General features: G+C 34.2%; 12 protein-coding genes across 16 annotated transcripts; 9 read left to right on the forward strand and 3 right to left on the reverse strand.

Annotated features, from left to right (window-relative positions):
- The first annotated feature begins 18,644 nt into the window (after nucleotides 1–18,644).
- Nucleotides 18,645–20,528, forward strand: LOC130968349 (GATA transcription factor 5-like). Its single transcript, XM_057893563.1, has 3 exons — nucleotides 18,645–18,989; nucleotides 19,110–19,465; nucleotides 19,589–20,528. Exons 2-3 carry the CDS (start codon nucleotides 19,115–19,117, stop codon nucleotides 20,216–20,218), a joined length of 981 nt encoding a protein of 326 aa, XP_057749546.1. The 5' UTR covers nucleotides 18,645–18,989; nucleotides 19,110–19,114; the 3' UTR covers nucleotides 20,219–20,528.
- An 8,086-nt stretch (nucleotides 20,529–28,614) lies between these two features.
- On the forward strand, nucleotides 28,615–31,592 carry LOC130968348 (cytochrome P450 84A1-like). Its single transcript, XM_057893562.1, has 2 exons — nucleotides 28,615–29,547; nucleotides 30,969–31,592. The coding sequence occupies exons 1-2, from the start codon at nucleotides 28,615–28,617 to the stop codon at nucleotides 31,590–31,592; spliced, it is 1,557 nt and encodes a 518-aa protein (XP_057749545.1).
- A 791-nt stretch (nucleotides 31,593–32,383) lies between these two features.
- On the forward strand, nucleotides 32,384–35,282 carry LOC130967900 (uncharacterized). The gene is made up of 5 exons (XM_057892943.1): nucleotides 32,384–32,731; nucleotides 33,441–33,610; nucleotides 33,867–33,936; nucleotides 34,809–34,908; nucleotides 35,044–35,282. Exons 1-5 carry the CDS (start codon nucleotides 32,482–32,484, stop codon nucleotides 35,153–35,155), a joined length of 702 nt encoding a protein of 233 aa, XP_057748926.1. The 5' UTR covers nucleotides 32,384–32,481; the 3' UTR covers nucleotides 35,156–35,282.
- Nucleotides 35,283–36,767: 1,485 nt separating this feature from the next.
- On the forward strand, nucleotides 36,768–41,079 carry LOC130970069 (endoglucanase 24-like). The gene is made up of 4 exons (XM_057896034.1): nucleotides 36,768–37,337; nucleotides 39,314–39,613; nucleotides 39,994–40,155; nucleotides 40,319–41,079. The coding sequence occupies exons 1-4, from the start codon at nucleotides 36,927–36,929 to the stop codon at nucleotides 40,925–40,927; spliced, it is 1,482 nt and encodes a 493-aa protein (XP_057752017.1). The 5' UTR covers nucleotides 36,768–36,926; the 3' UTR covers nucleotides 40,928–41,079.
- A 1,354-nt stretch (nucleotides 41,080–42,433) lies between these two features.
- On the forward strand, nucleotides 42,434–44,685 carry LOC130968476 (fructose-bisphosphate aldolase 1, chloroplastic). Its single transcript, XM_057893764.1, has 6 exons — nucleotides 42,434–42,739; nucleotides 42,926–43,195; nucleotides 43,499–43,608; nucleotides 43,696–43,786; nucleotides 43,885–44,154; nucleotides 44,234–44,685. The coding sequence occupies exons 1-6, from the start codon at nucleotides 42,557–42,559 to the stop codon at nucleotides 44,510–44,512; spliced, it is 1,203 nt and encodes a 400-aa protein (XP_057749747.1). The 5' UTR covers nucleotides 42,434–42,556; the 3' UTR covers nucleotides 44,513–44,685.
- A 1,876-nt stretch (nucleotides 44,686–46,561) lies between these two features.
- Nucleotides 46,562–49,127, forward strand: LOC130968893 (fructose-bisphosphate aldolase 1, chloroplastic-like). Its single transcript, XM_057894376.1, has 5 exons — nucleotides 46,562–47,129; nucleotides 47,713–47,822; nucleotides 48,066–48,156; nucleotides 48,248–48,517; nucleotides 48,597–49,127. Exons 1-5 carry the CDS (start codon nucleotides 46,677–46,679, stop codon nucleotides 48,873–48,875), a joined length of 1,203 nt encoding a protein of 400 aa, XP_057750359.1. The 5' UTR covers nucleotides 46,562–46,676; the 3' UTR covers nucleotides 48,876–49,127.
- Nucleotides 49,128–51,346: 2,219 nt separating this feature from the next.
- Nucleotides 51,347–54,252, reverse strand: LOC130969553 (B-box zinc finger protein 19-like). Of its 3 annotated transcripts, none has more exons than XM_057895328.1 (6): nucleotides 53,883–54,219; nucleotides 53,222–53,318; nucleotides 53,014–53,129; nucleotides 52,667–52,915; nucleotides 52,424–52,512; nucleotides 51,347–52,208 (listed from the first exon to the last, which is right to left on the reverse strand). In XM_057895328.1, exons 1-5 carry the CDS (start codon nucleotides 53,973–53,975, stop codon nucleotides 52,429–52,431), a joined length of 639 nt encoding a protein of 212 aa, XP_057751311.1. In that variant the 5' UTR covers nucleotides 53,976–54,219; the 3' UTR covers nucleotides 51,347–52,208; nucleotides 52,424–52,428. The 3 variants fall into 3 exon arrangements, with proteins under 3 accessions (XP_057751311.1, XP_057751312.1, XP_057751310.1); XM_057895329.1 differs by lacking the exon at nucleotides 51,347–52,208 and having other exon boundaries at nucleotides 52,258–52,512; nucleotides 53,883–54,077; nucleotides 54,177–54,252; XM_057895327.1 differs by lacking the exon at nucleotides 51,347–52,208 and having other exon boundaries at nucleotides 52,258–52,512.
- Nucleotides 54,253–81,143: 26,891 nt separating this feature from the next.
- On the forward strand, nucleotides 81,144–88,199 carry LOC130968422 (kinesin-like protein KIN-7E). 3 transcript variants are annotated; one of them, XM_057893685.1, is made up of 15 exons: nucleotides 81,144–81,697; nucleotides 82,702–82,996; nucleotides 83,574–83,663; nucleotides 83,751–83,851; nucleotides 83,963–84,076; nucleotides 84,159–84,240; nucleotides 84,316–84,383; nucleotides 84,482–84,547; nucleotides 84,640–84,764; nucleotides 84,981–85,317; nucleotides 85,668–85,769; nucleotides 85,861–86,002; nucleotides 86,137–86,690; nucleotides 86,990–87,303; nucleotides 87,571–88,199. In XM_057893685.1, exons 2-15 carry the CDS (start codon nucleotides 82,777–82,779, stop codon nucleotides 87,884–87,886), a joined length of 2,631 nt encoding a protein of 876 aa, XP_057749668.1. In that variant the 5' UTR covers nucleotides 81,144–81,697; nucleotides 82,702–82,776; the 3' UTR covers nucleotides 87,887–88,199. The 3 variants fall into 3 exon arrangements, with proteins under 3 accessions (XP_057749668.1, XP_057749666.1, XP_057749667.1); XM_057893683.1 differs by having other exon boundaries at nucleotides 81,145–81,710; XM_057893684.1 differs by lacking the exon at nucleotides 81,144–81,697 and adding an exon at nucleotides 82,068–82,330.
- Nucleotides 88,200–90,063: 1,864 nt separating this feature from the next.
- On the forward strand, nucleotides 90,064–92,404 carry LOC130967723 (NADH dehydrogenase [ubiquinone] 1 beta subcomplex subunit 9). The gene is made up of 6 exons (XM_057892714.1): nucleotides 90,064–90,321; nucleotides 90,423–90,464; nucleotides 90,633–90,714; nucleotides 91,096–91,151; nucleotides 91,815–91,888; nucleotides 92,165–92,404. The coding sequence occupies exons 1-5, from the start codon at nucleotides 90,190–90,192 to the stop codon at nucleotides 91,854–91,856; spliced, it is 354 nt and encodes a 117-aa protein (XP_057748697.1). The 5' UTR covers nucleotides 90,064–90,189; the 3' UTR covers nucleotides 91,857–91,888; nucleotides 92,165–92,404.
- Nucleotides 92,405–104,623: 12,219 nt separating this feature from the next.
- LOC130965571 (epimerase family protein SDR39U1 homolog, chloroplastic) lies at nucleotides 104,624–108,425 on the forward strand. The gene is made up of 12 exons (XM_057890339.1): nucleotides 104,624–104,928; nucleotides 105,587–105,662; nucleotides 105,966–106,025; nucleotides 106,311–106,429; nucleotides 106,545–106,589; nucleotides 106,739–106,817; nucleotides 106,976–107,037; nucleotides 107,297–107,399; nucleotides 107,497–107,557; nucleotides 107,658–107,728; nucleotides 107,966–108,105; nucleotides 108,193–108,425. The coding sequence occupies exons 1-12, from the start codon at nucleotides 104,767–104,769 to the stop codon at nucleotides 108,292–108,294; spliced, it is 1,080 nt and encodes a 359-aa protein (XP_057746322.1). The 5' UTR covers nucleotides 104,624–104,766; the 3' UTR covers nucleotides 108,295–108,425.
- A 331-nt stretch (nucleotides 108,426–108,756) lies between these two features.
- LOC130965570 (polyol transporter 5-like) lies at nucleotides 108,757–111,131 on the reverse strand. The gene is made up of 3 exons (XM_057890338.1): nucleotides 110,858–111,131; nucleotides 110,426–110,772; nucleotides 108,757–109,873 (listed from the first exon to the last, which is right to left on the reverse strand). The coding sequence occupies exons 1-3, from the start codon at nucleotides 110,988–110,990 to the stop codon at nucleotides 108,761–108,763; spliced, it is 1,593 nt and encodes a 530-aa protein (XP_057746321.1). The 5' UTR covers nucleotides 110,991–111,131; the 3' UTR covers nucleotides 108,757–108,760.
- A 4,027-nt stretch (nucleotides 111,132–115,158) lies between these two features.
- LOC130965569 (arginine decarboxylase) lies at nucleotides 115,159–118,144 on the reverse strand. Its single transcript, XM_057890337.1, has one exon. It carries the CDS (start codon nucleotides 117,643–117,645, stop codon nucleotides 115,480–115,482), a length of 2,166 nt encoding a protein of 721 aa, XP_057746320.1. The 5' UTR covers nucleotides 117,646–118,144; the 3' UTR covers nucleotides 115,159–115,479.
- Between the last annotated feature and the right edge of the window lie 25,121 nt (nucleotides 118,145–143,265).

Here is a 143,265-nt window from a genome sequence, read left to right on the forward strand (position 1 = left end):
TTTAAAAACTTGCCAATATAAACTTGGAAAATTGACTTTTACTAACCAGAAGCTCCCAAGTTGTTTCCTCCACAAATAGAACTTATATAACTAGTGTTGATTCAAAATTCTCTAAAAGTGTAGAGTGAATCAAATAAAAAATACCAATTATTGCTTTTTGATCCAACATAATATGATAATAAACAAAAAAACTTCCACTGGTTTATATAAAAAAAGCTACTACTATACTGCGGAAGATCAAATAATGCTCACCATTAAATAATAAAAAAATGAGAAAATATTAAAGAACTCATTAGATTGTTTATTTAAGTTAAAATGCAAATATTTAATCTTCAATTATTAATCGCAATTGTGAGAATTTATTCTCAAATTAACAATTGAAATGTGTGCCCAAAGGATAAGAAATAGTATACAAATAGCACTATTTAATTTGGAAGCATTTACCCCACACATTCAAAATTTGCGTCTCTTTTTTTATTAGGTGAAACTCTTCCATAGTATATACATTTGAACAAAAAGAAAGCAAGCAAATTAAAGAGATTAGTAATATCTAATTTGAAAAGAATAATGTGCATCAATGCATGCGCCGCGATGAATTGAAGCATAAATAATGCAAAATTATTAATTAAGCACACAAGTTTAATGTGAATCATATTGCTGTGGAGCCATATATGCATATTTCATCAAGCTAATTAAGCAACTAGCAAAACTCAAGTTGATAATCATCAACTGATTTACATAAAAATTCCACTACTAATTTGCAAAAGATAAAAAAAATGCACAAAATTATCACTGTTGCTACCTACCAAGACAAAAATTAGAACAAATTTAAAAGGAAACATACAACTTGCATAAAAAAATTCCACCAAAAACAAATCATATATCATAGCTGGAACATCCGATTTGCATTAAAAAATAATCCACACCAAATCATATATCTTTCCTCTCTTGAAGCTTCTTCAGAGTCTCGGTTGCCAAACAACATGTAGTCACTGAAAAACAAGAGACCGGATTCAGAGTAAGATATATAAGATATACTTGTTTTATTTGTAATAAGAGTCACTTGTATAAACACGCAGCAGCAACAAGAAATTGTAACTATTCTAAAATAGAAAAGAAAAGGAAAGAAAACATCATCCCTTATTATATTAACAATTGGACCCTAATAATATCAACAAACCATAGCAATGATATGATGAGTAAAAGAAACAGTTACTAATTACCTTGGTAAGAGCATTTCTTAAGCATCTTTTCAAGGATCTTGAGCCATGTTGGATCATCATCAACAACCAGAACTCTCATGTAAAGACTATTTTCGGATGTCGTCATCTTCTTCTTGTATGTTTTTTACTTTGCAAATGTACAATAACAAAAATAATTCAAAACCTTTAACAAAAAAAATCCAAAACATAAAAAAAAAAATTGAAACTTACGAAATAGAAACATTCAGAATATATAAAAAAGAAACATGTAAAATAATAGAAGAAGACACATCTAAAACCTCAAAAAATGAAAAATCCACAGCTTAAGGGAGTAAGATTACAAACATATTCAGTGCATTATAGAATGAAATTTTAAGTTAGAAATATTCCTGTTGAAGCAACAACACTCACAGGCTTTCCGTAGACAAATTTTGTTCTTTAGTAGGTGATACAAGTTGAAATCTTTACTGACTAGTCAAGATTTTAATTTATCCACAAAATAATTCATGACTTTCAACGAGTCAAATAAATGACTCTACTTATTATTCCATGAACACACACAACAGAGCAAAATTCCTAAATTGCAAAATCAGAATCCTACTTATGGGATACACAATCATTGGAAATTTGGAATTGCCCATATATTGGATTGGAACACCCTCTTCTCCCTTTCCTCAAATATTTAATATCAAATCAAATAACAAGAAAAGCAATTCTTCAATGCCATTGAGATGGAATTTACCTAAAAAAACACAGTTTCTCCATGATTGCATTTATTGCAGCCAGCCGCCTTGGTGCGTCAAAAAGTTGGGACTGCAGCCAGTAAAAACAATTTCAAAATTCAAACACCATACACTTGTGGATTCACATATAACACCAACAAAAATTCCAAAAACAGTGAATAACATACTTGATCCTCTAAAATTTAAACACCATACACATGCAGTTGGACAAATCAGAAATTTGGAGAATGAGATTGAACCATTGAGTGACTGTACCTGATTCAAATTCAAAAACAATCCGCCTGCATTGCTCTCTCGGGAGGCCTGCAGCAGCGACCAAATAGAACGGACTGGCATCAAGAGGAGATTGACGTGGAAGGACAGGCAGTGCTGGCTCAGAAGGCCTACAGTGGCAAAAACTCAGACGCGTGTAGCACGAGGCGTGCTGCATCAATGGCTGTACCTAGCGGCGACGGGAGCTCGCGAACTCTAGACGGTGCACCGGCAAGGCGGGGATGCATCACAGCTGCGATGGAGGACGTGCAGTGGCGAGGCGACGAGTGGGAGCTCGGCTGCACGCGAGGAAGGTTGGTCGAACGGATGCGATGACGGTGAAGCAAACGCGTGATGCTGACTGTCTTTCCTACGCGAACGGTGGATGAGGGGGCGGCAACAGATGCAAGGAGACTAGGGTGGAGAGAGGGCGGCGTGGGGCTTGGGAGAGAGATTAGGGTTTCTGAGTGAAAATGAAAATGAAAGGATATATTTTGATTAAATCTTAATTATTTAAATTTTATTTTTTTAAAATATAAAAAAAATTAATTATTGTTGTCAAAGGTTGGCAGATAGTTTCTTGGTAACGAATACTTTTTCTAACAGTATGTGTGTATGTATGTGTTCGTTGGGAGTTTTTTTTTTTTTAAAAAAAATTCAACACTTAAAGTGGAGCTACAATTGACAAAGATAAAACATGATCAATAAAATAATCGAGCAACACAATCTATTATTAACATGAGCTCAACTCAAAATGCATGTATTTTTGGTAATAACATGATATAACTATCACATCATTTTTTAACATAATAAAATAATCAAGCAACACAATCTATCATATTTATTATTTTATTTTGAGATATGATATTATTTCTATGTAACTAAATAATATAACTGAAAATAATTTAACTAACTAATACTTACACAACTTTTTTTTAAAGACATGGTCCTCTAACTTTTAAAGTAATCAATTTTAAGATATTTGGGATAGTCCACTTCTATCCAACATCTGTAATCTATGCATACCACACCTGTAAAGAATATTCACAAGTAACAAATAAGTGTTATACAGTTTTAATATCTTTCTTACATAAAATGTCCAAATTATCATTTTGTTTGATGATTTCCAATCTATTTATTATCCGATCTTTTATATTGACTCGGCCTACTAATACAAATCTGGTGAACAACTCAACTTTAGGCGAAACTAATTCTTTTCAAATTTCTTTTGTGAATCTGTAGCTCAAAATATCAACGGCCAAAGTTTCTTCGTGCAAAACTTGGACAAATAATCGAGTTAGTAGAATAAATGATTTTTCTGTCAAATTTTTTTATCACTCTATCTTATACTTCTACTATCAATCTAACAAATTGCAAGACATGAAATAGCTAATCCAAAGTATCTGTAAAGACATTTTGATACTTACGTCAATTTGCGTGTGTTATTGTGACTGTGATCATCTGATATTATTTATCTTCTCTAGTTCTCTCTTACCTTTTATATGTATTTAGAACTGTTTCACACGCTACTTTGAGTCATTATTTTAAGGTGAGGTAATACTTCGAATAGGATGAAATTGTTAACACTAGACAAAGATCAAATTTTCGCGCAGCTGATACCTATCACTTAACTGAACATGTCAAATCGTTAACTTTCATATAACATAACCTTTCTCTAACTCTACCACCTTCTTCGACTGGTGGAGCTCAACGATGAACCTCCTGAATAAGCAACCAAATGAAAATAATAAAGTTCTTCTTGCAATAATTTTACTGTGGCATATATAAAACGACTGAAATTGAAGAGTGTTTGAGTAAAATGTTGGTGCTATCCCTCTAGAAAAGATTGCTGCTAATGTCACTAGGACTCACCGAGAACTTTTTGTCCGTCCCCTGCGCTCTCAAGAATAGCTTAGTCTTTTCCCTTTATTTTACCTTTTCAATTTGAAAATTCAATATTGCTTTACTCACCTGCGTGTGAAGCCTTTGGAAGAAACCTTCTTTTTACTCTTACCGTTCCACTTTAGACAATATCTTTCTTTTCGTTTATTGGTGAATAAAAATTATTAATTGTCTTTTAAAATTTTTTTTATCTCAATTAATCTTAACCGAGGTCAGATAGTGTTAGAGATCTATTTGACTTATAATAGAGGAGGTTAGGGTCAAACTTCTCTTTAATTTTTTTGGACACAAATCTATTTGATGGCACAATCTTTAAAAATTTACCTATAGGATATTACTCATTTAATGTTTAATTATTGTATTGGTCATTTTAATTTTATTAAATTTATAACTTAGTTTTATATTTTTTTTATTAAATTTTTATATTATTTTTAATTTTTTACTTAGATTTTTATTAAAATAAAAAATTTTAAAATTAATGAAATATTTTTTTGAATTAAAAATATTTATAATTAAAAAATTAATTAATTTTTTATCATATATTTTTTAAAAAATATTTTTTTATTTTAATATTTTTAACATAAAAAAATTAATTATAAAATTAAAAATAACATAAAAATTTAATTAAACAATTACAAAAATTTAATTATAAACTTAATAAAATTTCAGATATTAACGCAATAATTAAACCTTAATTTAAAAGATTCTAAGTTCCTCAAAATCCTGTTTCATGTTTGCTTCTTGGGCCTTTATTCCACGTGTTTTTATGACAAATTATTTAGGCCTTTCAAATTGTGTCCCGTAAACTTAGGCCTAATCCGAAATAAGAAACAATTAGAGAAAAAAAGATTGTCTGATATATACTCATATCTAACATACATGTATAGTATAAAAGTACATGCTATGCTGCTGTTTATACTATAGTAATTAGGGGAAAGCTTAGTATACAAGCGATTAGGGCTTGTAACTATTACAAGTTTATTAATGCCTAATCCACCAAAACGTGTTGCAACTCCTACGTCACTTACACGCGCTTTATTCATGCCGTTTCACGTTTTTTTTTGTGCCTCTTTTTCTTCTTCTTCTTTCTCCGTGCTTCCTCTTCTTCTTCCTCTTCCTCTTCCTCTTCCTCTTCTTCTTCTTTCTCTGTGTCTCTTTTTCTTCTCTTCCTCCCTCTTTTTTTTATTGAAATTTCTTCTCCTCTTTTCGTTTTCTCTTTCTCCTTCATCAAAATCACTAGAAAAAACGAAGAAATATTATTCAAGGTACGTTTCTTGCCTTCTCTTTCTCCTTCTTCTTCTTCTTCTTCTTGCTACACGTTCTTCTTCCTCTTTCTGTTCTTTTTCTTCATTTACGTGCTTTTCACTCTGTTTTCTTTTTTCGTTACTCTCGATTTCTATTGTTTTTTGACATTGAAATCGTTTTTGAAGAAGAAGAAGTAGCAGAAGATGAGGAGGAAAAAGAGAAAGAGTCCTGAATTATGCATGATTTTGGGTGTATTTTCTTAAATCCTTTGGGTGTATTTTCTGTAATCTTTTGGGTGTATTTCTATAATCGTTTGGGTGAATTCCTGTAACTGTTTGGGTGTATTTCTGTAATCTCTTGGGTGTATTTTATGTAATCGTTTGGGTGTATTTCTGTAATGCCTGCCATTTTTTCTGAAATGAAAAATACACCCATAGATATCAGTAAGATACACCCATAGATATGAGTCAGATACACCCATAGATATCAGTCAAATATCACTCAAATACACCCAAATGATTACAGAAATACACCCAAAGGATTACAGAAAATACACCCAAACGGTTACAAGAATTCACCCAAACGATTATAGAATACATCCAAAGGGTTACAGAAAATACACCCAAAGGATTTAAGAAAATACACCCAAAATTCGTTGAAGTATATCTTATGCATAATTCAGAACTCTTTCTCTTTCTCCTCCTCATCTTCTGCTGCTTCTTCTTCTTCAAAAACGATTTTACCATGAAAAATTGAAAAAAAAAACGAGAAAACAGAGAGAAAAGATGTAAATGAAGAAGAAGAAGAAAACGAGGAAGAAGAACGTGCAGCAACGAAAGAAAAGGAGAAGAAGAAGAGTAAGAGGAAGAAGAACGTGCAGCAAGAAGAAGAAGAATTTCAGAAACCATGAAAATCGAAAAAAAACGAAGAAGAAGAAGAAGAAGACGAAGACGAAGAAGAAGAAGAAGAAGAAGACGAAGAGGAAGAGGAAGAGGAAGAGGAAGAAGAAGAAGAAGACGAAGACGAAGACGAAGAGGAAGAGGAAGAAGAAGAAGAAGAAGAAGAGGAACCGTTTGAGTGGGGCGCGTGTAGTAACGCTCCATTCAAAATGAGTTAGTGCGCGTGTTAATAAAGTTTGGGCTGATAACTTGTAAAACTTGTACGGTCTTTTTACTTGTATGTGTAGCAGGCCCCTAGTAATTATAACAGTTATTCTATCAAAATATTTTTAATCTAATTAAAATAATATTTTTTATTCTTTAATAATATTTTTTAATATAAAAAATATGACTTTAACAATAAAAAAACTCTTTTATTTTGATTTATCTTTTTTTTGTTTCATTATGCAGAGCTCTTTTATTTAGAAAAAACTAACATAATTATGGACACCATACACACTATAATATATAGTATAAATTATTTGTCAATTCATATATATTTAATCCATTTGCTAAAGGTTTTCAAAATGAAAGTCTGCAATAGTCTATTCAAAAAACAGTATCAATATTCATAATCGTTTAATATACGTAATATAGACTTTGCGGGGTGTGTTTGGTAAAATTGCAATTAATCATTTGGCCCCAGCTAAAAAGTGGCTTCTTCTTTTTTACCTTAAATTTAAGCAAAATATAGGATTAAAACAAAATATATATATATATATATTAAAATAATACTATTTACTTTAATTCTGCTTATTAAACTTGTTGAAATCAATCAATAAATAAATATATTTGTTCAGATCATAGTTTGTGTTCCGGGGCTTACCTAGAACCGGACGGTGGTTGGACTTGTTTGAGGCCCAAGCGCTGGAGGAGTGTGGTCTCCGACTTGGTTTACGTCTGGGAGCCGCCTCCGAGTTGTGTGTTCCAAGAGATGGGGGGTGGTACCTGCAAAGACACTCCGATGCCTAAGTCAGCATGGGGTTAAGCAGGTTTAGAATGTATTGGAACTTAGAGATACCTGAGGGGTGTCAGTGTATTTATAGTGGTGAACCAATAACCACCATTGAAGTAGTGCCATATTTTTAGGGTGTTAACCGTCCCATTATCTTAGGGAGGTTAAGATATGGCTCGTGGAAGTGGTTAGAGAGATTCTAGGGGCAGTTACTCATTTGAATGAGTGTTTATCCGCCAGCTATCTCTTGAGCCCGACTTCTTTGAAAAGAAGTCTGTGTTGAGTCCGACCTTTTTTGAAGAGGTCGGTGAATAACGAAGGCCAATCTTTGGATTGGGCCTTTTGGTGTATTTGGACCTGGGCCATACCGTTAGGTCAGGGTAGGAACAGTGCCCCTACTCGAGTCCAATCTCTTTTACTTATGAGTTGGATTCGAGTATTGAACTTGGTCTGTAGCTGACGTGATTTTTAAAACTGACGTGATTTTAAATTTCTTAACCGCCAAGTCTAATCAAATGTCGCGTCTGTTGGGGTTTTCGCATTTACACGTGGGAGCAGTTACATTGGTAACAGCGCGTTTCTTTAATGATCGCGTCAATTTACCCTTATGCCCCTGGCGTGCTATAAATACTTTTCCCTCTTTAAACGACATGTTTTTGGCCAAGTCTTTTTTCTAAGACTGATTGGTACAACTCGTTCTTTCTGAGTTATTTAAGGCTTGTAGGCTTTGTATGACTGGTTTTAGCACATCGTGCTTAACCAGAAAACATTTCTTATCCTAATTTTGTACAACTCGTTCAGTTCGAGTTGTTTTGAGGATGCATGACTTGTTTTAATACAAATCGCCTTTCTGAAACTTATTCTGATTTCTTACGACTTGTTTTGATACAAATCATTTATTTCAAAACTCGTAATTATTTTTTAGTATAACCTCATCTAGCTCGTTCGATGCGAGTAGTTTTAAGGTCTTACGATTTGTTTCATTTCAAATCGTTTAATTAAAACGTGGCTATTTCTTGATCTAATTTCATACAACTCATTTAAATTCGAGCTGTTTTTTAGGACTTTACAACTTGTTTCAAGTACAAATTGTTTATTTTGAGTCCTTTTAAACTATCAGATCATCTTTATAACCATCAGACTTCGTTGCTTTATCCATTATGCCCCTGCTCGAGGTCGAGCTTTATGAAGTCGGACTCGAGCAATCAAGCAGAAAGGATTTTCGAATGAAGCCTTTTTTTGTTGAACTCATTCATTTTGAGTTTTCTAGATGACTTGTTTTTTATACAAGTCACTTTTTTTAAGCACAACTCGTTATATATCAAGTTGTTTTGCGCAATTTATTTTGATACAAATTACTTAGATCATATGGTTATTTTTTACTCGATTTTGTTCAACTCATGGGCTTGAGTTGTTTTAAATCATCAAGCCGTATTATAACCATTGGACACCAATTTATATCTCGTCGCTTTATCCGAGCGACCATTGAAAAGGCCAGCTCGTGATTTTTGTGCTTTGTCGAGCATAAATTGGCGCCTTAGGTGAAGGGATTATATGCTTATTCCCTCCCCTTTCTAGTTTTTACAAGGTTGTCGTCCTTATGTATGATACAACTTGTTTTATCCAAGTTATTTTGGAGGATAGTTTTTACGTTTCGATTTTGTTCAAAAACGTTTACAATCCTTCCTTTTTAACTCGTTTCTATACGAGTCGTTTGGTTGAAGTGATTCATTTTGATACAAATCACTTTTAAAGCTTTGCTTTTAGATAGACACGACTTGTGCTTAACACAATTTCGTTGAAAATATGGTTGACTGGCATAACTCGTTTAATCCAAGTTATCCTTATGTTGTTGTGAATGCTAGAACGAGTTTTTTTGGAACAACTTGTTTTTGTGAAAGTGTTCCATTTTATACTACTAGGTCGTTTATTTTTAGAACTTGTAGAGATGAGATTGTGGGCTTGAGATTTTGTACGATCCATTTGTTATCCGTGTGGATCGAGTTGTTAGATCGTATTTATGCCTCAAGGGGCATATTAAGTTACTTTTGCGACTTGTTCTAAACACAACTTTTTCAACCCGTTTGGCCCGAGCTGTTTCGAGGTGTTTTCTTTCCATTTCGCATATGTAACTTCTTTCCACCAATTGGTTCCTCGTCGCTTCATCCAGGAGATTTCTATATGATCGGCCCGTAATTTTCGCGATTTATCGAGTTTCAATTGGTGTGTGTTAATTGTAGAAAATCAATTTTCATAAGGAATTGTTTTATCTCCTTATGTTGGAGGTGTGTTGCGACCTGGGTAGTTTTTCACCCTCGAAGTTAGACACTTTGTAGTAGCCCTTTTCTAAGATTTCAGTAATCTTAGAAAAAACCTTTTTGATCTTTGTTTTGAAAAACCTTTTTCTTGGCTGGCTGTCCCTTTCTTTAAGTTAAGTTTTCCTTAACAACTCGGGACAGCCTTTTGCCTTAGTGCTTTCAATAGGTTTCCTTATCTCTTTTTGGTATTCCTTATACTCAATTTTTGATTTATTGAGCTCTTATGATTTAGGTTATTTTTGCGATGCGTTTCCTTTTTTCTCGGTTTTCCTGACTTGTACATCAGATAATTTCCGAGTTTATTACGATCAACTTTTATAACCTCTTTACACCGACTTGTACCTCGTCGTTTTATCCTGACGACCATCTAGGTCGGTTCATGGGATTTTCACTCTTTGTCGAGCTTAAGTCGGCGCATTTCGTAGAAAGAAAGAAAAACGAGAAGGAATTTATAAGAGATAAAAGATCTTTATTTATTTCAGAAGGTACTTTCACTGCTACTAAGGGTTTTTCACTATCTATGATCCCTTAGTCTCTACTATGATGCCTCGTTAAAAATCCTTCTTCAGAAAAAATCCTTTAATTTTTGGGAAAAAATCATGAAGTTGGAAAAAGAGTATATCATAGAGTAGAGTTCGCTTTTAGCTATAGTACCTTTTCATGTTACAAGCATGCCACGACCTTGGTAGCTCGGTGCTGTTTAAGTCGGTCACCTTGTAATAACCTTTTCCTAAGATCTCAGTAATCTTGTAGGGTCCTATCCTTTTTGTTGTCAGCTTTCATTCGCCCGAACTCAGTAGCCTGATATTTTTTCTTATCAAGATGAGGTCTTTTGCGGCGAATCTCGTAGCCATCCTTTGTCTCAAGAGCTCTTTCCTTATCTGAGTTTGCTCTCAGGTTTCTGGAAGGGGGTCACGTTCTTCTTTCGTGCTCTAGCATCATTGCAGAATATTGTCTTTAGTTTTTAATAATTTTGGACTTAGCTTTCATGATAAGCCAGTGCCCCTACTCGAGGTCGAGCTTCATAAAGTCGGACTCGAGTATTCAGTCATGCCATTCTTGAATCTTACTATTTGTTGCTATGTGACTTTTACAAGTTATTTTGGACTCTCTTTTTGGGAGGTCAGATAACTTGTTTTATACTTGTTGTGTCAACTTAGTAAGGTCGGATACTTATCTCTTGGCTTGAGGAGGCATTCTTATAAATCGCCATCCTTTCTCAATTTGTTTTAAACAAATTGTTGTGACGTCGGGTTTACATCCTCTTCGTGTTGATGTTTGATTATGATCACGTTGTCCTTAAGTTATTTGTGCAATTCGTTTTAGGCTTTGCCCCTTGCCAGTTTGATTTAGTACAAGTGGCTTAATGAGGTCGGACCACGATTTGCATTTATAACTTCTTACGCCACTTTGGATATCATCACTTCAAGTCAGAAAAAGTGTGCATTAAGGAGTAAGGTGCACTTTCTAGCTGTAATATCCCTTTTGTTGTAAACATGGCATAATCTAGGTAGATTGTTTTCGAGTAAGTTGAGTATGTTGTAGTAGTTCTTTTTCAAGTCTTAAGTGACTTTGTTGGATCTTTTCATTTTGGTGTTGGCTTTTCTTCGTCCGCTTTTGGTCCGATGTCATTTTAGATCAAGACGAGGTTGTCAGTTGAGAAATTTCTTCGTATGACCTTCTCATAGCCATTTATGCTTGGGATCTGGTTCTCGAAGTTGTACCTCAAGAAAGAAGTCGGACTTTTCTTTGTAAGCTCTTAAAGGAAGTCAGATTTTTATTTGTAGACTTGAATCCTCAGAGGAGGTCAAATTATCTTCATAAGCTTGGATCTTTAGAAGAGGTCGGATTTTTCTTTCTAAGCTTGGAAAGAGGTCGAACTTTCTTTCTAAGCTTGGAGGTTTTCGACCTCATTGTAGACTCTGATCTTTAAAAGAAGTCGGAATCTCTTTCTGATATTCTTCGAGGTTTTTGACCTCATTGTAGAGTTGATCGTGAAAGAGGTCGAATTTTTTACAGACTCCAAAACGAGGTCGGATTTTTTCTTTGTCGGATCTAAAGAGGTCGGATTCTTCTGAGCAATGAGGTTTTAGACCTCATTGTAGAGTCTAACCTTTAAAAGAGGTCGGACTTTCTTCATGGGATCTAAAAGAGGTCGGATTTTCTTTGTGAGCTCCAAGCTCATCCGACCTTGTTGTAAAGTCTAACCTTTAAAAGAGGTCGGACTTTTCTTCATGAGCTCTCTAAAAGAGGTCGGATTTTCTTTGGTGAGCTCCCAACTCATCCGACCTTATTGTAAAGTCTGACCTTTAAAAGAGGTTGGACTTTTATTCGTGAGCTCTCTAAAAGAGGTCGGATTTTCTTTTGAGCTCCCAACTCATCCGACCTTATTGTAAAGTTTGACCTTTAAAAGAGGTCGGACTTTTATTCGTGAGCTCTCTAAAAGAGGTCGAATTTTCTTTGTGAGCTCCCGGCTCATCCGACCTTTGAAGAAAAGTCTGACCATCATTCCCTCCAATGAAGACTGGGCCTTTGTCGCCCCGACTTTCTTTTTCTTTGGATCGGATTCCAGTTTTCTTTCTGGAAGACATCCATCTTTATTGGTGTGCAAACAACATCAAATTCTACCACAGGAATATTTCTTTCCATATTCATTGGCAGTGATGTAACTTGTGAGAAACCAACGAAAGATGTACCATGAGAATTCTTTGTGTTATTCACTGTTGTAATTGACAGGTGAATCCACTGAAGAAAAAACTGGATTCATCACTCCGTTGTCGATTGGGTTGCGTTCAAATTGGCTGATGCTGTGTATTTGGAACATGCAACTGTTCCATTTCCTGAGTGGGTATCATGGATTTTTCCGAGATTGTAAGTTGGCACAGATGTCATTGTCCATCCTATTTCACGAAGAGGTTGGGATTAGTCACGTTCCCTTTTCCTATTTTTTTTTTCTTCACGTAACTTCTTTTGCCAATTGAATTTTCTGAATTGAAAATTCTTTTATTCAATTGGCTTTAGAGTTCATTTTTTTTTCAAGTAATTTCTTTTGCCAATTGAATTTTCTGAATTGAAAATTCTTTTATTCAATTGGCTTTCGAGTTCGTCTTTTTTTTTCACGTAACTTCTTTTGCCAATTGAATTTTCTGAATTGAAAATTCTTTTATTCAATTGGCTTTCGAGTTCGTCTTTTTTTTTTTCACGTAACTTCTTTTGCCAATTGAATTTTCTGAATTGAAAATTCTTTTATTCAATTGGCTTTCGATTTCGTCTTTTTTTTTCACGTAACTTCTTTTGCCAATTGAATTTTCTGAATTGAAAATTCTTTTATTCAATTGGCTTTCGAGTTCATCTTGGTTTGCTTTCTACAATGGCCTTGGAACGGTGCTTTCTTCTCTTTTAATCCAATTTAACTGTAGAAGTAGAATCATCATCCCTATTTGATATCCTCTGCCCATTGGGAGAAGTTTTTACGGGATTTCTGGTATCCATAGAAACTGTATTCCAGCTTCTTTTTAACATGCTTGCATCTTATTCATGTCGAGTGGTTGTCTGACTATGTTATTGATCATCCGCCATTATCAAGAGTTGAGCTCCAGGTCCCCGGCAACGGCGCCAATGTTCCGAGGCTTACCTAGAACTGGACGGTGGTTGGACTTGTTTGAGGCCCAAGCGCTGGAGGAGTGTGGTCTCCGACTTGGTTTACGTCTGGGAGCCGCCTCCGAGTTGTGTGTTCCAAGAGATGGGGGGTGGTACCTGCAAAGACACTCCGATGCCTAAGTCAGCATGGGGTTAAGCAGGTTTAGAATGTATTGGAACTTAGAGATACCTGAGGGGTGTCAGTGTATTTATAGTGGTGAACCAATAACCACCGTTGGAGTATTGCCATATTTTTAGGGTGTTAACCGTCCCATTATCTTAGGGAGGTTAAGATATGGCTCGTGGAAGTGGTTAGAGAGATTCTAGGGGCAGTTACTCATTTGAATGAGTGTTTATCCGCCAGCTATTTCTTGAGCCCGACTTCTTTGGAAAGAAGTCTGTGTTGAGTCTGACCTCTTTTGAAGAGGTCGGTGAATAACGAAGGCCAATCTTTGGATTGGGCCTTTTGGTGTATTTGGACCTGGGCCATACCGTTAGGTCAGGGTAGGAACAGTTTGTCATGTGAAATTTATGTATATTATTATTGTTATTATTATTATTCATTGTCATCCGTTTATATTTCTTAAAGTATTTAATAGAAAGCAATATGTTAGGAGTGAACACGGGTAGTAGGTACCTAATTACCTGTCCGAATTCGAACCGAATCAATTAAATTGATTCTATAATCAACGGGTAATCGGGTCCAACCAGAACCAACCCAAGGATTCTCTTTAGTAATTGGTTCGGGTAACGGTTTTAGGGGTGCGAAATCCAAACTAATTCGTAGATCCGACCATATATTAATTAAATAAAAAATATAAATTTAAACTATATTTATACCTTTTAATATGTTTGGATTTTAATGTCTTTAGTGTTTAATATGTTTAGATTTTAATGTATTTAGTTTTTAATGTATTTGGTATTTAACTATGTTTGGATTATTTCTATTAATGTTAGATGTTTATTGTACTTACAGAATTTTTAAGAAATTTTTTTTTATAAATTTCTATTTCATCGGGTACCCAATTACCCGAACCGAACCAATCCGTTTTAAATCAGTTTGGTTTAGTTTGGTTTGGTTACACAGTACACACATAAAAAAAATACAAATCCGAACTAATTACAATTCAATTTGTTCGGTTTTAATTTCACCTTAAACCCGAACCAGCCCGACCCGTGCTCACCCGAACCAATCTTTGATGGTCGCCGCTGTCAAGGATAGTCAACGCCGCCAAACCAACAGCAACCATCTCAATTTGCTCCGCTCAGTCGCCTGAGCGCCGCCGCCTCTGTTGCATGTTGCCATATCGCACCCGTTGAAGAGGCATCCTTCTATCCGGCCTCCCCCTTCCCAACGGCCCCTCTTATCACTACACCTCAACACACGCCGTAGCTGCTGTTCAACCTATGAATCCCCAGTCAATGCCGCTCCCTGCCTCGCGTCCTAGTCTCGTAGCGCATTGTCGCTCCTTGCTTCGCGGCAGAGCCCCGTCACGCAACGTTTCTTTCTTCTGGCGCTGGCACTGCAATAAGAGGTAATCACTATTTTACTATTTTCAAAAACCTAGAATTTTATGGGTTTCATATGTGAGCATTTTATTGGGTGTTACATTCATATAACATGGTTCATTGAAATTTTGGTTACTCTTAGACAAGGAAAAATGGTAAATTAATTCTCTTGTGTTTATATGTCTTAGATAAAACTTATTTTAAATGTGATAAAAGTGTATTTGGTATTGAAAATACCAACTATATATTAGAAGCGATGTTTTGCACTGCTGATTTAAAAGGAGAAGAAAATAGAAGAAAAAATTTTAGTTATAATGGTAGCAATTGAATGTTACTACCTGTGTTTTTAGAGTGATGATTTGTGCTGAATTGTTTATTAATTTTGGTTTTATACTCTGAATTGTTTATTAGTTGTAACACTTGGACCTTTAATTATTGTCATTAAGCAAAAATAAATAGTTTAATTTCCTGCAAGTATATGCTAAATCAAAATTTATTCTTAGAATTTACATGTTTCTTTTTTCACAATTTTATATTGTATATAAGATTTGTCGACGAATAATATTTGATTAATTATTGACAACACATCTTTTTTAAATATTTTATCAGTTATATAGAATTTATATTTATAAATTATAAAAAATAGGCACTAAATTATTATTTTATTCATTCGTTCTATATATCGGTGATAATATATTAACAATATCTAGTTCCAGAGCAAATCAAGATGATATTTTTTTTTTTTTTTGCATAATAAATCATAACATAAGGACTATAAAGAGTATATTATTAAAATAATGTTTAAAAGTTTGTATTACTGATAAAATAAATTTTAAAAATGTTAACGATAATAAATTTTTAAAATATTAAAAATATAACAAAAAATAGATATTAAATATATATTTTAAAAAATAATTTTAAAGATTGAATTTTGATTTAAACTTTTTTAATTATTATTAAAAAGATAAGATATTTTTATCTTTAAAATTCAATAATTTTTTGTCAAGTGAATTTCTTAAAAAAATATTGTGAATAATCATATTTTTTTAAAAAAATAAAAATTATAGAGATCAAATTTTGCTTCGAATTTTTATCTACATTTTTTAAATATTTATTCAAATATTGCTACAAAAATTTAACCTAATGAATAAATCATTTGTTGAGCATAAAAAGTTTTTTTATTACTTAAAAAAATATAATATTTATTGATTTTTTTTGTTGTATGTTCAAATTATGAAAGAAATATTTTGTCAATATATAATACCTTTTAAAAAAAATTATTAGCGATTGAAATTTTCTAAGTACCAAATTAAAAAAAAGTAAATAGTCAAATTGGTTTCTAAAAGATCACCTGATCTCCAAATTGATTTTTAAAAGATTAAATTAATCAAAATTGTCTTCAAAAAATTTAAAATTAATCATGTTAGTTCCACCGTCCATTCTGTCACTAACGACGTTAAGTTTTACTGACGTGGCACGTTAGTCTTTTTTTTGTCAGGATTCAGGCCCATAGACGGGCCCAATTGCCCAAACCATTGGAAAATCAGAGCCTAACCCAAGAACTAGACCCGATCACATACTCTTCTTCTCCTCTACGCGTATCAGCCTCCATGCTGGTTCCAACAGCTGTTGCCTCTATGATTCAAACAATACTGTATCTGATTATTTTTTCATTTCATCAGTTAATGCCTCAGCTTCACCAAATCTATAATTGCTAAGGATCTTATTCACATCCATGTCACCATGATCATCAATATCATCCCTTGAACTATCTACCTTGCTTTCCTTGCTTGCCCCAACTTCAAATTCAATAACACCATTCCGATTATTGTGATGAAAACTACCACTCTTGTAGGCATCATCATCATCACTACCATCATAAGCAGCACCACCATCAGCATGCATCATCACTAGAGACAGAGAGCTCAACTCTGTCACAACCCACGCACCTTGTTTGCTTGCAAGAGAAGAGCATCTTAGCAATATGGTCCTTTCTCAACCTGAACTCCTTGGGGCAATCAGAAGCCGCCGTCATGATCGTATGGTAAATTATCTCGAATATGTCAAAAGAAGATGAATAAGACTTGAAGTAACTTCTCTAGTGATCCAATGACTTAATGATTCTCATTCCCAATCAAAGCCTTTGAGAGACTTCAATTCAGATCCCAACAATAGGAATAATAATATTAAGTTCTTTTCAGTGCTTTTCAGAAATCACAAGAAAGCTTCTTGTTGTTCTTGTTGTTCCTGTTCTTGATCCTTGAGTCCTGTAAATGGTGAATTTTCTAGTGAGCAAAGATTTTGTTCAACATCAATGAACGCTCAAGTTTGTAAATTTATTAATTTAATGGCGGTGTGCCCTTGATTTAGCAAGATTCGATTGGATTCAATTTTAATTGTTGCGCGAATATAGATAAATATGATATTTTTTGGGAAAAGAATTTGACAATAACAAACAAGATTATCAAAAAACAGAAACCAACCCACACAGTTACACGTGCACACACACACACATTGTTATCCAATAAAAGGTGGATATCTAGAAATGGTCTTTGTTCCAACTTGACGGCGTCCATGGAAGAATATAGAGGAAGACCGACACAAGCAGAGCAGATCGGTGTAAGTTTCAGCGGAGGAAGAGACCACGTTCCACCAGAAGCCAGCGACGATGACTGAGGAAGAGGATTGACAGGAGTTAAATGGTGCAACGACAGCAATCTCTGCGATATTGGACAGAAGATGTGCAGCGAAGCAGCAACTACCAATTCATGTCAGAAAAGAACTGCGGGCAAGGACCGGCAGCATCGTGGTAGAGGAACGTGCGGGGACTGATGACGACGTGGAACACCTTGCAAGGCGGCGACGTAGTGGAGCTTCAGGTAGAAGACGAAGAAGTTATTGAATGTGGGAAGAAGAAAATCCTATTCCTTGCTAGGTTTGGGTTTGGTTTGATGCGGTTGGGTTGTCAAACTAACGTGCCATGTCAGCAAAATTTAATGTCATTAGTGATAGAATGAACAAAGAAACTAACGTGATTAATTTTACATTTTCCGAAAATGATTTTGATTAATTTAATTTTTCGGGGATCAATTTAAGAATTAGATAATTTGTTAGATACCAATTTGACTATTTACTCAAATTAATAATTAACCCAAACTATAAATAAATAAATAAATAAATGGCTCCAGACGTGAAAGTTGAGCTTCCAATCAAAACCCTTTCATAATATAACCAGCCTTCAAATTCCTCACTCGCCAAACAGAAAACAGTATCTGAGCTAAGGTGGTCACCACCACTGTACTTTAAACAAAACAAATTAGCGGGAAGGATCATCCAAAAACTAACCACATCACGAGGCGCAATCAACGCGCCCAAACACTCCTTTAACCATTTTACTATAATTTTTTTACTTTCCCTCCCTCTTAAACAATACCCTAAACTTTTGTGTCCGAATTTCTCTTTTTCCCATTTAAAAAAAAAGAAGAAGCTTTTGTGTCTAAATTTCAAACACTGAGAAAGTCCAACGTTAAATTGTTCAATTCAAACGCGGTTACTTACACGAACGTAACAAGGGCGGTTTCTTTCTTGGGTTGTTCGTTATGTCATCCTAATTTTTGAAAAACTGCTAGCGCCATGTAATAATAATAATAGTGTGACTTAATCAATAAGCATTAAGCAACTCACATCACAGTAAATCAATCTCAGCCGTCCGTCTCCTGCAACGGAAAACTCACCGGTGATAAGATTATAACAGTCAAAACCGGCATGTGATTTTAACGTTTTTGTTTGTAACTGGTTGGAATGTTGAAGTGGACCGGACCTGCTTTCTGACTTTTCTCCTTCGGGTTTGGTCAATAGATAAGAATCATCGCAAAGTTTTTGAATTTACAAAGCCATCATCACGCATCTATAAAAATAAAAGTATAGAGTATCTTCCGATGCCAAAAGATTTTTTAAAATTCAAAATTAAAAATAAAAGACTCCAATAATAGTGAAGACCCCACCATAGTGCTTGTACTACCAAATGTCACGCACTTGGTGCATGAGCATGAGTGCATAGGCCATAGTAGAAAAAGAAGAAATAAAAAGGAAAAGAAAATTGTAGTGACATATTTAAATTGTGAAATTGGTAGAAGAAAGAGTGAAGATAAAGATAAACCAATACCTCAGCGCCTGTTTCGCCCACGAACAAGCCATTCATTCAATTCAGTGCTTCCAAACTAAACGAAACTCTTGTGCGGTTTCCCCTCTTTGTCTTCCACCGCTTTTTTATTTTTATTTATCAGGTAAAAATAATTAATTAATTAAAAATTTTAAATAGCGTGTAACCTTCGTGTGTCTTGCATAAGGAGAAAACATAAATTTAGCAATAAGTTTTCATGTTTTTCTTCTTATTGTGTGTGTAGTAATAATGGAAGTTGTGGTGGCCAAAGCGTTGAAACCAAGCTTAAGGGGAGAGCTTATTTTCCAGCCACCACTTGCACTCGGCGACGAGTTTTTGTGCTTCAACGCCGTCAACAACGGCGCCGCCGTTGGCGAAGATTTCTCCGTCGACGACCTCCTTGACTTCTCCGAATTCCAACATGGTTCTGTAGGAAAAGGAATCGATGTCTCCGAAGAAGAAGAAGACGAAGAAGACGAAGAAAAAGACAGCACCTCGGGAAGTTCCTCACAGGACCGTACAGAAAACGACACCAACTCCAATTCCTCCAACGCCGCCGTAGACTCTGACTCCATTTTCGCCGGCGAATTGTCCGTTCCGGTGAGTCCGTGTACAATAAATTTTTTCTCCTCTTTTCTTAGCTATTTTTTTTTAATTATTTCATGTTATAATTAAATTTAAATAATTCAATTAATTCATAACTCGCATGTTTGTTGTTTACAGGACGATGATTTGGCGGACCTGGAATGGGTTTCTCACTTTGTGGATGATTCAATACCGGAGCTCTCTCTCTTGTACCCTGTACGTTCTGAGCAAACAAGGGCCCGGGCTCAACCTGAACCTAAACCGGGCTCAGCTGTAACTTCTCTTCCCCATGGAGTCCCTGTCAAGCCCAGGACCACGAGGACAAGGAAGCCCAACGGCCGCTTATTATGGTCCTTTGGCAACTTGTTCTCGCCTCCCTCTTCGCCGTCCTCGTGCTCCTCCTCTGTGCTTTCCTCGACGGCGGCGCCTCTCGTTTTGCATGGGGAGCCGCCGGCGAAGAAGCAGAAGAGAAAGCCCGAGGAGCAAGCCTGTGGGCTCCAGTTTCAGCGACGGTGCAGTCATTGCCAAGTTCAGAAAACGCCGCAGTGGAGAACAGGCCCTATGGGCCCCAAAACACTTTGCAACGCTTGCGGAGTCCGGTACAAGTCGGGCCGGCTTTTCCCGGAGTACAGGCCCGCATGCAGCCCGACGTTCTCAGGTGATATTCACTCAAATAGCCACCGTAAGGTGTTAGAGATGAGGCGTCGGAAGGAGATGTCTGGGCCGGAGCCCAGTCCAGACCGGGCCTTCATGCTTCCGAGCTGCTGAATTTTCAGAGTAGGAAAAAAGGCATAGACTAGAAGAAAGAAGAATAGGTATACGTGAATGAACCGGTGTGTGAACCCGGTTCGGGTTTTTGTAACATATAGTGGATTTTAATTTTAGTGCTAGTCAGCTGTCTAGGCAGGTAACGGACATTAGGAAGGCATTGATTGTTTTGTATCCCATTTCCTTAGCGCCAGTTGATTAATTGTTTTTAATTAATCTAATTAAATCATTAGTACAATAGTAGTCCTGAGTTTTAAGTTCGAAAATTTAAAATATGAGGCCATCTTGGCCATCTATTTAAGATATTTTATTTGCCTCTCTTTCAAACTCAAGTATATTATGGCTGCTTTGCTTTTGGTTGAATAATTCAACCTAGTTCAGCGGTGGGTGTGTTAGATTCTACTTGTTATTGTGTGTGTGTCGGGTAGAAAGAGATAGAAAGGAAGGTGGGGTAGTGTGTGATTGAAGCATTTAAAGTTGGGTGGCATTGATTTGAGACCACTGAAACTGTGCTAGTGCCAAATGGAGTGGCCAAGTGGGATGAGGTGGATTATTATTATCTTTGCCTTTCTGTTTCTTTTCTTTTGAACAAAGATAATCATGCATTAACTCATTCTTTTGCTCTTCAAATTTACAATAATGGTAAAATATTTGAATTAAGTTTTAATTTTGTTTATGAAAACAATTATTTTTTATTATTAACTTCTTATTTATTCTTTTATCATTTTTATTATCAAAATACTACCGTCATTATTACGGACACCACAATATAATTATTGTAATTATCTAAAAAAAATATAAATGAAAGGATATTTTAAAAAAAAGTTATGACAAAACAAAAATAATACATTTTATACAACATTAATGAAATTGGGATTTTATTCAAATATTAGGTATTAAAATAAGATTTTATTTTTATTAGAAGAAATATACACAATTAAAAAAAAAAGAGAGATTGAATAAAGACATCCTAATCCAGTGTAGTAATGGAGTGTCACCTCATTATTGTATTTGTTGAATTAGCGTCAGGAATAATAAGAGACTATTATAGTGTTTAGAGCACAACCTTAATTCTTAAGTACTAATAATTAGTAAAAGCCCTAAATCTAAGGAGCATTATAGAAATCTAGTCAATTTTTTTTTTCTTATTTTATATTACATCTTTCATTATAAGTGTTTATAAACAAATTGTTGGTGAGAGTTATAGTCTCTATATTTAAATTCATTTTTATAAGTTTGTTATTAGTTTTATATATAAACACTGCATTTCAACCATCAATTTTGTATTATGGTCCGTCCTATATAATATAAGATTAATGATTTGAAATGGTGTGCCGAAATTCAAAAAAAAAATTCCCCATTGAGAAGTGACCCATATATATAGACTATTATTAGTGGATTGACTAGTTGTGAGTCAGTCATGCTTATATAGGTTGGAAAAGCAGCTATACTCTTCCAACTGGAATAATGGTAGGTCGTGCAATTGAACAAATATTTTTGTTGGTTAGTTGTTAGATTTTATAATTAAAAAATGATTTTTTTTCAATTATTGATCGTGTAGAGTATAATTTTATGATACACAAAATTTAAGTAGAATCAGAAGAAAATATGTAACAAAAATTTTATATATGTAATATTATACTTTACAAAATCAATTAAAAGAAATTGAGAAGTGTTCATACCCTATCCCAACACCGTAGTCTATGTTCAAGTAAGTTAAAACAGATCAAATTTAAAGGTAAGCCTTAAAACCTAATTGACCTCTCATGAAAAAGGTCGGGTTCGACATGAGTCCCTATCCAAAGAAGTCGGATTAGAGATGAGTTGGCAGATAACACTTATTCAAATAAGTAACTGTCTTTTAAAATCTCGCATCCACTTTCAGAAGTACTATCTCAACAGTCCTAAGATAAAGGGAAGGTTATCCATATTTAGAAGTGGAACTACTCCAACGATAGTTATTGAATCACTACCATAAATACACTGATACTCTTCAACTATCTAAAAGTTCCAATACTCTCTTAAACCTGCTTACGCCTTTGTTAACTTAGACATCGTAATGTTTTTGTAGGTACCACCCCCCATTCCTCAAAACATACAACTCGGACGGAGGCTTCCGAACGTAAACAAGTCGAAGACCCCTTTTCTATTGATGTTTGGGCTAATCTTTCCGGCTCAATCTATCCATCTCAGATACATAACAAAAAGAATCATTTTAATTTCGATAATAAGTATTTAATCTTTCTCAAATTAATTGTCTCTTTATAATTATGCACAATTATTAAGATAATTATGAAATTTTATTGAATACTATAACTTTAAAAGAGAAAGACGAAAGTACTCTTTGTTAATTGCAATATATATTTTTTTCTATAATTATGATTTTTACCAGAATTTACTTTTCAATATCTGGAGAGTATATAATAGATATAAGTTAATTAATAAATTATTGAAATAAAAGACAACAGTTAGTTTGATACAAAATTAAAAACCAAACTAAAAACACTTTTTTCAAAAAAGATAAATATTTGTTAAGGAGCAAAAAAATTGATGCATTGGCAGCATTAAAATTTTTGAAAAATCTTTTAAAATTTTCCTTAGTATTTTTTCTTCATTCAAATATACCTCCCAAAAAATTATATCTTCTATTGAAATTTTCATTTATGAAAGTTTAATTAATGAATGCTATTTTGATGAGTTGATTTTTGTCCAATTATTTTGAAGCACAAAATTTGAAAATATGGGTTATCTAAGATCGATTATATTATGTGTACATTAAAATTATCCATAAATAAAAAATAAAATACATATTATTGTATTAGAATATAAATATATATTAAAAATAAATTAAATTATATATATTTATATATAAATAATATAAATACATTGATGTGGCTAATTTTAGTGATTAATTTTAATATACGAATAATATTTTTGATATCGGATAATATCTAGGAGAAGTTTATGAAATATTTGGAGGATGAAGAGGGAGTATTTGTCGATATCGATGTGCAATGTGCGTGCATGTGAGTGCTATGGTTTATGGCGGGACAATGACGACGCATAGAAGCAGTATCCATTCAATGTACAACGTGGATAGGGATGGATGAGGGCCATAAGGAGGCTATTTCTTTCTTTTTCTTTTTTATTTTATGAAATGGTCATTATCATTTTACTATTATTTTAACTTCAATCATACTATATATAAATTAGCCAATGCATATTTTTATGAAATTACTTAAGTTGTGATTTGCGCTCTAAAAAAAGTGGTACATGTATCACGAGTCATGAAATAAGAGAAATTGTATTGAATGAAATTTTTAAGAAAGAGTAAAAAATATATTTAGTACTTTTATAATGTATAAATAACTTTTGACATTGTCAAAATATCATTAACAAAATCCATCGTGCTATGCATAAAGCATTGCCTCGTCATCGATTCCTAAAAAGTAAAATTCTTTTTAACAAATAATTAAAAGTATAATCTTCTTTTCTATCGTTTATTTCTTTCTTCCAATGCCATATATCTAAAAGGTTGCTTTTTAAAAAAGTTGAATCTATGTGCCCAGAAAAAAAAAAGAGGGGGGAAGAGAGAGAGAGAAGGAGGTTAATTTTGATGTCCTGTATCCGCAGGAATTAGGACGCGAATTTTTCTTGCGTTAGTTTTCTTTTTATATGGAAAAAAACAAAGAGGAGGGGGGGGGGGGGGGGGGGGGGTGTTTGGGAATTGGGATATCGTAAAATTAAAGAAATTCTTGTCAATTCACTTTGTAATTTTAATTTCAGTATACGCTTTATCTGCAATTAAATGCTCTTTGATTTGCATGAGATTAATGACATGTACGTCTTCTTGGTGGGGAGGATATGCAGCAACATCATACCATTATTTTGAGTTTTTTTTTTTTTTTTTTTAATGATAAACCCATTTTTATATTTACTTTATGGTGAAAATTCAGTAAATTCGACTTCACGTAAAGTTGATACCTGAGAGTCATTAGATGAAAATTTAGTCAAATTAGTCAAGTCATCTAACGGCTCTCAGATATCAACTTCACGTGAAATCAACTACACCTGAATTTCCAGCTTACTTTATCAATATATGTTGGATCAATTAGTAATTTTCTCTTAGCTAGAAGAAGCAGCTCACCCCAAATTAATAGAGCAAAAATAAAATTAAATTTAGAGAGTTTAATATTTCACATACACAAGACTTTGACTTAGTGGTGAAATTTTTTGTCTTAGGATAGGTTCACTCGAATTTAAGACTTGATTGAGACGAATAATAAGTTGAAATACTAAATATTGTATATGTGAGTGCACATCTAAAATGAACTTAGGAATTTTGTACAGAGAAATAATCTTTGCATCATTTTTTAATATATTTTTAAATATTTTTTATGGTATAAAAGTTATTATTTCTTTAATTTTTTATTAATAATTTTAATATCAATTATAAAAATATAAAAAAAATACATATAACATTATTATTTTGTATGGCCACCAATATGCGTGGAAAAAGGGTTTTAAAAATGTTTAGTTGGAATCTCATTCTTATAGACAAAGTGCCATGCATGGTTGAAGAGATAGGGCATTTGCCCCCATCCATGTTCTTTTTCCCTTCTTACTCTATCGGATTAAGGAGATGTTATATCATTCATTAGTGGATCTCACTGATTTATCGGAAAGCTAGCCAATCAGTTTGCTGAGTTCATGACATTGGGTCATGCTCGTGGTTTTGGTGCTGGATTCTTTCATAGTTTTATTTCAGCTTTTATAATTTTATTAAATTTTTAATTAAACTTTTATATATTTTTTTAATTGAGTCTTTATATCATATTAGATTTTATAATTAGGTTTCTGTCATGATAAAAATATTAGAATTGTTCATACCCTGCCCCAATAATAAAGGCCCAGGTCCAAACGAAAGACCTAATCCAGAGGATTGAGCCTTACTGAGCACCGACCTTCGCACTAAGAAGTCGGTGTTGACTACGATTTGCTCTAAAGAAGTCGGGACGGAGAATAGTTGGCAGATTAACATCAATTCAAATGAGTAACTGTCCCTAAAATCTCTCTAACCACTTTCGGGAGCCATATCTTAACCTCCCTAAGATAAAGGGACGGTTATCACCCTAAAAGGGTGGCACTACTTCAGCGGTGGTTATTGGCTCACCCCTATAAATACACTGACATTCTTCAGGTATCTCTAAGCCCAATACATTCTAAACTTGCTCACACCCTTGCTAACTTAGGCATCGGAGTGTCTTTGCAGGTACCACCCCCCATTCACTCACGTACACAAGTCGGAAGGAGGTTCCAGTGTGCAAACCTACTCGAAAGATACCATCCGCAGACGATTGGGCCGACCAAACACAGTCCAGTCCATCAATCTCCGGTTACCCATCGTAACATTGGCGCCGTTGTCGGGGAACTCGAGAGATCACCCACCGATGGCGGACAGATCCCACAAAGAAGGTCATGTGGAGACAGATTCTGAGTAAGAGAATCTGGACACAGGCAATAACGATGCGGACTTCACCCTCCACCAGGAAATTGATAATCAACACAGGGAAGGTACCTCCGGAGTAAAAAACCCGAAGGTAAACTCTTCAGAAGGGCGCGAATCAGAAAAAGAGGGACCATCTCAGGTGACTGAACTCATGGGATTAGTCCACAATCGCCTGGAACAGTTAGAACAAGAACGAGAGCGACAAAAGGAAACCGAAAAGAGCCTAAAAGAGGAGATGGAACAACGAAAAGAGTTAGAAAGAAAACTCTTAAAGTTAGAATCCTCCCTCAAAGGTCGCAACTCCCGTGACGAAAAGGAAGAGCCGCCCTTAGGTGGGGAGGATCCTTTCAGCGAAGACATAATGAGGGCAAAAGTTCCGAGGAACTTCAAAAGCCCTGATATGGACCTCTATGACGGAACCACAGATCCAAAGCATCACCTGAGCAACTTCAAAAGTCGGATGTACCTAGCTGATGCTTCCGACGCTACGCGATGCAAAGCCTTCCCGACCACTCTATCAAAAGCTGCGATGAAGTGGTTCGATAGCCTCCCCCCGAGGTCGGTTACCAGCTTTGAAGACCTCTCAAGGAAGTTTTTGATGAGGTTCTCTATCCAGAAAGACAAAGTGAAACATGCACCGAGCCTCCTAGGAATAAAACAGGAGGTCGGAGAATCTTTACGAGCCTATATGGAAATGTTCAACAAGGCATGTTTGGAGATTCAAGACCTGCCCACCGAGGCAGTAATAATGGGGTTAGTTAATGGGCTTAGAGAAGGTCCCTTCTCACAGTCCATATCCAAAAGACACCCCGTCTCCTTGAGTGATGTGCAGGAAAGAGCTGAAAAGTACATCAACATGGAGGAAAATGCTAAGCTGAGAGACCTAAGTTGGCGACCTGGGCACCCTCCCTCAATAAAAGAGAGGGAGAGGGAGACCAAGAAGAAGGAAGAACTCGGTCTCGACAGACCAAGGAAGTACCACTCTTATACTCCTCTAAAAGTTTCAATAGTGGATGTATACAGAGAAATTTGCAACACTGAAAGGCTGCCACCCCCCAGACCCATCAAAAATAAAAAGGGGGGAAGCCGCAGCGATTACTGTGAGTACCATAAAATATATGGTCACTCCACGAACGATTGTTACGACCTTAAAAATGTGATAGAAAAGTTGGCCAGAGAAAGTCGGCTTGACAGATATCTCATAGAAAGGTCGCACAATCATGGAAAGAGGAAGCGAGATGATATCGATAGAAGAGACCCACCACCGTCGACTCCTGAGAGACATATCCATATGATCTCAGGGGGGTTCGCGGGAGGGGGACTCACAAAATCCTCTCGCAAACGGCACCTCAAGAGAGTCTATCAGGTCGGAGGAGAATCATCCGATCTCCCTACCATCTCATTCACTAAGGAAGATGGGCAAGGAATAACCCCTGGACATGATGATCCAGTAGTAATAACTATGATCCTAGCCAATGCCCATCTTCACAGAACCCTAGTAGACCAAGGAAGCTCAGCGGACATCCTTTTTAAGCCCGCTTTCGACAAGCTAGGGTTGGATGAGAAAGAATTAAGAACCTACCCCGACACTCTATACGGATTAGGGGACACGCCAATAAAACCACTGGGATTCCTGCCCCTCCACACCACTTTTGGAAAAGGGGAAAAATCAAAGACTTTGAGTATAGACTTCATAGTCATTGATGTCGGGTCAGCATATAATGCTTTAATCGGCAGAGCTACCCTTAATCGACTCGGAGCGGTGGTATCCACTCCCCACCTCTGCATGAAATTCCCGACCTCAGCGGAAATAGCAACGGTAAGGGGAGACCAAAAGTTGGCGAGGAAATGCTACAATGAAAGCCTAAATCTGAGAGCAAAGGGCAGAGAAGTTCACACAATAGAGCTCGGTGGCGCAAGGGCCAGAGAAGAGCTGCGACCACAACCGGGAGGAAAAACCGAGGAGATACAGGTCGGTAAAGAGGAAGGGAAAAATACTCATATAGGAGCCAACCTAGGGGAAACTCTTAAACAAGGATTGACTAAGCTCCTAAGAGATAACTCCGACCTCTTCGCCTGGAAGGCCTCTGACATGCCTGGGATAGACCCCGAGCTCATGTCCCACAAGCTCTCGGTTTACCCGGGATCCCGACCTGTACAACAAAGAAGACGCAAGCTCGGTCCAGAACGAGTCCTAATAGTAGAAGAACAAGTACAGGCGCTCCTGGAAGCTGGCTTCATCAGAGAAGTCAAGTACCCAACATGGCTAGCCAATGTAGTGCTAGTCAAAAAACGAAAGGCCTAGTTACAACTGAATTAAAATGGACGAATCAATACTCATAACAAAATAAGATATTCAGTTATATTGACTTCAGCAACAAAAAATATTTATCCACACCTTGTATTTTCAGTAATCCATTGAGGTGAACCGTTGAAGGAGGAACGAAATTAATTCAGTCAAACGAATTATATTTAAAGGAGTTTAATCACGCAGAAAATTAGTATCCACAAATCTAATATTTATGTATTTTAAAATTAAAGTTTAGATAAAGTAATATTGATTGATCCAAAGATGTTATTAAAAAATGTTAGGAGTTCCATTAAAAAAGGAAAAGATATATATATGTAAGTAAATCTGATCAAACTTTATCTTAAAATTCATCAGGCCTCAATGATTTACACAAAAAGAAAATGACATATATGTAAAAAAAAAAAACTCTTCTAGAGAATCAAATAAATCCTTAATTTTACACCTTAGTTTCATATTATAAAATAAAAACTCCATCATCATTTTACTCTCTCTCTCTCTCTCTGATATGAATGCATTTAGTCGCTCTATATAAATGCTTCCCTTTACCCGTTTCCATTCATAACATAACAAAACATCATGGAGTTTTTTTTACACTCTTTTCAGTCTTCAACCAACATTTTTATTTTCTTCTCTGTCTTGGCTTTCACTGTCTTCTTCATCTTTCGACTTCGTCGAAAGCTGCCATACCCACCAGGCCCAAAAGGGCTACCCATCATAGGAAACATGTTAATGATGGACCAACTTACCCATCGGGGCCTGGATAAGCTCGCCAAACAATATGGTGGGCTTGTTCATCTCCAAATGGGCTCCCTCCATATAGTGGCAATATCAACACCACAAATGGCCCGTGAGGTTCTCCAGGCCCAAGATAGCGCTTTCGCAAACCGGCCCGCAAATGTTGCAATTTCTTACTTGACATACGACCGGGCCGACATGGCTTTCGCAAACTACGGCTCGTTTTGGCGGCAGATGCGTAAGATCTGTGTAATGAAGCTTTTTAGTCGCAAGCGGGCCGAGTCATGGGCCTCGGTTCGTGAAGAAGTTGAAGAAACGGTTCGAACCATATCAGCGAACGTTGGTTCAGCCATGAATTTGGGTGAATTGATTTTTGCTCTAACGAGGAGGGTCACCTATAAGGCCGCGTTTGGTGCGAGTTTAAATAAGGGGGAAGAGGAATTCATGGGAATCTTACAAGAGTTTTCAAAGCTTTTTGGAGCTTTTAACATTGCAGATTTCATTCCGTGGTTGGGTTGGTTGCATGCACAAGATTTTCACAAGAGATTGGTCAATGCACGAAAAGCACTTGATGTGTTTATTGATGAGATCATTGATGATCATATCAAAAAGAGGAACATCAACATGGAGAATGATAATGATGCAGATAAAGATATGGTTGATGAGCTTATGGATTTTCTTAATGAAGGTAGTGTTGGTGATGATGCTGTGAAGCCAAACAATTCACCATCAATCCTTAAGCTTACTAGAGACAATATCAAAGCTCTTATCATGGTAATTAAATACACAATTAATATAATTATTATGATATCCTTTTGATTTTATCATTTTAAGTTGACTTTCTCTTGAGCATTAATTTGGCAGATATCACTACTTTTTTTTCTTCATCAGATATTGCTTTGATGAAATTAATTCAGTATATTCCTTGCTGTTTCTCGTTTATTATTGATTCTTAAATAGCCAAAACTTTTCAAAAAGAAAATAATTTCCATTTAGGCAGATATACTGTTGAGATTTTTGTTACAAATTCATTGAATTCTGATCGACCAAATAATTCAATAATGATGATGTATTATTAGTGTGAGAAATATAGTAATAAATTAAACTAATAATGTTACCAAATTGTTTTTGCTTAAAATGGTTCAGTAATAATGATATAAATTACTTTCTTTGTCTACAAAAGATTCTTTGCCTACTTTGATAGAGGTGAACACTCATATAAATCATATACAATTGTTTTTATATGAAGTTAAAAATTAAAAATAGTTAAATAATAATCTAATTAAATATATTAAATTATTTAATAATTTTTACCTAACAATTTTATATTAAAATAAATACATGTGAATTTTTATATTTGGTGTATAATTATCAGCGATATATGATGGATACTAAGGACTTTTGAAATTTTATCTGAGGAGGTTAAAATCTAAATCCTTTGTTTTGTACCATAACAAAATTAACCACCCAATAAAGAATGAATAACTAATTAAAACAATGAATATTTTGAAATTCCCATTTTTAATATTCAAAAATAATCATTTTACATTAATCATTTAATCTTTTTGGATAAATATATTATCTCATTAGAACTTCTTTTTGTTTTCATAAATTCATAAATATTCAAAAAACGTATTGGTGCAAATTTACTGTAGTAGTGTTAAATATATTTATTAAAAGCATTTAACTAATATGCATTTTAAGAGTATATGTGAAAGTTATTAGTTAAAATTAATTTATAAAAAATACATACATTTTTTATTTTAATATATTTATCATGCATTTAAGAAAATAAAAAAATAAAAACTTTTTGTTAATAATAGTCTAATATGTTTTGTAAAAACAAATGTTAGTTAAATCTATTTTAATAAGATTAATAAATCTTCTAAGAATACTTTTTAAAAAGGGCCACTCTACTATACAGATTGAAGTGGTATAGAAAGAGAAAATATTTTTTTATAGTTATTTTTTATTATTTTATTGTTATTCAAAGTGTAGGTCCTACAACCTTTTTCAATTTCTCTTTCATCCCATAAAAAAAAATTTATAAACTTACATATTTACCATATAATTCACCTTTTAAAAATGCTACAATTAAAATTTTCAGATAGAAAATTTAAAGCAAATATAAATCTTTTAGATTTCTATGCATTAAATTCATTAAAAGAATTAAAATTTTTTGCTTTGGTCATTAGGATGTCATGTTTGGAGGAACTGAGACAGTAGCATCAGTGATTGAATGGATTATGGCGGAGCTTTTGAGAAGCCCAATGGACCTTCACAAGGTCCAACAAGAGCTTGTTGATGTTGTGGGCTTGGACCGAAGGTTTATTGAATCGGATCTCGAAAAGTTGACTTTCCTCAAGTGCGTGGTCAAAGAAGCCTTGCGTCTCCACCCTCCAATTCCAATGGCTCTTCACGAGAGCGCAGAGGACAGCGTCATTGAGGGTTACGCGATCCCAAAAGGGACACGTGTCTGGATCAACGCGTGGTCTATAGGACGCGACAGCAGCGCGTGGGATGAGCCAGAGACATTCAATCCTTCAAGATTCTTGCGAGAAGCCGCACCCGATTTCAAAGGAAGCGATTTCGAGTTCATTCCATTTGGGTCGGGCCGAAGGTCATGCCCAGGGATGCAACTTGGGCTTTATACTGTGGAGTTAACAGTGGCCCATTTGCTTCATTGCTTCAATTGGGAGTTGCCCAATGGAATGAAGCCCGAGGATCTTGATATGAATGATACTTTTGGGCTCACAGCTCCAAGAGCAGTTCAACTTGTTGCGGTACCTACATATCGTCTCAAGTGCCCTCTTTATTAAGTCATAGAAAATTCTAGTGAAACTTGAGTATTAAGGGTAGGTATTTGTGTTAATAAAGTCATGTCAATTCCTTTTGTGTTTGCTTCTGTTAGCTTTGTTTGTGAACTTCTCATTGCAATAAATGTTGTGGTTAATTTGCTTGCTACTTAATGCTTGTATAAAGTTGGTGTTATGGTGTGGTGTTGAGAGACCTTGAACGCATTATTAAAATTTTTTCCTCATTTTAGCACTAATTCAAGTAAATTCGAAAAGAAAAAAAAAAAACGGGAGAATCAACTTTTTCACCTAGCGTTTTCTCTCCTGTTTCTCTTAATTTTTGTCGTCAACCATTTTACTAAATAAAAAAATTGATTTGTTAATAAAATCGAATTTCGAATTGGCCGTTATAATAAGGTGAAATCAAAGCCAAATTGTTAATTTTTGGATGAGTTAATAGGAAGTTAATTTTTTTAACCCATTTTTATACCCTAAATTTTAAGTACTAAAATTTTAAAATGAAACGATAAATCATAATTTTAAATTTTTTTAAAAAAATGATTAAAAGAATATTTTTAGAAAAAAAATTATTATTGACTAATTAAAACCTTGTTTTTTTATACTTATTTTTTTGGATTCGTTGTGGGCTTGTCTCGTTTTCTTTTGGGCCAGATTCAAATCAAATTGATACTTCAAGTTCTTTTTCTTAAGCTCAATCCAAAACGCAGTGTTATGACCAAAAAAAAAAAAATCCAAAACGCAGTGTCGTGTCTCTTATTCATTGTTGCATTTCTTGTTTTGCTTAATACCGAAAGAGAAAAAAAAGGTTGCATTTTGTGGTTGTTCATTGTGGTTAAATATATAAATAGCTCGGAAAATGTGAAAATTAAGCAGCAAGTTCCTCCGCGAATCGATGGAGAGTAACAGAGATGAAGCAACAGCAACAATGGGAGGAGGAGAAGGAGAAGGTCAAGCTCGAATCCCTGCTCCTAACGACAAAGCTAATCCGAATCCAAATCCAAACACAAACCCTAGTTCTCCTAATAACACCACTCGAGGATCCAAAGCAAGATCGTGTAAGGGATGTGCTTACTACTCTTCGGTTCACAAATCCAAATCCAAGAACCCTACTTGTGTTGGCTTCTCCAGTACGCTCCAACAAGGTTTTTTCCTTTATCCCGTTCCCGCTTCTTTCTTTTACTAAAGAAAATAGTTTTTGTCATTTATTTATCTGTTATTATGGTTTTGATTTCCTGAGAGCTGGTAGGCCGGGGCAAAAGAAAAGAAAAGAAAAAGGAGATTAGAAAATGCATTGATTGAAAATGTGAAAATTTGTAGCTAAGAAAATGGCAATCTTTGTCGTTTAACATGTTATGTTTGCTACCTGAGCTTAGGAAAGCATGAAAAGCATAGTATCTAATCTTGATGTTCAATTGTATTTTGAAGGCCAAGATTCATTCCCTTTTAATCTGGGGAAGTTGGTATTTGGAGTTGGCTAGCTATGAATTTGTGTATTTGATGATCATTTTACTGAAAATTGGATTGTTGAACATGTACGTATTCATTGTGGTGTTATAGAATTCAATTGATAGACAAATAACTTGGATTTTTTAATTTATATTACATGTCTTGAACATAACGGATGCTGAATTGTGTAATGTTCATCAGTGTTGAGTTTGGTTATATACTATTGTTTTATTCTGCAAAGGCAGATTGAACCATATTCTATGGCCTTATTTGAGATGTTTATATCTCTTGGTTGTTGCTTGCTCAATCTTGCAGCAGCTAGTTGATATCTCGTCATTCATAATATTTTAATTTTAGTAATATTATAAGCTTTCAAGATTTTGATTTTGATGTGCATTTAAGCAGTACCTCCATATGTTGTTGGAGAGACTGAGTTGGAAGCTTCAAAAGAGGGCCGCAGCCTTGCAAATTTCAAGTATGCTTGCCTTGGATACTCAGTCTACTTAGACAACAAGGATTCTTCTGCTGACTCACAGGACAAAACAGCGAAGTTGCCCTTTTGCACTGGGCTTGAGGTTTGATATCTAAACCTTCTTTATTATTCATGTATAGGTTTATCTCTTTTCAACATATTTAACATGATATTATTGCATGTATCATGGAGCTAGCATCAATTTATTACAGGGGATGAAAAATCATTTGAGAGTTCATTGAAGAAGAAAAATAAATAAAATAAATAAGGAGAATGAGGGTGGTGATGTCAAAGTAAGCATTTCAATTATGTCCAAGGAGATATGGTATTAGTTCTGATGCCACCGGTGCTTGTTTCAGGTGGTGTTGGAGGAGAGGTCTTCAACTTCGCCTGCTGGCCAAGTTCCTGTAAATGCTCATAAAACTGAAGGTATTGAGTTTCTCTTTCTTTTATTTATCTACATGTTTACAGTTCATGGGTTATTTCCTTCCTTTTCATTTGTTCCTCTTTAACATATAAACTGAATATCAATATATTTAAAAGTATCAGCATATTGGACAATTCTCCTGGTTCATGGTGTTTCTCTTTGTAACAGTGATAACTTCTCCTACAATGTTATATATGTAAAGCTGGAAAATATTCATGCTATGTCATAGAAGCACTCGAGCATTTTATCTGTTGTGTTCTCTAGCATTTTCAAGTTGCTGCTTTTTGACATTATAAATTATCTTTGAAAGAAAGTAAAATATGACCACTTTTTCTGTCAATCGTAATTAGTTTTCCATTCTTGAATAATTTTATCAATTGAAGATATTCTTTGTTAATAAGTAATTATGCACCAAAGATTTTTGATAGCACTCGTGTTTGAGCAATTTCCTCTGCTCTATTCTACCAGTAGTCTTCTCTACACTTGTAATGAGGCAAGTGATATTATCCTAATTACTGAAGCATCACTTGAAATGCATGACACAGTTATACTTCCAGCTGTTTTTTGTATGATCCTTTCTTCTGCACAATAAATCTATAATTTGCAATGGATAAATGTCATTCTTTATTTTTGAGAACTCACCTCTAGGTAGTCCTGGACAGAGATTATCGCATCAATTAGACTATATGTGTATAGAGTGTAGAGCAGTTGAAATTAAAAAAAAAAATGTGTCATCAATTTTTATGCTCTATTTTTTTTTGTTGATGATGTATTTTGAGTCTGTTACTTTTTTTTCCCTTTGTTTTTTATTTGTTCTTCCGTTTGTTTTGTCCCTTTTTATTTATTGCTTTGCTAATCAATGTTGTTTATCCAGGTGCTCATCGACCTCATCCTCAATCACAATCACAACCACAACCCCAACCCCGAAGATATAATAAACCTCCAAATACCACAGCAGAAGAATTCCTTAACAGGCAAGCATTAGTTTTCGGCATAAACTAGCTGTTCTAGCACTTTATACGTGTCTTCTAGATACAGAAATGGTATAGATGATTAGATGTTCTCTGAGTATGCTAATTCTAACCCCCTGAAGGTTCCAAAATACGCAGGTTTCGAAGAAATGCAATCCTAGTGGCAGCCGGTGTTGTAAAAAACATGAACAAAGTGGGTAACTACGTAAAGGAGACCTTAGATGACATCTTATATAGGCGACCCAAATGAAGTTTAAGTTACATTTCTGCACATTTGGCCATTTTTCTTATTAATGGGGCCAATTTTATTATTTGGATTCTGACGGTGTATGTATCACTTATTGTAATAAAACAAATTTAGAAATTATTAAGAATAAGTAAGGTATCACTAATTTTATAATGATTCCTCTTTCTTTTGTTTGTTTCTTAAGTTCTTTGCGGTCCATTAAACATGAAAGGATTTTATGATGGCTTCGTTGTACCCATGTTCTATTATGGATTTTGCAGAAGGTATCGGTGTGGGTTGGCTTACCTTTGTTTTATCTGCATTTGTTGTCTATTCTAATACGATAGCACCGTAGAATTTTTCTCTGATTGATTTGAAAATAAAGCTGGACCTTATGACCTTTAATGTTCAATTTTTTTTCTCAGTTACTAATTGAACATTAATTTGATGCTTGGATGTTAATGAAGCAATGCTTCGCCGTCAACTAAATTTCCATTTTTGTGATTTGTTAAGGTCAAAGATGAAAGGCCTTTGGTACTCGCTCATTTCCTAAACAATTAATGTGATACAAGAAATAATTTAATGGAGATTGACTGATCAGTGATCACTGATGAGTATGTTTATGTGCTCTTTCCCTGCACCACTACATTTTTTCCCCTAAGAGAAGAATATTTTTATGAAAACAGAAATTGGTTGAAAGGTATATTGAGACTCGAAAATAGTGGGTAAATTAAATTTTTGTATTATATTTAATATAAAATGTATAAGATTGAGTTATATTTTAGTATTTTTTTAGTTTAAGATAAATATGAAAATGAAATAAAAATATTCACTAAAATACTTTTAATTATTAAAAAAAATTATTAAAGTTTTAGTTTTGTCTCCAAAATTTTTAGTTTCTTGTGTTCTTATTTTTTAAAGATACTGAAAGAAATGAAATTTTGTAGTTCTAATTTTATGTCACTAAATACACTAAAATTTTATGTTTTGGAACTAAAATTTTTGTTCAATAAAATTACTCAAAATCTTGATTAGTTGGATAATTTTGTTTAATATTGTTATGTATTGACAATATAAAACGTTTTACAAAGTTGTGTAATCACATCAATTTTGTTGGATGACTATTGACACAGTCAATATGAAAGAGGTCGTTATTTTTCTTGACATGGTATTACGTAATTTGATGCACATGTAAAATTACTTTACATTGATAATACATCAAAATTAAATTCTATTTTTGACATACTAATACATTTAAATTTTTGACAATAGAAAATGAAAAGTTATTTTAGAATTTTGCTAACTTATGTTCCAAAAATATATTTTAAAAGTATCATAAAAAATATTTGATTAAAATTATTGAAAAATTTGATTTTTTTTTACCCTTTCAATGTATAAAATGTATTAAAAATGTAAAAACTTTTATTATTATCTTCTTGACATATGACTTTAAGGCACAAATTTACTAAGACCTGTATTCTAAACAGTCTGAATTCACATTGAAATCAACCAACAAAAAGACATAAATTTTAGAACTTGGAAAGTGGACCCACAAATACCGCACTTTTCTCCTCTTCTCTTTTCTTGAAGAGAATCACTCGCATTTGTGCACTCCGAGGAGATTTAGCAACAGCATGTGATCTCTCTCTCTCTCACACAGTCTCACTCTCACTCTTACTCTCACTCTCACTCCCACTAGTAATTCAATTGTCGGCGATCTCAGCTATAAATACCATAATTGACCTTCGCCATTTCTCAGCACACTCTTAACATTACAACATTCTGCACTCAAAAGATGAAGGGAGTGTTTGTAGTTGCGCTCATTGCATTTCCATTCTTGATGGCTGCCAAGTTAGCGAGTGGAAGTCACGACTACCAAGACGCGTTGACGAAGGCAGTACTGTTCTTTGAAGGTCAGAGGTCAGGGTTCTTGCCGCAGGACCAGAGGATGAGCTGGCGTAGCAACTCCGGACTCAGCGACGGATGGACCTACAACGCCGATCTCGTTGGCGGTTACTACGACGCCGGCGACAACATCAAGTTTGGGTTTCCGATGGCATTCACCACCACTATGCTCGCTTGGAGCGTCCTTGAGTTCGGTGCCATCATGCCTCCCAATGAACTCAGAAACGCAATGCTTGCAATCCGTTGGGCTACTGATTACTTGCTCAAGACCGTTTCTCAGCCTAATCGAATTTTTGTTCAGGTTTCATTTCTCTACCTAATTCATTCAAGTTGCTCTTTTGTTTTAACTATAATCGAATTTAAGCGACATTAGATTAAGAAGTAAAACGATGAATTGTAATCATGATAATTTATTAACGATGTAGAAAAATAGGTCTAAGGAAAATCATAATTCGCATAAGATCTCTAATGCTTGAATAAAGTTGCCACAAGTAAGAGAATATATGTCATTTGGATTAGAAAAAACGAGTATATAATTATGGTATTGCGTAGTGGATTTGGTTTTTTCTTTATTTGTAAAGAAAATATGATGAAGATAGTATAAACTTATTGCGCGAATCAAAATTAAATAAGTTTTATTTATATTTATTAATTTGCAGAAATTGAATGTCAATTTTATTAATTTTCTTTTGCTTAGAAAAAAGAAAAAAAAATGTTGTTAAATGGCCCACTCTAATAATGTTGATTAAAGTTTCATCATTGCACGTGAAAGTGTGGAATACTCAGTGTTTTCTTTATTTAATTGGATGAGAAATAATGAGATAGATTTACTTTTTATTAATGCTCCGACTAGCGGGAGATCAAATTCTTAAAAAAAATTGACTAAAAAGTTAATGGAGTATTTATACAGTGTGTATAATAAGTTATTTATTTGACCTAATATGAATTAAAAAATAAATATCTAAAGTAAAATACTACTAACTTTTCAAACACAATACACTCATATTATCCAAAATAATAATCCGAATACCAGAGATAATAAACATACTGAATAGAACATTTCTAAACCTCTATTATACACATTATACAGATATTCTATTGGTTCCCTATATTTCTTCAAAAAAAAATTGATAAAGTAAATAAATAAATAAAAATATTTGGTAACAAAAAAATTATCAAAAATAGTTAAAATTTGTTTTATTTAACATTCATTAATTATTGTTAGAATTAATGAATACTAAATAAAATAAATTTAGATTTTTTTTAATCTTTCTAACATTAAAAAAATTATTTTATTTTTGCCTTACTAATTTTTAAAAATATATATTTTTTGGGAGGAAATATACTGCAATTTAATTGTAGTGGTTGAGTTGGTAAATTGGGTTGTTGGGTGAAGGTCGTCTGGGAATTCAAGAGAGGGTTCAACTAATCCGTACGAGTGGCGGGAACATGGTCTCCTTTTGTCTGCTATTGATCCTTTGGACCCACACCACAGGGCCAGCAGCCCAGCACCATGCACCTTTTCAATCATTCATGATTCATCACTCAACCCTCATAGGGCACATCCTGGATAATCCAAATCTAAACTCTAAACCCACCCCTATTAGTTTCAATTTAATTTCTATTGAATAAAAAATTATACATACATACATACATGATAGTATGATACATACATGCATGTGTACAATAATAGTGTCTATTCTACTATTTGTAGAGTGTTACCTACGCTAGTCTCAAGGTTTAATGAGTGATGACTAACTAAAGTGTATCTCTTGCGTCAATTGATTACTTGAATTGATCAGACACTATTTTTTTAAGAGAAAAGTCTTGCTTAATCCCCGTCCTTTAATGTCCACAAATGGGCCACTTTTGCTTTTATCAAATGCGGCCATAGTTAGTTATAGTTTCTCAACTATGCATGAACGTGGACCACAATTGGTTCTTGAAATTCATAGGCTTCGAAATTTACAAGTACAGAATTCTTTCCTTTTCAATTCTTAATGACTTCATGTGGAAGCAAGCATACGTCGTTTACACACAAGGGAATAAGCATAAAGATGCCCCACGTTCCCTTTTGCTTTATACCATTCACTTCTCATTTGTTGCTAACTTTGCATGTGTTAGTTTTTGCTATGCCCCCTTACAAATTTCTCTTGAAAATGATCTCAATACAATTAAACAAAAATTGTAATTAATATATTGCGAGCATTAACAGGAATTCAATGTTTTTTCTTATAATTATTATGTCTTATGAGGACCTTTAAAATAATTGCATAGGTGGGGGATCCACGCTCAGACCATGATTGTTGGGAGAGGCCTGAGGACATGGACACAGCCAGGACGGTGTACGCTGTTGATGCCCCAAACGCGGCTTCTGATGTTGCCGGTGAAACCGCGGCCGCGCTCGCAGCCTCATCCTTGGTATTCTGGTCAACTGACCCGGGTTATGCAGAAACATTGTTACGGAACGCTATTAGTGCCTTCCAATTTGCAGATAACTACAGGGGTGCTTACAGTGACAATGCCAATGTTAAGTATAGTGCTTGCCCATATTATTGTGATTTTGATGGATATCAGGTAACTAATTTGATTATGACCATCAATAATACTATTGGATAAGTTGCTTTTGCCATTTGGATATACTAGAGACTAATAGCATTGGTAGGATAGCGATTTAAACTTTTCAATGAAAGAGACAAGGAAAATGATGCATCCAAATGATAAATTTAATAGATTAATCAGCATAAATACAAGTGTAGCCATCATAGCTAAATCCAATTAGCATTCTAATTTCTTTATATTTATGCTCATCATTGACAAAGTTCAAAAGAAATTTGTGTGCAGATATAATGTACACCATTGGTATAACGTGTAAAACTATTTTACTCTGCTGATATATAGTAATTGAATTTGAATAGAATATGCATTAACGGTATTTGTGACTTGTGACATGATAGGACGAGTTATTGTGGGGTGCGGCATGGCTAAGAAGGGCCACGAAGGATGATAATTTCCTCAACTACCTTCAAACCAATGGCAAAACGCTTGGTGCTGACGACAACATCAATGAATTTGGTTGGGACAACAAGCATGCTGGCCTCAATGTTCTTGTCTCCAAGGTCAGCCTCTCATTACTCCTCTGCTCCACTAAACCACGCATATTAAAATCACTAAAGTTTAATGTGACACCAAAAATGTACACAAATCATACCAACAGAATTAAAATCAACGTGCATCCTGTTGATAATCAAATTGATCAATCCCTCTCCTTTTCTCTCCCAGGAAGTCTTTGAAGGAAATCTATACTCACTTGAATCCTTCAAGGCGTCGGCCGAAAGCTTCATGTGCACGCTCATACCCGAATCTCCTAGCTCACACATAGAGTACACTCCTGGTGGACTTTTGTTTAGGCCTGGAGGGAGTAACTTGCAACATGCTACTTCAATTTCATTCCTTGAGTTGGTTTATGCTAATTACTTGGATCACACGTCACAGTCCCTCAATTGTGGGAATGTTGTCGTTAGCGCTCAAACACTTCGGCAACATGCTAAGAGGCAAGTTGATTACATTCTGGGTGATAATCCAATGGGGTTATCGTACATGGTTGGATATAGCAACTACTATCCGCAGCGCATTCATCACCGTGGCTCCTCTTTACCTTCCATCAAGGATCATCCTCAGTTTATTGCATGCAAGGAAGGTTCAATGTACTACAACTCCACTGATCCAAACCCAAATGTGCTTGTGGGAGCCATCGTTGGAGGACCTGGGGAAGATGATGTGTATGTGGATAATAGGGATGATTTTAGAAAATCCGAGCCAACCACATACATCAATGCACCATTTATTGGTGTTCTAGCATATTTTGCTGCTAATCCTAACTTCAGTTAATTTATAAGTGTCAACAAATACAAGTTATTTTTTGTAAATTAAAGAAAGATATAGGGCTAAGATTAAGATGTCTCTCATCTTGAGGGAATTCAAGATAGAAGAGGCTTTGGCCGTGTTTTAGAAATGTAACTGAATTGAGTTGAAGTCAAAAAAGCTCCTTGTGACTTTTATTTTGTTTTCATTTATAAGGGATGAATCAAACTTCTAATTACTTATAAACAAAACCGCAGGAACAAACATGTTCTTATTATTTTTCAGTTTAGAATTAGATTTTAACTTTTTTTTTCAAAAAGGTGTAAACTCTTGAATATCTGTTTGTTTGTTGAGAATAAAAGACTGATCATAAAACCTGCTATATACATGTAGTTCTAAAAAATCAAATTCAGGATATGAAGTTTAAGTAACCCAAGTAACTATCACCAGTGCTAGGCTTTATGAGTTTATATAAATTCTAAATCTTAAACTTCACATTTTTATTCTCTAATTCAGCTAAATAAAATTTTCAAAAATAACTATTTAATTTTGTTTAATTTTATTTTTAAGGATTTCGATTTATTCAATTTTGTCATTTCAATTTGTGCCAAAACTATTTTTAAAAATTTTTAATTTTGTTCCTAAAATTTTACATGGAACTAATGTACATAGATAATTTTGACACAAATAAAAAAGGACACCAACAAAATCAAATGAATGCAGATAGGGGTAACTCTTGTTTTTTGGTATTGGAACTATACATTTTCAAAACATAGGGGTTAGTCTTTGGGCTAGACAATGATAGAGATCCAGATAAAAACTTCATGGGCCAACCAGGTGTAAAGACAAAACAAGGTATTGGGCTTCCTTTGGTGGATAAGATCCATTTCATGTTCAGTCTAAGCCGGGATGAACCAAATTTTCTTTTGAAGTTAATCTTGTCCTGACCAAAAAAAAAAAAAGAGTTAATCTTGCATTTTGTTAACCAGAATCTTCTAATGTTTCATAACTATTGATATTGCTGCATTTTAACCAAGGTCATTGAATAATGAATATAATTGCAGTTTGGCATGTGTGGCAGGGGAGGGAGGTCTAAATCCGCAAGTAACTAACTCACATAGCAATATAGCATGGTTTTTAGACCTTAAACTCACAAGATCCTATAACTAAACCAGGACCATAGACCACTAAGAAGAAGACAAATCAAGATAATCATAAGGTAAATTATAACCGCATATAATTGTATTCCCCTAGAAACCACTCTTACTATTTTGTACCCTTTTGGATGAATGCTATACATAACATATGTCGCTACTAGTAACGCAAAGCTAAGGGAGAAAAAAATATCTCCATTTTCTTAATTTTTCATTTATTTAATTTTTTTTGGGGAGGTTTGAAAGGAACCATCCATTCCAAAGAACGTACCTCAGAATGCCAAGTAAGCAGGAATTATCATCCACGTGTCAAATGAGGATAGGTTGGTTGACATGAGCCTCAAATGAGATATCACTTTGTAACTATATAAACTGTGAGAAGAGTATGCATGTGTGGTAAAGAGGCACACTAAAAGAGGTTGCTGTAGGGGATAAGATTCTTGTGTTGTGTTGTTGTTGTTGCTGGTTTAGGCATATTCATTATTTTTCTTGCATTGAAACAATGGCCTCAGCATCAGCATCAGCAACTCTTCTAAAATCATCCCCAGTTCTTGACAAGTCTGAGTGGGTTAAAGGCCAAACACTTCGCCAAACTGCAGTGTCTCTTGCAAGAACTAACTCTGCCACCCCTTCACCACTCACCATCAGAGCTGGTTCCTATGCCGACGAGCTAGTAAAGACCGCCGTATGTATCAATCATTAACCAACGATAGACTCACGTGTAGATAACAATTTAGTCGTCAAATTATCTAAAAGTTTACAACTAACAATTTCACGTGAAGACAGCTGCACGAGTTTACAACTAACATATCATTAGTAGTGTTTATTTGTTTTGATGTTGAGTTAGTTCAAATTGTTGATGTGAATGCAGAAAACTATTGCCTCACCGGGGCGTGGTATTCTGGCCATGGATGAGTCGAATGCTACCTGTGGGAAGCGTTTGGCCTCAATTGGGTTAGAGAACACCGAAGCCAACCGCCAAGCATACCGTACCCTGCTTGTGTCAGCACCAGGCCTTGGTCAGTTCATATCTGGCGCCATTCTCTTTGAGGAAACTCTCTACCAATCCACCGTTGATGGCAAGAAGATTGTTGATGTACTTGTTGAGCAAAACATTGTTCCCGGTATCAAAGTTGACAAGGTAACCCTTTTTTATTTCAATTTCCTTTCAAATTATACTGAACTTATGTGTAAAATATAAGGAAAAAAGTTGATAGCTTTTCTAGAATTCCTGTACTCTTCTTATGTGAACTTGGTAGTATTTGATTTGATTGATGATAGAGATGTGGGACACGTAACCTCCCATTGGATGGAATAGGCTCTGATACCGTATTAGAAACCCAAAAAACTTGCTGTCTTAAGATATCTTATCTTTTAGAGATGTGGTTTAATAATTTATGACATTCTACAATTTAACAAGTGGTTCATGTGGCAATAACAACAGGGTTTGGTGCCCTTGGCTGGTTCCAATGATGAGTCATGGTGCCAAGGTTTGGATGGTCTTGCCTCTCGTTCAGCTGCATACTACCAGCAAGGTGCTCGTTTCGCCAAATGGTGAGTTTCTGCCTATTGGTATTGTCCTCTTTTTTCTTTGGCAGCAACATCAAACTTATACCAAACTCAATTTCATTCATAAATTAGGCGTACCGTTGTGAGCATCCCCAATGGTCCTTCTGCTCTTGCAGTTAAGGAAGCAGCCTGGGGTCTGGCTCGCTATGCTGCCATTTCTCAGGTGAGAAGTGAGAAACACTAAGTTACATAAAGAGATTTTCATTTTGGTTTCACTTCTATAAATACAGTCTTCTGATGTGCATTCTTTTTAATGCTTAGGACAATGGCTTGGTCCCAATTGTGGAGCCAGAGATCTTGCTTGATGGTGAACATGGCATTGACAGGACTTTTGAGGTAGCGAAAAAGGTTTGGGCTGAGGTTTTCTTCTACCTTGCTGAGAACAATGTCCAGTTTGAGGGTATCCTTCTTAAGCCTAGCATGGTTACTCCTGGAGCCGAGTCCAAGGACAGGGCCTCTCCTCAGAAAGTTGCTGACTACACACTCAAGCTTCTTCACAGCAGAATTCCTCCGGCTGTCCCCGGAATTATGGTAAGTAACACTGCCAAACTCCATCATTACATTGTTCTTTTTATGTTGATGTACTAAGAAAAAGTACAATTTTGTGTAGTTCTTGTCTGGTGGACAATCTGAGGTGGAAGCAACTCTCAACTTGAATGCAATGAACCAATCTCCAAACCCATGGCATGTGTCCTTCTCATATGCCAGAGCCCTCCAAAACACTTGCTTGAAGACATGGGGAGGCCGTCCGGAGAATGTCAAGGCTGCTCAAGATGCCCTCCTTTTCCGTGCCAAGTCTAACTCGCTTGCTCAGCTTGGAAAGTACACCGGCGAGGGCGAATCCGAGGAGGCCAAGAAGGAGTTGTTTGTGAAGGGCTACTCCTACTAAGATGTTTGATAGTGGATATGGATATGATACATGTTAGGCAACAAAACCAAGATGGAATGGAAGGCTAATTTGTGTAAAATTGTGTAATGTTTTTATGTAGTCTTGGAGACTATTTTTGTTTATGGAACACTTTCACCTCTACAACTTAATAAACCTTTTGCTATGAGTTAGAAGTTGTGTCCTTGAATATATATGCATCTTCATACAGTGAATTTCTGCACTTGATGAAAACCCTCCTTCAAAGAAGTAACTATAACCTTAACTATATACCCATCTCCTTTAATTTATTTAGATGCAAGAACCATAATGCAGATAATCATTAGCTAGAACTAACAGAAGCTGTAAACTGATAACTGAACTTTTCCATTCCCATATTTATTTCCCATGTACTTAATTGTGATCAATCATAAGCTACAAAGAGTCAAGGATCTGTCTTGGGATAACAAATCAACAAAATTGTAACCTCAACTATATTACTGTTCTAACTTGTTAAAAAGGCAAATGGGTTATTAATATTTACCTTTTATCATATATGTTAAGTTGGTTACATATCTCTTTGTTATTAAATATAGTGTAGTATTTATATAAAAGATTTTTCACTTTCATCCATTTAAAAAATTATGTGTCAGATATACGAGACAAAATAAGTACACAAAATATTTTTCTTCTTAATAAAGAATTTTCTCCCAGAAATGAAATTTTTTACTAATGTATATCTAGTGGCCTTCCGACACCACTAGTCTCTTAAACTAGACTCAAGCTCAACACGATATCATTCCAAAAAAACACCTAAGAGCCCCTCTCTTCTTGGCCTTTACATTGTTCACATAGTCTTTTCTTTTCTCTAGTTTTACTCATGAATCATGATTTTCAACTTCACTCAAGAATTACATCAGCAAAGGATGATTGATGATGTGTAAGATTTGATCAAGTTGTGAACTATGCATATCTAGCTAAGGATATTCTTTTAATGCCTCCCCCCCCCCCCCCCCCCCCCACCTGTCTTTTTTTGTGATAGATATTGAATATGGTTTTGTATTTCATTCCTTGTACTCTTCTATGCTAAGAATACTAGAATAGGAAATAAAACACTCAGTAGATTACTGTAGTAGAATGTTGATTAATCACCAAGAGTGCCCTTACTAGATTGGATTATAATAATAAATAAAACACTTTTATAGAAGCTATCACTGGGTAATGTGTAGAGTTGAAATCTTGGTTCTGTTTGCACTTAATAATGTTCATTACTTTGCCAACTTCAAGAACCATGTCAGTTGGATTCTTATTTTATTTTAACCAAAGTTTGCAGATAACTTAACTACCTGCCCTTCAAATAGGTTTGGTAATTCTGTCTTCTTTATTCTTTTTTCTTCTACCAATCTACATGAGATTGCTTTATAGACTTGATAGTTGCCCTACTACCAAAGAAGGAAAAGTAAATATATTTGTGACTTTGGCCATTGAATATCAATGCCGTTTGGCATAAATGGAAACCACTGATATATCATAGTTTGGAGACCTCAATCTCTCCAAAATCTGAGACTAAATCAGGACCATAAAATCTTTTAGAAGGAGACAAATTGCATCATCATGAAGCCTAGTTATAACCGCACACTGGTTTTTCCATACAAAAGCCACTAACTTGTACCCTTTTGGATGCATGTTACACCTTTGTCACTAATAGCAGCACAATTGTGGGGAAAAAAAATCTACCTTTTATTTCCAAATTCCAAGTCTATTTGTTAACTTTTACAAGGTGAGCAAAGAGCCATCCATTTCAACCACTTAATGCAGGAGATTATTGTAAGAGCACAAGTTTACCATCTTATATTTAACCACACTCCTAATAAAAATAGTATTTTTACTACTTGTTATTAAGAGTGCGTTTAAATATGAGATGGTAAACTTGTGTAAAGTATTCACCTAAGAATTTTTTGACAACGCAAAATGCCAAGTAAGCAGGAGTTATCATCCACATGTCAGGTGAGGATAGGTTGGTTGACATGAGCCTCAAATGAGATATCACTTGGTAACTATAAATATAGAGAGAACAGAGTACATGTGTGGTAAAAAGGCACACAAAGAGGTTGCTGAAGGGGATAAGATTATTGTGTTGCTGCTTGTTAAGGCAGATTCATACCATTTTATTGCATTGAAATAAACAATGGCCTCAGCATCAGCAACTCTTCTCAAGTCATCCCCAGTTCTTGACAAGTCTGAGTGGGTTAAAGGCCAAACACTTCGCCAAACTGCAGTGTCTCTTGCAAGAACCAACTCTGCCACCCCATCACCATCAGCACTCACCATCAGAGCTGGTTCCTATGCCGATGAGCTCGTCAAGACCGCGAAAACTATTGCTTCACCTGGGCGTGGGATTTTGGCCATGGATGAGTCAAATGCAACCTGTGGGAAGCGTTTGGCCTCAATTGGGCTAGAGAACACTGAAGCTAACCGCCAAGCATACCGTACCCTCCTTGTGGCAGCACCAGGCCTTGGTCAGTTCATCTCCGGTGCCATTCTCTTTGAGGAAACTCTCTACCAATCCACCGTTGATGGCAAGAAAATTGTTGATTTACTTAAAGAGCAAAGCATTGTTCCTGGTATCAAAGTAGACAAGGTAAGTTCAATGTGCCTTCTTTCTTTCGGAAATATTTGAGAACAGAAAAATTAGTAAAAAACAAAACAGTCAAAATTTCTCTTATTTAACATTTATTAATTATTGAATATTAAATAAGACAAGTTTTGCACTACCTTTATGCCTTAACCAATAAAGTAAAGAATAGAAGGAATGATGTAAATATATCTAGCATCAAATAGGCTACATATACACCAAAAACCAACTATCAAATCAGTCAGTTGTATAGAATACATGTTAAAATACAAAATATATTTTGAAAATAAGTTAAACAATAGATATATTTACATACAAATACATTTTGGCGTGTACGTAGCACTTTTGATATACCATAATTGAAGTTAGCTTATATTTTGTTGCATGATTGTCGTTGTCATTGTCATTGTGTAGTACATGTATGTGAAAGGCACAAGTAGTAAGATGAAAGAGAGAAAGCAAACGTTTTTTCCTTGGTGTGTAGTATTTTATTAAGAAAACATGATGGTTTATGATATACAAGTTTAGAATTTTACTCATGCCATTGTATTTGTTAATACATGGTTTATGCATGCGTTGAAAACAACAGGGTTTGGTGCCCTTGGCTGGTTCCAATGATGAGTCATGGTGCCAAGGTTTGGATGGTCTTGCCTCTCGCTCAGCCGCATACTACCAGCAAGGTGCTCGTTTCGCCAAATGGTGAGTTTGTGCATATTCTCCTCTTTCTAGAGAATCATCAGAATTTATTATTTTTAGCTATCACTTAGCTATCAATGTTTAAAAGTATAGGACAAGATATATTGTTGGATTACTAAATTAAAGGAATTAAATTAATAGTTAAGTGACGGTTAAAAATAATAAATTCTGATGGTCTCCTACCATTTCTCAAATCAAAATTTTAAGATCATTTTTGCATTAATAATGACTTAATTTATAAACCAGGCGCACTGTTGTGAGCATCCCCAATGGTCCCTCTGCTTTGGCTGTCAAGGAAGCAGCATGGGGTTTGGCTCGCTATGCAGCCATTTCTCAGGTAGTAAATTAAAGAAACAATTCAAGTTATTCAAGAATGCTTAGTTGTATTTATATAGTCTTCTAAGCTGTTTTTTTGGTTCAATGGTTAGGACAATGGCCTGGTCCCAATTGTGGAGCCAGAGATCTTGCTTGATGGTGAACATGGCATTGACAGGACTTTTGAGGTAGCGAAAAAGGTTTGGGCTGAGGTTTTCTTCTACCTTGCTGAGAACAATGTCCAGTTTGAGGGTATCCTTCTTAAGCCTAGCATGGTTACTCCTGGAGCCGAGTCCAAGGACAGGGCCTCTCCTCAGAAAGTTGCTGACTACACACTCAAGCTTCTTCACAGCAGAATTCCTCCGGCTGTCCCCGGAATTATGGTAAGTAACACTGCCAAACTCCATCATTACATTGTTCTTTTTATGTTGATGTACTAAGAAAAAGTACAATTTTGTGTAGTTCTTGTCTGGTGGACAATCTGAGGTGGAAGCAACTCTCAACTTGAATGCAATGAACCAATCTCCAAACCCATGGCATGTGTCCTTCTCATATGCCAGAGCCCTCCAAAACACTTGCTTGAAGACATGGGGAGGCCGTCCGGAGAATGTCAAGGCTGCTCAAGATGCCCTCCTTTTCCGTGCCAAGTCCAACTCGCTTGCTCAGCTCGGAAAGTACACCGGCGACGGCGAATCTGAGGAAGCCAAGAAAGAGTTGTTTGTGAAGGGCTACTCCTACTAAGATGTTGAGTGGTGAATCTGATATACATATACATGTTCAGCAACATAATGTGGAGGGAAAGATTGGAATGGAAGACTGATTTGTGTAAAAGTTGTAATGTTCTAGTCTTGGAGACTATTTTTGTTCATGGAGACTGTTTTGCTCATGATTAAGTGCAACTCTACAACTTAATAAGCCTTTTGCCATAAGTTAGGAGCCATGTACTTGAATATGCATCATTATATAGTAAAATGTTTGAATTTCAACTTAAAAGAGTAATTAATTAACTAGAAAACATGTCACTTGGTTGAGAGCCAAAATCCTCTAGTAGTATGATTTGTTGTTCGATCTTCTTAGAACGGTCAAATAAATTACCAAGTTCATCAAATACTGCTAATGACACATTATAAGTCTAAACTATATGACTGAAGTTAAAAGACTGATGCAAAAGAATGAAGGTCAAAATACTTCTTTAAGATCAATGCTAAACTATAGAATTGAACATTTTTTAATCAAAATATCCATTTCGGTTCTAATGCAAAAGATTTCTGGCTTGCTTTGTTATACATCAGGATTTAGGTTAAAACATAAAAGGTAGATTTGTTATTTTGTTTTGCCATTTCAGGCCAGCATCATAATCAAACAATTAAAGAGAGGCTAGAACTTACAACAATTGATCCTAAGTCATCAGCCAAAGCCTGCCTCATTTCTTTTTTGTGGTTGGGGGGGGGGAGAGGCGGGGGGGGATGTGGTCAGTTTCATTAGTGGCTACAAATATGTACTGTTCTTTTTTAAAACTGAATTTTTTATGTGGCAGTGGGTTGTGATCATGTGATGTGTAAGCTGGGCCTGTGAAGAACCCTTGCCAGAAATTTGTGTATGTTTTAGAACTTAAATTTCATCGAAGTGTTAGAGGTTTCAAATCAATCTAGTGGTGCCTAGCGCTGTCAAACGGGCCAGATCGGCCCATTTAGGCCTAGTCCATAAGGCCGTATGTTAAAAAAATTTAGAAGGGCTATGACCAAAAAAAAAATTTTAGAAGGGGGGTGAGTTAAAGATGGTCACTGACTCACTGGAGCTCGGCTATAGTGCTCATTGCAGAACTGAGTGGAACGGGGTTTTTCTATTAATATTCTATAGGTTTGAACCACTGCGGTATTTTGCTTTTCCCAATTGTTTAGGTTGTATGTAATTACAATGTTCTATTGGATTTGTAGTTAAATAACTAGAAAATAAAGGCCTAAGTTAATTCTCAGTTTGATAGAGTTGCATGTAATTTGTTTCGGTCTCTTGGGATAGAACTGCAACTTTTAAAAAATTATGGGTCACAATGAAATATCAAATATGTCAATTTTGAGAGAGCCTTGTGTACATAACTGAATTTAGGGTGTACATGGTCCCGCCCGATCCGAAGATCCAGTCAGAATACTTTGGAGATTAATTTAGTGTAATTTCACTGAATTTATGGTCAGGTAAAGGTCTCAAAAATAGTCTCTGTCATTATTTAGGGTTGAGTCTGGGTCAAAACAAACTCGACTTCATCTGATCCATGTACATTTTAAGAGACTAAAAAAGTATATATATTTTAAATTAATTTCAATATTATGCTATATTAATTATAAGCTTATTGTTTTGTTTTTAATCATACTTGTTAAATTAGAAAATAGATCAAAGAAACATAAAATTAGAATTTATGAAAAATTTTAAGTTCAAATATAGATATTAACTTTTCGGTAATAAGTATGTTTTTTTCTTCTTTATAAATAAGTGTATCATAATTTTTTTTGAAATAAAGTTTATCAAAATTCGGACTTCACTAGTTTAGACTCGGTTTTAGTATGGCTCGAAAGTAGTAAGATTTTACTGAATCTAAGGTTCAATAAGAGTCTCAAAAATAAATCCAATTATTATTTAGAGTTAGATCCAAATCAAGACAAATCCGACCCATGTACACCCTAACTTAATTGTATAGTGGAAAGATTGCTTGAGGTTAGTCGGAAAAAGTTGTGACATGGGGCTTGATGACTCTACTCTATTTTTCTTTTTGGAAGCAAAAGAGCTCAATAGCTTTAGTTTTCTACTTGTGAGTAAGTCTACATTAGGGCTGGCAATTCATACCCTACCCGCGGGTACCCAACCCGGTCTAACCCGTTCGGGTAGGGTAGGTTACCCTACCCGCAGCGGGTAGGGTAGGGTACGGTCCGAGTATGCCTGCGAGTAGGGTAGGGTATGGGTTTAGGGTTTAGGGTGTACCCTACCCTACCTTACCCGCACCTCATATATAACACATATTTTATAAAAATCTCTCTATATAGTGAAGGAAGTGAAAGTTGAACCCACAACCTCTCTTATGTAATGACTTATAATAAGTGAATAACCATTAAACTAGTTAATTAATTTAGTACTTTAGAGCATTGATTTTTTATTTTTTATGTTATTAATACGTATAAAATTCGAAATAATTGAAATTTATATTTACTTTGAAAAAATTTGATATTTCTACGGATAGGGTAGGGTAAGGTAGGGTTTAGAATTTTAGGGTGCGGGTAGGGTTAGGGTTGAGAGATTCTCAACCCGCGGATAGAGTAGGGTAGAGTTTTAATGAAATTTTCAACCCGTGGGTAGGGTTAGAGTAGGGTCCAAACCCTACCCTACCCTACCCATTGCCAGCCCTAGTCTACATGATAGTTGATAAGTTGAATATGAGTTTCAATTGCTATAGTGATTACCTATTCCATAGGATTTCAACTAACTTGTTTGCTCCCTTTGACAAATTTGTTATGCACTACTACTGTATAGATAGTTTTATTGTCTCTTGTATCAAAACTTTTGTTTAATGAAATTAAGTTTATTAATAAACTCTTACAATTTTGGTGTATTATTTCTTCCATATATTGGTCCAAGGGCCAACTCAAATTAGTTTTCACTCCAATTCTCGTGTACCTGAATACTAGCTAGACTATAATATAGCTCATGAACCTTTATTAAACTGCAATAAAATTAGATTGATCAACCAACTGTGGCTTTGCGTACATGACAGGCCATACATAATTTGTAAATAAAACATTAGTGCTATAAATTAAGAGGTACAATTATTGGAGGAGGATTTATGTGCCTATTGTAAAAATCTTAATCCTTTCTCAAGTCATGATAAATATCATGATTAGCACAAATCCATTTAATGTCAAATAAGCATCTTTTGTTGGTAGTGGTAGACTTTTCGAAAATTTTCTTAATCTATCAAACTTTTTACAGGGGCTAATGCAATTTCTATAAACATCAATGGTCTAGATGAATAATTTGAGTAAGAATTGAAACCCTCAGTAAGCATGGAAGTCAATTCTCTAGTAATATCTACAATAAAAAAAGGCGAAGAAATAAGTATTAAAAACAGAGCTCGATATTCTTTTACAAATGAAAACATCTTATGCATGTGCTAGTTTATTACAACTCATTTTTTTATAATGATATTTCTCTTTTTCTTGATTAATTTGGTTAGAACTCAAACACTTAATAGATAATCTTATTACTTCATAAGACACGCAATAAGGTCACTCCATATGTTATACCTTAATTACTTCTCAGCTTCTTGTTTGAACAATTCTACCGGTACAACACCAATAGAATCATGATTATTACTGCCCAATATATCCTTATCCTGCTTCTCAAAAACCAGAATATGTATTAATTCAATTGAACTATCAAAACATTAGTCATCACATGCTCAACAAATTAATTATATGTCATGAATTCATGAAATGAAACTTAGAAAATATCTTTTGAATCATAAAACTCTAATGAAAAACAATTACCAGGTTGTTTGATGTTGAACCATTTATCCGTTGTGGCCGGGTATTAAGATCAAAGAGTTTTTTGTCCATTTTTCTATGACCATCAATATTATTTTCTAGCATTGTAACTGATATAACCTTGTGATTGTGACTCTGGTGGTTATCTCTTGCATTTAGCTTGATTGATTGACTCTGGTCTCTCCTTGGTTCATTTTGATCCAAAGTTTGCAATCCAAATTCATCCAATCCACCAGTTTTGTCACTTGGAAACTACCACAAAGAACCAAGAAACATTCCTTCAACTTACAAGCTAGAATTTTTTTTAGATTTTAATTTTATTCTTTGTTCTTCTACAATTGAAAACATACCTCAATTCTCTGTCTCAACAAGAGATACCTTTCATGAGTTCTTTTACCACCAACATGTACTATCATATCACATTGTAGACACAACGAACTACCGTCTATCTCACAGTAAAAGAAAGCTACATGTACAAATGTTTATGATAAAAAATAATATTTAGTTATGGTCTTATATATCAAAATGCACAATCTGGTCAGGAATCCATATAAATACCAGGTGCATTTTCACATATATCACATCGAGGAACATCACTAGGATCAGCAAGTCCAACTCGAACATGTCTACTAGCAAGTTTGTTACACATGTGGACCTGAAACTCAAATGTAAATCACAAGTTTATTTTGTCATATAAATCTACGGTTTCCAACCATCTTATTGTTTCATTCTTGAACCAAAAACTAACAATCAAAAAATGAGATGAATGTAGAAAAAAAATTATGAAAAATATAATCAACTGCAAACAATATCTAAAGAACTTATGACTTCATTTAGTCCTTTGATTAAATCCAACTTCACATAACATAACACAATTCAATTCCAATATATCTTAATTCTAGTTCTACTCCTACTCAAGATAAAAATAAAATAAAATAAAACAAAACTCAGTTCAGTGGACCAGTAGATTAATAGAGAAAAGCTTTAGATCTTGTTTACCAAGCAATGGCGTGAACAATTGTATTCATATAAGTGAATCAAGTCAAAGGATGCAATATACTTGTCCTAGGCTCCTAGTATACAATAAATTTTAAACCCGTGCTAATAATTTCATCTATTATTTTGACTCCATAACAATTCAATTTGTGTAGTAAACTAATCGAAATGACTAGACATTAATGAAGGGAAGAACAATAGCTTGATAAAATTGAAGTCAAACCTTGTCATCGCAAGAGCGGCAAAGAGCGGCCTCGTCGGCGGCGCAGAATAAAATTGCAGCGGCGTTTTCGCATACGTCGCAGAGGGTTCTCATTGTCGCTCTCTTAATAATTATGCCTTTCAAATGTCAATTATTCTTCAGCTGCACTGCTTTCTCGCTCTTTCTTCCTCCGCAATAACAGTGCCTCAACGCAAACTTTGCGATTTGAACAAGTGGTTCAGGTAGTTAGCATCATTAACAGAAGAAGAATAACGAATACAAAGAATGAGGAAGAAGGAAGAAGGAAGTTCAAACTTGGAAAGCAGGGTCAGGGGGTCCTTGCTGCTTCCTATTCGTCGCTCACTATTATTATTATTATTTTTCAAAATAGGATACTCAAATCCAAAATTTTCATACGAGTACAGAATATTATTTCATTTAAGTTATATTTCGTTAATTATTATTATTTGAAAAAGTTTAAGAATTAGCAATTTTATTAAATTTTAGACAGCATATAATTAATAAAAAAAAGTGAACCATTTGATGAAATTTCATACCAATTTTACACCATTAAAATTATTATTAATAATTTAATAATTACAAATTACAAACATTACTCGTTCTCTGACATTTTTTTTATTATTTATTTAGTTTAGAAAAAGTGACAAATAAACCAAAATTTATACTTAATATATATTAATTCTAAAAAAATTAATAAAATTTTTTAGAATAATAAACGTAAATAAATTAGATTAAATTAAGATTTTTTATCTTATTTATAAAAATTAATTTAAAAATAATGTATTCGCATATATTATCATAAATTTCATTAGTATCTTTTTAAATTAATTTATCCAAAATTTTAATTTCCGGAATTTATTTGTGACTTTATTATTTATTTTGTTATCAATTGCTCCCTTTTATTCTACCTTCCACTATAATCCACTTTTCCCGCAGGGTAAAACCGTAAATCTGCTTCCTATTTTTAAATCCCACTCCTATTTTGCAAGTGGAATTCACTAAAAAAGAAACAGACTACAAGTGGAATAAAAATTGAAAATAATGGAATTGTCTTTGAGATAATAAATTAATAATCAATGTGATGAATCACTAATCGGTAATCTGTGGTGGAAAAAAATCGATTTGTATCAAACTACCAATTGTTGTTGGGAGTGGATCCTCTCCAATAAAAATAAAACTTGATAGTATGTAATGTTTAATTTAATTATTTATTATTTTTTTTATTTATTTCTAGTTTCACTTATAAAATAAAAGATAAGATGAGAGATCACATTAGATTCTGTCAAGTGTTAATCCATTTCCATTGTTGCTTCGGTCAGTTCATGTACCCGTAAAACCCAACATCTTGCCTGGATAGATATAAATATAAATAGAAATACTAGCTACTTTAATCATTTTTTAATCCACTAATTCATCTATTATATAAAAAGTATTAAAAAAGTTTGATCCACATTTTTTTATAAATTTAAACTTATAACTTTGTGATGTTGAGTGTGTCGTATGCTTTAGTGGTTTTTTTAGTGAGAAAACATGGAAAAAAAAAAATCTAACACAAACAAAATGCCAGACCATGAATGAACACGGATCAAATTGGATTCGATTTGGCTAACACTAGAAAAAAAGGAAGCCAAGCTAGCGTGCTAAATTGAAAGTTGTAGAATGATCATAGTTTATTCATCAAGACATGTTTATACTTGAATTTCGATAACTAGGAAAAATGTATATTTTATTTAAGTCTAAGATTTTGTAATCAATTTATGTTTTCTCCTATTAAATACTCTTTTAAAAGAGTAATTTATAATTTTGTTGTCTTTATTAAAAGAAAAATAAAATAAAATGTGCCGCACAAAAGAGTTTTGCTTCATCAACAGTTAGGGGGAAATTACAAATGAAGAAAACTGCAATATAATTCATTGGTGTTGAATATTTTGGTTTATGTCTGATTGTGTTTTATTGGTTGTCCTCCCATGACAATGTGGTAGGAGAGTGGCTGATTTTGTGTTGTGTGTAGGTGAATTGGTGCTGCTCTAATCTAAAAGGCAATATTTGGAAAAGAGAGAAAAATAGAAATTAAATTAAGTTTTTGTATTATATTTAGTATAAAATATATTAAATTAGATTATTTTTTGTATTATATTTAGTTTTAAAAAAATATGAAAATAAATTGATAAATTTAAAATTTAAAAAATTAAATAATGATATTTTTGAGAAAAAAATATTATTAAAATTTGAGTTTTTTTTTCTCCAAAATGTTTAATTCTTTTTGTCTCCATTTTTTAGAGATATTGAAATTTGGTATGTCGGGATTAAAATTTTAGTTCTACACAATATTAAATTTTAGTCTGGTCTTTGAAAACAAATGTTACTAAATAGATGATATGCTGTCAAATGTTTGTGTAAAAAAATAATAAAATATAAATGATCAAATATTTATTTTAAAAGTAAAAAACAACAGGCAATATTAATTTGAAAAAATATAAAATAGAATAAAAATGACAAAATGGAAAAAGATTATTGAACTATAAATCATTTTAAAAGAGAAGATAATAGAACATGCTGCTGGAACCACAAAAAGATTCAAAGCTGTCTGATGAAAGCAATGGTTCACTCATTCTGAGCCACATGTTCTAAAACTACCATCAGTTTGGTGTTGGTGGTAGCATGCTATTATTATGTTTAATGAGGGAAGAAAAGTGCAGTGTGAATGAGCCAACAGATGGTAAGTAACTTAATAAATAATAACTAACTTTTGAAAATAAGTAATTCTAATAATAAATAACAACAAAAAATCAGAACCACAAAAAACTTGTTCACAAAAAGTCGAATCTCATACATGATACACTGTCCCACTCCCACGCCCTTTTATTTATTCTTTGAAGCCAGTGGCTATTTCTTGCCATATTCATTGATTCTCTTCTCGAGATAAAAATGAACAAGCCTGAAGATGTTTCTCTGAAAATGGGCCAAGCCCAAGGCCCAAGGTCAATCAGTACTTGTAAGGCAAAACGCTTAAACACGATATACTCTAAGCCCAAAAAATTAGCCCTAATCGTTCGTAGTAGATTTGGTGGAGATCCCAAAAGAAAAAGTCATATACCAGTACAAGTCCAAGGCAAAATATACGATCCTGGGCTCCTACCAAATTAAAAAAATATCTGATCTAAATTTTCTGGATTCTGACAAAAAAAAGATTTCCGGTTTTGTTCTTCAACAAAAAAACATTTAGATATATTTGGCAAAAACATAAATAAATAAATAACAACACAGAAAAAGAAGAATAAGAAGCACAGGGGTGGAAAACTGGAAACAGATCAGGAGTCTACTGGTTACTTATCAGAAGTCTATAACTTGACTAGTGTTCATACCCTGGCCCAATGCTAAGGGCCCAGGTCCAACCAAAAGGCCTGATCCAATAGATTAAGCCTAGCAAAGCACCGACTTCCACTTAAGAAGTCGGTGTCAACCACGACTTAGTATGAAGAAGTCGGTTATGAGATTAGCTGGCAGATAAACACTCATTCAAATGAGTAACCGCCCCGAAAATCTCTCTAACCACTTCATAAAGCCATATCTTAACCTCCCCAAGATAATGGGACGGTTAACACCCTAAAGATACGGCACTACACCAACGGTGGTTATTGGCTCACCACTATAAGTACACTGACACCAATCAGGTATTTCTAAGCCCAATACTCTCTAGACCTGCTCACACTCTTGCTAACTTAAGCATCGGAGTGTCTTTGCAGGTACCACCCCCCATTCATCCGCGCGCGCAAGTCGGACGGAGCCTCCCGAGTTGCTGATCCACCCGGAGTTCTCCTCCTTCACACATTTGGGCCACTCAACGCCATCCGTTGTATTTATCTCCGGTTACCCACCGTAACATTGGCGCCGTTGCCGGGGACCCGAGAGATCATCCATCGATGGCGGATAGATCCCACGAAGAAGTACATGCGGAAACGGATTCCGAAGAAGAGAATCTGAACGCAGGTAACGACAATGTAGATGTAACCCTCCACCAGGAAGCTAATGATCAGAATAGAGAGGGCACCTCCGGGGTAAAAAACCCGAAGGCTAACCCCTCAGACGAGCGAGAATCGGGAAAAGGTGGACCATCCCACATAACTGAATTAATGGGGTTAGTCCACAGTCGCTTAGAACAATTGGAGCAAGAGCGGGAGAAGCAGAAAGAAACTGAAAGGTACCTCAAAGAGGAGATGGAACAGCGAAAAGAGTTAGAAAGAAAACTCTTACAGCTAGAATCCTCCCTCAAGGGTCACAACACCCGTGACGACCAAGAAGATCAATTCCGGGTGGAGAGGATCCTTTCAGCGAGGACATAATGAGGGCAAAAGTTCCAAGAAATTTTAAAAGCCCTGATATGGACCTCTATGATGGGACCACAGACCCAAAGCATCATCTAAGCAACTTCAAAAGTCGGATGTATCTAGCTGATGCCTCCGACGCTACGAGATGCAAAGCTTTCCCGACCACTTTATCGAAAGCGGCAATGAAGTGGTTCGATAGCCTCCCACCAAGATCAATCACCAGTTTTGAAGACCTCTCAAGGAAGTTTCTGATGAGGTTTTCAATTCAGAAAGATAAAGTAAAACATGCACCGAGCCTCCTGGGAATAAAACAGGAGGTCGGAGAATCTTTGCGAGCCTATATGGAAAGGTTCAATAAGGCATGTTTGGAGATCCAAGACCTGCCCACAGAGGCAGTCATAATGGGGTTAGTCAATGGGCTCAGAGAAGGTCCCTTCTCACAGTCCATATCTAAAAGGCACCCCGTTTCTCTAAGTGATGTACAAGAAAGGGCCGAAAAGTACATCAACATGGAAGAGAATGCAAAATTAAGAGACCTGAGTTGGCGACCCGGACCCCCTCCCTCATCTAAGGAGAGGGAAAGGGAAGTCAAGAAGAAGGAAGAACTCGGTCTCGAGAGGCCCAGAAAATATCACTCTTATACTCCTCTCAAAACTTCTATAGTGGATGTATACAGAGAGATTTGCCACACTGAAAGGCTGCCACCCCCTAGACCTATTAAAAACAAAAAAGGGGGAAGCCGCAGCGACTACTGCGAGTACCATAAAATATATGGTCACTCCACCAACGACTGTTACGACCTCAAAAATGTGATAGAAAAGCTGGCCAGAGAAGGTCGGCTTGATAGATATCTCATGGAAAGGTCGGACACTCACGGGAAAAGAAAGCGAGATGATATGGATAGAAGAGATCCACCACCGCAGACTCCAGAGAGACATATTCATATGATTTCGGGAGGATTTGCGGGAGGGGGCCTCACTAAATCCTCTCGCAAAAGACATCTCAAAAGAGTCTATCAAGTCGAGGAAGAGACACCCGACTTCCCCACTATCTCATTCACAAAAGAAGATGGGCAAGGGATAATTCCCGGGCATGATGATCCCGTGGTGATAACTATGATCCTAGCCAATGCCCATCTCCACAGAACCCTAGTAGACCAAGGAAGCTCGGCGGACATCCTTTTCAAGCCCGCCTTCGACAAGCTAGGGTTAGACGAAAAAGAATTGAGAGCCTACCCCGACACCCTATATGGATTAGGGGATACGCCAATAAAACCACTGGGATTCTTACCCCTTCACACCACTTTTGGGAAAAGGGAAAAATCAAGGACTCTGAGCATAGACTTCATAGTCATCGATGAAGGGTCAGCCTACAATGCCTTAATCGGCAGGACTACCCTTAATCGCCTTGGAGCAGTGGTATCTACTCCCCACCTTTGCATGAAATTCCCAACCCCAGGAGGAATAGCAACGGTGAGAGGAGACCAAAAATTGGCAAGAAAGTGCTACAATGAAAGCCTAAACCTAAGAGGAAAGGGCAAAGAGGTCCACACCATAGAGCTCAGCGGCACGAAGGTCAGAGAAGAGCTGCGACCCCAACCGGGAGGAAAAACCGAGGAGGTACAAGTCGGAGAGGAGGAAGGAAAAAACACTTACATAGGAGCCAACCTAGGGGAAACCCTAAAACAAAGGTTAGGTGAACTCCTGAAAGCTAATTCTGACCTCTTCGCATGGAAGGCCTCCGACATGCCTGGGATAGATCCCGAGCTCATGTCCCACAAGCTCTCGGTTTACCCAGGATCCCGACCTGTACAACAAAGACGACGCAAGCTCGGCCCGGAACGAGCCCTAATAGTGGAGGAACAAGTACAGGACCTCTTGGAAGCCGGCTTCATCAGAGAGGTCAAATATCCAACATGGCTAGCCAATGTAGTGCTAGTCAAAAAACAGAATGGTAAATGGAGAATGTGCGTCGACTATACCGACTTGAATAAGGCATGTCCTAAGGACCCTTATCCCCTACCAAGTATTGACACCCTGGTGGATTCCAGCTCGGGGTATCAATACCTATCATTCATGGATGCATACTCGGGATATAACCAAATCCCGATGTATGAACCAGACCAGGAGAAAACATCTTTCATCACGCCAAGAGCCAATTATTGCTACGTGGTCATGCCATTCGGACTAAAGAATGCAGGAGCCACATATCAAAGGCTGATGAATAAAGTGTTTTCCCCCCATCTAGGGAGCCTAGTGGAAGTATACGTTGACGACATGTTAGTAAAAACCAAACAAGAAGTCGACCTCTTATCCGACCTCTCACAAGTCTTCAACACTATAAAGTCGCATGGGATGAGACTAAATCCCGCAAAATGCGCCTTCGCGGTGGAGGTAGGAAAATTTCTAGGGTTTATGCTAACGCAAAGAGGGATTGAGGCCAATCCCGATAAATGCAGAGCCATCCTAGAAATGAAAAGCCCGACTTGTTTGAGAGAGGTTCAACAGCTCAATGGCCGACTTGCAGCCCTCTCCAGATTTTTGGCAGGCTCGGCACTAAAATCCCTTCCACTATTTTCCTTATTAAGGAAGGGATGCCAGTTCAAATGGACTCCGGAATGCGAGGAGGCGTTCCAAGAGTTCAAAAAGTTCTTAAGCCAACCTCCTATCTTAACCCGACCAATACCGGAAAAAGACCTCGTCCTATACCTATCCGTAGCAAACAGGGCTGTTTCATCAGCCCTGATCAGAGAAGACGAGGTCGGGCAACACCCGGTCTATTTCATCAGTAAGGCCCTACAAGGCCCTGAACTAAGGTACCACAAACTAGAAAAGTTTGCCTACTCCTTAGTGATAGCCTCTCGAAGGTTACGACCTTACTTTCAGGCTCATGCAATAAGAGTCCGCACAAATCAACCCATGAAGCAAATCCTCCAAAAGACGGATGTTGCAGGAAGAATGGTTCAATGGGCGATAGAGCTCTCCGAGTTTGATTTGAGATATGAAACTCGGACAGCAATTAAAGCCCAATGCCTCGCCGACTTCGTTGCAGAATATGCACGAGAACAAGAGGAAAAACCGACTACATGGGAACTCTATGTAGACGGATCCTCCAACAAAACGGGGAGCGGCGCAGGCATAATATTGGTAGGTGAAAAAGGAACCCAGATAGAGGTCTCCTTAAAATTTGAATTTCCAGCTTCAAACAATCAGGCAGAATATGAAGCCTTGATTGCCGGATTAAAGTTAGCAGAGGAAGTTGGTGCTACAAAGGTGACGATCTACAGCGACTCACAGGTGGTGACCTCCCAAATAAGCGGAGAATATCAGGCAAAAGACCCTAATATGAAGAGGTACTTGGAAAAAACCCTGGAGCATCTTGGACGCTTTGCAGAAACCGAGGTCAAACATATAACTCGGGATCTAAATAGCAGAGCGGATGCCCTATCCAAGTTAGCAAGTACCAAACCAGGAGGAAACAACAGAAGCCTGATTCAAGAAACCCTTCAAGAACCCTCGGTAGCAAAAAAAAGAAGATAAACAAGAGACACTTGAGGTAGTCGGTTTAAACCTCGGATGGATGAATCCCTTAGTCGAATACCTGAAATTCGACATCCTCCCCAAAGAGGAAAAAGAAGCCAAAAAGATCCGAAGGGAAGCACAACACTATACCCTGGTGAGAAATGTCCTTTACAGAAGAGGGATATCAACGCCATTATTAAAGTGCGTACCGACCTCAAGGACCACCGAGGTGTTGGAGGAGGTACATAGTGGGATCTGCGGAAACCATCTAGGAGCAAGGTCACTCGCCAGAAAAGTAAACCGAGCAGGATTCTATTGGCCGACCTTGCAAAAAGATGCCACAGACTTTGTGAAAAAGTGCCAGCCATGTCAGATGCATGCAAATTTCCACGTAGCTCCACCAGAAGAGCTCATCAGTATCACTTCTCCCTGGCCCTTCGCAAAATGGGGAATGGATTTGTTAGGTCCTTTTCCCCAAGCACCAGGACAAGTTAAATACTTGATCGTGGGAATAGACTACTTCACAAAGTGGATAGAAGCAGAACCATTAGCCACTATCACCGCTCAAAGAAGTCGCAGATTCCTCTACAAAAACATCATCACAAGGTATGGGATACCTTATTCCATCACCACAGACAATGGTACTCAATTTACCGATGCTACCTTCAGAAGTCTAGTAGCCAGTCTGAAAATCAAGCATCAATTCACCTCGGTTGAACACCCACAAGCCAATGGGCAAGCCGAGGCAGCTAACAAGGTCATACTGGCGGGACTCAAGAAGAGACTCCAGGAAGCAAAGGGAGCTTGGGCAGAAGAGCTCCCTCAAGTGTTATGGGCTTATAGGACAACTCCCCAATCCGCCACGGGAGAAACACCCTTCCGACTAGTCTATGGCGTAGAAGCCATGATTCCAATAGAAATCAATGAGCAAAGCCCAAGGGTAATTCTCCATGACGAGGTCGGAAACATACAAGGGCACAAAGAGGAGCTCGACTTGCTCCCCGAAGTCCGAGAAGATGCCCAAATAAAAGAAGCGGCATTGAAACAAAGGATGACTGCCAGGTACAACAAGAAAGTCATTCGAAGAACATTTGCCCTAGACGACTTGGTCCTAATCAGAAATGACATTGGAGTCAACAAATCGGGGGAAGGAAAGCTCGCCGCAAATTGGAAGGGACCATACAAAGAAGTATTAGGGAAAGGTTATTATAAAATAACCGACCTAAGCGGAACTGAGCTACCAAGGTCGTGGCATGCTTGTAATATGAAAATGTACTACAGTTAAAAGCGAACTCTACTCCTTGATGTACTCTTTTCCCAACTTCATGATTTTTTCCCAAAAAAGGGTTTTTTCTGGAGAAGGGTTTTTAACGAGGCATCATAGTAGAGACTAAGGGAATAGACTATCAAAACCCTTAGTAGCGAAAGAAGGTACCTCCCCAATCAATAAAGATCTTTTTCATTTATAATATCTCTTACAATATCCTCCTTTATTTTTCTAAGTCTTTCTACGAAACGCGCCGACTTAAGCTCGACAAAACGTGAAAATCCCATGAATCGACCTAGATGGTCGTCAGGATAAAACGACGAGGTACAAGTCGGTGTAAAGAGGTTATATGAGTCGATCGTAAAAACTCGGGAACCAACCCGACTCATAAGTCGGAACGAGACCCCGAGTATGAAAACTTGGAAACACTTCGATCCATAGATCGGAGTGTAAAACCGAGTAGAAAAAAAACGCATCGCAAAAATAACCTAAGTCATGAGAACTCGCTAAAACAAAAGTTGAGTATGAGGAATAACAAAAAGAGATAGGAAAACCTAAGGAGAAGTTTCAAGGACGCCTCGAAAGTCCTCAACGAAAAACAAACAATCCAAAAAGAAAGGTTTTCAAGAAAAAGCTAAGGGGAATTCAGGAAAATCAGAAAAGCATACACGCAAAAGGTAACTTAAAACCCTTATCCAAAAAAGGGGCATTCACCTTTGTTTAAAAAGCCCTTATCCAAAAAGGGCACCAAGCAGAATATTTTGTTTACGGCCTTAAAAGGCCAAAAATTGTTCACACAAACCAACAACAATAAACGAGTTTAAAAAAGGGGGGACCCACAGGCCGGGCCCCCATATAGCCATAAAAAATAAATTTATCTTTTCAGAGAAGCAGAGGAATCACCACCACCAGGGCCAGGAGGAGGAACGGAGGACGAACTCGGAGGATCTCGAGGAGGAGACTCAATAATCCTCTGCCCCCGAGTCTTCAAATCTGACTCGGAAACAACCTCGGGGGCAGGAGGATAAACGATGGCGCCATTAATAACTACCTTGTCTGGATGTAGAGGAGAAAGATCCAAGTCGGGAGCGATAACTCTGACTTGTTCCAAGAAAATTCTCCAAGACTCCTCGGCACCATCGGCGATAGAGTCCTCCAACTCGGAGTATGCGTTCCGAGAATTCAGCAAGTCCTTCCTCACGGCCACAATATCCTGAAATAAACTGTGGTAGCTGTCTTGTGCCGTTTTCCTCAAATTCGCCTCCAAAGTACATTGGGCCCGCAGCTTACCATCCTCCTCCTTAAGGTGATCCCTCTCCTTCCTCAACTTATCTCTCTCCTCCTTCAACTCCTTCTCATGTCTTTCAAAAAGAAGAAGCCTCCCCTCCAACTCCTCAACCTTCGAGGATGCCCCCAAAGAGCTGAGGGGAGTCTTCTCAAAAATATCCAAAAGTTTACCACAAAAACCCGCTGCCCTAAAACTCTCCTTGGCCATGGTGGTGAGGTGGTTTCGAACAGAAACATCATCCATACTTATAAAAGGATAGATGTTCTTTCGGACGAATGCCAGAGCATCCGCCTTAACCCCACCATCAAAAGAAGAAGAGCCAGACTCTGCAGTCTTGCACTTCTTCTTCTCTGGCTCGGAGAGTAGTTGGGCAGAAGGAGGTGGTCGAGACAAACTTGAGGAAGAAATGACAAGGGGTTGAGAGGGAGTGCCCACATTCCTAGGAGGAGGAGGAGGAGGAGGAGAGATGACTGCTTTGGCACCCCCCGACCTAGCCCGAGACTTCGCTTTAGCCTCCTGGACCCTTTGGTAAGCCTCTTGAGCATTCTTCTTTGCCATATCTACAAGAAAAACAACCAACAGTTATAAGTCGGCAACATTCAAGTCGGTAGAAACAACTCGGAAATCAGAAATGCATGCACTACCTAATTGAGACTGAACAAAAGTCGGCGTTCCCTGGAGGATTTTTCTGGTATCCAAGTATGGGGCCCTTCCCCACACTTCCTTGAAAAATCCCACAATAGCCGCCTCCACCTCGTCAAGGTCATCTAGACCATACTTTTCACAAGGGGAGGCCGCCAACCAATAAAGGGGAAAGCGAGGGGAAGAGTGCTCATCAAGGAAAAAGGGGTGGTGACCCTCTACGGCTTGAACCTTGAAAAAGTAGTTTTTGAAGTCATGAAAGGATTCGTCGAAAAGGGTGAAAATCCTCCGACCTTGTATGGCTCGGAAGGATACCCACTACTGTTTGTTGTTTAGCCCACTAAAAGGCTTGGTCATATGGAAAAGAAAGAAGAAAATCCTCAAAGAGGTCGGAAAGTCCAGAGCATGGCTAATAAACTGGTAGATCTTCAAAAAACCCCAAGAATTGGGATGAAGTTGAGTAGGGGCAACTCTACAGTGGTGCAAAACAGATATTTCGAAATCTGAGAAAGGAAGAAAAACACCCAAACGGGTGATCATACATTCATACATGAAGAAAAAATGAGGGGCTGCCTCATTAACTCTCCCAAAACAGACACGGTCTTCAGGACCCGGGATTGTCAGTTCATATTTTGGCTCATCCTCCTCTGAAGTACAAAGCCGGTGATGAGTACGAAGATGAGTGATAAACTCAGCATCGACCAGGGGTTCCTCCCCAAGGACAGTGTCATCAACCCACAAAGAAAGAACATCTACGGAAGCCATTTTTTATATATAAAGAAAAGTGGCAGAAACCTACAAAAAGAAAAAAGAAAAAGAAAAATCAAAAAATACGGCCCCTAAAGAGGAGAGATACGAAGCCAGAATCTACAGGTCGACCTATCCACTCACAAAACAAAACATGCAAATGTAAAGCATGGCATGGAAAAAACAAAACTAACCTTTATCCGAAGAAAGGAAGGTTGGGAAGAACGGAAAGCTTCGAACGCAAGAATGCAGCACGAGCAAAGCAAGAAAAAGTTTGAAAGATTGCAGAAACGGAAAAACGAAAGAGAGGGAAAGTATTTATAAATAGGATAAGGGGCATAATGGTAAAAACGAGGCAGTCATTAATGAGATTGCACCGTTACCAAAGCCCTCAATCCCTAAACGCTTCCCCAACGGACACGACGCTTGAATTGACGTAACTGTCAGAAACAAAAGGTCGCGAAAATCACGTCGGTTTCAAAACCTGTGAAAGTCGGCTACAAATCCGAGTTGAATACTTGAACCCAAGCCTTAAAGGGATCTTGGGCTCAAGTAGGGGCACTGTTCATACCCTGGCCCAATGCTAAGGGCCCAGGTCCAACCAAAAGGCCTGATCCAATAGATTAAGCCTAGCAAAGCACCGACTTCCACTTAAGAAGTCGGTGTCAACCACGACTTAGTATGAAGAAGTCGGTTATGAGATTAGCTGGCAGATAAACACTCATTCAAATGAGTAACCGCCCCGAAAATCTCTCTAACCACTTCATAAAGCCATATCTTAACCTCCCCAAGATAATGGGACGGTTAACACCCTAAAGATACGGCACTACACCAACGGTGGTTATTGGCTCACCACTATAAGTACATTGACACCAATCAGGTATTTCTAAGCCCAATACTCTCTAGACCTGCTCACACTCTTGCTAACTTAAGCATCGGAGTGTCTTTGCAGGTACCACCCCCCATTCATTCGCGCGCGCAAGTCGGACGGAGCCTCCCGAGTTGCTGATCCACCCGGAGTTCTCCTCCTTCACACATTTGGGCCACTCAACGCCATCCGTTGCATTTATCTCCGGTTACCCACCGTAACAACCAGTATTTGGCTTAATTGGTTACAAAATAGGCCCAAGTTTAAATTATTATATATTAATATGTCAGACTCAAATTTATTAATTAATTTGATTAGACTGTCGAGTTTATCTGAATCTCTTAAAATATAAATAAATATATAAATATTTTTTTTTATTATTAACAAAGTTAATAGATATTTTAAATTTATTATATTTTATTATAAATATTTTTGTATATTTTAAAATTTAAAATTTTTTGTAAACATTAAATTTAGTATATTATATATAAGTATTTTTATTAAAAATAATTGTTTTAAATAATATTTTTTATTTTTTGTAAAAAAAAATTTCTATCCAGCCTTTTAGGCTTTTAGTAGACTTTAAATCATATTAGATTTAATAACAAATCAAGTTTAGTATTTAAAAAAAGTTTATAACAAATTACACGTTAAACTCAAGCCTAATTAATTACGTACAAACTTGATCTATTAAAACTGAAGTTTCGTCTGACCTAATCTGTTTTTACCTCTAGCAACAATATATGCATGATTGCATGGGTATGCAAAAATTACAAGAAAAAAGAGGAGTTCATATGCAACACGAGATTAAAATTTCAAAAAAACCATAACCACCTATCTCAAACCCTCGAGTGGTGGGTTGATTGTCTTTTGAACGGAGTACGTTACAAAGCTGAAATGATGAAAAGAATTGTTAACTAAAGGAAATGTGCAGCGATTATTATTGAATACTGAATGCAAGTTATTGCAACATTGATCAAAATAAGTCTCGTGTGTAAGATAAATGATATGAAATTATGAATTCTAGTTTACTAAGTTTGTGTCTGTTTACTATTTTAGAATAACAAAGACACAGACAAACAGATTTGTATAGGAATATATGTAATTTATATAGTTGATAAGATATTAACAAGACATAAATATATTTGTCATTAAAAATAAATCTTATGATAAAATTTTGAAAGTAATGAATTAGAAAATAAAATTTAAAAATACTAATTTAAAATTATTATAATAAAAAATTGTATCTCTAATAATAATAATAATAATAATAATAATAATATGTAGGGCAAAAAAGCCTGCAAGACTCTCATGTCTCATGCATGATGGCATCTCTGAGCACCACATAAAAAAGGCATAAATTAAAGACACGGAGAACTTATCCTTTATCAAAGGAAAAGTCTTTATTAAATCTTCTATGTTTTTCACTTTTGTTGAGCTCTTTAACACTTTTGCATGTGCTGCTGTTGTAAGGGGATTTTTTTCCATAATTTATTACCAAAAATATTTATTTCCACCAAATTCAGTTTTAAGTTTTATTTATCGAAATGTACGCTTTTTTTTATATTTAGATAAGATAATATGGATTAAAAATGTATTTTTTAAAAATTTTGAGTGGAGTTCACAAGGGAGTAAGGCAAACTCTATAAAATTTATAGAGTTCACCGGGAATTAAGACGAACTTATTTATTTTTATAAAGTTTGTAGGAGTTTAGCGAACTTGTCTAAATGTAAAAAAAAAAAACGTACATTTCGGTAAATAAGGCTCAAAACTGGGTTTGGTGAAAATAAATATTTTTCATAATTTATTATGAAAAAAAATTCGAGATAATTACTATAATGCCTAAAAGTGTTTGTCTAACTTATCAAAAAGGGTTAAAAATTAATATTTAATTTTAAAAGTATAAAAATAAATAATTATTAAACATTTAAAAAATACCATAAAAAATAAGTTAGACATTAAATTATAAATATCATAGAATTCACCATTTTTAGAATTCACATCTAAATAATCAATAGTTTTTTTTCCAAAAATAAAAATTTCATTGAATGAAATTTAAAATTTGGGTTTAGAGCTGGAAAAAGATAGAAACTCATAATTTGATATAATATTACTTTAAAAAAAAAAGAGAAAAAAACTTAAAAAAGTAAAAAAAAATAAACTTAATAAGAGAGATTGGCGTGATGTTTGAGGAGCTACATCCTTCTTGTTAGTACTTGAAAATCATTTTTCCACTTAATTGGTGTCTCTTAGTAGGCTGAAAATAATGTTTTACTAATAAATAAAAATGAACAGTTGGATAATCTAAGTTTGACTGTTCAGCCAACAGGAAAAAATAGAGTGAATAAGTAAAGAACAGTTTTTTTTGTAAGTGATAATAATAACAATAATAATCAAGGCAAAAAAAATGTGGGGTGAAAATTGAAAAAAAATTTATGGTTTGAATCACTCAAGAGTTCAGAGAGAAAGATGAACTATCCTTTCTATCATTTTTCTTTTTTTTTTCTTGAAAAATTTTAAGAAACGTGGATATAATTAAATTCTAAATAATTATAAAAGTAAGAAAAAGAGTAAATAAGCAAAGAGCAATTTTCTTGAAAGTGAAAATAATAATAACAATAATAATCAAGGCCAAAAAAGTATGAGGTGAAAAATGAAAAGAAACTCATAGTTTGAACTACTCAAGAGTTCACGAAAAAAGGTGAACTATCTTTTTTATCATTTTCTCTTTTTCTTTCTTGAAAAATTTAAAAAAACGTGGATATAATTAAATTTCATATAATTATAAATAGAAAGAAAAAGAGTGAATAAACAAAGAGCAGTTTTTTGTACGTGAGAATAACAATAACAATAATAATCAAGGCAAAAAAAGTGTGAGGTAAAAACTAAAAAGAAACTCATAGTTTGAACCACTCAAGAGTTCAGGGGAAAGATGAACTATCCTTTTTATCATTTTCTTTTTTTATTTCTTGAAAATTTTTAAGAAACGTGAATATAATTAAATTCCATATAATTATAAACAGGAAGAAAAATAGTGAATAAACAAAGAGCAGTTTTTTTGTAAGTGATAATAACAATAACAATAATAATCAAGGCAAAAAAAAGTGTGAGGTAAAAACTGAAAAGAAACTTATAGTTTGAACTACTCAATAGTTCAGGGAGAAAGGTGAACTATCATTTTTACCATTTTCTCTTCTTCTTTCATGAAAAATTTTAAGAAACGTGGATATAATTAAATTCCTTATAATTATAAATAGGAAAAAAAGAGTGTATAAGTAAAGAGCAAATTTCTTGTAAGTGATAATAATAATAACAATAATAATCAAGGCCAAAAAAGTGTGAGGTAAAAATTGAAAAAAAAACTCATAGTTTGAACCACTCAAGAGTTCAGGAAGAAAGGTACCTATCATTTTTACTATTTTCTCTTTTTCTTTCTTGAAAATTTGTAAGAAACGTGGATATAATTAAATTCCATATAATTATAGACAGAAAAAAAAAAGAGTAAATAAACAAAGAGTAGTTTTTTGTAAGTAATAATAACAATAACAATAATAATCAAATCCAAAAAAATGTGGAGTGAAAACTAAAAAGAAACTCATAGTTTGAACCACTCAAGAGTTCAGGGAGAAAGGTGAGTTATCCGTTTTATCATTTTCGCTTTTTCTTTCTTGAAAATTTTTAAGAAACATGGATATAATTAAATTCCATATAATTATAAACAGAAAAAAAGAGTGAATAAGCAAAGAACAATTTTTTTTGTAAGTGATAATAATAATAACAATAATAATCAAGACAAAAAAAGTGTGAGCTTAAAACTGAAAAGAAACTCATAGTTTAAACCACTCAAGAGTTTAAAGAGAAAGATGAACTATTCTTTTTATCATTTTCTTTTTTCCTTGCTTGAAAATTTTTAAGAAACGTGGATATAATTAAATTTCATATAATTATAGATAGGAAAAAAATGAATAAGCAAAGAGTAATTGTTTTGTAAATGATAATAATAATAACAATAATAATCAAGGCTAAAAAAGTGTGGGGTGAAAATTGAAAAGAAACTCATGGTTTGAACCACTCAAGAGTTCAGAAAGAAAGGTGAACTATTTTTTTTATCATTTTCTCTTTTTTTTATTGAAAAATTTTAAGAAACGGTGATATAATTAAATTCCATATAATTATAAACAGTAAAAAAAAGAGTGAATAAGCAAAGAGCAGTTTTTTTGTAAGTGATAATAATAATAACAATAATAATCAAGGCAAAAAAAGTGTGAGGTGAATACCGAAAAGAAACTCATAATTTGAACCACTCAAGAGTTCATGGAGAAAGGTTAACTATTCTTTTTATTATTTTCTCTTTTCATTTCTTGAAAAATTTTAAGAAACGTGGATATAATTAAATTTCATATAATTAGATATAGGAAGAAAAAGAGTGAATAAGTAAAGAGCAATTTTTTTGTAAGTGATAATAATAATAACAATAATAATCAAGGCCAAAAAAGTGTAAGGTAAAAAGTGAAAAGAAACTCATAGTTTGAACCACCCAAAAGTTTGGAAAGAAAGATGAACTATTCTTTTTATAATTTTCAGATTTTTTCTTTTCCTTTCTTAAAAAATTTTAAGAAACGTGGATATAATTAAATTCTATATAATTATAGACAGGAAAAAAAAAATAGTAAATAAGCAAATAGCAGTTTTCTTGCAAGTGATAATAATAATAACAATAATAATCAAGGCAAAAAAAGTGAGGTGAAAACTAAAAAGAAACTCATAGTTCGAGCCACTCAAGAGTTTAGCAAAAAAGGTGAACTATCATTTTTATCATTTTCTCTTTTCCTTTCTCGAAAAATTTTAAAAAACGTGAATATAATTAAATTCCATGTAATTATACACAAAAAAAAGAGTGAATAAGTAAAGAGCAGTTTTCTTCTAAGTGAAAATAACAATAACAATAATAATCAAGGCAAAAAAAATGTGAGGTGAAGACTGAAAAGAAACTCATAGTTTGAACCACTCAAGAGTTTAGGGAGAAAGGTGAACTATTCTTTTTATAATTTTTTCTTTTCCTTTCTTAAAAAATTTAAAAAAAGTGGATATAATTAAATTCTATATAATTATAGACAGGAAAAAAGAGAGTAAATAAGTAAAGAGCGGTTTTCTTTTAAGTGAAAATAATAATAACAATAATAATCACCGCAAAAAAAAAAGTGTGAGGTGAAAACTGAAAAGAAACTCATAATTTAAACCACTTAAGAGTTCAGGGAGAAAGGGGAACTATCCTTTTTATAATTTTCTCTTTTTCTTTCTTGAAAAATTTTAAGAAACGTGGATATAATTAAATTCCATATAATTATAGATAGAAAGAAAAAGAGTGAATAAATAAAGAGCAGTTTTCTTGTAAGTGATAATAATAATAACAATAATAATCAAGGCAAAAAAATTGTGAGGTAAAAATTGAAAAGAATCTCATAGTTTGAACCACTCAAAAGTTTTGGGATAAAAGTGAACTATCATTTTTACCATTTTTTTTTTCTTTTTTGAAAAATTTTAAGGAACGTGGATATAATTAAATTCAATATAGTTATAGACGGGAAGAAAAAGAGTGAATAAACAAAAAGCAGTTTTATTATAAGTGATAATAATAATAACAAAAATAATCAAGGCCAAAAAAGTATGAGGTGAATACTAAAAAGAAACTCATAGTTTGAACCACTCACGAGTTTAGGGAGAAAGGTGAACTATCCTTTTTATCATTTTTTCTTTTTCTTTTTTGAAAAAATTGAAGAAACGTGGATATAATTAAATTCCATATAATTATAAACAGGAACAAAAAGAGTGAATAAGCAAAGAGCAGTTTTCTTGTAAGTGATAATAATAATAACAATAATAATGAAGGCCAAAAAAGTGGGAGGTGAATATTTAAAAAAAAACTCATAGTTTGAACCATTCGAGTTCAGGGAGAAAGGTGAACTATCCTTTTTATCATTTTCTCTTTTCCTTCCTTGAAAAATTTTAAAAAATATGGATATAATTAAATTCCATATAATTATAGACAGGAAGAAAAAGAGTGAATAAGCAAAGAGCAATTTTCTTGTAAGTGATAATAATAATAATCAAGGTAAAAAAAGTGTAAGGTGAAAACTTAAAAGAAACTCATAGTTTGAACCACCCAAGAGTTCGGGACGAAAGGTGAACTATCCTTTTTATAATTTTCTCTTTTACTTTCTTAAAAAATTTTAAGAAACGTGGATATAATTAAATTCTATATAATTATAGACAGGAAAAAAGAGTGGATAAGCAAAGAGCAATTTTCTTGTAAGTGATAATAATAATAACAATAATAATCAAGGCAAAAAAAGTGAGGTGAAAATTGAAAAGAAACTCACAGTTTGAACCACTTAAGAGTTTAGGGATAAAGGTGAACTATCATTTTTATCATTTTCTCTTTTCCTTTTTCGAAAAATTTTAAGAAACGTGGATATAATTAAATTCCATGTAATTATACACAGAAAAAAAAGAGTGAATAAGTAAAGAGCAGTTTTTTTCTAAGTGAAAATAATAATAATAATAATAATAATCAAGAAAAAAAATGTGAGGTGAAGACCGAAAAGAAACTCATAGTTTGAACCACTCAAGAGTTTAGGGAGAAAGGTGAACTATCCTTTTTATAATTTTCTCTTTTCCTTTCTTAAAAAATTTTAAAAAAGGTGGATATAATTAAATTCTATATAATTATAGACAGTAAAAAAGAAAGTGAATAAGCAAAGAGTAGTTTTCTTTTAAGTGAAAATAATAATAACAATAATAATCACGGCAAAAAAAAGTGCGAGGTGAAAACTGAAAAGAAACTCATATATAATGTGAACCACTCAATTTAATGGTGCATTTATATATTTTCAAAATAAACGTGTTATGTTTACGTGATAAATGGACAATCCATCCTTTGTAATTTTTTAAAATTGACCATTTATCTTTTTTATTATTTGAAATAATTAATTTTTAAGAATTTGGTTAAATTAAAAGTATTAATATTTTTTGTTATTTTTAAAAATAATATGTAATTATTTATAAATACATATATTTATCTCGTTTATACTGATAACGATATATAGGAAATAAAAAAAAAATTATCGTTTTCAGTATAATTGAAATTGGAGAAGAATATTTATTTCGATAAATATTTTTTAAATTATTTATTTTGATAATTATTATATTTTATTTATTTATTAAGATAAAAAAAAATCCATTGAACAAAGGCTCCGATATTAACTTCTTGATTGGCAAACCTTGTACTCTCATATTGATTGATGGTACAACATACATTAATGGCATCCATGACGTTATGATTCTGTTGATGTGTTTTCAAGATAATTTTCTAATTCTAATTTATATTTATACTCAAAAATCGTGGAATTTTGGGTAGTAATAATTTTGCTGGAACCTGGAATCGTGAGTCAAAATATTATATCGATCTCTTGTAAGTTTTTTTTATTAAATAGTCATAAATAATAAAGGTTAAAAAATATTAAAAAAAAAGAAAAGGGAACATTTAATGAATAATTTATCCGAAACAATATTATTGATTTTTAATTTGGTAAAAAATGGTTTAATTTACCAAGACACGTTACACGTGAAAATTAGATACTAAATTAAATCTATAATTTAAATTTTCTAAAATAAAAAAATTAATTACTATTAATTTTATAATGTTTATAAAATATTATTCTATTATCTTAATTTAAAAATAATAAATTTTTTATTTTATCATTTTATCAACTTTTTATTTTAAAAAATCTTAATCCTTAAATATAAACTTTGGTATAGAAATAAAATGAACCCAGCTCAGGCTAATTTATTTTTATTATTTTATTAATTTTTTGATTAAATCATAATCCATGACCTTGTTGTTTAATTAACTTCTCACGTGGTTGCTGTTTTAGTGGATGAAGCCGGGAGAAAAAATAACAACTTTGTTAGTGGACAATAATTTTTATAAATAATATGAACAATAGATTTTAGAATTGATTTAATAAAATAAAAAAATACTCTTCTCAAATTATCTCATAAATCTTAATATTAGAATATTTATTTATACATCTAATAAATTAAATATCTAACTATTATTAATTGTACATGAGTAAATCGAACAAAAAAAAACTATTCAATTAAAAATAATAAACATAATTATCTTTATACCTACTAAATTAAACATTTAACATATCAATTATTTACATAATTTAATATTCTCATTATTTACTTATATTTTTTCAAAAACTAAACTCCAAAATTAGTAGCTACGAATACGATTGCCTGCTTTCTTATCTACGTGATATCAACTATATACAGAAAATTTCTTAATTAAGGGGCATGTAATGAGAGCAGAAATTAGCGATTTGCTTTTTTCATTCAGCATTTGTCAGATTAACTAGTGAGCCTTTATATTATTGTTAAATAAATAATTGTTTTTAATTTAAAAGGTAATTAATTATGGTAAATAATATAAACTATAAAGGCTTCTTATTCTTGTGTGGTAAATACTATATACTAAATGATGAGAGCAAATCACTAATTCTGTTCTCCAAATACCCACTACAAATATACAATTATCATATTTACTAACTTTATATTTGTAATTAAATAATTATTATACATATTCAATTTATAAAAATATAGATATAGATGATGTGCTTATTAATACACTAGTATTTGATAGATAATTACTCATATGATATGAAAATAACCGTCGATAACTATTAAATAATTTAATATATTTGATTAAACTATTTTACATAATATATATTTACATTTTAATTATGATCGTCGTATAAGTAGTCATAAATTTAATAATGAAATAGTCATAAGTTAAAAATACTTGACAAAATGAATTGTTATTTTTAAATAATTTAATTTTGATATATTATCATTGTAAAATAATTTTATATATACATTTAATTACGTAATGTTGCATCAACAAAAATAATTATTTTTTTACATTGATCGTATAAATGGATATCCAAAAAAATGAATGTAATTACACGACTATATAAAATATTTTACACTGTCAGTGCATCAAAATTAAACATATTTTTAAATTGGTTAAATTATTAAGTGTTTTAAAAAAAAATATTACTCTCTTATTAATAAAATCATACCATTTTTTCATGAATGTAATTATACTCCTTGAGGCGTGCATCCCACAATCTCATCTCAATTTTCTTCTTTTTGTTACCACTTTATGTTGCCAACTATTAACTATAATGCCATGGCCCATGACTCGTTCAAGCAAGAAGGGAAGACTTTTCTTTAATTTTTTTCTTCCTCTCCTGAAAAGGCTTGAACCCACAGAAATCTAGCTTACTACATACTAGGTTATTGTTCGTGATGCCTTTAAATAATCATTAATTAGAGCTAATTAAGCTGAAAGTGTTTAAAGTCAATAATGACTTCATTGAGGACTGTTTTCTAAGTTAAATAATGGTTGTGCTATCATTGTCACACTTTGGAATTGGACTAGATCTGCGGACGAAATTGAAAGCTTGACTTTGTTAAAATTCGAAATACAAGGCAATTATGATAATGATAGACATTGAGACAAATAATTAAAAGACAAATTCTGTGATCCCAATAATTTTGGTGTTGAATTTGTCGAATTTGTCTTTATAATAAGTTTTAACTATTAAAAAATTATTTATTTTTATATTTTTTTATTTAAATATAAATTTTTATCTCTTCTTACTAAGTTAGACAAATATATATAAATACCATAGCATGCATCATAATTAAAATAAGCAAACATAAATTAAAAACTCTTCTAAAGTGTAACTTTTAGCTTTTTTTATCCATATAATAGATCATCATCTCATCTGAATATTTTGGATTTAATTTCTCTAAAATTATTTAGTCATTAAAAAAATGAGTTAACCATTAATCATTCTTAAATTAAGATAGTAGATTCACAAATAATAAATATTACAAATTTAAAAATAATTAAAAATATTATTTTATTAATGAGATATAATTTAAATAACATAATTTTTTTTTATCTAAAAATTTTGAATTAGAGTCTCATTCATCATTTAAAAAAATAAAAATAAAAATATCATTTTACCACTTTACTAATATTATTATTTAAGAGATTTATTTTTTTAATTCTTCACATAGTATATATAGTCGCAATAATCATATTAATATATGGTCTTTTATTATTATTAATAATTAAAAAGGTAAAACTCTTTCGAAATAGAAGAGAATCACTAATAAATAAAAAAAATTCTCAAATATCTATGTTATATACAATCTCGCATCTACTTTCCTTTTTAACTTAGACCCGCGCGTTAATTTTCTAACTTCGAATGATTCATTTAAAACACTAACACCATTAACAGCGAAGCATCATTGATTAAAAGACAAATTACAATTGCTTCAATCCAAAAGATTAAGACTTCAAGTCTACAACCAATAAATTAAAAAAATTAAAGAAAAGACATGCTTTTTTCCCCCAGTGTTTGACAAGTGCTAAATTTAGGTAAATTTTATAGTTGGCATCACTCAACTTACCAAAATCATAGATCAGATATCAAATAAACATAATAATAACAATAAAGAATGTGTTAACCTTTTTTTTTTAATTTGTCCTCCTGAACCTTTACACTTATATTTATCAATAATGCTATGTAAATATTAAATATCATCAATAATTAAATTAATTATATTATAAATACATATTAAAATATAAAATATATTTTAAAAATAAATTAAATAATATATATATATATATATATATATATATATATATATATATATATATATATACCCAACTACATACATAGTAGTTACTACAATAGTTAATTTTTAATGTACACGTATTATTTTTTTATATTTATATAAACTTTTTTTATGTGACTTGTTTATTTTTTCTAGAAATTTTTTTTGGTAATATATGATATTGAAGAATGTTAGGACTAGTAAGTTTTGTGATTTGTAGTTATTATTAGTATTTTGAATGATATAAAATTTTATTCAATAATAAAAAAATACTCACTTTTTTTTACTAATTAAATATTAATCAAATTTTAATAAAAATGGTGCCTTACAATATTTAGAAACAAAAATAGATATAGCGTGACAGACAAAAGGAAGCAATTGTCTTTATTTATGATTGAATCGTCTTTCTTACAACTGTCTTCGATCACCACCGTGATTCATGCAACCTTTTTATAAGCACCGCCCATTCCTTTGTTTCTTTTGTTTTAATTTCTATGTCTCTAAACAGTTTTTTTAGAGGAAGCTTGAAACTTAATGAGTAGTAATCTCCCCAAAAACATTATAAATAAAACTTTGTTGGTGTTACATATGGAGTGACTGTGTTTAATTAATTTTTTGCTAACTTGTTCTTCTACAATCTTCAGCACATCGTGTATGTCATTATTATGGAGTAGTATAATCAACTATAAAATCATGCTTATAATTTAGCTACCATTTGTCAGAATATTTAAGAGTTAGGTATGTGATGTTAACATTCTTAATTTATTCGGTCATCGCTTTTTATTTCTCTCTCTCGAGTCTTGATATATAGTTTTACCATACAGAAAAAAGTCAATTAGTTAAATAAAATGAACAAAGATAATGTAGATTTCGTCTTAAATAATAAAAATACTTTGCTTAATTATTAGCTCAAGGGATGTTAATCGGTTCAATATAACATAAACCCTTGAAAATTAATACAGATCATATAATTAAGCCCATTTTTTTTTTCAGGAGGAGAAAAAAAGAGAAATATTAAAAGAAAATAGTTAAGAGGAAAATACCTCAAAAGATTGTAATATATATCAACAATATTAAAGAGACAAAAAATATTTTATTTAATATGTATTAATTATGTACCAAATATAATTAATAACTATTAAATTAAACAAATTTTAATTTTTTATTACCAAATATTTTCGTTATCTTATCTATTTTTTATTAATGTGACGTGAGTATAAACTTAATTTAACGAAAACGTTAATTAGGATCTTAAAAGTTGTAATTTTTATATTTGGATTGTTTGCTATAATGAGTTTTGGTTACCATAGAGTTGAACTTTAAGATTGGTTTAGAAGAGTTTTGGTTACGATAGAGTTGAATTTTAAGACTGGTTTCTCTCTCTTCCTTTCTTGCAGATATCGTTCCCGCGGTACACGTGTGCTTGCCATTGTATCTCCTGATCTCCCAACAAGCTTTCTTTCGAATCAAGTTAGCCCGGATAAGCCAATCGTACCCTACACCATACCCCTTGCATTTCGCATAGAATGTCTGGGGCTCAGACTCATACACAGTGTAATCAACTCCTCTAGAGATAGTGTAGCTTTTGATTGTAGATATCACCAACTCTCTCGAACCAAATTTAATTCCAACACTAAACTCGCCATCTTCCGCCGCAACGTTGCCTTCACCTACGACATGCGCACCACCATCAGACAAGGCAAATAAAATAAACACTATAGAAAATTTGAGTTAATAATCATAACATACCCGTATTCGCATACTCAGAAAATTTCGAGTCATGCATTACTTCGAAATCTAGAGTCCGCATAAAAGATGGAACACCAAATAGGTGCGGCTTACAATCGCATTCGCTTCATTTTGCACCTTCAGATTGTCTGCCAAGTCTCCGTCATCGTTTTCGTCATCGACTTCATAGTTAGCTTCGAATTCCTCTTCACTGTCATTATCTTCTTCCCAATCTATATCACCGAGCTCATCAACATTGAACTCCTCGCCGACCGCGTCCGACCCTGACTGCTGTTCAAACTCAACGTACAACTCTATCATTGGCACGTGAAATCGGGTTTGTTGATAAATACAGAACATCTGCTGCATACTGGCATCGTTAGTGATGGGCATTAATTGAAACTGTATTAGCCCACCAAATACTTGCACATGGCTTATGTATAAAAGGTTGCTCACCATTTTCAAAATGTGGCTTTGAATGTTATTATAAAGCCCATTTTGCAACTCGACAAAGCTTATGGTACATGAAATAGCAAATAACAATGGACATTCATAAACAAAAGTCACTCCTTCATGTGTGTTTGGTACAACTTCACCGTTATAATATACTCGCAAATTTACAATATTTTTCATAACTTCAACCTCACCTACTCCGATTTTTTTGACACACCTAACTGCAAAAAAAAAAAAAAAAAACTAAGAACTAGAACATATGTATTCGAAAGAAGATTTTGATGAGTAGAATAAGAGTGAGGTTGTTTGGAAAAGGAGTGTTTCGTATTTATAGACAGGCCTCTTTATTAAAATATTTTTTTCGCAAAACTCAACCTGTATTTTTTATTTTTCAAAAAAATAATCTAACAACACAAAAAACACCACCTGTATTTTGTGTTTCCAAAAAAAAAAAAGCTGAAACTCAGCACAAAACGCAAGTTATGTTTTGTTATTACGAAAAAAATAAAATTCACCCCTCACAAAACACAGGTCGCGTTTGGCTTAAAACAAATAATTTTTTTTTTTTGAAAAGCCTCCGTAAAACAAAACTAGCTTATGTTTATTCTCTTTCCTAAATAAAACAGGCCTAAAGCAAAACATATCTTTCGTTTTACATCTGACATTATAGTAGAAAAAAATTTGTGCATGCATTCATTACTTTGAATAACACTAAACTTTGTTCCGTAACAAAAAAAATTGAGCCATGCATCAATATATGCATCACTTAGCTTGTTGCCGTCAAGACTCAATTTTCATCTCATATTCCTTTTAATTTGCATGAAGAAAGTGAAAGATATAAACAATATGCAAATAGAAGCATGGATTAAAGAAACATTGTGCATCTTCTTCTAGGAGATGAGCAGAGGTCCTCTCAAACAAGAATTTTTCCTATATAACATACCATGCATCAAAAGTATCAATAAAAAATGTTTTCGTTTCTAATTTATTTTTTATTAAAAATAAAGAGACTCAAACTCACAATTTTTAGATAAATATAAAAAAATTATATTATTTAAATTATAATTTATTGACATTTTTAATCTACTTACTATTATCATTCTTTTATGGATTTAACTAAACAATAAAAAAAATTTACTATTTATAAAAAACATTAAAATTTATTGAAATTATAAACTTTTAATATATTTTTATTAAAATCTATCAATATGCTTATATTGTCTTATTTCTAAAATTTTAAAAAACACTATAAAATTTAATAATTAAATATTACACTAAAATTTTATTAATATCTAAAAATATATACGTGATCATTTTCCTCAAACTAAAATGCATAGAGCTATTATTTTATATTTTTCAAATTTCTTTCCCCAATTACAGGTGCCTCAAAATAACAACACTGAGTGACCGTTAGACCCCCCACCTCCCAAAAAAAAAAAGAAAAAGAATAATCCAAAACGTGAGGTGGATCCTGATGGTTCGTGCCTTCGTGGATTGGAAACTTCAATGGACGACGGTTTCAGTTTCGCAACAGTACACACCCATTAAAGACGCTAACGTTTTCTAAACGGCGTTTCTCTCTCCACCACGTGCTACCATCATAACAAGCCTCCTCCTCTTTCCCACTTGTTAGTTGTTGCCGCTCCATCACGTGACATCCTTCATATTTTCCACCCTCACAAACACCAATGACCAATGTCAACAGCTCAGGGTCACCGTCGTCATTTCCCTCCCCACTGATGGTAGAAAACAGAAGTTGACAACGGATCAGAACAAACGTGCCTGCTGGTCCATTCTCATTCCTCAACTGTGCTTGTTTGAGAGTGAGAGTGAGACACTGAAAGAAACTAACCGAAACTAACTCATCGGAGCCACTGCCGTGTTTTCTGCCTTCGGTGCTTTTATTTTTTATTTTCTTTTAGATCGTGCCTCCCTCAACTCAACTCATCTTCGTTGCGGTTTTTCCTTTTTCAATTTTCACTGTTTTATCTCCTATTATTCTTCTTCTCTTCTTTTCTTTTCTTTTCTCGGAATCTGAGATTTAGCGCCACGTCATCATCCAAGCATATTTTGAAGACGACGTCGTTCCGAAAGATCCATCCACTCACTCGGTTATCGCAACATGTTTGTCTCGTGTTCTGTTTCTGATTCGTGATCAACGAAGCAAAGAGGAAGAGGGAAAAAAAGTAGAAGCAGCAGCTGAAGAAGCTTCAGGTTCGTAAGGGAAGTAAGTTGATCTGTGAATTACTATTTTCACCGTTAACGTTGTAGTAACGTCTCGTGAAAATGACACTGGAGGTTGAAAAAAAATCTGTGATGAGAATGTGAAGTGTGTGTGAGAGGGAGAGTCGCTTTTTTTATTCTGGTTGGGTAGATAGTTGGAATGGGAAAAGAAAAAAGAAATAATTAAAGAGGAGGAAGGTGAAAGGTTGAAAAAGATGGCCCCATGTTAGATGGGGACCATTGCTTTGCTGTGCATAACTACCATAGACTCCATAGTCAGAGGTCGATATCAAATTTATGCTAAAACTATAAACTTTTTTTGCTTCGTTCTCAAGCATTATTATTATTTTTGAGGTGGGTCGCTGCAATGAAAAGCTTTCTATTCTTACATTGGAATTGGTCACTGTTCAAGGAAAGTTTTTATTTTATTTTATTTTTTAAACAAAAGAAGAACCCTGCTATATCTGTTTACGAATTAGGCCCCAGCTCGCTTTTCTATTTTTATTTTTTTCTTTTTATCACTAGTGTGTATTATTTATTTGTATTTATTTATTTTTTCATGTTTTCCTCTGGATGAAGCTTGGTACCAAAGAATAATCAACATGGCTAGCATATCCTTTAATTGTACTAAACCTATGATTTATCAATCTGTCTCTTAAAACAGAAGCTTTTTATGGTCATGATATTATAATGCCAACTACCGATTTTTTTTTTTTTTTTTTGATGATATGATAAAAACGTAATTAGTTAGCATTCTGTTTTTTTGTCATTGCTCTTTTCTTTCTTGTGTTGGTCTGGCACGATCTAAAGTTAGACTCCTTGTTAGTGTTGTTGTTATTTTCTATTTATTTATCAAAGGAAAATTAACCATTCTGTTGTATTGGTGATCTCCCATTTGTGATTTTAGTTTATCTTGAACTCTCAGCTGTATCATGCAGCTTAGAAAATGGAATCGGTTTGTTAGTTAACCACACCACTTTGTCTTGCTCTTATAGGATCCATTATGGGGTTGCTCGGAGTTTTCTGATGAGCTTGTGAATTGGAGAGAATATTGAGGTAAGTGTGAGAAAATGGGGGCTATTGGTGGTGAGGAGCTGCTGAAATGGGAGAAGATGCAAGCGCTAAGTGGTCGCGAAGAGAAGATTTTTGTGTTGATAAGGCTAAGGCCTTTGAATGAGAAGGAAACTGCTGCAAATGAAACCGCAGACTGGGAATGCATTAATGATACTACCGTCTTGTACCGGAACACATTACGGGAGGGTTCAACATTTCCAAGTGCCTATACATTTGGTAAGCAAATGACTGGTCTTTAATATGCTTTTTTATTAAGGGCCTGCGGATTTCATAAGGAAAAAGCCTACTTTTAATCCGTTAGGAAAGTCCGTGTTGTTGTTAGAACTTCGCAGCTTCGTGTTTAACTTATAATAACAATAATTTGGAACTTGTAATGTATGTTGGATTCAACACATGTGTAGTCTCTAAGGGATCACTTTTCTTACTTGGAGAACATAGATGATTAGCTTTGATAAGTTGAACATTATCAGATCCAGTTACTTTTTTACTTACGGTGGTGGAGATGCAATCTTCCCTAATAAACCTGTGTCAATCTCTATGATTGTTTAACTTTGAAAGATAAAGTTAGTGGCTATTCAACAATTTGTAAAATTATATTTGTATGTTTGTCTTAATTGGCATAACTGGTTAATGTGTCAACCTCTATGATTGTTTAACTTTTTTATTTTTGCCCGCAAAAGTTGATATTAAACAATCACATTTGGTGCATTCTCAATTAAGGTACTGTATGCTGTGTTGGTGACTTGGTGTCCACTTATGCACAATGTTTATGAAATTTTGTTATGATTGGTAGACAGAGTATTTCGTGGTGACTGTGATACAAGACAGGTGTATGAGGAAGGAGCAAAAGAAATCGCTCTTTCAGTTGTTAATGGGATTAACTGTAAGTATATTATTATACCCACTAGTTTCTTTAAATCCATCTCCCGTTTTGTTTACTAGGTGTTCATATAATTATATGTTCTTTCAGCCAGTATTTTTGCATATGGGCAAACAAGCAGTGGAAAGACATATACAATGGTTGGAATAACTGAATATGCTGTAGCAGATATTTTTGACTATATAAAAAGGGTAAATAATTAGGCTACCAAAGTTTTCGACTGTCTGTTTGACTCTTCATTATCAGTTCTTTACTATAACATTACCAGTGCTATTAACACAAGTTTAATGTGACCTTTATAGCATGAGGAAAGAGCATTTGTGATAAAGTTCTCAGCAATTGAAATTTACAATGAAGTTGTTAGAGACCTCCTCAGTACAGACAATACTCCACTTAGGCTGCGTGATGATCCTGAGGTGAATACCTTTCATATATTAGGTTGAAATTTCATAAAATGGATTGCATAACTAATGATTGTTTTCATTTCTTTTTTCTCAGAGAGGACCCATTTTAGAGAAACTTACAGAGGAGAACTTACGGGACTGGGGGCATTTGCAAGAGCTTCTATCGTTTTGTGAAGGTAACGGAGCTTGTATAGTTTTTTTTTTTTTAGGTTGTTTGTACAATCAAGCATTACATTAATTTATCCTTGCAGCTCAGAGACAGGTAGGAGAGACATACCTAAATGAAAAGAGTTCAAGATCTCATCAAATTATCAGATTGGTGTGTGCCTTTCCATTCTGTAATTAAATTCTTGTACTTTTTATATCTTAAAAAATAATTAAAAAAAAGCTCCTAATAGTGAAATTATATTGTTTCAGACAATAGAAAGTTCTGCCAGGGAATTCTTGGGCAAAGGTAACTCGGCCACCCTAGCTGCCAGCGTGGTATGTTTGCATTTTTAAAAGTACTCCTTGTTTAGGCAATAAATGCTTACCAAAAATTTTGAAATTATTAACTTTGTTTTGTTTCTTTGCAGAATTTTGTTGATTTGGCCGGAAGTGAGCGTGCATCTCAGTTATCATCAGCTGGGGTGAGACTGAAAGAAGGTTGTCATATAAATCGGAGTTTACTTACTCTTGGAACAGTCATCCGCAAGCTGAGGTTGCCTACTTCTTCCATTCGTATTATATATGTCATGTGTGCTTAGTTTTTAATGTAGTTTAGTTCTTTATTTGGCTGCCTATCTCTTAACCTTGGTTTGCTTAATGCTAGATGATGCATTTCAAACTGCCTTTCGCTAATTTTAGTTTCTGCCTCTAGCATCAAATATGAGAAGAAACCCTTGAATTTCCACTGACATAATTTGATTAAATGCAGCAAGGGAAGAAATGGACACATTAATTACAGAGATTCAAAGTTGACACGCATACTTCAGCCTTCCATAGGTGGCAATGCTAGAACAGCCATTATTTGTACATTGAGCCCCGCACGAAGTCATGTTGAGCAAACAAGAAACACGCTTCTTTTTGCTTGTTGTGCAAAAGAAGTGACCACCAAAGCGCAGGTTAATGTGGTGATGTCTGATAAGGCCTTGGTTAAGCAATTGCAAAAAGAGGTAGCTAGGTTGGAAAGTGAGTTAAGAACCCCTAATCCCACTGCCTCCAATTGTGATTATGTATCATTGTTGAGGAAGAAGGATCTCCAGATAGAAAAGGTCAGTTTGAATTCCTATTCCATTGCGTTTATATTGATTGTGGACTAGACCTAGTTGTGGAACTTACAAGATGTTGATTTAGAACAATCTTGTATATCATTATTAACCTCTCTTTCCTAGGTACATGTTTTCTTGAACAAACTTGTGCTTCATGAATTTATGTATCCCAATAGATAAGAAGGTTAGAACTGAGTTTCATAGGTCCCTAGTAGTCTGCTTCAATGTCTTCTATTCTATTTATTTATTTTTTTAAGGAAAAGTGTGGGATTTTTTCAAGTTGCATTGGCCAACATGCATATCACATTCTTATTACTAACTAAATGTTAATAACCTGGTTTCCAATTATTCAGTTGGAGAAGGAAGTTAAGGAGCTAGCTAAGCAACGTGATCTTGCTCAATCAAGGGTTGAGGATTTGCTTCGCATGATTGAAGAGGATCAGAAATCTAAAAAGGTAATTTTCATTTCCTAATAACGGAAAATTATGTCACAAATTAGCGGTTAAGCCTCTAAATTTTGAATCTCGCTTTTTTCCTTAATTTCAGGATGGGGAAGATAACTGGGATGATGACCATTCAGTATCTGAATCATCAAGTATTTGTGGTCCACACCGTCCAGATAGGCGCATGAGAGAGTTCGACAATCCCCATTTTGATGATGGTGATGACACTGGAAGTAGTCATGAAGGTAACTCTTACTTCTATCATCCATATGCCTGTACTATGTAATTTCACAAAAATGATGCCCTATCATAAATGTGGGTTAGCATCAGATCCTGTAATTTCAAGAGTATATACAGCTCCTTACTTATGCTTGTACAGAATACCCTGATGAAGTTTGCAAAGAAGTTCAATGTATTGAGCTGGAGGAGTCAAGTCGAGACAACTCAGAACATCTTGATCCATCACTAAGTGACAATGGAGAATTAGCATTAACAGTATCTGGAGAGGAAAATGAAACGATGAATGAAGAAAGAGAAGAGAGTCAAATTCAAAACAACTCATCATATAGTGTACTTGATCAATTTTCACAAGACATATCAGGAAGTATGTCAAGTTCTAGAAGTCTTAAATTAACTAGGAGCTGGAGTTGTAGGGAATACCACATGACTGGTTCTCCCGAGAGAGCAGGAGAAATGGATAGGACTCCCGCCAATGGGTTTGAAAGATTCCCTGGAAGACCGGATAGTTGGAGAAGGAAGTTAGCTCCGCTAGATTTTGGGGATTCCACAAGATTTGGAGATGGTTCTCAGTCTTCTATCGGAAGTCCATCTGCAAATGAGTTTGGAGAAGAAGTTACTAGCATTCAAACTTTTGTTGCTGGGATGAAGGAAATGGTCAAACTTGAGTATCAGAAGCAGCTTGTTGATGGTCAGGTAAGAATAAATTTCAGTTGCCTTCTAATAAGTTTCCGGGGGGGGGGGGGGGGGGGGGGATAAATAGAATCTTCATTTGTTATCTAGGCGAATCTTATACAATTACAGCTTAATAATTAATTAATTAGGTGAAACCTTACCCTTGTAGCAAACGTGGATGATTTATCACGTGTACACTTCTATTGGGATCATTGTCCACTTGATGTTTAAAATATGAATGCCCTTCCCTTTAAAAAAAAGCACAGTGTCGTCATTTATCCCGATGCTTGATGACTGAATTCTACATTTCTGACTTTTAGGGTGAAGAGACACAAGGAAAATCATCCGTGAAGAATGTGAAAGATGTAGGAGTTGATCCAATGTTAGAGGCACCTGGAACTCCTCTAAATTGGTCTCTGCAGTTCACAAAGCAACAAAAGGAGATAATTGAACTGTGGAAAGCTTGCTGCGTACCATTGACGCACAGGACCTACTTCTTTCTTTTGTTCAGGGGTGATCCAAAAGACTCGATTTACATGGAGGTAGAGCTGAGAAGACTAACTTTCCTCAAAGAAACATTTTTCAGTGCAAACGGGTCTCTGAAGGATGCTCCAACAATCACGCTTGCTGCAAGGTTCTCTCTGCCTCCATCACTTATGCTTTATTTCAGTATCTGATATATTTTGGAACATGAATCCAAGTGTGCATTTACCAAAATGATGTGATATATTTCAGTATCTGATATATAGCCAACATTTTTTTGTAATCGAGAATTCTTGTGCTGCTAAATTAAAAAGAATGTGTCAAGAAATACAAGGTTATTTGTGCTCGTGACACAAAATCTAGTTGTTACTTGCACTGTAATGGTATTTACTCGGGTGCGTATTTCATGTTGTCGTAGTGTGAAGGCTCTTCGTCGAGAGAGAGAGATGCTGGTCAAGCTTATGCAGAAAAGGCTTTCTGGAGATGAGAGAACAAAGCTGTTCAAGGAATGGGACATTCCGTTGGATTCAAAGCGCAGGAGGATGCAGCTGGCGACCCGTTTATGGAGTAACACTAGTGATATGAACCATGTAATGGAGAGTGCCACAGTAGTTGCAAAGTTGGTGAGGTTCTCAGAGCAGGGTATGGCCCTTAAGGAGATGTTTGGTCTAAGCTTCACACCCCAACACACAGTACGAAGATCTTCATGGAGAAGCAGCAGAGCATCTCTTTAAGGTTTGTTTGTGGATAACACACACGTGACACGTGTACAGCATTGTAGACATTATATCGAATAGTTTCTGATCACTGTTCACAGTTGACATGCTTAGCATTCTTTCTTCAATGGAGATGGAAATGTACGAGTCCTGAGGTTTGGCTTTTGGGTGGTTCTGGTTATGATTTTGGTGTACCATTTAACGGATTGGTTTCTTTTTTCTAATTTTATCGAGCACAATTGTTTGATGAGTTGCTTGCTTCCTTGTAAAGATGTTTTGGATAATATTGTAGAGGCAGAGTAGATTAGTGTATTATTGTTTTAAACGAGCTTCTCTTATGTGTATTAGCTAGGTTTGTTATTCTGATTAGCTTAACTACTTTGGTAATTGGTAGGCTTCAAGTCCAAACACCACGGATGCACTTCTTTTAACTGCTAATGTCAAAATGCTAGTATGCTACATATCTAAGGAATAAGCCACAAGACTCGCAACAAAAGTGATTCCAATAGAAAAAAGAAAGGATCAATTTTTTTCTAAAAGAAAAAATATTGGTATAGTGAGAGTAAGAATTTAATCACTTATAGATCAAGAGTTTAATTTCCATGTGAAAATAGTTTTATATGTGCATTTAATTACAAAATGCCATGTCATTAAAAATAATTGTAATTATAAAATATTTTAAGTTGCCAATTTAATGATGTTTAAATATATTTTTTTTCACGAAACCAAAAATGTATTTGTTAAAAAATGTGTGCAAATCGCATTTTGGGTGAAATGGTCAGAAACCTGTCATAAAAAGTAACTCCACATCAGCTTTTGCGTCATAAACAGTAAATAGGAACTCAAAACATCTCTCTCTTCTCCATTAGGAGGAACTAACTTTAGTCCCTATTGTGGTCCCACTTAATTAATTAATTAAAATACTTGAAATTAATTTAATTAATTTTTTTAATAATGTAATTTAAATTTATAAATTTATAAATAATTCACTATTAAAAGATATTAATATTAATTAAATTCATATATAATAATAATAATACACAATATATAATTCGAGGTTACACTATTTGTAAAATTACTTAATACAAAGAAAAACATAATTAAGCTTTATAGTTGACGACAAGTATTGGTGAAATTGCCATATGTGTTCAATCAAGTCCTTATAATTAATATTAATTTATTAATAATAACGGTAACATAGTAACAACTAGTTTCTAACAGTTATTTTTACAACGGCTAAATTAATATAATAATATAAATATAAATAATATTTAATATTAATTATGATATAAATAATTAATATAAATTATTAATTAAATAAATATTTAATTATTTAATTTATTTAATTATTATAATTATTATTAAATTAATTATTTAATTAATTATTGTTTAAATAATTAATATAATTATTTAATATAATTAATTATTATTTAATTATTTAATTTATTAACATTTTTATAATTATTTATTTTTTAAATAACTTGCCATTTGACAAGTTATCATTGGATGTATGGAGTCCCTATTCAGAGGGACTCCCCTTCTTGGCTCCCGTGAAAGAATTGCATTCCTTTTCACTCCAAAGCTTCAAAGTCCTTATGTGTTAGAGAAGGGACTCCACTTTTATACCATTGGAGTTGCTCTAACATAGTTCAATTTGTTTCTTACGCTATACGGTTATACCCATAGAAAAATGCTAAAGAAACTTTTGATAAAAATCATGGTGGTCATTGAATAAAATGAAAATACTTAAAATGAAATTCTATGGCCTACGTGTTTCTTTAAAAGTCAATCAATAAACTTAACATATCGTTATGAGAACTAAATATTGGTAAAATTCAAACTTGAAATAGGAAAAAAAGGGGCCAAATTAATTCTTTTACAGTTTTACAAACTGATATTAATCTTTACGAAACATTTTTGAGATAAAATAATCCTTTGTCATTTGACTGTCATTATTAATTAATTAATATTGGTATTTGGTTTATCTATCTTAATATGGGAAAAAAAAGTTTTTGTCAACAAATTAAACGAATTTGTCCCATAATAGTTTTGTCAAAACAGTTTTTGGACGGTGAGACGGTGACATTTTACAATTTTTTTTTCAATTTAGGGCTTTATGATTTGATAAAGGCCCAGCACAGCATGGTCCAGATTGAATTACGATGCGACGTCGTTTACATTGCCAGATGACACGACGTCGTTTCTGGTTGGCAGTCTCTGGTTTGATCTAGCTTCAGCTTTCAGGTGTGAGCTGTGAAATTGTGCCGAAGAGAAGCGAGAGAAAGAGAGAGAGAGAGAATCGAAAGGGAAGAAGAAGAAGGATGAGTCTGACATCGACGGCGGCGCACGCTGCTCGGAGGGCGGCGCAAAGAGAGAGGGTCCGGATCCTCTACAGGCGCGCCCTCAAAGACACCCTCAATTGGGCCGTCCATCGTCACCTCTTCTACGATGACGTACCATTTCTTCCTTTTTCCATTCCCACATACTCTCTCTCTCTCTCTCTCTCTCTGGTTATGTATAACCGTTTTTTCTTGTTCTTGTTCATCTTTTTCAGGCAGCTAACCTCCGCGAAAGGTTCGAGCAACACAGACACGTGGTTCGTTTCTCATCCAACATTGCATTCTTTTTAATTAGTGCTAAATTAAGACTTGAAATATGTTGCATTTGATTAGTGCCTACTACAATACTTGTTATTTGTTAGAGTGCGCATTCTAGATTTGTATTCGTTGAACTATGAAATTGAAGTGATCAATGTGACTAACAGGAAGACCTTGATACCATCGATCGGATGATAGAAGATGGTGAAGCTACCTACAACAAGTGGCGCCACCCTGATCCTTATATAGGTAACAACATTATCTCACTCAGATTTTGCTACTTACACTTGTTTCTTAAACAATTTGTAGAACAATATTTTAATATCTTGAATGTAAGCTTCGGTTTTAGAGCTGATTACTCTATGCATTTCTATGTAATTCAATTACCAATCATGTGAAATATGCAATTTCTCTGAGGTGCGGGTCCTTTTAGAGCGTAGGCGCTAAGACAAGGAACTTCCCTTTAGTTATTAACTTGTTATTGTTTTCGGATCTTCAGATAATCTATAACTTGTTTCTGGAGTTTGTAAAATCCTATGCAATGGTCCTTTTTCTTTTTCCTGCTCTATTATTCCGTTCAGTTTTGATATTAACCTTGTTTATGTACTCGTGTTTGCTAATGTGTAATAGTTCCTTGGGCTCCCGGTGGTTCCAAGTTTACTCGCAACCCAACTCCACCCGAGGGGGTAAGTCGCTATGATTATACACCAAGTTATCATGTCTATTTTCCCATCTCTCTCAGTTGATACACTCAATCTTGGTGGGCTGAATGCTTTTTCTTTTGTACATTAAACACCACCAAATTGTATGCCTATTATTGGATATGATACTCCCCTTGTTACATGATATCTTATTCTTCTATAGATTAGTGATTTGTTTTTCACTTTTCAATTATTCAATAGTTATGACTATATTATGTTGCGAGGGATGCTAATGTGAATAAATAGTTAGAATTGGAGAGTTAGTTTGATAAAGGGTAAACCGATATTTAGGTAAAGTTTTTATTTATGAAATCATTAAGAAAGAGTTTCTTTAAATGGTTTTTTTGATAAAACACTGGTTTTGTTTGCTATATATCCAATTTCACATAATTGGAATAGACTTTGTTGTCGTAATTGTCTTGGTAAATGTAAAGGCATAGGAGAGGAGTACCTCTTTTATTTGAGAGTTAAGGTATCCATGTGTGCTGCCTTTCTCTGATCCTCAATCATTTTCCTCATTTTTCCTATGAGATCCTCAAGTTACCAGTTATAGGTTGGTGTGAGACTGGGATAGTTATTGTTTGATGTTTTAGTGCCTTGGAGTATGCTTATTTTTTTACCTAATCTGGTGTTCTGTTCTTGCTGCAGATTGAGATAGTTTATAACTTCGGTCGTGAAGATAATGACTGAAATCATAAACTTTTTTCTTGTAATGAATAAAGGTAATCAATTAACATATAACATGCTTTACTAGATTGTGGATTATCTTGTGAGTATGCACCATTACAAATAAAACTGCTTGAAATTAAAAGATAGATCACATATTTCTATGCTACATAACCAAATTCCTGATCCTTTTATTTGTATTATGATTAAGATTAATCATGGGATGGGTTGTAGTGTGCACTTTCTTTCTCCCATTGCTGATTGGCACAGTTCTTGCTGCGGAACTTCTTCTATGGCTCTTAATTTTTTGACTGTTTTCAATTTTGATGTAGATTGGTCCAACCATGCTTCTGAAGTTGAAGAAAATGAATTCCTGCTGTATTAGTGCGTCTCCGGTGCCCTCACTATTCTTGGAACACTGGATGTACTGAGATTCTGTTTTAACTCATCCTTGTGTGAAGGAGTGTCTCTTTATGGTCATAAACCTAAAGTAGCATTTTCTACTGCTGGATTTGTATGAATGCATATATCAAACTGCAAATTCAATGCTGACAATTTTCATTTGCATTTCATATCATTCTTGCAGCGTTAACTTTTGAACCTTAACTGCGGTATCATTTTTCTCCTACTATTTCACCATCTAAGATTTGAGGATAAACTCCATGGAAAGCAGCAACTACTTTAATTGTTACTTAGATGAATGCTTTACGGTGAGTTTGGGAGACAAATCAGTTTTTTCAGGTCCGGGAATATGATTCCATAATATATTAATATGCTTAATTTTTTTTTTTTTTGAATTTCAAATACAACCTTACCTAGTAGTTTTCTCTCTTCTGTTACCGAGGATGTCTCTTGTATTTCGAGTAGTACTATATGTTAACTTGAATTTCCTTTTTGAACAATCTCGTATCGTATGTAAGTTGATGATTATTGTTGAAGGTGCAGTGAGAGCAGCAAGAGAATGTGCAGGCTCAGAGAAAACAGAGAAGAGAAAGATGGAAGTGTGACTTGAATCAGAAAATGGCAAAAACTCAACTAACTGTGAGGCATGACAAGCCTTATATACAAGCATAGATACAATGAGGTTCACTCACACACTATATTATCATACACACGCATAGCAGCTGATAGTGCTCTACTCTAACCACTTTGTGATAAATATCTCCACTAGCTAACTAATTCAGCTATTTAGTAACTAAATGGTTAGTTTGTTAGTCTCTCAACTCATATGTCAGGTAACACCTTCCCTCAAGTTAGGAGTACAAATGTCTAGTAGTCCTAACTTGCCGTAGAGAGTGGAGAAGGTTTTCGGTGCAAGTGGCTTTGTCAATAGGTCTGCTATTTGTTCATGAGTCGAGATAGGAAGTAGGTGGATGAGTTTCTCCATCACCTTGTCTCTTACCACATGGCAATCAACCTCAATATGCTTCGTTCGTTCGTGAAAAACTGGATTGTGAGCAATGTGGATGGCTGCTTGGCTATCACAGTATAGACTTATAGGTTTCTCCAGCTCAAAACCCAAGTCACTTAGGACTTTCTTTAGCCAAATTGCTTCTCTAGTGGCTAAGGCCAACGCTCGATATTCTGCTTCAGCAGAAGATGATGCCACAGTCGTTTGCTTCTTACTTTTCCATGAAACAATCGAATTCCCAATGTAAAAACAGTAGGCAGATATGGATCTTCGTGAATCAGGGCACGCTGCCCAATCAGAATCACTAAATCCTGATACTAGCAGGTCAGATTTGGACGGGAAGAACAACCCAGTTGCAGGTGCCATCTTGATGTATCTCAAAATTCTATATGCTGCCTTGAGGTGTAGAGTGGTTGGTTTTTCAAGAAATTGGCTGAGCTTGCCAATTGCAAAACTGATTTCTGGCCTTGTGTTAGCCAGGTAGAGGAGTTTGCCAATTAACTTTCTATACGCGCTGTTGTCAGGTAGTAATTCCCCTTCATCTTTTGTCAACTTAGTGCCATAATCCATTGGGGTCGAAGCTGGTTTGCACGCCTCCATTCCAGAGTCTCGTAATAAATCCAAGGCATATTTCCGTTGGTATAAAGCAATGCCTTCCCTGCTTCGAGCAACTTCCATCCCTAGGAAGAACTTTAAATCACCGATGTCCTTGATACGAAATTTCTCATGCAACAATGCCTTAATGGAATTGATTTCACTCATGTCATTCCCTGCCAACACCACATTGTCTACGTAAACCAGTAGTGCAGTGAAGCCACTGCTTTGGTGTTTGGTAAACAAGCTGTGATCAGACATTGATTGGCTGTACCCACTCTCTAATAGAACAGATTTCAACATATTGTTTCACTGTCGGCTCGCCTGTTTCAGGCCATAAAGGGACTTCCGCAGCTTGCAAACATGATTGGGCGGGGCATCCAACCCGGGGGAGATGTGCATATAGACCTCTTCCTCCAACTCACCATGAAGGAAAGCCGTGTTGACGTCAATCTGCTTAAGAAACCAACCTTTGGCAGCAGCCAATGCAAGTACGACGCGAAGCGTGCTGAGCTTTAAAACAGGACTAAAAGTATTGAGGTAGTCAATGCCGGGTACTTGAGTGAATCCTTTCGCGACGAGTCGCGCCTTATGTCTTTCAATGCTCCCATCGGGGTTGTGTTTGAGCTTAAAAACCCATTTGCAGCCGATGGCTTTCTTGCCAGGAGGGAGAGCTTGAATTTCCCAAGTCTGTAGATGCTGTAGTGCATCGAGTTCATCTTTGATGGCATTCCTCCAACAAGCATGAGCTGCGGCATCCTCATAGGACCTTGGTTCTTTGTCAGTGGAGATGGCTAGGGAGAAGGCTCTATGTGATGCTGAAAGTGCATTATAACATAAGAAGTGTGTGAGGGGATATTTGCTTGGTGGGGCTGTGGAGACACTCATGCACTGGAAGTCTTTAAGATATGCAGGTTTCCTATGCTCTCTTGTGGACCTCCTTAAAGGAATAAGATGTTGAGAGTCAATGGTATGAACATGATCTATAGATGTATGTTCAGTTGTGTCTCTGTTTAAATCATTACTGATGCATGGATCAATGACGTGTGTGGTGCTCTGTGTTAGTGGAGTGGGTGCAGAAATCTGCTGTTCAGGCAGATAGTTGTGTGTGTGTGGATGCTCGACTTGTGGTAAAGTGTATGAATGTGTATCATATGTGAAAAGGTCAGGCATGGAATGAATCCGTGATGATATAGGATGTGAAGGTGTATCAACCATTTTGGTGAAAGGAAAAATAGTTTCATAAAATTTTACATCTCTGGACACAAAAATTTCATTTGAGCGAAGATCTAACAGAACAAAACCTTTAATGCCTTCCCTAAATCCCAAAAAACTACACTTCCTTGCCCTTGGGTCAAGTTTTTTTCTCCCTGCCATAATGGTATTAGCATATGCTAAACACCCAAAGACTCTCAACTGGGATATAGGGGGCAAGGAATGGTGCAAAATCTGGTAGGGTGACTGATTTTTTAAGAAAATAGATGGCAGCCTATTTATCAAGTGAATTGCATGTGCAGTGGCATAATTCCAGTAGCACTTAGGAATATTTGAGTGAAATAAGAGCGCCCTGGTTACAGCAAGAACATGTTGATGTTTCCTTTCAACAATGCCATTTTGTTGAGGGGTCTCAACATATGTTCTTTGATGAATTATGCCACTGGATGCATAGTAATCTGGCATTAAAAATTCAGGTCCATTGTCAGTTCTCACCTTTTTTACAGTTTGATTAAATTGTGTTTTAGCAAAGTTGACAAAAGATTTTAACAAATTTGTGGCTTCTGATTTAGCTTTCATGAAATACAACCAAGTGTACCTAGACTTGTCATCCACTATTGTTAAAAAATACTTATGACCCCCGGTGGACAAAATAGATAAAGGTCCCCAGATATCCACATGAATGAGTTCTAGGCAATATGATGCAATCTTATTACTTGCTGCAAATGGCAGCTTTCTTTGCTTTGCCAAGTGGCAAGCGTTGCAGGGTAACATTTCAGTGTCATTACAAGTAGTGAAATGATAAATTTTTTGTATTGATTTCAAGCTATTTAATGATGGATGCCCTAACCTACAATGCCAAAGACTTCTATCCTGAGTGCCTTGAATGCTCATGATGTATGGTGCAGAATTTGTATGCAATGAATGTTCCTTATTGAGTGTGTAGAGGCCTCCAACAACCTCAGCTTTGCCAATCATCCTCAAGGAGCTGCAGTCCTGTATCTCACACAATTTTTCAGAAAAGTTCATAGTGCAATGTAGTGTGGCTGTAAGCTTGGATACTGAAATTAGCTTGAAATTGAATGAAGGAATGTATAATGCATTTTTCAAATACAATTTTTCAGAAAATATAATAGTTCCAATTATACTGCTTGTAGTGTAAGAACCATTTGGGAGTTTTACAATAATTGGATCTATTTGTTGATAGCTTTGAAAATCATCCAAGGTATATGATACGTGATCTGTAGCACCCGTATCAATTACCCAGGATTTGCACTTTTGTTTTGAAATGTTTAAGGCTTTAACACTTGTTTTGAAATGCAAAACATGCACCAAATTACCTTGATGAGGTGGTGACTGCTGTGAAGTCACAATTTGGCTGGTACTATGAATGTTCCTTAGTTCATGAGTGTGAAGCAATGCCAATAAAGCTTCTTTCTGTTCTGCAGTAAATCCAGAATTGGAAGTCTCGGACTCTCCCAACTGCATACTGAGTTCTCCATTTGCAACCTCAGTATCTCCTGTGGCTATTATGTTTACAGCAGCTTCTCCACCATTCCTTTGCCTCAAGTGTGGTGGAAGGCCATGCTTTTTATAGCATGTCTCTACGGTGTGTCCCAATTTTCCACAGTGTGAACACTGCATTCTCCCTTGTTGTCTTCCTCGACCACCTCTCCCTCCAGCTTGTTGCCTACCTCCTCTACCTCTTCCTCTCCCTCTATTCTGACTGAAGTCCATAGTGTTTGAGGAAGTTGCAGAGTATGCCACGAGTCTATCAGTTGAGATAGGTTCCAAGCTATGTTGCTGTCTTTCCTGCTGAGAGAGCATTGAAAGAGCTGTGTGGATATCGGGGAGGGGATCCATGAGCATAATTTGGGACCTTACAGCCGAGTACTGGTCGTTCAAACCCTTCAAGAAACGGGTAACTTGATCCTCAGACTTGTATCTTCTCATAACACCTAAACCACACTTGCAATCCTTTCCACATTCACATGAAGGAATCATCCTGAAATTCTCTATGTCTTCCCAAATTGATCTCAATTTAGTGAAATAGGTTGTGACATCCATGTCTCCTTGTCTAAACGCATAAAACTCCTCATGCAATTCTGCCACCCGAAATCTATCACCATGATAATACCTGCGTTTTAGGTCATTCCATAGATCGCTAGCAACGTTCATCCATATTACCGATTGCGAAATGCTAGGGCTTAACGAGAGGTTTATCCAGGCTACGACGTAGGTATTGCATCTTTCCCAAGATTCGAACACACTATCATTTTCATCAGGCTTTGGTAAACTACCATCTATGAATTTCAATTTATTCTTAGATTTCAATGCCAATAACATCGATCTACTCCAAGAGCCATAGTTCTTGCCATCCAAAATAGCAGGGATAAGAGGAGTACCAGCGCTCTCAGAAGGATGAAGAAAGTAAGGGTTTGTTGGATCTTGACTCGAATTGGCGCTGTTCCGAGTTAGTTGGGCTTGAATTGACGCGATTTGATTCAGAACTTCAGTAATTCTTTGTAACTCTACCGCAGAATGTGACGAACCCGAGTTCGCAGCGAATGGTTCCGCCATCTCTCCCCTAATTTCACTGATTTGTGAAATTGGAGTTCTGTGCTCTTCGAATTGATGATTGAGGCACAGAGATCAAGCTTTTTCCTCCTCAATTCCTTGCTTCTTGCACATGCTACCCTCTTTGGGTCCACGCTCACCGCACCATGTTGAAGGTGCAGTGAGAGCAGCAAGAGAATGTGCAGGCTCAGAGAAAACAGAGAAGAGAAAGATGGAAGTGTGACTTGAATCAGAAAATGGCAAAAACTCAACTAACTGTGAGGCATGACAAGCCTTATATAGAAGCATAGATACAATGAGGTTCACTCACACACTATATTATCATACACACGCATAGCAGCTGATAGTGCTCTACTCTAACCACTTTGTGATAAATATCTCCACTAGCTAACTAATTCAGCTATTTAGTAACTAAATGGTTAGTTTGTTAGTCTCTCAACTCATATGTCAGGTAACAATTATTCATGCAGCCACACTCTGTTGTATAATATAAGTTATAACCTTAATTAGTTGCCAAGAGCCCAAGATCCAAGATGTTCTTGCCTTTTCTCAATGCAAGTGTGTGTTCAACATTGCGCATAATGACTTGCGTCATGGCATTGGGTTTGCTCTTAATGACTTTCAATTTCGGATATGGCATGGCAACTGGACCACCAAAGCACCAATGGCTTATTTGGCTTGGAGCTTCCTTGATGGTTGTATGCTTCTACCTTGTAGCTCAGGGGATTCTCATAATCATTGACTTGTTTCTTCACCAATCAGGAAACTCACATTCCTCACTGTAGCACCCTGATATTTGATGTTCCTGCTTAATTCTTTTTCGTTCGTATTCATTTCCTTGCGAGTTTTTGTTTTGGTTTTTCAAACTAGGCTAGTAGGTAGTAGCATTCTTTCTGAGAGGAGTGTCACGGTAAATTTTTAGAAGTTTAGATTTAACAGTGTTTGTATAGTTTTCTGGAGTATTTGAGAATACTCTAGATGGTTTCGGAACATTCTAGAATGTTCTAGAAGGTTTTAGAAGTTTTTGGAATACTCTAGAAGGTTCTAGAAGACTTTAGAAGATCATAGAATATTCTAGAAGAGTGTGGATTGATATAAAAGTATGAAGAGTTGTATGGAACAATCTAGAAGTATTTAGAAAGTAGTGGTAGGATAGATATTTGTAAAGAAGGTTCTAGATGATTAATCTAGACCATTGCTTAGATTTAATCCTAACCATCCATTGAGGAGGTGGATGGCTATAAATAGGAGGTAAGAGTTAGTGTGGGTGTGTGTGAATCATTTATAACAAACACTTGAGTAATAAAGTGTTCTTTCCACCAAAGCTTCCTTTCTCTTGTGTTCTCTTGTGTTCTTAGCTTTCTTGCTAAGTATTGAGGGTTAGGCTGACTTGGTCTTAGCTCAAGGGGTTGAGTAAGTCCGAGTGTCGGCACGGTAGCGTTGGAGTGCGTCCAAGGCCGTGACAATTTGGTATCCGAGCAAGGTTCGAGAGGAAGCACAAGTGGTTTGTGGGTATGGCTTCAAATATCACCATGGAGCATGTTGAGTCACAAAGGGAAAGGGATACTATTCCTTCTCAATGGGGAGGCAAGAAGGTACGTTCTTCAAGTGAGCCTAGAGGTAAGGACTCTAACTTCTTAGAAGAAAGAGTTTCTATGTTGGAAAATGTTCTATCCTCTATGGATGAGCGGTTCCAAAAGATAGAACATGACAAGGAGACCCTCGAGGCTCACGTGTTGGGAGAACGAGATGCTTTCAAAGAAAGCATGCTCCAAATCAAAGAAAAGCTTGAGAATTCCTTGAAGCTATTTGATGAAGTTCGAGTTTGGTTCGATGAGGCAAAATCTCGACCAACCATTATAAGAGAGATGACAAAGATTGATCTTCCAAAGCCAAAGGAGTTCAAGGGTGTGAGGGACGCTCGAGAGGTGGAGAACTTCCTGTGGCAAATGGAGAGGTACTTCGAAGGCCAAGGGGTGGTCGAAGAAGCAATAAAGGTACGCACTGCAGCTCTCTACCTTTCTGATAATGCTACTTTGTGGTGGAGGAGAAAGTGCGTAGATATGGAGAAGGGTACTTGCAACATAACCACATGGGAAGATTTCAAAAGGGAGTTGAAAAGACAATTCTTCCCTGAGAATGTGGTTTATGAAGCAAGGAAGAAGTTAAGGGAGTTGAAGCACAAGAGTACGATTAGCGACTATGTAAAGGAGTTCACTACTCTCACACTTCAAATCCCCAACTTAGCATCAGAGGATGCATTGTTCTTCTTCATTGATGGACTCCAACCTTGGGCAAAGCAAGAACTACAAAGAAGAAATGTTAAGGATGTCGATGAGGCCATCGTGGTGACCGAATCACTCACTGAGTATCATAGGGGAGACTCTAAACCCAAGTCTTCCTCCAAGCCTAGTTCTGCTAAAGGTGGGGGAGACAAGGGGAAGAGTTTCTCAATCAAGAAGGAAGGAAAATACTCTTCAAAGAAAGAGTACGAGAAAAAGAAGAAGGCTTTCGTGCCCAAAGGAGGATGCTTCGTGTGCAAGGGGCCACACCAAATGAAGGACTGTCCCAAGCTAGGGACTCTGGCATCTATCGTCGAGGAACGAGAAGCTCAAACTCAAGTAACTGAGTGTGTTGGATCCATCCAACACATAAATGCTGTGAAGAGCAAAGAGGCAAGCACCGTAGAAAAGAAAGGCTTGATGTATGTCAAAGCCTTTATCAATGAAAAACCCATTATGGCTATGATCGACACTGGTGCTACACACAACTTCATCACACCTGATGAAGCAAAGAGGCTTGGGTTGAAGATCACCGAAAAGAATGGCTGGTTCAAACCCGTGAACACCAAGGGTGAACCCCTTAAGGGAGTAGCAAAAGGGGTTGAGATGACTCTTGATTCTTGGAAAGGCCTTGTGGATTTCTCAGTAGCACACATGGACGATTTTAAAATAGTCATCGGGCTCGATTTGCAAAGGAAGGCAAATATAATACCTATGCCATACTACGACGTAGTATGTGTCATGGAGAAAGGGTCTCCATGCATGGTCCCTACAGTATCTAAAGTTGGAGGACCACCGATACTCTCTGCTATGCAACTCAAGAAAGGGTTCAAGAAGGGAGAGATTACATATTTGGCTCTATTACAAGAGGAGTCAACATCTGAAAGAGAAGACGTTCCTCCCAAAATCAAGGAAGTCCTTGAAGAAAATAAGGATGTGATGCTTCCCGAGTTGCCAAAACAACTACCACCTAGGAGGAAGGTGGACCACAAGATCGAATTGGAATCAGGAGCAAAGCCGCCCGCCTCAACACCTTATAGAATGGCACCGCCAGAACTTGAGGAGTTGAAGAAGCAACTCAAGGATTTGCTAGATGCTGGATTCATCCGTCCATCAAAGGCACCTTATGGCGCACCAGTCTTGTTCCAAAAGAAGCATGATGGTTTATTGAGACTATGCATCGACTATCGAGCACTTAACAAGGTAACCATCAAGAACAAATACCCTATTCCTTTGATAGCCGATTTGTTTGATCAACTTGGTAGAGCCAAGTGGTTCTCAAAGCTAGATTTGAGGTCAGGATATCACCAAGTGAGAATTACTGATGGTGATGAGCCTAAGACCACATGTGTCACGAGGTATGGATCGTATGAGTGGTTGGTGATGCCTTTTGGCTTGACCAATGCTCCTGCGACCTTCTGTACCTTGATGAACGAGATCTTTCGACCTTACCTTGATCGGTTTGTAGTGGTCTACTTGGATGACATTGTTGTCTATAGCAATACTTTGGAGGAACATGTAGAACACTTACGAACCGTGTTCAAGATCTTGCGAGAGAATAACCTATATGTGAAGAAGGAAAAGTGTTCCTTTGCAAGGGACGAAGTCTATTTCTTGGGACACATCATTAAAGGTGGAACTCTCTGCATGGATCAAGGAAAGGTGAAGGCTATCAAAGAGTGGGAGCCGGCAAACAAGGTATCTGAATTGAGGTCATTCCTTGGGTTGGCTAATAATTACTATCGGAGGTTTATCAAGGGATACTTCGCCAAGACTGCACCATTAATTGATCTTCTCAAGAAGAATCACTCTTGGGAATGGTCAAAGGAGTGTCAAAAGGCCTTTGATGAGTTGAAGGCTGCTATCACAGAAGGACCAGTACTAGCATTACTCGACTACTCAAAGGTGTTTGAAGTCCACACTGATGCTTCTGACTACGCTATTGGAGGAGTTCTGATGCAAGAAGGACATCCTATTGCCTTTGAGAGTTGCAAGTTGAATGATACAGAGAGGCGATACACTGTCCAAGAGAAGGAAATGACCGTAGTGGTGCATTGTCTGAGAACTTGGCGTCACTACTTGCTTGGTTCACACTTTATCGTCAAGACAAACAATGTGGCTACAAGCTACTTCCAAACTCAAAAGAAGTTAAGCCCCAAACAAGCTAGGTGGCAAGACTTCTTGGCTGAGTTTGATTTTGAATTTGAATACAAGTCAGGCAAGACTAATGTGGTAGCTGATGCGTTGAGTCGCAAGGCTGAGTTGGCGGCCATTTCTATGGCTGAAGGAGATATTGTGCATACCATCAAGGAAGGGTTGCATCATGATCCACTAGCCAAGAAGTTGGTGGAGTTGGCTAGAGAAGGTAAGACCAAAAGATTTTGGTTAGAAAATGACCTTCTCTACATAAAAGGGAGAAGATTATACGTTCCTAAGTGGGAAAATCTGAGAAGGAAGTTGGTAAGAGAATGCCACGACACCAAGTGGGCTGGTCACCAAGGTCAGCGAAGGACCTTGGCACTCATTGAATCTTCTTATTATTGGCCTCAAATGAGAGATGAAGTAGAGAGCTATGTGAAGACTTGTCTTGTTTGCCAACAAGATAAGATTGAAAATAAGACACCAAGCGGGTTGTTGGAACCTTTGCCTCCATCAGAGCGACCGTGGGAAAGTGTCTCTCTAGATTTCATTTCTGCCTTACCGAAGTCTGAGGGGTTTGGATCTATTCTCGTGGTAGTGGATCGATTTTCGAAGTATGCTACCTTTATACCCGCCCCTACTGACTGCACTGCAGAGGAGGCAGCACGACTATTTTTCAAGAATGTGGTGAAATATTGGGGATTGCCTAAGAGCATCATTAGTGATCGAGATCCACGCTTCACAGGACGACTATGGATAGAGCTGTTCAAACTCCTTGGGTCGGAGCTTCATTTCTCAACAAGCTTCCATCCTCAAACCGATGGGCAGACTGAGAGAGTGAATGCCTTACTCGAGTGTTACTTGAGGCATTTTGTAAGCGCTAATCAGAAGGACTGGACAAAACTCCTCGACATTGCTCTGTTCTTATACAATTTGCAAAGAAGCGAGTCCACAGGGAAGAGCCCGTTCGAGATTGTGACTGGACAACAGCCACTTACACCTCACTCTCTTTCTTCTTCCTACTCAGGGAAGAGCCCTGGAGCTTATCATATGATTAAGTCTTGGGAAGAACAAGCAGATGTCACTCGTTCTTACCTTGACAAAGCTGCAAAGAGGATGAAGAAATGGGCTGATAAGAAGAGGAGGCATGCAAGCTATCAAGTGGGAGACAAGGTAATGATTAAACTTCTTCCACAACAATTCAAAGCCTTTCGCAAGGTTCATAAGGGCTTAATTCGCAAATACGAAGGGCCATTTGAGATCATTGGACGTGTTGGGGAGGTTGCTTACAAAGTACAACTTCCTCCCTCTATGAAGATCCACTCGGTCTTCCATGTGAGTATGCTTAAACCATATCATGAAGACCAAGATGAACCGAGTAGAGGTGACTCGAGTCGTGTTCCGCCTGTGGTGATTAGATCCTTCGATAAAGAAATCGAAGAGATCTTAGCTAATCGCGTTGTGAGACGAAGAGGGGTACCACCAAGTATTCAATACTTGATCAAGTGGAAAGGGCTCCCGATAACTGAAGCTAGTTGGGAAGCTCGTGAAGATCTGTGGCAATTCCAAGAACACCTAGAGCGTTATCATGAACAGAACGCGACGAGGATTTAACAGTGTTTGTATAGTTTTCTGGAGTATTTGAGAATACTCTAGATGGTTTAGAAGGTTCTAGAAGTTTTTGAAATACCCTAGAAGGTTTTAGAAGACTTTAGAAGATCATAGAATATTCTAGAAGAGTGTGGATTGATATAAAAGTATGAAGAGTTGTATGGAACAATCTAGAAGTATTTAGAAAGTAGTGGTAGGATAGATATTTGTAAAGAAGGTTCTAGATGATTAATCTAGACCATTGCTTAGATTTAATCCTAACCATCCATTGAGGAGGTGGATGGCTATAAATAGGAGGTAAGAGTTAGTGTGGGTGTGTGTGAATCATTTGTAACAAACACTTGAGCAATAAAGTGTTCTTTCCACCAAAGCTTCCTTTCTCTTGTGTTCTTAGCTTTCTTGCTAAGTATTGAGGGTTAGGCTGACTTGGTCTTAACTCAAGGGGTTGAGTAGGTCCGAGTGCCAGCACAGTAGCGTTGGAGTGTGTCCAAGACCGTGACTGGAGGCATCAATAAAAGTACATCATGTGAATGATATGAGTTAATCCCAGTGTTAATAAGGGCTTGTGATTTATTTCCGGATCCCAATTTTTTCCAGGTGATATTCCAAACTGTGTTTCTTACCTTACTTAAGTATTCATTTTTAAATATTCACTTCAATTAGAGAAAAACAAAAATGTTGTGTACAACACAGTCATCGTATATTTTGTATATTTTTGAACATATGAAAAAAAATAAAAGATTCAAAAATGTTCATTTATTTAAAAATTAGAAAAATAATTAAGAAGCTGTTTAAGGTATCTTGTCATTTTTCTTGTGAATTATTTACTTAGATGTGGTATGTGTATCTGTCTTTCTAATGATAAAAAACAAAAGTAAAGTGAAGAAAATAGAGTGAAAAACCAAAGGGGTCGTCCAATTAGAATTACTAGTCAAAGTGGAAGGAGTGAGTAACCGAGTGAATGAGTGAATGAGTGATGGATATGGAAAAGGTAGTTGATGTGGCTCCAAATTGAACACGAAACTGAACCATATTAAAACAATCTATTTCACTTGCGCACACACGCACGCACCATCTCGTTCTTCTGAGTTCTAACTTAATCTTAATGGAGACTCTGAGTTGGTCTCACAATGTCTCTTCGTCTCTTCACCTACCCCTACCCCACTCCGTAAGTAATTCTCCACCTTTTCAATCTTCTCCATTGTTTTACCAGACCTGCCAGGTTAGGAGGTTCAGGATTTGCTGCACCTCTCATCAAACCTCCAAGGTATGCTCTAAACTTAGCTCCTACATGCCATTTTTCCTGTTAGTTTTTATTTTGCATCATCTCTGAAGTTTAGGGAAGTCTATATACATTGAACACTAGTTTGGTAATTCACACATTAATAGGCATAAGGCACTGCTAATTAATCCATCTTTCTATAAATTAAATGTGAGTAAAATTGGAAACTAAAATTGCAGTTGTCTTCATGTGAAATTACTAGTTGAGAATCATGAGATGATAATTTAATTAAACCTGTCAAATCATCTAACTGTTCTTACCTATGAACTTATGTGAAGACAACTGCTTATGAGTCTCTACCAAATTACAAATACTAGATTAGTCAAGATACCAAGGGTGTGATTGAATTGCATTTTCATTTCTGTTATTATTTTAAGCGTGTCTGTTTTCAAAATTTTGCCAAAGAAAAAGAAGCAAATACAAAAGAAGATTTTATTGTTTTCACGGTTTCTTTTTTTCCTTTATAAATTATGAGAAAACACTTGGAAATGAAAACAGAAAATGAAAATACAAACTAAAGACACCCTAAGTTGTTTACATTTAATGAAGAGGTATTCCCTTCAAGTCTTTAGATTATTATTTCCAATTTTTGGTTTAGGTTCCTTAAAGTAAAGATCATTATCACAATGATGTGCTTATGCAGGGGAATCAGATTATCATATCTGTAACTGGAGCAACAGGTTTTATAGGTAGAAGGTTGGTGCAAAGGCTTCACGCAGGTTATCATTCCCTATCTCTGCCTCTAACTTCCTACATCCCATTCGTGATCGATATTGATATATTTACTGGCAGTAATGACGGATCAAAAAAATTTAGGTAGCTCAAAAAGATAATGATAAATAGTTTTTATCTTAATGTGAGGTTAAATTTAATGAATACTAGGGACAAACACGCATACACATGTATACAAGCATAAATTTTAATGCTAGTGGTGAGTTTGCTGATAAATAGTTGCTTCAGTCTATATATTGCTTCCCTATATCTCAATCAAGCTAACTTTCAGCTATCAAAACAATTTGCAGACAAGCATAGTGTTCATGTCTTGACACGCTCTAGATCTAAAGCTGAAGCAATTTTTCCGGGTAAGAAGGTAATAAATCATTGTAATAATTTTATTAGTACTGACAATCTGGAAATCAGTTAATTCACCAGTTCAAACATTGATCAAAATTACACATCAACTGCACTTAATAGTGGCAGAGTTCCTTTAATGTATAAGTACTATTTTTGTTGTTGGTTTAAATTCATACCTAATTCAGATCCCTTCGCTATTGAAAGTCTACATTCATCTTCCTTTTAAATAAATAAAAAAGGTAGACAGATAATGCACTTTGGATTCGTTGGTTAACTTTGCCTTGTCTTTCCAGTGAAAGACTTTCCAGGAATTAAGATTGCGGAGGAGTCGGAATGGAAGAATAGCATTCAGGGCTCAACAGGGGTGGTTAACTTGGCCGGAATGCCCATAAGTACCAGATGGTCTTCGGAGGTTATTGCCTTGTTCCTATCACTGTCATTATTGGATTGTATTGACTTAAAGATTCACGGAGTTTTGGTTATTAAGAGATAATAGACATCTCCCAACACTCATTTTAATTCTGCAGATAAAAACAGAAATCAAGCAGAGCAGGATTAGAGTAACATCAAAAGTAAGCATATGATTCCTGATGATACAAATTGAAAATGAACCTTTTTATATGTTTATTTTTCTTGACAAATATATGTGCATCAAGTTAAGCAAGTTTTACTTACAAGCAATTGCTTATTCTTCCTCTGACCTATCCATTTAATAGCAAAGGTTGTAGAATTGATAAACAGTGCGCCAGAGGATATTCGACCTAAAGTTTTCGTTAGTGCAACAGCTGTTGGTTACTATGGTATGTTCATATGCCAAATCATCTTCTCTACTGGTCGATTATTTTCTGGCTTATTGGTTGTTAACTGCTTTGGTGCACTCTTTAGAATCACTTGAATTGATAGAGAGGTATGCATGATTTTACATATAAAATGTCTTTCACTTCTTTTCACTGTTCAGGCACCAGTGAGACACAAGTGTTTGATGAACAAAGTCCATCAGGAAATGATTACTTGGCCGAGGTAAGAACAGATGTTTGTTGATACTATTGCAGAGAATGCAAGATATTAAATTTATAGAACCTCGTAAGAATATTCTGAGTATTACTCAGCAGGTTTTATGAAGATATACAGTCACTTACATTTTCACCTGAAATACTATTAAACTTGAATACTAACTGATTAGCACATCAGTTGTTATTCAAATTAATGGAGCATTTCGCGATATATACCATCTCTTGCATTATAGGTCACATTGACGGATGCTGTCTTATCTTTTCAGGTATGTCGAGAATGGGAATCAACAGCCTTAAAAGTAAACGGGGATGTTAGAGTAGCTCTAATTCGCATTGGTGTTGTTCTTGGTAAAGATGGTGGAGCACTAGGTATTAGCCTGTAACTGCTTGAATTTATGATTCAACATCAAATATTATATGAAGTTCCTAAAATTCATTATATTTTTGTGTGTTTAATCTTCTACAGCTAAAATGATACCTCTCTTCAAGATGTTTGCTGGTGGACCTATAGGCTCTGGAAAACAATGGTATGTCCCTCATCTTCTAGCTGCTATTGATTGGTTCCCGGTTGCGTCTTAATTTTAGAAAGGCGCCATAATTAAGTTATTTTTCTTTCTTTTTGTACAGGTTTTCCTGGATTCATTTGGATGACATTGTTAATTTAATATATGAAGCACTGATAAATCCCTCCTATGAAGGTGAACTCTTAACTCTCACATCTCCGAAGTGAAATTTATTGAAATTCTGAACAACCAAAAATTAGTGGATATAGAACATTGGCTAACATAGATAGTTTGGATGGTGCAATTCTCAATTCTGACTTGTGTGATTTGATTCCATGTTCATATATATCTTTTGGTTTTTGGTGTACTGTCAAATCAACAGTTATGTTTTCCGTTTAGTAATATAGTTTATGGATGCTTCATATCATTTAGGAGTAATCAATGGAACTGCACCAAATCCTGTCCGATTCGCGGAATTGTGTGACCAACTAGGATATGCCTTGGGTCGCCCGTCGTGGCTGCCGGTACCAGACTTTGCACTCAAGGCTGTCCTTGGAGAAGGTGCTTCTGTGGTGAGTAGTTGGTTAAATTTCGCTCACGCTATGCTATTTGTTTAGTGTGAAATTCACTGAAATGCATCTTTGAATCTCTCTTTGCAGGTATTAGAAGGGCAGAGAGTGCTTCCTAATCAGGCTAAGAAATTGGGTTTCCCATTCAAATATTCTTACGTGAAAGATGCCCTTAAATCAATTCTTTCATGAAGCAATATTACCATGTCATCTGCCATATTCTTTATTCTTTGGGCTCATGCTCCACAACTTTTTAGCGGCATTCACCGTTGACTGAGATTTCTGAGATCAACGGATGCTTCATGGCATTACAATATCATATTATTATTATTATTAGATAATATAGATATATATTCCTTCCTAATTGTATCTCCAATCCCACTTCATTATGATACAATTTAGAACAAAGAAGTTTGTATATATATCTATCTATATACTATATAGATCTGTTGTAAACTTAAATCCCAATTGACTATTTCAACATCTGGCAAATCATATATCAGAAAGTGTTGCAGCTCAATTACACTTACACCTTTATAAACAACTGTTACAGCTCAGTTACACACTTGCACCTTTATAAACAAAGCCTAAAATGATTCTAATTTCTTCATCTTGTGATTTTAATTTTCATTATTCGGATATGTTACTCCTAAGTAAATTAATCCACACTTGCCAAAGGCTGGTTCTGGCCGTTGGTCCCCAATTGGATCTGGCCGTTACCAGTGCTATTACGGTTAAGTCCCTCGCCGTTAGCACTCTTCTTAGATTTTCTGCAGAAATTACCGAAAGATCCTTCAATTTCTTCAAGAGTTTTACCGCGCGTTTCAGGGAGCAGAGTATAGTGAAATACCCACGCAGCAGCTGCAATTCCAGCAAAGAGAAAGAAAGCCCCACCAGTGGTAATTGCCTTCGTGAGGGACAAAAAGGTCATTGAGATCACTCCACTGGTGACCCTATTCACCACAGCTCCAATAGCTACACCCTGAGCGCGCAGCCTCAACGGAAATATCTCCGAACTATAAACCCACGTAATGGGCCCAGACCCAATCGAGAACGAGCCCACATAGGACAAAACCGAGGCTATGCTAAGCCCAATGGCCCAGTTCAGCGTCGTCTTCGAACGATTCACTACGGTGAGACTCACCGCAAGGGTTAGAAGCGAGATTATCAAACCGCTAACGCTGCTTAACAGCAACTTGCGTCTTCCAACCCGATCCAGGAAAAAAGTGGCCACTAAGATGAAAACCGTTTTGACGAATCCAACGGCTACGGTTGCGAGAAGCTTTTTATTATCAGATTTGATCCCAGCCTTCTCGAAGATTCTAGGACTGTACAAAACGACGGCGTCTATGCCGGTAGCTTGCGCAAAGAAGTGAATCCCTAAGGAAGCGATGAAGATGTGGCGCACCGCGGGTGTAGGATAAAGGAGAAGCTCCTTCCATACACCCTTGCCTTGCTTCTTCTTTGTGATGGGAACGACGTCGTCGTTGCACTCCTGGGGTATTCCTGCTGTGTCTTTGATGTCTGCGAGTCTTTGGTGCGCCTCTTGTTTGGAGTCGGAGATTTTGTTGAGGATCTTTCTGGCTTCGCCTATTCGTCCTTGAGAAACGAGCCACCTTGGTGATTCCGGCATGGCTAAAACCGCCACGGCTAGGAACATTGAAGGAATCGCTCCTACTCCTAGCATCAACCGCCAACCCATTCGAAGTGAAAGCTTTGAAAATGCATAGTTTGATATGTATCCCAGCAATATTCCTCCGTTCAAAAACACCTGAAGGTATGTACAAATTTTAAATCACATGTGAATCAGTTTGTGCACCATAATATTATCCCCATGCAAAGTTGTCTAATATAATTTGAATATGAAATGTTATGCACTTGCTCAAAATTAGTAACTAAATTAACTCTCATGTATAGTAACTAAATTAACTATTACGTATTTATCAATAAATATGTGTTATTGATAGTCAATTTAGTGGTTTATGATTGAATTTGAATTATATGAGTTTGTAATTTTCAAAGATTATGCAATATGCATACATCACATCTCAAAAGCGTGTCAAAGTACTCTTGGACTCTTGGTCACACACAGAGTATCTTCATTGGATTCCAGAATCGTATACGGCACGATGTTAACAGTTAATTAACACTATGGTTTAGACTTTATAGCCAAACTATAACTAGGTATTTTAATTGCATTGTATTCAGAAAACAAAACCCTAAAAATCAAACCCGATCTAAAATAAAAGTTCAAGTATGATATGAGCCACACGCTAATATAAAAGATAAGACAAATTGAAAGAGAGTAGAGATGAGATGTGACCTCAGGCAAGGAAGAGAGGAAGCCACGGGAAGAAGTAGGAGAGATTTCCGAGGTGTAAACGGGTGCAATGAGGAAAGCAAAACCGATTCCTATGCCGGCGACAAACCGGCCGAACATGAGGAACGCATAGTTTGGTGAAAATCCCATCAGAATTGCTCCGACGAAGAAAATTACGGCGGCCAATATAATAGTGTAACGGCGGCCAATCCAATCAGAGGTTCTTCCAGCTATGTATGAACCTATTGGAGAGTACAAGTTTATTATACCGGCAAGGATTTCAATCTTCACATCCGAAATTCTCAGATCTCGCTTTATGTACATAGCTGCTCCACTCATCACACCAATATCTGTAACAAACATAACATAACATTACAGAAATGAATGGTTACTGTAATGGTGATGGTGATTACTAGTTCTACTACTATTACTGACCGTAACCAAGGAGGATGGAAGTCATGGAAGCAAGCATAGCACAAGCTAAGGCATATTTGTTCCTTGATGGCTTCTTTTGATGAGGCTCAAATTCATTGTTAGTTAGAGCTGCTGCTACTTCGGCCTCAGCCATCTTAGTTCAATGTGAAAGACTAATAGATTTTCACATATATCATTCATTCACATGGACAGAACAGAAAGAGATAAGTAAGAAGGGGATGATTGCATTTTTGGTTCATAAGTGGGCAGTAGTCTATTTCTTAGTCAGTGACCTCTTGCTTTGTTTTTTGTTTGTCACTTTTTTATTTTTTTAGTCAGTCACCTTTGTATGATTGAATACCATGATAACAGCTGGCAGATCACACGTCACCCCAAAGGTCACTCACCTTGACTAACTGGTCGTAGATTTGACTGGTTAACCGTCACTCATTAGTCAATTATAAAGTAACATAACTTACTCCTTTATCTCCAACCTCATAAATGGGCAATGGCCCTCTTAAACTGCAAATTATTGGATCTTTATTATAGAGAGTTATAATAGTATTCATTATTTGATGACATACAGACAGAGTTTATACTCCATTTAATAGTACACAAAAATATCAAATATAATTTACTTGTAATAATAAAATGAAAATCACATGTTAGATAAAAGTTTCATATTAACAGCCTTATATCAGCAAAATTCTCTTTAGATTCTATTAATTATTGGTTTGTGATATTTTTTTTCTTTAGTTGCATGTGGTTTGACTGGAGCGTGCAATCATTTTGAGTAAAGTGTTTGATTCGTGTCACCACTTTTTTTTTTGTCAAGCAGATTGGACAGTCCTAATCAAAAATAGATCTTCTCTATTTTTTCTAACACTTGAGAGAATAAAGTGTGATCTTTTATCTTTAATTCTATAAATGGGACCAAAATTAAATAGGAGAGAGAGAACAATAAAGAGTGAGATTCTTCAGTGGACACCATCCAATTTTTTTTTCATCGGAGAGGATTCACTCCCGTCCTAATCCTAGATAGTGATTTGTGTCACCACTTGAGGGAACTATTTCAACATTTTTGCAACAGTGATAAGTCCTTCCTGGTTTTTGGTGTTTTTTTTTTTTTCACTGGAGTTCTTTTTCAAATTTTTTTTCAGATGGGTTAAATGACCTTCAGTTTTAAGCATTATATCACAAACTCACTCACATTATACATTCACACACCTAACACTTAAAAAGTTTTTATCCACTACTTGATCTTCTTCAAATTTTAAATTTGAGGGCAATATATTAAGAGGCACATGATTTGTCACTTCAATTAAAGCCTCAGCTGCAGTCCTTCCCCGGTTGAAACTCTTTTTTGGACAGGTTCATGGGCCGGGCATTCCCGAGCTGAGCTTAGTAATTATACTTTGGGTCAACTAATGTAACTAAATTTGGGCCTCTCGTCTTCCAAATTATGATCCCAACATTTGTTCGTTTCTTTGCAATGCTACCCAATAACAAATGAGATATTGTATTTGAGATTGGATCCCAACATGAAAGACAAGTGATAAACGACATTGGATCTTGACCCCAAAAAAAAGACATTGGATAAAAACACTTCCGAAAACATTACTAGTATACATGCTGACTCAAAAAATAAAAATTATAAAACTTTGCCAGCACATCGAAGATACAAGCAAGAAAAGCCGGAGGAACTGCACCAATGCTTCTGACCAAGTACATGATTTCCATACCATCTTGTCCACTTAATCCGGAACCATGTAAATGCAGGTATTATCTTCAAAACAATGAATTTTGTTTTTATACTCATCCGTTTATACATTTAGATTATTATTCAAATAGTGGATTTAAAAAGTAGATATATAGCAATATATTATTGAATATATGTATAAAATTATTTTATGTCAATAATATATGCAAATTAAATTCGTACCAAAATAATAATAAAATAATTAAAAAATAAAAGATAAGGGGATGGAAGTAATTTTCCGTCTTGGGGATGCATGGTTCATTTTTCTTTTTTTGGTCAATTATTTTTTCTAGAGATGCGGTAATAAATCTTGTACTACTGTAGCACATAAGGACCTCACAATCTTGTGAGCCCCCTTATGCTTCAACAACTTGTCCTAGTTGCACATTCATCAATAAATGCTTCGTTGTAATGAAGATTTAGGCTCTATCCAAATTATCCCGAAAAATACGAAGCTTACATATTAACATATATTCGGACTAGATATGGAATTTAGCAGAAAGGCATATATAATTTATTTGCATTGATAGAGTAAATATCACATCATGCTTAATCAACTGAATCTGAATAGTCTGAAAATGTGGCATGTCCTACTCGAATTATTCTTTTTTTGGAGTTACCCCCACTAATGCCACAACTTGATAATGGAGTTGGAGTGGTTCCGTATTAATTTTGCATTGGACTTTAGTGACATGAAATTCTTATTTGATGACGAGTCTATAAATATATCAACGTTACATTATATCTTTAAACAAAGTGAAATGTAAAACTATAAGCCCAATATACATAATTCATATATGATATGCCGAAAGCGAAACGAAGATGCTAAATTAATGTCATGAATTGAAGACACGATTATTATGAAGATAGAATCATTACATGAAGATTTGCGCAGAATATCCGAGAGGCGCCGCTCTAGACTTTAGTGTATATGATAGATGATAGAGAAAAGAAATTAAAGTGTATTACCACCTTACCATTAACCGCCTAATATCTCGAACTTGCAGAAATTGACATGAACAGCATAATATTTTGGCTTTTATTGATGATTCTCGCTGCTTTCAGTAAAGTTCTTGTTCACCTCCAAAAAGCACTCATTCATGGTCATCAATCGATATTCTTATCAATCTGCTATTCTATGCTAAAGCTTAAATAATTTACTATTCATTGTTGTTCGTTTCGAATCTTTGAATATTCTCCCTTAAAACCTTATCACAAGTAAACGCAATATCAAATTCAAAGTCGTATAACATTATGAAAATCATGTTCACAATCTTAATTAGGCCCCAACAGGGCGCAACATTTAGAATATGAATTGGAGAGGTTATTGTATTATACCCATAAGCCTATTCTGGATATTCTACTTCCATATAAGCATAAACATAGTAGATTCTTATTTATTCTAATAGCATTACACACACTCTACCTACTACAAATCTATAATTGTAGAGTTGGTGGAAGTTGTATAATCATACAATTTGAATTTCCACTCTTGATGAATAAAATAGAAATCTACATGGTAAAGAGACTCGGTTCTCTTTCAATTAAATGTTATACTAAAGTAGCATTCCTTTGATATTATCCTCGAATTTTCTCCAATAAGAAAAAATTCAGACACATCACAACTCTTGAGCAAGTAGTAGTTTACAAAAACAGGACGTGTTTCTTTTTTATCCTTATTCCCCACGGCGGTAACTACTGAACCGCAAACCTTGGTTGAAGAAGGAAAAAATAAATGTCTTTTTCAAGTGATACTCTAAAACGCAATTAAAAATTAACACAAGATTCCTATGATAGCACTTGGGTGTCTCCAATTGGGCAACGAACACTAGTAGGCATCTAATCAAAGACTCAAAATTGTGGTCAAAACTCAAAACCAAACACACTACCCACACCTCTTTTACGCGCATTGAAGAGAATTCAACCTCCCCCAAAATTGTCCGTTTTACTCGGAATATAACATCATTCCTAATTCTTTTCTTATTAAATTATTGTCGTTATTGTTTGTGCAAAGTCATAGACCTAAACGCCACTCACACAACCGAAACGTTATCAGAATCTAGCTAGATTAATTTCATTTAATATGAAGCGATAAAGGGGAGCCCCCTTGAGAACTTTCAGACTTAGAGACTAGTAAGTTGTAACAACCAACAACGAGGCTAGAGAGAGATGGCCATATACACAGGACCACGTAATAATAATATGAAAAGCGAGGTCAGTGCCCTGCCTCCACAATCACATGCTCCCTCGTTGAATTGAAAATGGTGGGATTCGATCAATCAATCCCAAAAGGATCCAAACACTGCTCTCCCCACTCTCCTTGTCCCCTGGGTGAAAAAGATAATTAAATTATGAAAGAATTATTTTAATCATTGAACTTCATATTTATCTACTTAATAAAACAAATATATCTCCAGGGTTCTATGATATGATATTATATCTTTTCTGTTGGACCTAACAATTAAGGGTTTTTATTTTAATATATTTGAATTTTCAACATATTTATACATCTCAAACTTCAAAAACAGAGTAATGCACTTGGACTGCTGCAACTCAAGATCAATTGTGAACAAGGTGAATTTTTATTCGAATCATAAAATTCAAGGCAACAATAAAAATTTCGTTACACTAGAACTTGAGTCTCTCTACAAGCAAGCAAGGCATCCATCTGCATGAAGCTTAACGATGCCGAAATTGCAAATAACAGGAGACAGAGATAACCCTGCCCTGTTTCTAAAACCCTTTTTGCTAAAGCTTAAATCAAACTACAACGAGAATAGTAACAATATAAAGGATAAAGGATTATTTAGAAAATAAAAATAAAAATCTTAATAGACAACAACCAACAACAAGGACATGGTAATGTTAAAGACCAACACCAAACTCAAGCACAAGTAGAATCAGTCACAACTTCGCTGAACTCATCACTGGAACAATAGTAGAAGGCATTGTTCTCCATTGCATTCAAGGCACAAGATGAAGATGCAACCAGATATGGCATGTTATCAAATGAGAAAGCGAGTCTAGCAGCAAGAGCCGCAGCATTCATCATACTCTTCTCATCAACATCTTCATCATCATCATGGCCATTCTCATCTGCTGCAAACTCTTGCGCCCTGTGCTTGAGTGTCTCGAACATGAGCTCGGGCTCGTGCTGCATCACTCGGAGGACGTCTCCAGAGGAAGGCCCAGGGACCGCGCGCGTCACCGCAAAGCCATGTGGGCCATCCCTCTGCATCACCCGAACAACGCTCGGGCCACCAAAGAGGTTATGGAGACCTCCAAGCGCCTCCTCATAAGCCCCACCCAAGAACATTCCCAAATAGTAGCCACCATCATTGCCTTCCAATTCATGAAGGGGCAAACTTGATTCTCCCCCAATGAACCTGTCAATCTTCCCATCACTGTCACAAGTCAAATCCGATAGAATCCCCTTCGACGTCGGCTTCTCATCGAGCCTGTGAACCGGTACAATTGGAAACATCTGATCAATCCCCCAGAAATCAGGAATCGAGGTGAACACAGAGAGGTTCACATGGTAAGTCCGCACCGGATCCTTCGCCCCAATTGCACTGCTCACAAGCTCACACAAGCCATCTACAGAAGCAAGCTGTTCCATTCCCAAAGTACCCTGCTTGAACTGCTCAACACAGCGTTGTTTCAACTGCTCCATGTAAAGCACACAGTTTTCATAGTCACCAACCATGGTTGCCGCCGAGAGGCTCTGGTAATCGGCGCGTGCTTCATCGGAAAGCCCCTCAACCAAATGCTGAAGCCCAATTGTGGACAATGTTGGAGCTCCATAAGAGCTAGCTCCAATGGCTTCAAAGATCAAAACAGAGTGATGAGACACAATGGCTCTTCCACTCTCACTGCAAATCACAGGGTGCTTCACGGACCTTCTGTCACAAACAAACTGAACCGCGCTAACCACTGCGGCCGCATATTCTTCCAAACTATACCCAACAGAGATATCAGAGTCACATGACTTTGTGCCATCATAATCAATTCCCAAACCACCACCAATGTCGATGACACGCATCTGGGCACCAAGCCTAACCAATTCACAGTAAATCTGTGCAGCCTCTCCAACACCATCAGCAAGCAACGCAGTGGTTGGAATCTGAGAACCAATGTGGAAATGCAGAAGCTGAAGGCAATCCAGCATGCCCAAATTCTCAAGCTTCTTCACAACACGAAGAACCTGAGTAGTGTTGAGTCCAAATTTCCCTTTCTCGCCAGAAGTAGAACCGAAATGACCAGAATGCTTGGTTCTAAGCTTGGCACGAAGACCAATAACCGGTCGAATGCAAAGCTTTTTGCTGATCTCAATCACCAAATCGAGCTCTTCCTCTTGCTCAAGAACAATAACAGTGTTGAGAGCAAGCTTCCTCGCAACAATTGCAAGAGAGATATACTCTCTGTCCTTGAAACCGTTGCAAACAAGAAGCGCTTCTTGATTCCCCTTGCAGAGGCATGACATGGCTAAAAGAAGCTCCGGTTTGGACCCGGCTTCGAGCCCGAACCGGAACGGTGAACCGAATTTAACTATGTCCTCAACAACGAACCTGTCCTGGTTGCACTTCACGGGATATACACCTTGGTAATGACCATCGTACCCCTGTTCCTGGATCGCAAACTCGAACGCCGATTGAAGAGACTCGAGGCGGTTCTTGAGTACGTCAGGGAAGCGGACGATGAGTGGCAGCTGGAGGCCGAGGCCGCCGAAGTGTTTGGGATCGGAGGCTTTCTTCACGATCTTCAACAGATCGATCTCCTGGTGGGGAAGGGTTCCGAGGCCGTGCGGCATGACGGAGATGTTTCCGGCGGTGTTAACGGCGAAGTAGGGAGCACCCCAGCCGTCGATCCTGTACAGGGTGGATGACATGGACGGCGTCCAATGGGAGGTGTTGGTGTCAGCGTCGTCGGTTGTTGTCGCCAGCGGAAGTGCGCCGGTGAATGTGACCGGCGGAAGAAGAGATATATCCCCGGCGAGAGCGTAGCCGGGAGGAGCAGGTGCAGCGTCCACGCAGCAAGCCAAGGCCGGCATCTCTTTCCGCTAATTAGAATTCAAGGAAAAATGAAAAAAAAATTGATTAGGAGGAAAAAAGAGAGAAAATTAAAATAGGGTTATGATTTATCAAAGTTAGGGAATCGATTTTTTTGTGAGGATGGAAAAGGTGGGGGCTTTAAAACCCGCCGAGGCCGTAGCCCCGGCTACCCCCTCAAAAGAAGACAATAAGGGAGCTATTGAAAATGGAGTAACCCTCTCTCTCCTCTCTCCGGCACACCGAAATCCCCACACCGACCCTTCAGAAGAGAGATTGTAAGACGGTGGCTCTGAGAATGGGAATGGGAACGGCGAGGGAGGGGAAGGAAAGGAAGAGAGGGCTAAATGCAACTGATTTGGAGAGAGAGAAAGAGAACTGAGTCAAGACTCGAGAGGGAAAATGGGAGCAAATATCGGAAAATCAAAAGATGGGGAAGTGATTGAAAGAAGGTGTAAGAGGACGGGTTTGTTCTCAAAAGAAGACGTGTTTGTTGTGGAAGTGAGCGAGATTTGCATGCTACGAGATGTGGCTTTATATAGGGGAGGTGGGATGGAACAAAAGTGTAACAACAAAGGGCTTACTTGGACTCTGTGGGCCCGCTTCTTTTTACTGGGCCTCCAAACTTACAAACCAAAAATAATAAACAAACAAATTCAAAAAAAATAGATCAATCAGCGCCGAATTGCCGCGTGGCTACGGCGCTACTCCCATCATATGATATTTTGTCGATATTTTGTGCGGGTTAGGTAAAGACTGCAAAATACCACGAGAATTTGAGGAAGGAACTCGGAAGTTTCCTGTAGCGTGTTGGGGATTGCCATGGACGGGTATGATTTTGACACGTCATCATGTGTCAGTTGCTCGCTTGCTTAGTGTTTGCGGCTCCAGAACTGTATTATTTCGTCTTTCAACTAAGTATACTTTCTTTTATTTTATCTTAACCCAATTTAGTGATCCAATGATAGATAAATATTTGTATGTTTTAACATAAAAATCACATTGTTAAAATATGTATTAAAATTAATTTCATAAATAAATATGTTGTTTTTATTTTCTAAAACAATATCCTTATGATATTCCTTGTTCATGTTAAGATTTAGCAGAAATTTTATCGTTTCTTTCACTCTCTCGTTATTTAACTACATTTTTCGTAACAGTCATTACTTATTAATGATTTTCTCTCCTTTCTTATACAATTATAATTTACCAAATTCATCACTTGAAAATTAAATATTTAGATTTCACTTTCCATGAATAAGATTTATATTTAGAAACATATAATCCCTCTCTTCTTTATCTCTTTTCTTTCTTTCTTTTTTACTTTTTTATTTTTTTTTAATATTTTTTATTTAAGAGTATGTCATTGACAGTTGTTATATATATATATATATATATATATTAAAGTAAAATTCGAATTTTAAATACTTGCTTAAAAAAATTAGCATTTTTTTTAATTACTCACGATATTTTTTAACTTGATAAATTACAGGTTAATCCGTCACAAATCGATCTAAGTTCCATTAAAAAATTTGTCTTTAACTAATGGGTTGTTGTTGCATGCACAAGACAATATTCAAATATTCGACATTTACTTAAATGAATGACTGAGTTTACCACTCGACCAACTCAAATTAATTGGGTATAATTAACTTTATTCCTTGTTATTTTATTTTTCGTTTCTGTTTTTTTTTCTTGTTTTTTGAGGTCTTTGAACCGAAAAAAAAAATCTCAATTAATGTTTTTTATGTTTATATCCGTGTTAATTCAATATTAAATTAAAATTTCAGTTTTGTCCTTTGAATTCTCATTATATATTAAAATTAATTAAATTGTATTATTTTATGTATAAATTTAATATTCATGCACTATATATATATATATATATATATATATATATATTACATATATTATCATGTTAATAAAAGTAATTAATTTTTAATTTATTATTAAAAATTATTTAATTGCATAAATCTAATTAAATAACTCTATAAAATTTTTTACACGTTTAATATATTAAAATTAAACTCTTTATATAAGAATATTTATTAACAAAAATCTTCGCATTTTAGTTTCAATTATTCACATTTTCATAATTTGATCACTTGATACAAATTTAGTAGATTGAAATAATGTTGGTGGGTAATAATGTAATATATCATGAAACCATTTTTACAACAAATTTAAACTAATAGAATTCAATACATAAATAATTATTAGTCTCTAATATAATGGATTCAGCAGCCTGCTTAAGTCATACGATATGACAGACTAACTAATTAATTAAGCTAATTAACAACAATGACTTCACTTTGATATGCCTTTATTTTATTTTTATTTTTCCGATATGCTTTCGTTTTAAACTAACGTACAAAATACAGTTTTTTTACTCTTTTATTTTATCAACTATTTAATTTGATCCTAGGCATTTGTATTTCTGAATTTTGGTATTCTATATTTCAAATTATAATTATGTTATATAAACATTAAAATTAATTATTAAAATTAATTATCAGTATAAAATATATATTAAAATATAAAATATATATTAAAAATAAATTAAATTATATATATATATATAAATATATTATAACTAATTTTAGTAATTAATTTTAGTGTATAAATATTTTTTTTCCAAATTATTATATGCGTGTGTGCTGTCTTTTGCATTTTATTTTTCTCAATTTTCAATATAGTCCCACAAACTAATGAAAAAAGCTAATATGACACAATTTGAATCTTCACTTATGGGACTAATCCATGAGTCACTAAACAATAATATAATTCTTACCCTATAATATTTAATTTTTCAGTACGTCGAAAATATCATGTACGTGCGTGCACTTTGCTTTGTATGGCGTTTTGAAAGTAAACTTTTACTCTATTCTTCATTGTACGCCAAAAAAAAAAAAAATGACAAAATTTAGTTCACCAATATATACGGAAATAATGTTAGTCTAATAAAATAATGGAGATGCATATTTCAAAATAATAATAATAATATTAACAATAAAATGTTAATGTAGTGTTTTTAAGCGTTTTAACGAGTATCGCTATTCGCTACTAAATTATATTTTAATCTTGAGTTTAATAATATAATATTAAATATAATTTTTTAAGTTTTTAAATTATATTTTTTTATCTTTTTATTTTATCTTAATTTTTTTACAGGTATAATTTTATTAAGAATATAAAAATAACATTTGGACATAAAATTTAAAATTTAAGATTAAAACAATTCAATTATCGAGTGTCAAATAATTTAAAATACGTAAACAAAAAATTCCAATAAAAATGATTCTACTTGATGATGAGGTAATATAAAATTGTATATTATTTTTAAATTAATTTACTATTTTTATTAATTTTAATTTTTTTTTATCGTGATATTATTTTAAGAGTTTTTTGAATACAATGTACAATAAAAAGTCAATAAGTATCTCTATTTGAAAAAAGAGTATCTGAAAAAAAGTATTTATGTTATCACTAAGTTTGGTCTAGGTCAAAATAATATTAAGTTCAAGCCAACCAAATATGAATATAGAATTTACTTTAGGAAGGATATCATTTTGCATTCAGTTCAAAATTCTTTGATTCCAGTAAATTTGTTTTGTTTTGAACCGTACAAAAAAATACTCCAAGAAAAAAGAAAAGACTCGCAATTGATAAATAATAATTGTATAATTCATATAAGAATTATTTGTATCAATTTATTTTGATAATTTTTTAAGATAATAATAATACTTTGTATTTTTAATTTCATATGTAATAAGTCTTTTAACTGAAAAAAAAAATTAGAGATCTTTAATAAATTTGAAAGTCTTGTTTTTCTTATTATTCTAGAACTTGATGAGATGTGATAAATTGAAAAAATTATGATAATGTTTTTAATTTTATTTTTTAGATTTTTAAAAGTTATTGTGTTTCTAATTATTTTGTATTCATGTGGTATGAGATGAACGATGAACCTAAATTAAGATGTACGTTATAAAAAAAATTTGCAAAGCAGTTTGTTGAAATATAAAAACTCACCCAAATAGACAGTATATTATTTATATGGTTTAGAAATTTATTTATTAGAATATAATTACATTTAAGTAGTTATTTACTAGCAATATATATAAAATCAATTTGTCATAGATATTTGTTATTATCAAATATGGTATTTTTAATCGTTTTAAAGAGATAAAGGACGATAACATAACTAATATTCGGATTTGATGATAATATGATTATGATCTAAATAATTTTGTAGTCTGTTGAATATGATGGTGGTTATGTGTATTTTTTGTGTTACTATGTTATGTTTCACGTATGATCCTCTATTCCCCACCACTATTTGGACAAGAGATAGAGACATAATCTATTGAAATTATATACAATTAAAATAGAAAACTAAAATTGATATTACATTATTACTTATTCTCTATGGGAAATTAAAATTCTAAAATTGATCATCATGATATAATTTATTGTCATAATTCATAGGCACAATTAAAAAATAATATATTTTTATTGACAAATTTAAGATTAATATACTAATATTTTTTTTATATTTAATTATAGACAATTTTTATTACATTTAAATTCAGATAAAATATAGGTATTTATTAAAATTAAGATAGAATATTATAGCTATTTATTTATTTTTAATTGAAAAAATATTTGATATTTAAAATTCAATATTAAGATTTTGAATAAGAAAAATTTCAACGTTAATTTTATTAATTAATTAATAATGCTAAAATCAAAATCTAAGAGATATGATTATATATATATATATATATATATATATATATATATATATATATATATATATATATATATATATATAAGGAAATAGAAATCACGGGTACAATAACATTAAAATATAACAATAAAAATTAAACGTAAATTTATTATTTCAATTGCCATAAATATAATATACTAAACTAAATAGATTTGTTAAAATGTTATATAATGCACGTGTTTATTAATATATAAATCAATAAATAATTTCTATAATAAACTTTATGTTACTAATTAAAGATTATCATATAGTGGTTTTTTTATGATTCATGAATTTAAGTTTGAGAGATAAAATATTTTGTTTACATATTATGCCTTTTTCTTTTAATTAATTAATCTAATTATTTTGTAATTTTTTTGTTATGTATTATTATTTAATATTTGCATGAATAAAAAAATTGAATTTAATTTTAAATTAAATATGTTAAAGAATATTTTTTGTTAAAAATACTTTAGATATAAATAAAATATTAAATATTTTCTGTACGCCAGGTACATACACTAGTAAAATAAAAATGACATTTTTTTAAATAATATTACTTCAATTAAGTTGAGTTAGTTAAATTTTTTCATCTATCAAATTTGAATATCGGTGATTTAATCATGTAAGATAATACTACTAACAATAAAAAAACTGATGACAAAAAGTCAAAAAGTAACAAATGATAAAACAGTTTAATAATTGTGAAAAGTTGTTTTCAGTGGGATAAGAAAATAAAAAATACAATAAATTCTTTCCAGGAAAGTGTTCCTACCAAACTCAAGCAGGAGGAGATTAAAGGCCTAGCGAACTAAGAGGAAAGCTAACTTGGAAATAGGAAACTTTTATAAAAGTATGAATAAATATTTTTTAAACTTTTGGTGTGTGGGTGATTATTTAGACTAATTATTTAAATAATTAAAAATTGAATAAAAATTTTAAAATTATAAATAATTAATTTATTTTTTGAATAAATGATTAAAAATTAAAAAGAACATTAAAAAATATATATAAGGGATATAAGTGTTTGAGAAATATTCTATAAATAATATATTAAAAAAATAGTCTTTCAAATAAAAAAAAAATAAAAAATTTAGGAGACCATCACTTTTATTAAAATTTAGTCTGCAGTTAATTATCAAAAGAAAAATGAATAATCTTACACTAGTATATGTTATCTCACACCATTAAAAATATTGATAATAAATAATTGATGGTTACACATCACAAATTTTACTAGCCTCCTAATACTCCTAAAAAAAATCGATCTGTAGTTATAGACTCGCCTCTAAAAAAAAGAAACAGCATACCGTGCTCACAATGTAACAGAAAGTATTAGATAAAAAAACTAATACAGAAACCAACTTGGGTTGGTCGAGTGGTCAGCTCACTCGTCCGCTTAAGCAAGTGTATGTCGGGAGTTCGAATCCCACTTTGTGTATGTAGCAATTTATTGGCCAGCGACAAAATTAAATCTCCTGATCATTGTGTTGCGCCACATTTAAAATGATCTCTTCAAATTCTAGAAGATACTTTGAGGTTGAGTTTGACTCCATGTCTCTTTTTCGTGCGACTTCAACATTATGATTTAACTCTGTTTGATCCACCTCATGGTTTCGGCTATCCCTTGAGCCTGGTTGAGTCTTGATGCCTGAGCATCTTTCCTATTTTTTTCTAGTAAATTTGTATTTGAATTGCTAAGTTTAATCAAGACTTAAATACTTTTTAGCCATTATGAATGCTACTTTGAGTTGTGTGCATTTGTAGCAGAAAAGGGAGAAAGTGAATGATGCTATTAACCTTGACCTCTTTGCGCTCCAACATAAATAACTCGAACTACAGAGATCCAATTGACGTGATTTTAATGGCATTGAAAAACTAACTTTCAGAGCTTTCCAACGATTATATAATAATATACACTTCTTTCCCATTTTGTACGGTCAAGATGGCGCCTAACTTAAAAAGTTAGGCGCCATGATCACAAAGTCATACAATTACATGCAACCAGGGTGGCGCCTAACTTGGAATTTTCCAAGTTTGGCACCATATGAAGAAGCCAGCTTCAAGTTTCATTCTACAAAAGCCACGACTAACTTCAATATCTTAAAGTTAGGCGCCAATTCAAAGGGAAACAATGGTTCCCACCTTTTCTCAAGGCATTGCACGAAGATTTTATTTATTTTAATTAAACTTTATTTTATTTATAAATAGAAAAAGATATTATTTTATTTTAAAACATATATTTTATATTTATTAGGATTAGATATAAAAGGAGAAGATATCTTGATCTAGACTCTTTCCTAATTTTCATTCGACACTTTTATACTTTTCTCTATTAGGGTTTATTTTCTCTATGAGGAACTAAGTCTCCATTGTTAAGGTTAGGAGCTCTATTACTTTGATGGATTAATAATTATTTGTTCTTCTACTCTTAATTTATGTTTTGATTATTGTTTAAGAATTGATTTCGTTCTTCATCCTAAAAATTAGTGATTATTGGGAAATAACTCTAATTCAACTTGAATTCTGTTTGAATCTTGGAAAAGTTATATCATTAGAATTATATATTGAAATTAATTCCTCACAACTCTCTATTTATCTGGATTTAATGTGATACGTGACATATAATCGTCTTATTTTTTAGTATCTAGGATTTGTTTGGCTCATAAACTAGTTTTGAACTTAACCCTCTAATCAAAATCAAGTGACCAAGGAATTAGCGGTTGATGAAGGTTAGAGGAGACTAAAAAGATCTAAGGAATTAGGGTTTAGTCACATATAATTTGTCATGAACATAATCTTTGCATGATCAAGGTAGTTAATATTGAATATTAATCTGGAAATTTAAATATTTCTGACACCTTAACTATTTTTATCATATTATTTTCTTAATAAATTTTAGTTTGCTCTTATTTAATTTTCTGTTTTTATGTTATTTGCTACTGAAATCCTAAATTTTGATTATCTGACTAGAATAATCAATTGACTATTGTTGCTTGATCTATTAATCCTCGTGGGATCAACTCTCACTCCCTTGAGGTATTACTTGGTACGACCCGGTGCACTTGTCAGTTAGTTTGTGGTATTCAAAATTTGCACCAAATTTTTGGCGCTGTTGCTGGGGATTAATTGTGATTAACAACTATTAGTTGATTGATTACTTAGATTAGACTTTTTCTTTGTTTAATTTTCTTATTTGATTTTTACATTATATTTTTTATTTTTCAAAATTTTTTTATATTAAAAAAATTATTAAAAAATAAAATAATAATAATAATAAAATGAAAATTAAAATAAAAATGAAAATAATAATAATAATAATAACAAAAATTAAAAAAATATTTAATATTTCTTTTTGTTCTTTCTTCTTAGCTCCCCTGTTTACCACATGGTGCGTTTAATTCTATTTGGTGTTTTGTGCTAAGGAAAATAATGGAGAGAAATCATATGGGTTACTACTCACACCCAATGAGTGATTCATATTATTGTGGATGGAGGAATTACCCGAATTTTAGTTAGAAAAGTCAAGACTAAAGAAACTTCAGTGCTCTATGTTCCATCTATCAAGAACTACCATCTCCATATTCATACCAAAAACCATCCTCCTTTTTTTATTCATCTCAAGAGCCACTATCTCCTTATTCGTACGAAGAATCATCTTCTTTTTACTCATATCAAGAGTCATCATCTCTTTATTTATATCAAGAACCATCAGCTCTTGAGCTTCTCATGAAAGAATGCATACATGATATAAGGATGAGTGTCAAATATATAGAGAAACATGCGGAGTTGATTATCAAGCACCTGTACAAGATGTAGAGACCCTCAGTTTTAAAAATATAAATATAAATAAGTTATAATTTATTTCATAAATTGAAGTTTTTTTTTTTTACCATTAGAAATTATTTTATTATCAGTAATTGAACTAATTTTATAACTATTTGAATTCAATCAAATTCATATTTTTATATATATAAATATTTTATGATGAAATATTTTACATAATTAAAATTATAATTCCAGTAATTTATAAATAATGAAACTTATATGTATATTTTAATTTGATAATTGATATTGTAATTATTTAAAAATAGAGTTTAGATCATAATATTATTATCGAGTTTGATACTTAATTATATGAATAAATATCAGTACTCTTTGGTGAGCTTAGCTTTACTAATATTTCACCAAATATCTTTTATCCTTAAATTACTAATATCATTTATATTAATAACTCATATACTTTCAGCTTTATAAATATTATTGCTATAATTGTATTATTATTATTACTATTACGTTTATTATTATTATTATTATTATTATTATTATTATTATTATTATAACTATTTGATTTACCTATTTTCGATTACCTAATCTATGCTTACGTTTATATTTATATATATATATATATATATATAAATATAAAGACTATGCATATACGTATTAATGTACTTCAATCATTAATTCATTATATATAAATATGTCCACTAAAATTTATCATTATCGTTATGTATATATAATAAAGAAAGCTAAGGCGGCTTATATATATATAATAAAGAAAGGCAAAGCGGTTTACTAATTAATCATATGTATATAGATATATATATGATCAGCATATGTGGGAGAAAAAAAGGAAAGAAAACGGCGAGAGAGAAGAGCGTGACTGATGTAAACCCCTTCGAACGTTCTGCTTCGATTTCTGAAAATCTATAACTCCAATCAAAAATCTAATCCGGTGAAAGTATTCGTAACCTCCTCCTCTACACGTTGACACCATTTTTGATTAGTAGAAGTTGACAATGGCGTAGCTCCTCTTTTCTTTGGATTTGGCCAACGAGAGTTTTAGGAGGCATAGACGATTCTGGACATTTTCTTCTTCGATAGCTCAGTCAGAAAGCTTCTCCGGAGCTTTGAATATTTTGATTCCGTACGAAGGTATGGTTTTGGTTTCTCGTAGTTAATGTTTAATGTCACGTGAAAACTTAGGCTAGAAGACCTTAAGATAGGAATGAAATGAATGAATATTTGATGGATGGTGTATATGGTATAAAATGTGAGGTTTAGCTGTTGTCAATAATTTGCTGTTGAAGTTGGTCGGTTTGGAAAAAGATTTAATATTGGTATTTGTTTGATTATGAAATAATTTGTTATTGGAAATGATTTGAAGGATTGAGAGGCGTTTGTTTTGATAGTTGGGACCCTTGAAAGGTGGCAGAAATTCGAGCTTTAGAGGAGATACTGCCAAAATTTCTTTAAGAATTGGAGTTTGATTTGAAGTGGTATTTTAAAAAGAAAGAGATTATTATGTGGCTTGTGTATTTGAGACTATTTATTGACCCTCTGTCGCAAGATGTGACCGGGCACTTTAACACCCCGGATTCCCCCATGGGCATGCATATAAATATGAATATTGAATATTATATTTGAGCTTGGAGTTTAACTCCATGGAATACTATGTTATTGAGCTTGGAGTGTGACTCCATGGAATATTATATTTGAGCTTGGAGTTTGACTCCATGGAATATTATTGAGCTTGGGGATGCGCGCACAGAGGAACTGTCCAATGGTTAACTACCAGGACTTGTCGGGTTGGCTGTATAACCGACAGATGAGACTCATCAGCCATAGGACAGGCATACATCATATGCATTTGTTTGTTTGCTTGAGTGTGCATTGTTTTGGTTTGCTTAACTGTTTAATTCTGCTTATCCGCTACTTGTTCTACTTGCTGTAAATGCTTCTCTACCTGTGCTTTTCTTGCTTGGACTATATGTGTATGTTTTCTGAGAAATCCTTCTTGGCGAAGGTGTGAGGAGAGAGGATTGTTCCACCAATGATTCGGGGGATTAGAGGAGATAGAACGTGAATTATTAGGTTAAAGTTAGATTCCGAATTAGAATACCTTAGACAACTTACCTAATTTCTGGTTTAGTTGAATTCTCAAGCTGAAATCCGAGTGTCGAAGTTCTAGGAATGCCTCTGGCTTTCCCGAGACCTTTTATATTAACTATGCGGGCACCTTTACCATACTGAGAACCTCCGGTTCTCATCCCATACTATGTTGTTGTTTTTCAGATGCAGGTCGAGAGACACCTCGTTGAGCGTTTGGGTATCCTCCTTACGAGCGAAGAACTGTCTTTTGGACTGTCATATTTTGTTTTAGGCTATGTATATATGTTTATAGAATCTCCGCATGTATATTTTGTGTTTTGTCCCTCCTAGAGGTCGACTTGGAGATACAGGGGTTTATTTTGTGGTTTGAGTTTTATTTTGGGTTGTGTATATACATAATTATATACTCTGGTCGGCCTTAGCTTCGCAGGTCGAGTCTGGAGCTTGCTATCTGAGTTTTGGAACTCTGATATGTATATATATGTGTTCAGTTATATTTCGATTTTACCTGTCCGTTTTACGAATTATCCATGCGAGTGTGTCACGATTTTCTGTTTATTAATTTGTTTAGCTTGTTCACCAAGGCTCCTAGATATGATTTCACCCAACTATATCTATGTAAATATCATTTTCTTTTAGAGGTCGTAATACCTTGCCACCTCTGCTTTACGACTTAAGCGTAAGGCCCTGTGTGGTAGGGTGTTACACAAGATACAAACAAATTCCTTCTCAAGAGATACAATACAGGATCCTATAGAAGAAAGTGAGGAAATCAATGAAAAGAATTCATACTCCAATGAATGAGAGAACTCTTCACACTCACACATGGAAGAAGAGGAAGATGCACAAACAAAGGAGAAAGATGCACAAACAAATGAGGAAGCCATGCACACTCCATACTTGCACATTCCAATAATTCAGGAGAAAGCCATACAAGTCCCTTCAATTCTATGCATGCAAGCTCCTAAGAAGAAAAATCTAAATGCACCGCCCACATTTGAATTGAAGCCTTCTCCCCCAACATTTGAATATGCTTTCCTTGGTCCTAGTGAATTAGAGAGTTGTATGGGAGTTACTTTTTGGTGGGTATCATTTTTCTCCTCATGTCCACTGAAGTCATTTCTCTTAACCATCTGAAAAAAGAGGAAGAAATTCAAGAACCAACCGTCAAGCTAGTGACTTTAAAGAAGCGCTTGTTGGGAGGCAACCCAACGTTAGGTAATTTCTTTTCATTTATCTTTTTGCTTTGCTTCATGTTGCATATGTATTTCATGGATCAAGTTTGGTGTTGTTACATGAACATGATACTTGTATTTCATTGGGTACTTAGCCCAGATTTTTATTGATAGTGTTACACTAAGTTTGATGTTCTCACGCCATGTTTGGTGTTGCCACACTTCACCTATGCAAGATCCACTCCCTCTATGCCAATATATTAGCAACATGTTTATTTTGCTTTATTTTATTTTATCTTTCATTTTATTTTTAATTTTGTTTGTTTGATTTGAATGAGCTTCTGCCTTGCTTCCTTATATCCACTAGACATCATGATTATTATGATTTCTATCACCACAGTTTTTTTTTTTTTTTTTTTTTTTTTTGCTTGAGGACAAGCAACCATTTTAAATCTGACGTTGGAAGCTATGCTCTACATAGCTTAAAAGGGGATAAAGAAGATGATGATGAAGAGAAAGGCAGAGAGAACTAAGGTTGTTTCCTTTCTTTCTAATTATATGCATGTATGTCCTTCCTTTTTGATAAGCATAATATAATTTTGAATTGTAACATATTGTCTTTATATTATGATTATTATCTTGAAATTTGTGAGTCAAAGCAATTAAACATCATGATCATCAACAAACAGAGTAATTAAAGAAAAAACTAGTATGAGCATATAAGTATTGGAAGACTAACATAACTGCTTTTTTTCAAACACATTTGAATTTTGTTTAATTGAAATTTTTATCTAGAACACTTTATAAAATCTTTGAAATTTCAAAAACCTTGAAGAAGCTTGTCAATTAATGATCAAGTAAAGGAAAAAAAGAAGAGAAAGAAAAAATGAGAAAGCGGAAGGCTTTGAGTACCAATGACAACTCATTAGTCAAGTACTTGTGGTGTTTATGTATCAAATAAAAAGTTTGAAAATAAAACACTTAGAGTCAAGGCTAGGCTCAAGTGCAAAGCACTCCCTGAAAGCTCAAGACTCTGAGCATCAATGATTAAAAAGTAAAAAAAAGAAACAAAAACAAAGCTTAAAGAGTTCTCTAGTTATATGCTTGTGGTGCTTATATATCAGGTGGTAATACTTGAAAACAAAACATTTAGAGTCGAAGCTATAAAAACAAATGGTGCAAAGCATCCAAGAAGCTAAGAAAAGAAACAAATGAAAAGCTTGTTTCAAGGAAGAAATATAAGAAAAGATTTCATAAAGTGATCAAAGATAAAATCAATCATTTGAAATTCTTTTGTGAGTGTTGCATGCCTAGTTAACTAGCCAACCATAAACGTTAAAATTGCTATTTTTATCATCTTGGATTGTCAATTTATATTACATGATTCTTTGTTTGTTTGAGGACAAGCAAAGTTTAAGTTTGGTGTTGTGATGCGTGAGCGTCTTTCTTATCTTTTCCTAGTGAATTTACATTTGAATTGCTAAGTTTAATCAATATTTAAATATTTTTTAGCCACTATAAATGCTACTTTGAGTTGTGTGCAATTTTGTTTATTTCAGATAGCATTCAGATGGATTTGATAGGCTTTTATAGCAAAAAAGGAAAAAAGTGAATGATACTGTCAACCCTGATTTCTTTATACTCTAACATGAATAACTCGAGTTATAGAGGTCTAATTAACGTGAAAAACAAGAATTTTTTTAGTTATTGTATATAAAAATATGACAAAAAAAATTAAATGACTTTTGACAATTACTCTAAAAGATAACGAAGTTTCTAAAAAAAATATATACATCAATTTTAACTGACACTTAATATATAAATTAATTGATTAATGTGATATGTCGATACGTTTTGTTAGCTCAAGAGACAAATTATTGGTGAAAAGACCAATTAGTTTTACAAAATTAAAAATAAAAAATTAACAAGATTTTATTTATTTTTTGTAAATCTCATGGTCTTTTATAAAAATGGTCAGAGATTGAGACGGATATTCGCTCCAAAAAAAAAAAAAAACTTCACTTAGCACATGGAAAAGGGATAAAAGAAATAGCTAGAATCAACAAATGCATGATGCATGGATACTTTTAAAAAAAGTTACAATTTTCAATTCATACTAAAAATGAATTTAAAAAAGAAAAAGGAACACTATTAGCGTGTCCTAAATGATTGTTTCAAGTGTAGTGAGTATAATATTGGGCCCAATAAGCACATTGTTTTTTGTATCATAGCACACTAATATGCAGGGAAGGTTACGTTATTAACCGGGTAAGGTTCAATTGTTTTGTACCATATCTGTGACCCATATGATAACATCAATCAATGAATCCACATAATTCACCTTCCTCAGTCATCGCCCCCCTCATCAATCATCATACCTCTATTCATTCATTCTTCACCAAAAAAATCTCACATTCTTGATTCTTGCGGAATCTTCATGTGACTATTCTCCCCAGTCCCCACTATTTTTATAATTTTTTTTGGTCTAATGATTATTTTTATCTCTGTAAAACATAAATGCATACATGAATTATTTTAGTATTTGCAAATTTTGATACGTCAAAATAAATTTTCCAAATAGTAGATATAAGTGAAATTATTTTTAAGATATGAATCAAATTAGTTTCTAAAAAAAATTGTCGAATAAAAAAATTCATGCTTACATACTTATTATAAAGACTATTTGAGTCTATTGAAGTTTAAATTAGTTTGTTTGTATTCATAGAAACCAAAATAAATGTACAAAAAAAAAGTTATTTTGAAAGCCATTAAAATATTTTTTAAAAGAATATTTTTACAATCACTTTGTCCAAAAATATTTAAAATTGCTAAAAAATAATAACTAAATGTCAATAAAAAATATTATTAATAAAATTTTTTTTTTCAATTAAGTGGCTGTTAAAAATACAATCGAAAGCTTTCTTTTACAATTATTAATCGTCAATAGTACTATATATTTTTATGATAATTATGGCCATTAAAATACATTTAAATACTTTTCTTTGACACAATTATTGATTGTAAGAGATACTCTATTTATAAAATATTTTTTTTTCTATACCAATGACCGTCAATTATGCTTTGTTTTGTTCTAATGCTTTTCTCATTAATTAAGGATAAATGAAATTTCTCAATTTTTTAATTGATGTTCGAAAATTTAATATTTAACTATAAAATTTTTAGATAAGAAAACAAGAAAAAGAATATGTGAAAAAATATGTTATATAATAAAAAGGGCAAGTTACTTAAATAAATAGAATAGAGAAAACGTTTATCCAAATGTGCAAAACTGATTCTTGTTACCTACATGTGTAAAAAGTCATTTCTATGTAATCCGTGGCAACCCACCACGGTTTCAAAACGTACATAAACCGTGGCAGGTCCTAGCGGATTATGGCCAAAAGATATAGAGTGTAAACCGTGGTAGGTCACCACGGTTTACTAAGGAGAGATGGGGTGCATAAACCGTGGAGAGTCACCACGATTTATGAAGAAACTTGTTTGCACATAAAACCTTGTGGGTCACCACGGTTTATGTGTGGTAAATAATGGCCAGAAAACCTTGTTAATTTTATGTTCAATAGAAAATGAATTTATTAGCACAATAAATTTATTAGCAGAATCTTAAATTATGTCTTATCAACAACAGCTTTTTATAATAGAAAGAGTACAATAAAAAAAATCAGATAATACTAAGAAAATGGTTTTTATAGTGCTTAAAAAATTGATGTCTATTTACTAAAAAATAAAAAATTAATATTTAATTTAAAATGATGAAATTTAATCAATTTAAAATATTTAAAATTTGTTATGTAAAATAAATTAGAAAAAAATTAGACTCCAATAATAAACACCATGAAATTTTTGGATTTTTTTCTATTATAAAATAAAAAAATATTTTTAAAAATAAATTACACTAACATTAATGTTTGGAATCTGTGTTTTTATTTTTTATTTTGAGTTTTTATGAAGTTTTCAAAATCTTAGGCGAACTTATAAAAACTACTCAAAAGTTCGTTTAAGCTTAAGGTGACCTCTCTCATTATATTCATCTTTATTTTTTCATTTATAAAATAAAGATTTATTACACTATAACATATTAATGAGTACAATAAAATAATTACTTGTTAATATTGGTATATTAATATTCATTAACATGCTTATTGATTAAATCTTTTATATAGATTTAATAAATTCACATATAAGTGTATATTGATACATTAGTATTTGTTAAATTTAAAATAAAAAATATTTATTATATTATAAGAATATTAATGAGTACTCTAAAAAATATTAATAAGTAATTATTTTATTATGTTCATTAATATTTTTTATAGTATAATAAATATTTAAATATAGTGTAAAATAAAAAATAGGGATAAACATAATGAAAAACTAATTGATAATACATGTAAAAATTTTATAGTATATATTAGTCAATAATACATAAAGAGAACGAAAAAATTTTATTATAAATATTCAATAGAAATAGATGATTTTTTTTTCTTTATAAAATGTACTATATAGTGTGTATTTATTAGGCTGCCTTTGTTTTCAACAACAAAATAGGATAAGACACTGAAAATAGGACAGGACAAGACACTGATGGATAGAGACACAAAATTTTGTGTTCTTGTAATTCTGCTTGGTGATAAACTAGAACAAATTATGAAAATCTAATTTATTCTCATTTTTTTCATTAAAAAAATTTGAGATGAAAAATATAATAATAAAAAATATAATTATAAAAAATTATCAAGAATAATAAAAAAAATTAAAAAATAAGTTGTGTCTCTTGGACATAAAATTAACAAGGTTTTCTGGCCATTATTTACCACACATAAATCGTGGTGACCCACAAGGTTTTATGTGCAAACAAGTTTCTTCATAAACCGTGGTGACTCTCCACGGTTTATACACGCCATCTCTCCTTAGTAAACCGTGGTGACCTACCACGGTTTACACTCTATATCTTTTGGCTATAATCCGCTAGGACCTGCCACGGTTTATGCACGTTTTGAAACCGTGGTAGGTTGCCACGGATTACATAAAAATGGCTTTTTGCACATGCAGGTAACAAGAATCAATTTTGCACATTTGGGTAAACGTTTTTTCTATTCTATTTATTTAAGTAAATTGCCCTAATAAAAATATGCCTAATAATATCAATCGATAAAAAAAATCATAAAATTAGAACTTCTCTACATATATATGATCCATAACTATTAATTAAATTATAATTTTTACATTTTTTATTTTTTTATCTTTTTTATCCTGAAATTCAAAAAGTATTTCAATTATACATCTATCTTTTTAATGTGTAATTATTTTTTTCTTTTTAAGTTACGAGTGAGATTTAGTGGTGGCAATGGACCAGGCGGGTAGGCGCAAATTTTTGTCCTACCTAACTCCGCCCCACCTTACAATAATAACTCGCATTGAATTCGTCTTGTTTTTTCCGCGAGTAGTAAAAAGTTAAATTTTAACCCGCTCTTGCGGGTACTCGTCCTGTCTTTACTCGTTCTTATAATTATTAAAATCTAACACATAAATTAAATTTTAAAATTTATATAACTATCACTATATATATAACATAAATTAAAATAAAAATTTAAATATAATACAATATTATTAATCATTTTACTAATTATTTTATATATATTATATACCGGGTGGGTTTAAGCTAAACCCGCCCCACTCCGCCTAAGAATCCGTCCCGGTGCGAGAGTATTCGCTCCGAGCGGGTAAAAGCGGAATGGATACTCACGAATTTGGATAGTTTTGTCACTTATAGTAAGATTCGAATCTGTGATCTTTAGATAAATATATATGGAAAGACTATGTGATTTGAGTTATAATTCGTTGGCAATGTATAATAATAATAATAATAATAATAATAATAATAATAATAATAATAATATTATTATTATTATTATTATTATTATTATTATTATTATTATTATTATCAATTTGGCTGAGATAAGAATCTCCCCCTTTTTCACTTTTCATGATCGACAGGGTCATGCCATGGCTTACGTTTGTTTATTTTCGTAGACATCATCATCTAAGTCATTGATTAATTAATTAGCCAAGTGTTGTCCATAATAGGGCAGTGCAACTAACACCAATAAATCAATTAATCTTTCATATACACTGGATGGACATTAATTAGTGGACCATGTTCTATGAATGAAGTAAAAGTAATGACCTAATTATGAAGAAAAGTGTCTCTCCCGTCCAAAATAGTTTGTTGCTTAATTAGCTTACACAAATGAAGCACGTTAAAAGATAAATCTATTTATTTAAAAGTAATTTGTGCTGGACCACATGATCTTATATTATATATTGAAATGGACTCGGTATCATTCATGTTATTTTGCATGTTTTTACCATATATCACCATCGGTTACATGTAAAGTAATTTAGATTAGTCAAATAATTTATTTATTTATTTATTTAAATAAGTATAAAAAATTTGAATTTTATGTGTTATGTATTTAAAAAAACGAAAATTATTACTTTATTACAGTAATATTATGTGAGTATGTGACTAATAAATATTATTCTTTTGATTTAATATTTGATCATTAATATTTTTGTGTGTCTTAGTCATTGATAGTTTGCATTAATATTTGCAGATATTTACATATAAAAAATATATAATTTATATTTATATATCAAAATTTATACATATAAATTAATATAATTTATATTTATATTTTTTAAATTTGTATATATTTATTTATTAAAAATAATTAATATTTATATTAATTAAATAATAATCAAAATTATTAAAATCTGCAGTTTTTGAGTTTCTTAATTACACGCAGATCTATTACGCTAGTGTAGCATTAACGAATCTATTAGAAAAGATTATATATTTATATTCATATTCCATAACAACTCTACTTGTTTTTATTGCACTATCCTTAATTTTGGTGGGCCATGGTAGAATGGCCGCCTAACACCTCCCTAGATTAGACCATCCGGCTCTTTCGGAGATAATTAATTAATTGTACGAATAATATTATATGGTTAATAAAATTTTATTATTTTTAATTAATGTTTAATTAATTTTATATATTAAAAACTAAATTTTAAAATTTAAATTCTCAATTTTAATAATATAAAAATAAGACGTTATATAAGTGTTTTGAGAATTATTAAAATAGGGTGTGAGTCTAAATTTCTTTTTAATAAGATGCTTTGACGTCTTTTTCAGTAAAATAGTGTTGTCCAAATTATTTGGAGATATTAGAAGTAGTATTTATGACTACAAGAAATTTTAATACTTAAGTTAGTAAAAAATTTAAGTAAATTTTTAGTAGATTAATATTAAAAAATATTTAAGTTTGATGAGATATTTATAGTAGAGAAAATAAGTTGTCTTTTTATAACTTATTTATCTATCATGGCGGAAAAAGTTGTGAGAACTGGATCGGCCAATAAATGGATAAGGTCACTAGTTCAATGATAAAGATTTTTGATGGCTTAGAGAAGGGGGATGAATTTATGACCTTATTTATATTTGATTAATAAAGCCTTAAACCAGAAATTGTAATTTGGCTTCAATTTAGTCTGTGTAGCGGTTTATATAGGAGACAATTTTATTTTGTTTCTTAAAATTAGAAAAACTGATTCAGAGCATAAAGGACGAAAGTGACACGACTATATATCTTGGTTTAGTTGTCTTGTGCTATGCAACCTATATCCAGTCTTTACCACAACAATGGTGGAATTTTCACTATCTTTTAAGTATTACATACATCAATTCTCTAGGACTCAACATAATCCTATCTGAGATACATCAAACTTCAACATAAATTTAATTTGGTTATGTACCTACCTAAACTAGACTCACTAAGTTCTTACCCAACTTAGCAAGGAATACCTCTCAAGTACTTGATATAAAACAGAAATACAACCAAAAGAAATCTGAAATCACTCATGGCTTTTTTCTCAAGTGTTTCTCTCAGTTTTTTCACTCTATGACTTTTCACAATACCTCACTTTTTTGCCTTTGACCTCAGATTGAAAATAAAGAAAGATATACATTGAAACAGAAATACAAATGGTAAAATACGAAGGAGATGATGATTCACAGCCTTGATTATATATGAAGAACCCAACATCTGAAATCAAAACCTTATTCTTCATCTTGTCAAAGTGCTCCATTTATTGTAGGTGTAATACTTTCAAGATTTCAAACTCAGTTGTGAGGTTTACTCTTTGCTCTCTTTCTCAGGATCTCTCTCCTTCCTTTCCAATGAGATTCATTTTTTTCTTTTGTATCTTGCTCTGATCCACGGTTAGAGTTTCTTCAAAATCAACTTATTAGTCATTGGGTTAGTTGAGATCCTCTATTCTCTTTTTTCAATCAACCCCAAAAATTAGGGATTTTGATTCAGACCTTAGCCCATAGCAGACACAGCAAAAACACCATTCAACTTTTTTCATTAAGCTTAGCAAAATCAAAACCATTAAATTTGTGCTTTGCCTCCAAAAAATACTTTCAACCATTGATTCACAGCAGAGATGTTCAGCCACCACTTTTTTCATTTTTCCAAAATAGTGTTGCAGAGAGTAGGAGAAGATGTGAAGCAATTAACTTACATGCAAATGAAAACAAATTACCTTTAACTTCTGAACTTGCTTAACATATTTTTGATTAACTTAATTTGACATTAACTTTCTTGATTTGCTTTTTCTTTCCTTTTTTTTGGTGATTGAGTTTGAGGGTGAAGCGCTCTCTCTTTCTGGTATTTACCTGAAGTGAACTTTTGAAACCTTACTTAAAGTAACTTCTCTTTTGCTTGATTGGCATTGGATTTAGTTAGTTTTCATTTCCATTTAGCATCCTTGAAAGTTTTTTAGTCTTATTTGTTTAGATTACAACAATAGTCATTTGGGCCTGCACACTTGAACCAATTCATCAAAAACCACTTAGGTTATTAATCTAATTTTATCATGTTTGTCATTATTAATGTATTATTTATTTTTATAACTCAAAAAGTGATTCACGGATTTGATTGGAATTCAATCGGGAAGTTCAACCGGTTTAATTAAATATTAAATAAAATTATTAAAAAAATTATATATAATTTTAAATATATAAATTTAATAATATCTAATTTAATAAAATTTAAAATTTTATAATTTTATATAATAAATTATCTATAATTTAATATTAGAAGTTTACGAATAACTTTAAACATCAAAATACATAATTAAAAACAACCAAAATATACATAATGATAAATATATAATGTTCTATTATCAAAAGAAACATTAACAAATAAGTTTTTAATTAATCATGACTCAACTCTCAGCTTGGAGTGCGCAAGCCAGCGTAGCCACCAACCCAACCAAGCGTAGCCAACTATGTTCCATCACCTGTGCCCCCACTCGGGTAACAAGTTTAGCCCTATCCAACTCGGCGATTAAATACCCCTGTTGGAATTCCTATAAACATTGGGTTCTATGCTGCATTAATCTATTTCATGTGATAAAGAACCTTAGAATATGTTTAGATTAGATTGTGATTATGTTGTTCTAAAAATTATATCCAAGATTTATGATAGGGAGATTATTGAGCGTGATAAAGGATTAATGTAAGATTTTAAATTTTTAAAAATTAAATAATTAGTTATTTATGAGTCGTTATATTTTTTAAAATTTTATTTTAAAAAAATTATTTTATTAAAAATAATTAAATAGAATTTTGTGATTATTGAAATTTAATTTAATTTTAATTTATTCTATTAATTTGAATTATTTATTAGAAATTATTTTGATAAACAAAAAATTAAATTAATTTTTATTATTGTTATTGTTGTTAAAGTTTAAAAGATAAAAAAGAAAAGAAAGATGGAAGTGGCTGAAGCCATTTAAGGCGAAAGAAAAGAAAGAAATGAAAACGTGTGTTGTAAACATATATACATATACATATATCCATGATACCTATTCATGCTTATCACCACAAATCAATATTTATTATTACCTAGCCTTTAATCAACCTCATTTTATTTTAACCGAAACCATAAGGAAAGAAAAGAAAGAAAGAGAGACCGTGGGTGAGGGAGAAACCGTAACTCCTTTTAATCTTTTGGTTTTGATTTTTTACGATCTGTAACTCTAATAAAAAATCTAATTTGATAAAGGTATTTGTATTTTTTTTTTTTTATACGTTGACGTCATTTTTGTTTGGTAGAAGTTAATAGTGACGTAATTCTCTTTCTCCTTGAGTTTGGTCAGTTAAAGTTTTAGGAGGCACAAATGATTTCTGATATTTTTTTTTTCAACAATTCGGTCAAAAAGTTTTTTCAGAATTTTTGTTGTTTTGATTTTGTATGAAAGTAAAATTTTGATAATTTTATAATAATTAAATGTGAATTGGATAAGTGAATGTTGGTTTGATTAATTATTATTTGAGTTTGAATGAGTTTAATTTTATGTTGAATTATTGTTGTTTGTTTGAGATTTTGATTCGATTATGTGTATGAGCAACCAGTTGAGGTCTTTTGATTGTTTTCGGAGTAAAAATGAAATTTTCAAAAGATTTAAGAATTATATTAACTAATTTTGAATTATTAAAGAAATTATTGTTGCTGTTGGAAACTTGGAATCAATTTAATTTATTGGAAGTGACTTGAAAAAGTGATTTTTCTTGGTTTTGGAGTTAAGTTGATATTGAATAAGTTGAGAAAATGTGAAAGGTTGAGTATGAGATGTATGAGGCTGAAATGATGCCGATTAATTGAAATGATGAATTGTAATTGAAATATGATTGATGATTAAATGATTATGAGTTAATGAATGAATATGATAAATGAGGTATGAATGAAGATGATTAGTGATGAGTATATTTAAGTTTTTACTCTATTATAAAGTGTGTCAGGAACTATATCCTAAGAGTGTGGGAGCACTTTATCCTGAAAAGTATGCCAGGCACTATATCACATGAGTGTGTCGGACACTATATCCCATTAGTGTGGTGGGAACTATATCTCAAGAGTGTGACGGGCACTATATCCCAAGAGCGTGGATGCATGTTCAGAGAGACGATATTTAGGTTAGCTATCGGGTGTGTCGGATTATGACAAAGTAACCGACACGTGAGCTCACGGCCAGTAGAAAAAAGCACGCATCATATGCATTGTTTGTCTTGCTTGTTTATGCATACTTCTTTGTGATATGTATTTTCTGTGATTATGAGTTGTGATTTTCTCTGTATTTCTAGTTTGTTAAAGTTGTTTGTATTATGAGGTTTGCTGCCATTGGCCACCTGTTGAGGATTGCAAGTATGCTGTTATGGAATTCTGGTGTAACAAATAATAACATGAATATAACTATACACTCCGACTCTACTAAGAACTCCCCAGTTCTTACCCCTTATTGCCACCTCTTTCAACTACATGTGTGAAGATTTAGTACAGAGCTATAAGAGCATAGAAGATTACGTTTACAAGTTGAATTGTTAGATTTTATTTTCCTCTCATCATTTATTATTTTGGTTTTAAAAAGATAAGACTTATATTTAAGGATCTTTAAATAAGTCTATGTATATATTGCTATGGATATATATACTGTGATTAAGAGGTTTAAAATAAAAACCTTTTGTTTTCTTGATTAAAATCTTGGTTCGTATTTATAAATGGTAAATTTCGGTTCGTATTTGTAAATGGTCAATATTAAATAGAAATAGTATAAAATAAACAGGTTTAGAGATATATGATGCCTAGACTTTTAGTACGATAATAAGATGCTAAAAGTCAGAGTGTTACAATTAATATTCTCGTAAAGAGTATTGGTAAATTAAAAATCAAATACTTTCCATTCTTAATTGAAAATGAAAGAAATGTATGGATTAACAAAGTTAGATTCCCAATTAACAATTTGTTGTAGACTAGTCAATACTGACAATATTTTTTTCTTTGTTATTAAGGGAAGTAGTATATGTGTAGTAGCAATTAGGCAGCGTTTGGTTTATGTATCTCTTGAGACAGAGACACAGAGACATAGACATTAAAAATATGGACACAAATTATTAATGTCTATGTACTGTGTTTGGTAAATATTGAACAAGACACAATAAAATTAGAAAAAGTTTATATTATCCTTATAAAAAAAATCAGCCACCATTGCTACCACTATCATCCATCATCTCTACCATTACAGATTCATCATCACGCACGATTCACCACAAATCAATCAGCAAAAATTTTTAAAAAATCAACAAAAATTTTTATTTTTCTATGGAGGAAAAGGTAACTGAAGAGCAAACTCTGAAAAAGAGAAGAACCAAGGTAGAGGAAGAGGTGCCAATGGCAAACTCAAAGAGGAAGAAGGAGAGGCGGCCATGGATATCATGAAGAGGGAGGAGAGCCGACAGCAACAATTATGGACGAAGAAGGAGACATAGCGGCGGCGGCAGATCTGGACGAAGGAGGAGACATAGCAGCAGCGCTCGGATCTGGATGAAGTGGGAGACGCAACGGCGGCAGCATGCGGATCTGGACGAAGGGAGAGATGCAGCGGCGGCGGCGACTGCGGCGGCGGTGGATCTGTACGAGGAGATGCAGTACTGACGGCGAATCTGGACCACGGGATGCAACGGCAAAAGGAGGGAGGAGGGAGGAAGGAGAACAATCACGGTGGATGGAGAAGGGGAGAGAGAAAAAAGAATTAAGGTTAAGAAATTAATAAGGGGTAAAAGAGTAAATAAGTGTGTCTAATTGTTTGTGTCTCTGTGTCTCAATATTTTAGGAGTACACTGAATACATGTATTTTGTGTATGCTTGTGTACTAACGTGTCCATCAAAGATTTGTGTCTCAACAAACAAACATAGGACATGTTCTAACGTGTCCATGTCTCTGTGTCTGTGTCTTTGAAACCAAACACTGCCTTACAACACACACTGAATGAATCCATATAATATTGAAGAAACTTGGCTTTATAAAAGACAATGCAGCATCACAAAGTATATTGAGTTAATAAGAATGTTGGGAACATTGACAATATTGTCTTATAGTTGTTGATCATTTTGTGATTGTTCTATTTTTAATATATAACAAAAAAATTATAAACAAAATTAACTCAACAAAAAGTATTTGTCAGAATTATTCAGCAAATCATAATTCAAACATTCAATAAATCACTAAATCCATTATTATTAATAAAATTACACAGTATTATCAAAATTTAGCTAATTAGCAACTCAATTATTAACAACAGTAAAAGACTAATTCTAAGTTACAGTGTTTACCGCCGGCGCGGAGGAAGAAAAGTGATGACAACACCGGCAAACACAGAGAGAGAGCTCGAACAGAGGAGACGACGACAGCCACAGAACTTCCACACGACGGCGAAGGAGCTTCCTACAACGGCGACAAAGGTTCCACACGCGACGCTTGCAGGACTGCGGGGTTAGGATTCTTTGTTCTTTCAATTTTCAATTTTTCCTTTTGTTTTCAGTTTCAGAGAGGATAGGAGTGGGGCTAGGGCTGCATTGGAAATTTAGGGTTTTTTTATAAGGTATAAAACAGTGCCGTTTGAAAGGGTACACTGAAAAAAACTCTTTAAAAAATTGGCCGATTTCAATAGTTTATCGGTTAATTACCGATTCGACCGATTTTTTGATCAATTTTTTATCAGACGGTTTATGAACCTAATCGAATCGGTTTGGTAATCGATTTTTTATTAATCCGATTGAATTGACTGGTTCGATTTGATTTTTAAAATTATGATAGTGAATGGTTATTTTTCTTTTTTTCTAAGAGTTGTTGAG

This window comes from Arachis stenosperma, chromosome 3, assembly GCF_014773155.1.
Source record: "Arachis stenosperma cultivar V10309 chromosome 3, arast.V10309.gnm1.PFL2, whole genome shotgun sequence".
Lineage (NCBI taxonomy): Eukaryota > Viridiplantae > Streptophyta > Magnoliopsida > Fabales > Fabaceae > Arachis > Arachis stenosperma.

Excerpts from the sequence above, each read along its gene's own strand:
- LOC130968349 (XM_057893563.1), top strand. The coding sequence starts at position 19,115 with ATGGAAGTTGTGGTGGCCAAAGCGTTGAAACCAAGCTTAAGGGGAGAG. Across the intron at positions 19,466-19,588 it reads CCGGCGAATTGTCCGTTCCG|GACGATGATTTGGCGGACCT; the intron begins GTGAGTCCGTGT and ends TGTTGTTTACAG.
- LOC130968348 (XM_057893562.1), top strand. The coding sequence starts at position 28,615 with ATGGAGTTTTTTTTACACTCTTTTCAGTCTTCAACCAACATTTTTATT. Across the intron at positions 29,548-30,968 it reads ATATCAAAGCTCTTATCATG|GATGTCATGTTTGGAGGAAC; the intron begins GTAATTAAATAC and ends TTTGGTCATTAG.
- LOC130967900 (XM_057892943.1), top strand. The coding sequence starts at position 32,482 with ATGGAGAGTAACAGAGATGAAGCAACAGCAACAATGGGAGGAGGAGAA. Across the intron at positions 33,611-33,866 it reads CCTTTTGCACTGGGCTTGAG|GTGGTGTTGGAGGAGAGGTC; the intron begins GTTTGATATCTA and ends TGCTTGTTTCAG. Across the intron at positions 33,937-34,808 it reads AAATGCTCATAAAACTGAAG|GTGCTCATCGACCTCATCCT; the intron begins GTATTGAGTTTC and ends TTGTTTATCCAG.
- LOC130970069 (XM_057896034.1), top strand. The coding sequence starts at position 36,927 with ATGAAGGGAGTGTTTGTAGTTGCGCTCATTGCATTTCCATTCTTGATG. Across the intron at positions 39,614-39,993 it reads GTGATTTTGATGGATATCAG|GACGAGTTATTGTGGGGTGC; the intron begins GTAACTAATTTG and ends GTGACATGATAG. Across the intron at positions 40,156-40,318 it reads TCAATGTTCTTGTCTCCAAG|GAAGTCTTTGAAGGAAATCT; the intron begins GTCAGCCTCTCA and ends TTTCTCTCCCAG.
- LOC130968476 (XM_057893764.1), top strand. The coding sequence starts at position 42,557 with ATGGCCTCAGCATCAGCATCAGCAACTCTTCTAAAATCATCCCCAGTT. Across the intron at positions 43,196-43,498 it reads CCGGTATCAAAGTTGACAAG|GGTTTGGTGCCCTTGGCTGG; the intron begins GTAACCCTTTTT and ends CAATAACAACAG. Across the intron at positions 43,787-43,884 it reads GCTATGCTGCCATTTCTCAG|GACAATGGCTTGGTCCCAAT; the intron begins GTGAGAAGTGAG and ends TTTAATGCTTAG.
- LOC130968893 (XM_057894376.1), top strand. The coding sequence starts at position 46,677 with ATGGCCTCAGCATCAGCAACTCTTCTCAAGTCATCCCCAGTTCTTGAC. Across the intron at positions 47,130-47,712 it reads CTGGTATCAAAGTAGACAAG|GGTTTGGTGCCCTTGGCTGG; the intron begins GTAAGTTCAATG and ends TGAAAACAACAG. Across the intron at positions 48,518-48,596 it reads CGGCTGTCCCCGGAATTATG|TTCTTGTCTGGTGGACAATC; the intron begins GTAAGTAACACT and ends AATTTTGTGTAG.
- LOC130969553 (XM_057895328.1), bottom strand. The coding sequence starts at position 53,975 with ATGAGAACCCTCTGCGACGTATGCGAAAACGCCGCTGCAATTTTATTC. Across the intron at positions 52,916-53,013 it reads TGTTGAGACAGAGAATTGAG|TTTCCAAGTGACAAAACTGG; the intron begins GTATGTTTTCAA and ends TCTTTGTGGTAG. Across the intron at positions 52,513-52,666 it reads GTTCAACATCAAACAACCTG|GATAAGGATATATTGGGCAG; the intron begins GTAATTGTTTTT and ends TTTGAGAAGCAG.
- LOC130968422 (XM_057893685.1), top strand. The coding sequence starts at position 82,777 with ATGGGGGCTATTGGTGGTGAGGAGCTGCTGAAATGGGAGAAGATGCAA. Across the intron at positions 85,770-85,860 it reads AGGATCAGAAATCTAAAAAG|GATGGGGAAGATAACTGGGA; the intron begins GTAATTTTCATT and ends CCTTAATTTCAG. Across the intron at positions 87,304-87,570 it reads ACAATCACGCTTGCTGCAAG|TGTGAAGGCTCTTCGTCGAG; the intron begins GTTCTCTCTGCC and ends ATGTTGTCGTAG.
- LOC130967723 (XM_057892714.1), top strand. The coding sequence starts at position 90,190 with ATGAGTCTGACATCGACGGCGGCGCACGCTGCTCGGAGGGCGGCGCAA. Across the intron at positions 90,715-91,095 it reads CCACCCTGATCCTTATATAG|TTCCTTGGGCTCCCGGTGGT; the intron begins GTAACAACATTA and ends AATGTGTAATAG. Across the intron at positions 91,152-91,814 it reads ACCCAACTCCACCCGAGGGG|ATTGAGATAGTTTATAACTT; the intron begins GTAAGTCGCTAT and ends TTCTTGCTGCAG.
- LOC130965571 (XM_057890339.1), top strand. The coding sequence starts at position 104,767 with ATGGAGACTCTGAGTTGGTCTCACAATGTCTCTTCGTCTCTTCACCTA. Across the intron at positions 106,026-106,310 it reads AGCTGAAGCAATTTTTCCGG|TGAAAGACTTTCCAGGAATT; the intron begins GTAAGAAGGTAA and ends TTGTCTTTCCAG. Across the intron at positions 106,430-106,544 it reads GTACCAGATGGTCTTCGGAG|ATAAAAACAGAAATCAAGCA; the intron begins GTTATTGCCTTG and ends TTAATTCTGCAG.
- LOC130965570 (XM_057890338.1), bottom strand. The coding sequence starts at position 110,990 with ATGGCTGAGGCCGAAGTAGCAGCAGCTCTAACTAACAATGAATTTGAG. Across the intron at positions 110,773-110,857 it reads TTCCATCCTCCTTGGTTACG|ATATTGGTGTGATGAGTGGA; the intron begins GTCAGTAATAGT and ends TGTTTGTTACAG. Across the intron at positions 109,874-110,425 it reads TCCTCTCTTCCTTGCCTGAG|GTGTTTTTGAACGGAGGAAT; the intron begins GTCACATCTCAT and ends ACATACCTTCAG.
- LOC130965569 (XM_057890337.1), bottom strand. The coding sequence starts at position 117,645 with ATGCCGGCCTTGGCTTGCTGCGTGGACGCTGCACCTGCTCCTCCCGGC.